This window comes from Epinephelus lanceolatus, chromosome 18 (genome assembly GCF_041903045.1).
Source record: "Epinephelus lanceolatus isolate andai-2023 chromosome 18, ASM4190304v1, whole genome shotgun sequence".
In the NCBI taxonomy this organism is placed as follows: Eukaryota; Metazoa; Chordata; class Actinopteri; order Perciformes; family Serranidae; genus Epinephelus; species Epinephelus lanceolatus.
Genome location: NC_135751.1, coordinates 26,490,734 through 26,606,650, shown reverse-complemented (window position 1 = coordinate 26,606,650; position 115,917 = coordinate 26,490,734). Strand labels below are relative to the sequence as shown.

Sequence of the window (115,917 nt, the reverse complement as noted above, 5' to 3'; positions counted from 1 at the left end):
TATTGGACAACTGTTAAAATTCATATTATGGCAAGAACCAATCAGCTAACTAAAGAAAAACGAGTGGCCATCATTACTTTAAGAAATGAAGGTCAGTCAGTCCGGAAAATTGCAAAAACTTTAAATGTGTCCCCAAGTGGAGTCGCAAAAACCATCAAGCGCTACAAGGAAACTGGCACACATGAGGACCGACCCAGGAAAGGAAGACCAAGAGTCACCTCTGCTTCTGAGGATAAGTTCATCCGAGTCACCAGCCTCAGAAATGGCAAGTTAACAGCAGCTCAGATCAGAGACCAGATGAATGCCACACAGAGTTCTAGCAGCAGACCCATCTCTAGAACAACTGTTAAGAGGAGACTGCGCCAATCAGGCCTTCATGGTCAAATAGCTGCTAGGAAACCACTGCTAAGGAGAGGCAACAAGCAGAAGAGATTTGTTTGGGCCAAGAAACACAAGGAATGGACATTAGACCAGTGGAAATCTGTGCTTTGGTCTGATGAGTCCAAATTTGAGATCTTTGTTTCCAACCGCCGTGTCTTTGTGAGACGCAGAAAAGGTGAACGGATGGATTCCACATGCCTGGTTCCCACTGTGAAGCATGGAGGAGGAGGTGTGATGGTGTGGGGGTGTTTTGCTGGTGACACTGTTGGGGATTTATTCAAAACTGAAGGCACACTGAACCAGCATGGCTACCACAGCATCCTGCAGCGACATGCCATCCCATCCGGTTTGCGTTTAGTTGGACGATCATTTATTTTTCAACAGGACAATGACCCCAAACACACCTCCAGGCTGTGTAAGGGCTATTTGACCAAGAAGGAGAGTGATGGAGTGCTGCGGCAGATGACCTGGCCTCCACAGTCACCGGACCTGAACCCAATCGAGATGGTTTGGGGTGAGCTGGACCGCAGAGTGAAGGCAAAGGGGCCAACAAGTGCTAAACACCTCTGGGAACTCCTTCAAGACTGTTGGAAAACCATTTCAGGTGACTACCTCTTGAAGCTCATGGAGAGAATGCCAAGAGTGTGCAAAGCAGTAATCAGAGCAAAGGGTGGCTATTTTGAAGAAACTAGAATATAAAACATGTTTTCAGTTATTTCACCTTTTTTTGTTAAGTACATAACTCCACATGTGTTCATTCATAGTTTTGATGCCTTCAGTGAGAATCTACAATGTAAATAGTCATGAAAATAAAGAAAACGCATTGAATGAGAAGGTGTGTCCAAACTTTTGGCCTGTACTGTATATTCACTGTCTGCAGCATTTTACTGTAAATCAGTGCAGCTAGTCAGAACTGAGACAGAGGGGTTGTGCATGTAAGTCGCCACAGTTTCATGTTACAGACACAATAATACATTTTCATGCATTTTGTGGCAGTAATGAATGAAACAGTGAAACAAATAGTTCCAAAGAAAACTAATAATTGATTCTACTCATCTTAATTTCCCTCATTGTCTGAAACAGTTGACACAAAGTAAACGCAACAAGCCTTTTTATATATATATATATTGTAGCCTATATTTTCAATGAGCACAACGCAATCTGTATTTAGATGAGAAATGAGTTCGACACAGACTGCAGCACCAATTAAGTAAATGGTAAAATGGTCTTCTGACCACTCAAAGTGCTTTTACACTGCATGTCATACTCACCCGTTCACACACTAGTAGCCGAGACGAGGCTACCAGACACAGGAGCAATTTGGTGTTCAGTATCTTGCCCAAAGATACTTCAGCATGCGTGCTGGAGGAGCCGGTGGCCGACCCATTCTACCCTCTGAGCCACAGCCGCCCCAAGTAAACATTAAACCTAAAAACACAACATTTTCTAATGTTATAGGCCTGAATAAAATGAAAAAAAAAATATATCAAGTTAAAAAAGAACTGAATCATCTTGGTGCTAGCCCAAACACTTTCCAGAAATTAAAATCCAAGCGGGGACAATCAGGGATCCACACTGTAGTTGACAACATAAGCAGCCAGTCAGGGTCTACTACTACTATCCCAGCTGACAATGGGCGAGAGGCAGGGTACACCCTGGACAGGTCACCAGACTGACACATAGAGACAGACAACCATTCACACTCACATTCACACCTACTGCCAATTTAGACTTAGACTTAGACTCAGTTAACCTGCATGTCTTTGGACTGTGGGAGGAAGCTGGAGTACCCGGAGAGAGCCCATGCTGACACGGGGAACCACTGCACTGCTGCACCGCCCTCAGTAACATCAATTAAACAAAACATTATGCACTCCCAAAGTATCTCAGAGGGAAAGACATTTTTACTGTTCTGCCTACTGGATTTGGCAAAAGCTTGCTTTATCAACTGGCTTCGTTGGTGATGAAGATGTCCCCCAGTGTTTTGTTAAGCTGATTGGTTAAGGAGTTTGTCTCTCATGGCGAGTACTCCCACTCGCCCACCAAAAGTGTTTGGGGCGGAATCGAGTCCAGACGGATACAGAGTGCGAAACAGAATGTCATCAGGATAGTTTACAGGTCAGTGAGCCCCTTGTTTTTCCCACATGATGTACACATCTTTTAGGCATTCTGTTGTCTCCACTAGCTTGACAAAAGTGCATACAGCTGCTGTAAATGGGAAAAAGATCTCCCTGGGGGAAATCCCCCCTTTGATTTGGGCTGAGCCCCAGATATTTACACAGTCTGGCTGCGCCCCTGCTATAAGCTGTCATCAGCACCTGCAACTGTTGTGCTGTAAATACACCTGCTCCACATCCACCTTACATCAGAATTTAATAATAAGGAGAATGAAGGGACTGAAGTCACTTCCTGAATAAAAGTGGGAACACAGCCACTGAAGGTTTCCTCTGGCAAAGCCTGTGACCACGTACGTGCGCCCTTTCACGCGCAACCTAAACTACAATAAAGACTTTAGAAAAACGTGTATTACGTCAAGAAGTCTCACAATCCATCTGGAGAAAGGCTGGACTTTCCTGCAAGTGACGAGGATGTAGCCTATTGTCTTCCATGATGCCCCACCTGCGCGAGGAGGAGGTGGAGGAGGTATAAATGCACCTGCCGAGCATCTCTCCCTCAGTCCCAACAGCAGTGCGAGGCTGAGAGGCTTCTGTAGTAGCTCACACCTGGACTGCTCAGCACACTTTGACTCTGTAGGTTCATCATGGAGGCCCAGCGGTACCCCATCAGTGTCCGTTTAATCGGAGTGATGCACAAGGAGAAGAACAAAGTAAGTGCAGATGGAGTTCTGCTCAGTATGTAAAACATCTGCGCTTTTCTGCAGTGTGAATAAAATCTGATTTTCTTTTCCAGATGTACATGACCTCCGTGCTGTGGTCGGATCAGAATGACATTGTAGTCTACAGGACTTTTGATGAATTCAAGAAAATGCACGTGAGTATAAAATGCGGTAGCTCCTCTATGGGTTGCGCATGTGCAGGTGTTGCTTATAATAAACAACTATCTTATTTCTTTATGACAGAAACAATTGAAGAAAGCATTCCCAGCCGCAAGTAAAACCAAGAAGTCCGACAGAATCATCCCCAAATTTGGAGGTATGCGTTGGTGCATTACAGCTGCCGTTTGTATGTCACAGTTACAGGCTGTGTGGATTCTGACTTGAAGCTTCATGTGTGCTTGCAGACAAAAAGGTGAACCAGGGCGGACAGAAGAAAAGTCCCACCAAGTCTCTAGTGCGCCTCAAAGTCCTGCAGAAATACTGTGACAAGCTTCTGAGCTGCGACGCACAGGTGTGTCAGTCTGCAGACCTCATCCAGTTCTTCCACCCCAAAGACCAGGACCTGCAGCCTGAGTTCGCCAAGAACAGGTATGTGAAACATGATAATAGGCAGTGTGGAGGAGTAGTAAACATGTAAACATGTAAACATGTAATTAAACTAGTAGGGTGAAGTCAAGTAATGTAGGACCAATAAGGTCTTACACCCTGTAGTAACCATTGGGGTCACTGAATATTGTTTTGCATTGTTACTGCAAATGTGCTTTACATGAAACACTTTACATTTTGTGGAAAAGGGTTTTTCAGTATTTCAATCAGGGGCATAGCACCAAATTCTGGGCTCTATGCATAAGCAGTCTCTGTGGCCCCCCCCCCCCGCCATTTCTCTCTTGATCCATGCTTTATGCAGATTTTGATTTTATCTTTTTTTTTTTACCAAATAATTTTGCTTTCTTTCCCTTTTTGGATTGGGTTTTTTGGAACACTGATTTCCTGGGGAAAGACATGACAGTGTACCTTGGTGCTCCAGCACCATACGCAGTCGCTCACTTGGTTCTAGCAACAACCAGAGACGAAGCCTAGTGCAGGGGCGGGCTAAACCATTTTGTGCCTTGAAGGGATAAGAGGGGCCTCAGAGAACTTCCACTATTTTTTTTTAAGACAAACTTCAGTCATTCAGTGGATTTGGTTTTGGACGGGTTTAATTTACGTAGGGCACTAATTACTTAAAAACTGCAAATATTCAAGTAAAATGGGAAATTTCTCTTAACATGTTTTACTAAAGTGTGCCATTCTGTCATATTACATACATTTTCAGTATTTTTGTCACTTAAAAAATTAAGATTGATGATGCAGGGAGTCCATGTCAGCCACAATAGTCCAGAGTTACCCATTAGTCTTACGCTTGGAAGCACATACACACATCTAATGTAGACAACATGGCAGCAAAGACACAGGCTGCAAAAGAACAGGAAAAACAAGTTGGATGACAATTTTTAAAAAGAAGCCACAGGTAACAATAATGATTTCATAACTCAATGACTGTATTGATACATGGATTTAAACATTTAAAAAAAAACAAACAGGACTATCTCATTTTACCTGATATCACTTGATTTTACTCTAGTTTAACTACATTTTACAGCAGTTTGCTGGTAGTTCAACTACTTTCTTCATTGCATTGTGAATTCAGTATTTAAATTTACTTTCTTGCTATTTTTTGGTAGTTAATTACTGAAACTAGAAACAATTTTGGGACATTAAAAAAGTGAATTTTGCATTTTATTTTATCATTGCTTCTCTACCATAACTGAACCCCCTTTGAACACAATTAGTCATTGTATTGATTTAATGCTATTAACAAAAGTTGATGTTGGTTAGTTAGTTAGAGAAGTTGATGTTGTTGTTGTGGAAGTTACCTGGCTAACTGAGTAATCCTGCTTGGTGCATTACCCCCACCTTCCCATGAATAGTGGGGTATTTATTTTATTTTTTATTTATATATGACATGTAAACAAGTGGGCACTGCTTCCAATAAACTGCATTTTTGCATCATATTTTGTTATAATTTTATGTCACATGTATGCAGTTTTTGTTAACCAAACTAGATTTCTTCCTAGAGTAGCTTTTCAGCTTCTTCCAGTGTGAAATAATTGGTAGCTATGCTTTCAAATTAGTTTCCTCAACACTGTTTATAGCTTTTGGGGCCCTAGAGCAGCTCAGATTAATGTTAAGTATTTGGCATTGCTCACAAAGATTTCAAGCTACATAAAGCTCTACAGGGAAGTGAGCTTTGACATTTTAGATGGTCATGGTGGCAAAAATAGGGAAAACAAGGCCCAGTAGATTCTGTAAAACATGCAGAAGTAAAAGAATCTCAAAAATAGACACTTTAAATTCCTCAGCAAGCACATGGACCAAGAAAATGTCGAATGCTGAAGTAGTATTTACACCAGAAGCCTTTAAAACACAACCTGGTAGACCAGTCTGCATTCCTGCTTTAGGCATTTGACTCTGTGTATTTCCTGTAGTGTGTTATCTCCACATTAACCCGCAGCTGTTCCTCTGCAGCATCGTCATCATGCCAACAGACGATGAAATTACGACCAATTCAGGACAGGTTGGTGGCGGTAACGTGACCCAGCCGTTTGTCACAGAGACGTACAGATGCGTGGCCCCGTACGAGACCAAAGACACCAAGAACAAGCCTTTCAAAGTGGCACTGGACGAAAAAGTAGACGTGCTCATCAAAGACAAAGCAGGTGAGTGAGCCACGGTGTTCAGTGTCCTGTTAATGGTTGAAGGAGACCTCATTAATCTGAATGCACTGATGAATGTTAACAATGTGGTTGTGTTGGTTCAGGGTGGTGGCTTGTGGAGAATGAAGACAAGCGGATGGCCTGGTTCCCTGCTCCCTACCTGGAGAAGCTAGAGGATGATGACGACGACGATGAAGATGACATAGATGGGACTCCTGAAAGAGGTACAGATACAGTTTCAGTTGTACCCAATCCAAAGACATCACACTATCAACACCTGGCTTATTTGCATACATAATACATACAAGTTTTCATTACCTTAGTGGGTTAATGTCGGTCAAGATGCTACAATATTACTAAAGTATTTTCTTTCACTCTCAGGAATGCTGTACACTGCAATCAGGAGCTACAAGCGCACCAAAGATGATGAGATAACAGTTGCCATCGGTGCCGTGGTGGAGAGCTTGCAGAAGTCTGACAACGGCTGGTGGCTCATCAGGTATTTAACACCATCCAACAGTGGCTGAACTTTTCAAATATCATACCAGCTTCATTACAGACTGTTTTATATTCTCAAGGCTTTGAGTGAATGAACTCAAGCTTTGTTCCCTTGAATTCTGGAAGAAAACTTTTTTTGACATGCTTCCATGGTGAACGAAGAATCCAAAAAATTCTTGATAAATTTGAGTAAAAGGGGGCCACGTTTAAAAACAGCAAAACTATAACAAAGCATCCATTTACAAACCTTCCTAAATAGTCTTATGCAAGGACGAGTAGTGTGCTTGGACTAGGGCGTGTGTTTAACTCTGCTCAGTGAAGACTTTAAATGCATGTGCTTGCCCAGGTGCACCTTACTCATAAACAGAAGTGTTTTAAATATGAAAGTTTTAGCAAAAATGCATGTGTTTTGGAAGTAATGAGCAAACAACTGGATAAATGAGACTGGGATTATACTGCATGAGTTGTGTGACAGTTTGTAAACAGATGTTGTGATATAGTTTGTTTCCTTTTGCGGAAATTCATCATGAATCTTCTGTTTTTGGATTCTTCGTTCACCATGGAGGCATAACACAGGGCGAGTAATTGATATGCAAATGATCATTTTGTAGGTGAAGTATTCCTTTAACTCATCCACATTTAAATCCTATGTTCTCGTATTTGTTTTCAACAGATACAATGGCAAGGCGGGTTACATCCCCTCCATGTACCTGCAGCCCTACAGCTACCCTCAGATCCGCATGACAGGCCACCATTCAGACCGCCGGGCCTCCTCCCCAAACCAATTCCTGAGCCTCGAGCAGCAGTCCAACCAGCTCAGCCTCTCACAAGGAAACATCCTGCAGCTTCCGCCTGCCAGGTCTCCTTCACCCCGCTCCCCTTCCCCTTCACCCCGCTCCCTTTCCCCTTCACCCCGCTCCCCTTCCCCTTCACCCCGTTCCCTTTCCCCTTCACCCCGCTCCCCTTCCCCTTCACCCCGCTCCCTTTCCCCTTCACCCCGCTCCCTTTCCCCTTCACCCCGCTCCCTTTCCCCTTCACCCAACTACCCTCAACAGTACAGGAATCAGAGATCACTCTCTCTTGAAATCCCGTCTGACCGACCCGCCCCTCCGCCTCCAGCTAAAACCGCTGCTAGATCTACCAGTGCCAACACCTCACCCACGTCTGCAGCCCAAGTCCCTCCTCCCACAATCATGGTGGAGATGGACGAAGAAAGGGAGCAGCGTGGCCACCTCCTGAGAGCAGACAGCGAGGGGAGCCTTATGAGCGACAGCACTGACTTCAGCGATGACCTCAACTCCTCCTGGGCGAGCTCCTCATCCTTCAACCTGAGCCTGAGCTACAACGAGGATCAGCAGCGTCTCAGCCGTACGCCTGAGCCTACTGGGAGCCACAGCCTCAGCCCGACAACTGCCTTCGAGGGGAAACTGATGCCCAGCGTCTCTGATCCCAACCTCTACAAGAGCCCGTCAACACCCAAGGTGCCACCCAGGCCACGGGCACAGGAGATCCTCACCCGGTGTTCCACTATCACGCGCAAGAACGCAAGCAAAGGCAGCCTGTCACCCACACAGACTGAAGTACTGAGTCGATAGAGTTTGTGTTGCTATTAGCTTTATTAACTATTCTGTCGCCCAAGGATGGAGTTCGACTAATTTTACCTGCCACTAAACGTCGACTTTGAAAATACAAAATGCAGAGACTGTTCAGAGAGGTAGCTGTGTGTAAAGAGTTGCAGAGTCATTTCTTTATAATGAAGAATTAAGATGAACTGCACCAGATGCAATGAGGTGACTGTTGGAAATGTCAGTAGCTATGGAGTTTTTCTATTGAAGTTGTATTAATATAAATATGACTTGTTAATGTTTGCATCTTACAAGAGAGACTGCCAACAAGTTGCACAACATGTATAGTGTTCAAAGACCTTCAGCAAAATCAGCCAATATACATATATGTGTATGATTAATCACAAAGCACATCCAGTCTAACTGTTTTGAATGATTATTTATTTTCCATACTGGAAACCTTTTGTTGTGCCTTATATGCATGTTAACTGTGATGGGTGCACAGACCGAAAGAGATTGATTTGTTTTCGTGACTCCTGCGAAAGTAAATGTCTGACATACCAGAGTGTGCGGGACCTTCTATTTCCTGGTGAAGCAAGTTGAAGAATGGGTTTTGTGTAAATAGCAGGAGCCTGATTATGTAAATTCTGACTGTATTCACGTAACTGAAGAGCTTGGAACGAATAAAAGCATTTTTGGGGACACTTGATGTCGTCTTCAAATGTCTTGTTTTAAGAAAGAGTTGTTTTTTTTAGAGTTGTATGCCTCGGCCAACCAGTCAAGTTGCAGTTTACATCCATATCTGTCCAGACTCATTAAATAAATATAGTGAAGAATTTAAAGAAATGTAATAAAAGGTATTGAGTGTATTTTTTGGTGAAATGTGGATGCTTCACGCACATCTTCAACTTGACAGCCCATGAGAGCTATACAATTGTCAGTTTCAAGATGGGCACCCAAGATTTGTGTCACCATTTCAGTATCTGGCCAAATGGTACTACTTCTCATTCTCATATCATATTCAATATAACATTATCAGACGCAGTCGGATTTTTCCACCATTTTAGTTCATTTTTAGTTATTCTTGTACTTATTCCACTCCTATTGTTAACTCTATGAGACACTGATTTTGCCTTTGCTCCTTGAAAACACTTCTTATCTTTTATATTTTGCCAGATATTTAATACGCTATTGTTCTAAAACTGGCCCCACTGAGGGGCCCTGACCCAGGGAGCCCACTGGTTGTTATGGTTGTTACTGGTTATAAAGTTAAATTGTGGTTACTGTACTTAGTGTTACTGTAATTTGAAGCATTCTCTGGTGCAATAATTTCCTTTGGTTTAAATAAAATTCTATTGAATTAAATTGAATTTAAACATCTGTTCCTCAGTTATAGCATTGTATAATAGCCAGAAAAGTGTTACATTATGATGTCATGGTGAAGTTGACCTATGACCTTTTTGAATATAAAATTTCATAGATGCATCATTTTATCCTGTAAGAAAGCCCCTCCAGGATTTTGTGGGCTAATTTTGGAATTGCTGCAGTATAAATTCTCTGATTTCCAGGCAGTTTTTAAAAAAAGAAAAAGAAAATAATTGCGATGAATGTTGAAATGCTTTTAGGCTTTGTTTGCAATGACATTATGGGAGCAGGGGAACTGCCTTGCACAATCTTTAGCAGTAATTTTTGTAGGAAAATGTGAGATGTTTGTGTTGCACGTTTGCATCTTCACAACCAGAAACAAGGAAGTGAGTTTGGCGACCTTATGTGGAGGATTATGACTGTGACTGGCAAATTCGCAGTAAGCTATGATGATGGGTCAAATTGCGGAAAAGCTGCAGTGATCGGACAACATTGCAAAGTTGCACAGGATTGAGGATTTACTGAATTTGTGTGTTGGGATCGCAACATCTTGGAGGAGCTGAATAAACATCCATCCATCCATCCATCCATTTCCATCTACTTATCTAAAGTAGGGTCGCGGGGGCAGCAGGCCAAGCAAAGCACCCCAGACATCCCTCTCCCCAGCAACGCTTTCCAGCTCCTCCTAAGGGACCCCAAGGCGTTCACAGGCCAGATGAGATATATAATCCCTCCAGCATGTTCTGGGTCTGTCCAACCAGTGGGACGTGCCTGAAACACCTCCAACTGGAGGCACCCAGGAGGATCCTGAACCACCTCAACCTACCCGTTTTCACACAAATGTGCGCGACTTTATTTCAAGCTCCCACTGGACTCCCTCGGAGCTGAATAGAAATTTGTGTCAAATTTTGTCATAATCAGTGTATGAATTCTTGAGTTACTGCCAAAAGCCGCGTGACCTTAACCTCTGACCACCACATTCTTACCAGTTTATCCCTGAGTCCAAGTGGACGTTTGTGCCAAAGTGAAGATATTCCCTCAAGGCATTCCCTCAAAACTCGAATTCACGAGTGGAACTGATGGAGCGACAGACAAACCGAAAACATAATGCCTCCGTCATAAAAATCAAACATTTGATATTAAAATGGTTGATTCATTTTGTTGATGCAGGGTTCCAACACATTTTCATGGACAAAAATGTCCTTTTCGTGTCTTTTGAAGACCGCAAAATGAAATTTCCATGACCATTCACAATGTCAGAAACAAAATTGCTCCATCACAAAAATGCAGTTCAATATTAAAGTAGTATTGGGGCATAGGTATGGAAAGTTTGCGATTCATAACCCTACATGTTCAATCACACTGTCAAATTATTTTTCTCTTATTGAAAGATACCAGATTCAAACTCTTAACATATTTCCATCCAGTTAGCATATCCAGGGGGAGAGACAGTAAGGAGTAAATGGAAGAACGTATGTGATGGTAAACAAAAAAAAATCACACATCAGCGCATATTAGAGCAACGATACCTCAACATCTACAGAGAATGAGTTATCCACGGAAGATAAATGTAACAGTTAATTTTGATTTTGTCATGTGCTATTAAGTCTGTAATCAACCCTGATCACTTGCTGCAACTGTTCATGCCAAAAATATAACTTTGATTGATTGAGTGTGAAAAGCTCTGTGACACACCCCACCCAAACTTTCCTGAGCTATGCTGCAATGAAAGCAGAAAACTCCACACACCCAACAGGGATTTTCTCCATGTTTCCACTATGCAATCAGGCAGTCACTTAGCAAGTGAATGAGTGATGAATTTGCTGTTTATAAAAATGATGCTGCCTCACTTTATATGAACAAATTACTCATTTTAAATCACAAAGAACAGATTTTTATTTTATAAACATTTGTGGTTATGTCATTAAAAGCATCTGTGGTTGTATAAGCAACCTTTTGTATTGCTGTGGTCGAGCCGGTAGATCAGGACTGTGCATCAATGCAGTACTAGACAATGGCTGCTGGTATCTGCAGAGGGGGAGGATCACTCTGGCTCGGAGCCTAAATGTTAAAGCAGCTCTGTCCTCCTTCAGTTTCTCCTCTTTTACTCTGTCACGTCCACTTTGTCTGAGAAAATCAGGCTGGTTAAGTTTCTCTAAATTCTGCTCATACTCTGAATGGAAGAAGTGATGCACGATTTAGTCACTGGCATAGGACAGAAAGTCTTTACGAGCCACTGAGACGTGGAATGCACAGAGAGGCCTGTTATCTGTATCATCATCATCACTCCACACCTGTCTCTCTGTGTCTTCCTGCACTGCCACATTTTCTGCGTGTCAGTCCAACTAATGGTCTGAGATAAGACGACCCCTCCTGGGGGGGGTTTCTCGCCGTGAGTGAGTCATCTGTCTTCAGCTTGGAGATCACTGTCAGCTGGCAAAAGTCTGGCATTGTGGAGTAGAAGAAACTGGGAGACTTTTCATCACCTTTACCGCTGTTTGATCCTCTTCTTCCATGTCTTCCTCTTCTGAGCTCTCCTCGCTTTCAGAGTGGTGGTTGCCGTTTGTTTTGGCGCTCTCTCCGTTTTCTACTCGCCTGTCATTGGTAGAGGCTTTCTTGGTAGCACTGACCTCCTCCTCTTCCTCTTCCTCTTCTTCTTCAGGCAGGCACTTTGGATCTTCATCTTGTCCACCATCACTGTCATCTCCCTCTCGTTTCTCCTCATCGCCACTGCCCATTCCTTTCTCCTGGTGAATCATGAAGAAAGGCTGAGCAAGAGGAGTGGTATCCATCTCTTCATCTTGGTCCATGCTAGAGAGGATATACAAACAGATATTAGAGTCATAAAGTCCAAATTAACAAGTTATCCTTTGAAACATGAGCAGTATACAGTCGCTCCAGGATTTCACAGGCTTTTTTGGGGGTTGTTGCGACTTGAAATGTCTGATTACACATCAGTATTTCTAAAAAACTGCAATGCATGCTGCAGTGACATTGCAGGAGCAAGCGAAAATTGCGAAATTGGTTGCAATTTCTTTTGTGCAACTTCTTCCATTGAGAATAAAATCGTACTGTTCCGGGTTTAACTGATACTACACTGATGCTACCACTAACTGTGCATGTTTAATTCAGCTTGATTCTTTCAGCCCGAGCAATAGATGTAGAAGAAGATGTAGAACAGATGTAGAAGATTTTTCCACCACAACATCACACACGGTGCAAAACAGTTTACCCCGCTTTCGCGCAGAACATCAGGGAGCTGTCTTGCACTGTCTTTAGCGGTAATTTTTGTTGGTAAATGCCAGACATTCGTGTTGCATGTCTGCATCTTCACAACCAGAAACACGGAGGGTAGATTGGTTAAATTTTTGGTTGGTGATTGGTCAAATTTGCAGGAAAAGTTGTGGTGACTGGACAAACTTGCAAGGCACAGAGTTCAGGGATTGGCTGACTTTGCATTAATTCTTGCAATGGGACATTGCAACATCCTGGAGAGGCTGACTGTGACACTAGCATGTATCACATATACAAATATCTTACATTTACGGGTAACGATGCATCCACAACTTTTCTGTTTCCAGATATCATTTACAGTAACCATCTCAGTATCAGTTTCACCTTCCAGTACACTCGACTTGGAAAGCTCAACAGTTGATTCAAGTTCTTGTAAACACTCAAAGCTGCAGCATGCCAGGTTTAATAAGATGAATGCTGCTCTGCCACCTTCTCCCTCCTCATGTGAAACAGAAACACAACCACAGTCTTTGTCTTTTGCTCGACACATCGACTGTATCGAGGAAATTGACATATCTTATGTCACATTCGACCTACATAATGACAATATCTTCTTACTGAGCAGAGGAAACAGAGTGGTGCTGAACGCAGCACTGATTGCTGTTTTTGCTGTAGTCAGTGGAGAAAAACGAGGAAGTTACTGAACTCTAGTCTGTGAGCTGAGGGTTAAATTAAGTGTGTGAGACAAAATGGAGCCAGTCTGGCAGCGCAGCAAGGATGCCAATGCACGGGGATCCAGCAAAAAACAGTTGAACCAAACCTTTAGCGTGACTCAATGTGACGTCATCTGGCAAGGTGCTGTGCCAGCTGATCATACACATGCAGACAGATATTCCTGCACAATTAAGGCTGTCACAGTGAAGGAATTTCCCCTGCAGTAATTAAGGGTAGCTCATCAGCACGATATGAGGTATTACTGCCATTTTCTTTTTTTGTTTTTACAAATTACTTCATTTATCCTGATTTTAGCACCTTGTCAATCAGCTTTTCTGTTAGGATTGTATTGGGTATACTGCTTAAATGACAACAATGACACAATACTTGTTCATTATTAAATGCAGAACACAGATGGGCAATGAGCCATAGTAAGGGGCGCAGCGTGTTTTCAACTCTGACGATTGGTCGCGTCTGGTTGCCATGGTAAGAACATGCCTGGAAGTAAAAATGGTGGCACAAGGTAGAGTACTTGTTCTGGCACATGCTCTGGATGAAGAGAAGGCTGAAGTGAAAGAGGGAGTAGATACTCAGCGTGTTGTCACGCCACTGAACTTTGTAGCAAAGTGAAAATAAGCGGCGCTCCCACTGCAAAGAATTTAAAAAATATGCTGGCCTCATGAATAAAAGAAAAACATGAGCGTATTGGTTGTTTGCCATCCCTTGTGGCTGACGTTGTCAACAGCACGGTATTGCAATATTGTCAGCCGTGTGCACAGTGTTTTAGCATCTGATAAGCCTTTCAATGTATTAATCTGTTACACCACCTCCTGGATCATATTTCATCATAAAGATCATACCCCCACCAACGCAGTCCCAGGCGTGTTCCTGGTCTGAACTCTCACCTGGATGGTCCTCCTGCCACTCTCATTTTCTGCCACATGTAGTTCAAGAACATGGACGCCTGCAGCAGTCTGCCAATCCTCTGCATGTGTCTCTCTGCGGGAGAGCAAGAAGAGTGCACAGTCATCATTTCAGCCATAACTTTAATTAGGAATAGCGAGAGGAACCCGGCAGTAAACCTAGGCTCCATATCATCCTGTCATTCATTTCCTTTATATAAACTACAGTATACTCTTTGTATCTTGTGTTTATGTTTAGACCCTCCCACAGAAAAGGAAGTAGAGGACTCACTCTTGATTGAATACCTCTTTCTGTTTCTCCAGTTTACAACACGCTACAGTCAAAACCCTGCTGCCAGAGTTTTGTGTTGGCTCTCGGGTAAATGATTAAGGGCCGTACACATGCTGCGTTTTTAACCGCCTGGAAAACGCGAGCCTATCTACCTGAAATCCTGAATGCAGAGTTGATCTTTTTTCAGGCACTGTTATTAAGTGTGTGGGCATATCATCCGTGGGACAGACGTAAAGCTCTGGCAGCCCCGCACCAAAACAATCAACTTTTCTGTATTTACCACAGACTGATATTTACAGAAGAAGGGAAAGATTGGTTTGTCCCCGTCACATGACATGCCGTGCACGCTGCTGCATTCCAAAAGTTCAATTGGGTTTATCTCGGCACTCAGCCATCACGCCCTGAAAAACAGGCACTCGGGAATGCATGTGCTCTGGCATTTGAGTGCACCTGCCGCACGTCTACATTGAAAACAACAAATTTAGGGACAATTCATCTCATTTCATCATAACAGTCGACCTGGCCTACATGAAAGAGCAGTGTGTATTGTGACTGTGTCCAATGTTATGCTGGTTAAACACTGATCTTATACAGTGAATAATACAGAAGAAAATTAAAAAGAATTACATACTGACGTGCAATATTACTCTAAAAAATCACAATTAGATTACTTTCCCATAATGTTCATCCCTAACTGGCTTTAAATTAATTTCATACTAATGGTACATGGGTATGCAGCACTGTATTTTTCACAGCTTACTGGACCTTGTAGGTCACCGTGTGCCGCCGAATCATGACACACCTATCTAATAAAGGGTGTTAAATAGAAAGTTTCAGGGCACCAGGGAATTTCCCTGCCGTTCTCTTTTTCTTTACAGCAGAGTGTGTGCAGTGACCGCAACGTCACAGATGTCTTTAAATCCAGTCTTAAAGAAGTCTTTGGCACTTGTTATTGCTTTTGCAACTGAGATGATGATGTCATTCTTATTATGTCATCAATCCCAATCTCAGTCTATTTTTCTTTATTATTAGTGTATTTTAGATTTTTTTATATTTGACATCAAGCAAGCCTGGCAATTACAATACATTTGGGCATATAACCCGAAAAAAATGTCTATTAATACACTTCTTTCTCCCCTGTCTGGCACATGCTATTTGTCTCAGTTAGTTCTCACACACACACACACACACACACACACACACTTGGCTGACCTGTGTATGGGATGAGTCCCTCGAGGTAAGTTCGAGCACCCTGGTACTGAAGCAGCTCCTCAGGCGGCAGGTGTGTGAGGAGCACCTGGAGGACGGCCTGGGCATCCTGACAGTTTCTGGCGTTGGTGTTCCACACCGCACAGTAGCGCAGGAGCGACTCTGAGTGGGGTTGAAGTCATAACAGGGTCGAGTGTGGGGCGGCAGCCAGTGGTGAAGGTGGAAAGAGAAGGAAGATAAGAAACTATTACTCCTGGTTTACTTAAAATCCCTTTTAGAAGATTAGAAGATTGTGGTTTCTGTATTCCAGCATCAGAGAGGTTGAAGGACATTATTGATCTGTTACCTTTCTGATCCACTCGAAGTTTCAGTACCGTCTTCTCTAACAGCTTGCGGCTATCCTCCACCTGACGGATCGCTAGAAGCAACAGAGAACAGCATGTCAAACACAGTTGTCTTTAATATATACAGGTCTGCTCACACCTCACCTGAACCTCATTTATGGTTGAAAAATTATGAATCGTGCCTATGTAGAGTAAAAGGATCATTTCTGAATGAGAGAAGTGTGTGGCTTTTTTTTTGGTCTTTAGTTTGTGATGTCATGTTTTTCACAGAGAAGCAAACATAAAGCATGTGCCCTTGAAGTACAACAGTCTCATCTGGTGCCACTGAAACACCTTCCTTTTGAGGTAAACAACTCTAATAATTATTATGTTACATATCTCATTAATAATCATGTTCTCACCTATCATGATATATAATTATATAATTAACACTGGCATGTGAAAACTGTCGTGTAAACAATTGTAGGATTACAAATAGTACAGCAGATTAGCAGATAAATTGTGCACGTTTTGAAAAAAGCATGAAATTTCTACCATAGTTTGTACATACCATAAGGTTTATTTTCAGGTGTGGAGGGAAGTCAGATTTGACCTCTGAGGCCCGGGAGAGGTCAAATTCAAGATGGCCGCCAATAATATTCAAATATGCTTAACTTTGGAACCAAACAGAGTAGAAAAACGTTGAAGGTGTCATTTCCAACTAAATTTAGGGTGCCCATTCAGTTTATGATACTTTTGAAATCACCAGAATTCAAGAAAATGCATTTAGGTCAAAGTCATGGTCAAATTATGCAGACGGAGTAAGATAAAGGGTGCAAAAAGATTTATTTATTAAAAGGTTTATTTCCAACATAATAACAGTAATGATAATGATCACTAAAAATGTATTTACTTACAATATTTATAGGCCTACTATGCTTCTTATACTGAAACTTGCTTTGAAATCAGTAATAACACGTCTACATTTACATGCCAGCTATTAGCTCTCAAGCCTGTTTGATACCAGCGGCACAGTATTGAACTAGGCTACTTTGCTATCATCATTAATTCAGCTATAGTCCTACTTCACACAAATGACCAAGCTGAAATCTCTAGACATGCGCTGTTCAATCATTCAACTGACTTCAGCTCATGTATGTTCCAGACTGTCTTCTAGTTTAGCTAGCAGAATTATTTTGATCAGTGCCTGCCTTTTTTTTTTTTTTTTACCACAGAAGCTAGATAGCTAACTAACTAGGCAGACTCATTCCCGGCTACAATCAAATTCAATGTATTTGCATGATAAGGCTTTACTCAAGCATACTTATATTGGCGGCATTTCCCAGATGGCTCGTAGCGCTAAGAGCTTCTTAAGAACACTCTTAAGCCTCCCGTGAAAGAAAAACGCATTTCCCAGATTGCTCTTAGCTTAAGAAGATCGTTCACTAAGAAGGAGTTATAAGATCGAGCTAACCCACTCTTAACAGTCTTCTTAGCGACCAAATGTGCACAGATCCAGCCGCGTCGGGCAAATTAATATTACACTAAGCTTTCTGACTAATTACTGTCTGAGTAATTTCTTCCCTGTTTTTCGGAATATTTTCTGTTTTTTCAGAGTAATTTATTTATTTTTCTGTTTTTTTGGTGTAATTTTTTCTGTTTTTCTGAGTAATTTTCCCCGTTTTTCATGGTAATTTTTTTCTGTTTTTCGGGGGGGTTCTGTTTTTGGTGGTAATTTTTTTCTGTTTTTCGTGGTCATTTTTTTCCTGAATGAGGAGACGAGATACCTCAAAATCTCGTGAGAAGCTCCCACCTGGCACCTGCAAGTGACCGGTGCCTGCGTAGAGTCGACAAACTAATGATAACACCATCTATATGACTTAAAGACAAGAGTATCTCCCAGTGTCTCAAACCCAAAACAAAGTGAAACTGGATTAAACTAAACAAGCAGGTCATGTTGGCTTCCATTATATCGAGCTCCCAAGAAAGGAATGAAAGTGTCTGTTGTTCTATTGCTCTCTTAACTCACTTAACAAAAAACAGAAAAATTACCATGAAAAACAGAAGAAAAAATACCACGAGAAACAGAAAAAATTACACCGAAAAACAGAAAAATAAAAAATTACTCTGAAAAACAGAAAAAATTACTCAATAAAAGACTTTTTTTAATTTGTCAAGTGAATGCAATACGCTTTTGTAGATATTGAAACAGTGAGCACCGTATATATTTTGATCTATTTTATACTCCAGATTTATATTGTTTAGCATTAATTGGTGACAGAAAAGAACGAATTTCATTCTGCAGGGAAATGCATGTCCTTACTGTGCATATGACAATAAACACTTGAATCTTGAATCTATATGTTTTATGAAGACCCTGTGTGCGCTCAAAGCTGTGGCACAAGTTACGCACCGAAATCTGGCGGAAGAAAAATAATAATAATAAGAAAAATAAGTATGAGGAATAACAAGTGTGTTCCTCTATGTGCACATCAGGCACACAAATAAAATGAATCATCATCACTATCATTTATCATAATTAGTCCACACATATCCCACATCTGTATGCACATATGAGATAGTTTACCACATCCAAAAAATGCATCAGGGCACAACAGAAACACATCCACCCTCCAAACCTGCGACATTCAGATATCAGGCAACTGACAGGTGTAATTGAGCTCAGCTGGAACCACATCAATGGATGCTCCACCCGCTACTCTATATAGAGGCGTTGCCACATCACACATACAAAACCCAAAACCAGTGAAGTTGGCACGTTGTGTAAACCGTAAATAAAAACAGAATACAATGATTTGCAAATCCTTTTCAACCTATATTCAATTGAATACACTGCAAAGACAAGTTACTTAATGTTCGAACAGGTAAACTTTGTAATTTTTTGCAAATATTAGCTCATTTGGAATTTGATGCCTGCAACATGTTTCAAAAAAGCTGGCACAAGTGGCAAAAAAGACTGAGAAAGTTGAGGAATGCTCATCAAACACTTATTTGGAACATCCCACAGGTGAACGGGCTAATTGGGAACAGGTGGGTGCCATGATTGGGTATAAAAGCAGCTTCCCTGAAATGCTCAGTCATTCACAAACAAGGATGGGGCGAGGGTCACCACTTAGTGAACAAATGCGTGAGCTGATTGTCGAACAGTTTAAGAACAACATTCCTCAACGAGCTATTGCAAGAAATTTAGGGATTTCATCATCTACGGTCCGTAATATCGTCAAAAGGTTCAGAGAATCTGGAGAAATCACTGCACGTAAGCGACAAGGCCGAAAACCAACATTGAATGCCCGTGACCTTCGATCCCTCAGGCGGTACTGCATCAAAAACCGACATCAGTGTGTAAAGGACATCACCACATGGGCTCAGGAACACTTCAGAAAACCACTGTCAGTAACTGCAGTTCGTCGCTACATCTGCAAGTGCAAGTTAAAACTCTACAATGCAAAGCGAAAGCCATTCATCAACAGCACCCAGAAACGCCGCCGGCTTCGCTGGGCCCGAGCTCATCTAAGATGGACTGATGCAAAGTGGAAAAGTGTTCTGTGGTCTGACGAGTCCACATTTCAAATTGTTTTTGGAAACTGTGGACGTCGTGTCCTCCGGACCAAAGAGGAAAAGAACCATCCGGACTGTTATAGGCGCAAAGTTCAAAAGCCAGCATCTGTGATGGTATGGGGGTGTATTAGTGCCCAAGGCATGGGCAACTTACACACATGTGAAGGCACCATTAATGCTGAAAGGTACATACAGGTTTTGGAGCAACATATGTTGCCATCCAAGCAACGTCTTTTTCATGGACGCCCCTGCTTATTTCAGCAAGACAATGCCAAGCCACATTCTGCACGTGTTACAACAGCATGGCTCCATAGTAAAAGAGTGCGGGTACTAGACTGGCCTGCCTGTAGTCCAGACCTGTCTCCCATTGAAAATGTGTGGCGCATTATGAAGCGTAAAATACGACAACGGAGACCCCGGACTGTTGAACAACTTAAGCTGTACATCAAGCAAGAATGGGAAAGAGTTCCACCTGAAAAGCTTCAAAAATTGGTCTCCTCAGTTCCCAAACGTTTACTGAGTGTCGTTAAAAGGAAAGGCGATGTAACACAGTGGTAAAAAGGCCCCTGTGCCAACTTTTTTGCAATGTGTTGCTGCCTTTAAATTCTAAGTTAATGATTATTTGCAAAAAAAAAAAAAAAGTTTCTCAGTTTGAACATTAAACATCTTGTCTTTGCAGTGTATTCAATTGAATATAAGTTGAAAAGGATTTGCAAATCATTGTATTCTGTTTTTATCTACAATTTACATAACGTGCCAACTTCACTGGTTTTGGGTTTTGTATGTGAGATACCATGGCTGCTTTACAGCATATTCTCACTGCTAACCAACAACGTTGCCGTGTGCGAAGCCAAACCGTATGTAAATGCATTTGTGCGTCACTCGACGTGCTGTCAGACCGGGCTGTCCAAATGAAGTACCGAGATACAACGCCTCATCAACCAACCTGGTGCAATTTTGCCCTCAGCCCGGAGGTGCAATGCCTGGCTGCGCTGCTTTTTTACAGAGTGGGGAGCTTCCTGGACGTGGTGGGAGATGGCACTGGCCTCAGCAAGACGTCTGTGTTTTTTTTTGTTTAAATATAATACATTTGATTTGATGATTCTCTTACCAAGACTACTTCTTATTTAGTTGTAGTCTTGTTTTCGTCATGAAAATAGGTCAATAACAAATATTTATCGTCTTAGTTTTTCATTAGAATTATTAGAACACACATACACACGAGCAGCAGGGAATCAGTACATTAGGTAGCAGCGCTGTGTGTGACTTATGCGCTGATTAAGCGGTGGGTGATCGATTTGCCTAACATCGATTGTTTCAGCACCGCGGTAGTGGACAGCTCCTGTTAAGAGATTCTTAAAGAGCGATCTTAAGAGTGATCCTTAGAAGGGCATTAAGAACGCATCTGGGAAACACTTGTATCTTAGCAACCCTTCTTACCAAAGACGTTCTTAACTGTGCTCTAAGTCTTAAGATTGCTCTTAACTGGGAAACACGACCATTGTCTGTACATAGTCAGTCAGTTTACCTGGTAGGATATTTATGTCAGAAGTGCTCTGTCTCGTCACTTGTGCATGTGTAGCCTACTTATCATGTTGCCTACTGACTACACTGCTACTGGCATTAGCTACTGATGCTCTAGAGGGCCATCTGCTGATAATGATGTGCTTAGCAGGAAAAAATAACCACACATCCCAGTAAATGATAACTAATTACTGAATAATACAATCCAAACATTTTTGGTGTTCATTAAAAAAAAACTGAAAACAAAACAAAAAAAAAGGGGGGGGGGGGGGGGGGGGGATGTTTTGTTTTTGTAAGCAATTTTTACCTAGACCTTGACCTAAATGCATTTTCTTGAATTCCATTGATCTCAAAAGTATAATTAACTGAATGGGCACCCTAAACGTAGTTGAAAATGACACCTTAAATGTTTTTCTATTGTGTTTGGTTCCAAAGTTAAGCATATTTGAATATTATTGGCGGCCATCTTGAATTTGACCTCTCCTCGGCCTCAGAGGTCAAATCTGACTTCCCTCCACATCTGAAAATAAACCTTATGGTATGTACTAACTATGGTAGAAATTTCATGCTTTTTTCAAAAAGTGCACATTTCCTCATAATTTGAGAGCTTATCCGTTGTACTAAAAACCGGAGACTCCGCTGAAATACCTGCATGCACACACCTCTCTTTGACCCCATTCATATTCTTGCATGACTGGGTGTGATATAACTTTGTATTATCAGAACAAAAATAAGAATGCACCTGGCTTTTGTTTGACACATTTACTGAATGGCAGGCATGCTGATCCACCCCATACAGGACTGCATCAGATGTCTTACAGTTGTAGCTTCATGTCAGTCTTTTTATTGCTTGTAACTCTCTTTGAAAAATAAAGATGAATTTTATTTTATTTTTTTAAATAAATTAATTTTACTAAGATTTTTTTAAATCACTATTTCCTTCTTTTAATTTTATTTTTTTAAGTTTTAATTTTATTTTTTTGTGACTGTTTTATTTACATTTATTTATTTTTACATTTTTATTTTATATAGGTATTTGTTTATTTTTAAACATTTTCTACATTTCTTTTTTACATTTATTTCTTTTAACATTTACTTACTTTGTACATGGAATTTTCTTTTATTTTTTTCATTTATTTATTTATTTTCACATTTATTTATTTATTTTTGTTACATTTATTTATTTTAGATTTATTTATCTATTATTTTTACATTATATATATTTTTTACAACATTTTAAAAAAATGTATTACATTTCTTATTTTATTTCTTTTTTTTACATTTATTTCTTTTTTATCTTTTATTTTAACATTTATATATTTATTTTTTTAAATTTTGCTTCTTGTTCTTCTTCTAAAGTCTTTTTTACTTAAATTTTAATTATCAGTATTGCTATCTCTCTAGCTCTCCAGGTATTTGACAAGGTATATTTACTTGTCCGGATACGGGCATTGACACTGAATACCCAGGTCATGTATGCCGTAAAAAATTCAATTATCAAAACTGGAAAAGTGAAGATTTTTGGAAGTCTGGATTTAAGACTTATGGCTAAATGTCATGTTGACTACTATAATACCACTTTAACTGCCTTTTACTTTGCAAAAGTGAAGAAGCAGCTTTAATACACGTATAGAAGTTCAGAGGGTTCACAACAGTATCAATATAAACAGTCTGTGATACCTCCCAGAAACCTGCGGTTGTGTTCAAGGTCATGATGGCTATGCAGTTTCACATCAACAAAACGCCAATATGCTTCTTTGTTTTTGAAAAAAGGACTCTGTGTCATCATGGGACGGGACAAAAGACACCAAACATTTGTGGAATCCAGGTCGTTTTTTGTTTTTGTGTTCAGACTGCATCAATGCTCGGGTGACTCAACTCTTAAACTTGAGCAGCTATCCACACTGACAGATGACAGATTGATGAGACTACCACGTGTGAAACAATGAAGGACAGAGATGAAGTGTGTACAGAGGAGATATGATATTAAGAGGGAGAAACTACTCAGTATAAAATTAAAACCATGTGTACACTGTGTACAGCATGCAACCAGTAAATGTCGGGGCATCCTCGTAGACTCAGGGACACTTCCCCTCTCTTTTTCTCCTCATTTCCTGTCAGCTTCCCAGTGTATGTTAGTCAATATAAGCAAACATGCCCCAGAAATGTGTTACCTTTGATCACAGTGAGCACAGTGTGAGGCTGGTCCAGCGAGATGGCGAGACCCAGGGCTTTCAGGTACTTCTTCTCATGGAGTAGGTTTGACAACTCCTGCTGCCTTCAGACACAACACACACATCAATCATATTAACCGCATGGCCTCAAGGAAAGTTCAGCTGTTATATACGACAACTTTCCAACAAACTACACAAAGTCAAGTGTACTTGACTTGTCTGAACAATACCAACTTCCTTTGCAACAGTAACGAGGCGTTCCAGCGTCGTTTACTCTATGAAATCCTGACTGAAATTTGAGGTCGCGATATGGCCAAAATCTTAAATCACAGTATATGTAATTTTATATCATGGTAATGGTATATTTCACAGTACAGTAACTGTTCGGTAAATTTAGTTAAGAAATGGTTTAAAGTAACCAAACCATACTTAATCACGTGATTTTACTTAGATTTTTTTAAAATAACTATTTCCTTCTTTTAATTCTTTTTTTATTTTAATTTCATTTTTTGTAACTATTTTTTTTTACTTTTTATTTTTTACTTTTTTATTTCATACATGTGTTTGTTTATTTTTAAAGGACCAGTGTGTAATATTTGGCATAGTTTATTGTCAAATCTGAATCTGAATATTCTACCCATTAATATGTTTATACAAGTGTATAATCGCTATAAAATAAAATTTGTTTGGTTTTCGTAGCCTTATAATTATGCTTTCATATATATATATACACATATAGCAAGGGCCTTGCTTTAGAGAGGTCGCCATCTTGCGCCACCATGTATGTACGGCAGCCCGAGTGGACAATCCAGCCAGCCAGAGAACGCGTTTCGAGTGTATAAATAAACCAACGAAGACAGCGGGAGGAAGGAAGGAGGAGGAGGAAACAGCAGAGAGTGTTAGTAGTTCATTGATAGAGAGTAGTGAAAAGTTTTTTTAGTTATAAAGTTTGCGAATGGACCACACTTCCCACGCAACAGGAGAAAATGAACCCGAACCGTCATCTGCGAGGAAAAGAAGACGCAACTTCACCCCTTGTGATTCAGCCTCTCTTCTCGCCCGCTCAGTGTACTCCGGCTCTCATCTGTATGCTCCGGCTCAAACAGGTATGGCTCTGGATCTGTGTCCACTACAAGAAATTCTTCAAAATTGCGTTCAAAGTCGTCCATTGCAGCTACTATAGTCCGGAGATATTGCTAGGCTAAATAAACAGCTGAGCTCTGTTTACAGGCTACGCTGTCAGTCAGTGTGCGGGCTGGAGATTGGCGGAGCAGAGAGGGAAGGGGTCCCCGCTAGGTATTGTAAACGAGTATGTGTGTATGAAGTGTGTGTGTTACGCCAGAAGAATCAGAGTTTGGGACGGAGTCTTTTACCCCCTGGAGTGTTACCGGAGTTTCTGGAGTGCTCAAATAAACGGGCCTTTTTCCTGAACGCTCTTCTGGTCTCCTGCTCGTGAGGGATTCATTACAATATCGTAACATGGTTTAGATTTCTAAATAAACAAACATTCACCTCATCGCTAGATAGACCTACTGCTGAAAAACTTGTGTCTGCGCAAGGCTTTTTGTCCCTATGAGGCCACCGTCATTTACCCAACGGGAGGGGTAAGCAAGTGAGCCGTGCAATCTAGAATTTGACCACTGATGTCACTGTTTCTAACCCATTTTACACACTGGCCCTTTAAACACTTTTTATTTCCTTTTTTTTACATTTATTCATTTTGTACATGTATTTGTTTCTTTTTTTTAAATTTTATTTATTATTTTTACATTTATTTATTTATTGTTAAATTTACTTATTTTAGATTTATTTATCCATTATTTATCGCTTATTTATAATCCAGCCCTAATTTGCCTCATAGCCTGCCCTGAATATAGCTGCAAAGGAAAAAAAAGTATTGCAAAGTCTCTGCTGGACACATTTCTACCTGTAATGGCTATATACCTTAGTATGGCCTAACCCTACCTGATAATAATTTACATTATCTGTTACCCAGGCTGGCGTCAAAAAGATCATACGTCTGAGTGTCTGTGTCAGTGAGCAAACATACACAATCATTAAATACATACAATCAGTCTGTTTAAGGCATGAAATTCCCTTCTTCTTATCAGAACACACACATATAGCCCCGACCTTTGCCAGGCGTGACCTGTGACCCAGTGAGGTCCACCTTAGCCTAACACAGTCTCTGTTTATTTATCTGGTGACTGGATGTTGCAACAGGGGGACTAAAGTCAGGCCTGACCTCTGACAAAAACACGACAAGACCTTGTTTGTCCACCTCTTGAGTCTGAGTCATCAGCCAGAGGATGGAGGGCTGGATGACATCAGCCCGCTCTGGCCTTGTTTACACCTGATGTTAACATGCACCCCTGTTTGAAGTGACCCATATGTGACATCATCCAGAGAATGTGTAGTGTATGTTTGGGAGATGGACCCATGGAACAAGGGCTGTTGGTCATTGGGATGACAAGCTGTCATACAAATTGGCTTTTGGTCCACTGGCTCTATTAGCAGCTGTTGATGGTCGCTGTGTGGATAGAGAGGTGTGGGTACAGCCAGTAGAGGGGTCAGGAGGGGTGGGGCTGCGATGTGGAGGGTTTCATGAGCAGTCCCTGCAAACCTTACAATGCACAGGGTTTTCCAATATGTCTGACGGCACCTCACGACAAGCTGTCACGCCATGTAGGCAAGCTGTCCCCGTCAGAAAGTGTCTGGCAATCTATCGGCTAGCGACTGGGGCAGCCCACCACAGCAGTGGTACAGCAAATAATGTTGTGTGTAGCTTACTTGAGTATCTGATCCTCCTGCTTGGCCTGCTCCTCTGCCAGCTCCACTTCAGTCACGTCCTAACAGCAGACAAAAGAAACAACAACATTTTTTGTGGTATTGCGTTGATCCCTGCGGAGAGATTCCTCAAATTTCTCAGAAGGGAGAGGTCAGTGAGAGTGAAAGGTAAGTAGTAAAAAAATCAACTGAAGATTTTGCTAAAGGGTGCTTCAGCAGGTCGGATCTTTATCGTCACCTCCTCACTTGGTTGATGCAAACACTGACCAAACAAGCTAGAGAGCACTGTCAAGTGATTACCAGACATAGGTTTTGAAATACAGTGATTTATAAGTTGTTGAATAAATAATCTTATATTTCTATTTTATTTTCTTGCTTTTATTTCATGATTTAATTCTGGGAATGTCATTCAACTACATCCAAACAACAGAGACTAAAAAGCACCAGAAAACACTGAAAAACTGTTTATTTTCTTAAACTTGCAATCAATACTTTAATCTGGGGCAGTCAAACAATACTTTTTTATTCACAATATATAAAAAAGTATTGGTTGACTTATAGCCTGCCCTGAATGTAGCTCCACATCCTCTGTTCAACAGGTGACGATCAATCAAATGACACTTACCACCCACACAGAGATGTTAGAGTCTGCTGAGCCAGTCACCATCTTGTCATCTTTGCGGCTGGCGTGGAGACCCCACACTTTGTCCTGGTGGGCGTCCAGCGTCTTCACACACTCGTTTGTCTTTATGGTCCACAGCTTCACTAAACCATCCGAACCACTGAGGACAGAGCACGATTAGGAAAGCGGAATTACAACAGAGTGCCAACGGTCAAGAGTTTTATTTTAAAATGCTACGTGATCAAAAAGCAGAGAGAGACAGAAGGAGGTGGATGTTCCAAATCTAAACTACATCCCAATTCTGATGAGGCTCTGCAGAAAATTTGTTTCCAGCTATTTTGACATTGAAAACAATCGCTACCGTTGTTTAATCAAGCAAATCTGGCAAATATTGTCTGGTTGGAGCCTCTCAGGTGAACGTTTGCTGCTCTTCTGAGATTTATATTGTTGGTTTTTGGACTGTTAGTTGGACAAAACAAGGCCTTTGAAAAATGTATCTTGAGCTCTCAGAACTTCAGACATCATCTCTCACTATTTTCCTCCCTGACCCCTAAAAATCAAAGATTCGAATCATCAGTCAGAGACCCCGCAGTCAACTTAGACTTTTCAAGTCAAGCAGTCTTTCTCTCTTTTTGTCATTCAGTGTGCAGTGTATTTCTAGGGACGTTTCTAGCTGTAGAGTGAGCGCTCCCTCCTTTTACAATGTTCTACAGGCAGCTGCAGACCCACGGTGAGTGCGACGGAGGAAGCTGCCCAGAGGAAGAGATGCTGTGCCTGGTCAGGCTCCAAGGTAAGCTTATCTTCTCCTATCTGCTGATGTGGTGAATTTACAGCTCACAACAACTTAATACGATACAGGCTCTTGATTTATTTGATATCTAATGTCAGCAAAAAATGGTACACATCCCTGATCTGTCGTTAGCCTTGTTAGCATGCATTAGCTCAGAGGGCTGGGACACAGCTACTGTTTATGTGTCAAGTGTTTTCCTACCACGCTGCAGATTGAGCATAATTTCCTTAAAGTTTGCCATCTCCAGTCAAACACCAAAGCAATAGAAAACTGTTAAAATGTCTTCCGCTGGTTATAAATATGCCACTTGAGCCTGCGGCGAGTTTCTGTTTCACAATCTTTCATCTTATTAGCGAGCAAGCATTACTAATACGTGTTCAGAGCCCCGGAAATGGATCATGACAATCAGAGATAACATGATAAGCATACATAAGCGCTCTGAGCTCAGTTTTCCTCAAGCACAGCACAATGTGAGGCTGCTTGTTTTTCTTTTACTGACTAAGGAGGTGATTTTCAAAGGTGTACTTTTATGGAGAAAAGCTTTGCATGAGAGGTCAGTGGGGTTACCTGGTGAGCAGCTGAGTGCCTCGGCTCACGAAGATGACCTTCAGAACTGATGCATCGTGACCCTCGAATGTCTAGAAAAGATTAAGAGTAAAAAAACAAATCTTTTCAATCACAAAAAATATAAATAATTACAATCAGCTACAGGAATATAAGTAATTTAAGTAACTCGTGTGGCCGTTAAGTGTTATCTTAAAATGATTTCACACCACAACACCGCAGAAAATCGCCTCATGAATTTACAGTGTGAAATATGATGTCACAATGTGTCTTACAGGTGTGTCAGTGTGAAATCAAGCTTTTCACTGATAAGGGAACTTATCGCACACACAGCTAATGTACTCAATCACCTATCACATTCTGTGATAAATGAAACTCTGTGCCATGTGTGTGTTAAACCTCGGGCCCCACCTTGAGGCAGCTGAAGTCCTGCAGACTCCACAGTTTGGTGGCTCCATCTGCAGAGGACGTGGCCAGCACCTGGTCCACAGGAGAGAAGCAGACGGCCCAGACGCCACGACGGTGGCCCCGAAATACCCCCAGCAGGCCCACGGCTCCTTCCCCTGCCAGTGACCACAGCTTAGCTGTGCGGTCCTGGGAGCCTGAAGCCAGCAGCTTGTCATTGGGTGACACTGCTACGCTGTTCACATCCTGGAAGAAGGGAGAAAAAAAACATAAAGAACAGGAATCTCTAAGTTGATGAAATTTTAGTAGATGCAAGTTTGATGGAAGAAATTCATTCATAAAACGTGAATGGGAAAAAAGGCGTGAGGGCATATAGTCATATTTCTTCCAGGAGAAACGGATTCGCTAAATTCGTCCCACTACACTGCCACCTGTGTCACCTCACTACCGTGACTAACGTCTTACATTGTGTGTGAAATATGATATTTCCTTACGGCTTACATGACAACAAAAGACAAGTTAAGTAACCAGGCACTGCTGATGGACAGATTGTCGTATCTCACATCTCCAATTAGCAGGAAATTATGGTGTGTTGAAAGTTTACGTGAAAGAAACTTGCCAACGGAAATCAGTTCCACTGGCGCTCTGGACTTCCTTATGTAAACAGTGACCTTTCACAATCTGTTCACAAAGACATGGCTGGAGACTGACTCACCTGTGTGTGTGTGTGTGAGTGGGACAGGATTGTTTAGTCATTACCCCCCAAAAAATATCATAGTTACGATTCTGTCTATCAAAATTTTACCTTTTTCTCTTATTAATATGCATGTGAGCTGGCATTTGAGGTACACTATTAAAAAAATCCTGATTTCTTGCTCATGTTTGGTGCAGTAGTGGAGGAAGATTAGAGCCGCACTTAATCTAGCTTGTGTATGGCATATGTTTGAATCCCAGATTATAAGGAAGTGCACGGACATTGCCCTCTTCACTAGAGGAATGTGAAAACACTTCACTAGTGACAAACTTTGCACAAGTGGACATAAACAAAGGAAAATCATATTTTTGAATAGAGGGTCTTTTTTAACTGCTTATTTTTTGATCAATACATTTATTGTTTGGTTTATAAAAAATGTTTAAAAATGAAAAATCCCCCATCACTATTACCCAGAGCTCAAAGTGAGACCTTTAAATGTCTTCAGAAAACTCAAACGTGTTCAGTTTAATGTAATTTAAGAGCAGGAAAAGCAGCTAATCCTGAATAAAGTTTAAACATGTGAGCATCTGCATGAAATGAAAGCAAGTTGTGTGCTGTGGCAGCATTGCCAATGAAGAAAGAATGAAGCTACACACTATGAGTGACACTAAAAAAAACGATAACAGCCTCTAGAAGTGGTCAGTGCTGAACAGTCGGGCTGTTTGTGAATATCAGACACATTTGCACTGCAAGGAAAAACTGTGCACTCTCATTACGGAGCCTTTTCTCTCTCTACATCAGTCCAAAATAAAAAAAAAAAAATCAGCCTTAACCTGACCTGACCTTCTTTTGTCTAAAGTTTAACAAGTTAATCTCTTTCTGTCTTGCTGTTTGTGAGTGGACAGAAAGATCTTACGACAATGCTGTGATGTGTCAACACCAGCGATAATGAAGGAAACCAGGAACTCTAAAAATCCTAAATTAAATAAAGGGGATAAAATGTCTCGGATTTCCTCCTCTTTTTATTAGCAAAGGATGTGAGGACAGACCGCACGGTTCTTTGCTGTCGCCTCTGAATTTCAGAGATTACTTGTTTAATCACCTTACATTGTAATACCTGCACTGTCAACCACCTAAATTTGCACAATGTCTACTGTAGAAACAGCTCTCTGTGGTAGTACTGGGACTAAACTATCATTCCACTGCTGTGTGTTTTTATTCTAACACTTATATTCCCTATCCCTATGTGTATCATTGTCTTTGTATGTGTTGTGTAATAAGCAACTGGGTGCCTCAATTTCCCTTGGGATTAATAAAGTACAGTACAGGCCAAAAGTTTGGACACACCTTCTCATTCAATGCGTTTTCTTTATTTTCATGACTATTTACATTGTAGATTCTCACTGAAGGCATCAAAACTATGAATGAACACATGTGGAGTTATGTACTTAACAAAAAAAGGTGAAATAACTGAAAACATGTTTTATATTCTAGTTTCTTCAAAATAGCCACCCTTTGCTCTGATTACTGCTTTGCACACTCTTGGCATTCTCTCCATGAGCTTCAAGAGGTAGTCACCTGAAATGGTTTCCACTTCACAGGTGTGCCTTATCAGGGTTAATTAGTGGAATTTCTTGCTTTATCAATGGGGTTGGGACCATCAGTTGTGTTGTGCAGAAGTCAGGTTAATACACAGCCGACAGCCCTATTGGACAACTGTTAAAATTCATATTATGGCAAGAACCAATCAGCTAACTAAAGAAAAACGAGTGGCAATCATTACTTTAAGAAATGAAGGTCAGTCAGTCCGGAAAATTGCAAAAACTTTAAAAGTGTCCCCAAGTGGAGTCGCAAAAACCATCAAGCGCTGCAACGAAACTGGCACACGTGAGGACCGACCCAGGAAAAGAAGACCAAGAGTCACCTCTGCTTCTGAGGATAAGTTCATCCGAGTCACCAGCCTCAGAAATCGCAAGTTAACAGCAGCTCAGATCATAGACCAGATGAATGCCACACAGAGTTCTAGCAGCAGACCCATCTCTAGAACAACTGTTAAGAGGAGACTGCGCCAATCAGGCCTTCATGGTCAAATAGCTGCTAGGAAACCACTGCTAAGGAGAGGCAACAAGCAGAAGAGATTTGTTTGGACCAAGAAACACAAGGAATGGACATTAGACCAGTGGAAATCTGTGCTTTGGTCTGATGAGTCCAAATTTGAGATCTTTGGTTCCAACCGCCGTGTCTTTGTGAGATGCAGAAAAGGTGAACGGATGGATTCCACATGCCTGGTTCCCACTGTGAAGCATGGAGGAGGAGGTGTGATGGTGTGGGGGTGTTTTGCTGGTGACACTGTTGGGGATTTATTCAAAATTGAAGGCACACTGAACCAGCATGGCTACCACAGCATCCTGCAGCGACATGCCATCCCATCTGGTTTGCGTTTAGTTGGACGATCATTTATTTTTCAACAGGACAATGACCCCAAACACACCTCCAGGCTGTGTAAGGGCTATTTGACCAAGAAGGAGAGTGATGGAGTGCTGCGGCAGACGACCTGGCCTCCACAGTCACCGGACCTGAACCCAATCGAGATGGTTTGGGGTGAGCTGGACCGCAGAGTGAAGGCAAAGGGGCCAACAAGTGCTAAACACCTCTGGGAACTCCTTCAAGACTGTTGGAAAACCATTTCAGGTGACTACCTCTTGAAGCTCATGGAGAGAATGCCAAGAGTGTGCAAAGCAGTAATCAGAGCAAAGGGTGGCTATTTTGAAGAAACTAGAATATAAAACATGTTTTCAGTTATTTCACCTTTTTTTGTTAAGTACATAACTCCACATGTGTTCATTCATAGTTTTGATGCCTTCAGTGAGAATCTACAATGTAAATAGTCATGAAAATAAAGAAAACGCATTGAATGAGAAGGTGTGTCCAAACTTTTGGCCTGTACTGTATCTATCTCTCTATCTATATATTTTCACCGGTTTGTATTTCGGTAAAGACAATCACAGTGACGCATGCTTCTGTCAAACGACTACATGAAAGCACAAATGTTAATTACTTGCCAGCTTGACGATCATACCTCATCATATTGAAAAGCTGTCAAGTTTTTCCTGTCACTAAAATTCACAGGAGTCACTCTGACACACCCTGTCGCTGCAATAAATCTGTCACCTCAGGAATTTCTTACATTCGAATTGCATCTGTTTCTTTGATGTGAGCATGTGAAAGCTCACAGGATGGTTTTGGAGAAAATACCATGCAACTGCAATCTTAAATTAATTATGACATAGTATCTAATGAAGCATGTCTTTTACATGAAACATGCTATCAGCTGCAAGTGATCGCAGGGCTTTTCTTCTAACTCAAAAGTGTGTACTGCTTGTACCTTGTCATGTGCCTTCTCTGTGGCACGGGGGGTCAGCTGATGTACGTCCTCCCCTGCCGTAGTCAAGTCTGCTGGGAGATCCCACACCTTCACGGTGCAGTCCTGACTGCCGGACACTACAAAAGACGCTTTCATCCTGGGCACAAACAAACAAAGATGGAGGATCGTTACGTTTCCTTTGTTTACGACTGATTCCCGTCTTGGCTGTTTGCCTGTGCGACTGAAGGAGAGTTACCTGGAGCAGGTGATGGAGCCCACGGCGTTGGTGTGGCTGGAGCCCTGAGCCACACAATGCACCTGACCACTGTCGCTGTCCATCTGCCACACACGCACCGACCTGTCCTACAGACAAAGACACAACACAAAATTATTGTTGTCTTAAATGTGGTTTATTAGCATCTTCAATTATAAGACATGTGTTGAATAGCATGCAGTTCAGTGTGCACAATCATTAATTCCTTCATTTTGATTCTTTGATTCTTTGAGTCTGCGGTGTTATTGAACCGTGCAGACACATGTGCTCACCTTCGCGCAGCTCGCAAAGAGAAAGCCTTTTTTGAACACGTCCAGTGAGAGGACAGTATCTGTGGATGATAAGCAGATAAAAATAGCAGTGAGTGTGTGAGCATGTAATTGTCTCTCCAACCTGCTCAACAAGTCACTTTTTAAACACTGTAAAAGTGAGATGACCTGATTGTGTCACGTCTGAATTCTCTGGAATCTGGTTCCTCTAATGACAGATTCAATTCACACAAATCCTGGCACAGCTTATAGAGCCTGTATTTTGAAAGTCTTAATTTTGGTAGCTGTGTTTTTAAAGATGTATATACTTCTAATGAATGTATATATTTTTATTCTTACATTATTCTTTATTTATTTTAGCATCTTTTGCAAAATCACAATCTGTCAGCCTCGATACAAAGCAAATGATCTTTTTGTAAAGTAAGGTCGTTAATATCAGTGGGCAATATATCTATAATTGTAGTAAGGTTTTCACTCCTGATCACACAGGTTCCTCCAAGGCATGAAAGATCTACTGCAACTTTCAGAAACTACTGCAAAAACCTGCATTAAAGGTCATTACAGTGTCTAACAAAGAAAAAATGGTGTTGAAATGTGAACAAGACAGAAAATCGACTCAATTCAGAAAGAAATATTGATGACACATCCATCATCTTTTGTTTCTTTCTGTGTAAACTTTCTGCCCTCCAGCGAACTAACAAACACACTGCTATGCATTTCACACATGTGGGTATTTGCATACGCACGCTGCCCTCTGGTGGCGACTAACCTGTGTGTCCGTACAGGATCTGGCAGCTGTTGGTGAGCAGCTCAAATACCTTGAGCTGGCAGCTGTTGGTGGCCACCACGATGTGGCTGTCGCCTTTACCCAGAAACTTCACGTCCAGCACTTCGTCATTGTATCCCACAAACTGTGAGAGGGACAGACAGAGGAGGAGAGTGTCCATTAGCGACCAAGATGTCTGGGGAGAATATCTATATAATAATTCTAACAACTATATATATATATATATATATATATATATATACAGTACAGGCCAAAAGTTTGGACACACCTTCTCATTCAATGCGTTTTCTTTGTTTTCATGACTATTTACATTGTAGATTCTCACTGAAGGCATCAAAACTATGAATGAACACATGTGGAGTTATGTACTTAACAAAAAAAGGTGAAATAACTGAAAACATGTTTTATATTCTAGTTTCTTCAAAATAGCCACCCTTTGCTCTGATTACTGCTTTGCACACTCTTGGCATTCTCTCCATGAGCTTCAAGAGGTAGTCACCTGAAATGGTTTCCACTTCACAGGTGTGCCTTATCAGGGTTAATTAGTGGAATTTCTTGCTTTATCAATGGGGTTGGGACCATCAGTTGTGTTGTGCAGAAGTCAGGTTAATACACAGCCGACAGCCCTATTGGACAACTGTTAAAATTCATATTATGGCAAGAACCAATCAGCTAACTAAAGAAAAACGAGTGGCAATCATTACTTTAAGAAATGAAGGTCAGTCAGTCCGGAAAATTGCAAAAACTTTAAATGTGTCCCCAAGTGGAGTCGCAAAAACCATCAAGCACTACAAGGAAACTGGCACACATGAGGACCAACCCAGGAAAGGAAGACCAAGAGTCACCTCTGCTTCTGAGGATAAGTTCATCCGAGTCACCAGCCTCAGAAATCGCAAGTTAACAGCAGCTCAGATCAGAGACCAGATGAATGCCACACAGAGTTCTAGCAGCAGACCCATCTCTAGAACAACTGTTAAGAGGAGACTGCGCCAATCAGGCCTTCATGGTCAAATAGCTGCTAGGAAACCACTGCTAAGGAGAGGCAACAAGCAGAAGAGATTTGTTTGGGCCAAGAAACACAAGGAATGGACATTAGACCAGTGGAAATCTGTGCTTTGGTCTGATGAGTCCAAATTTGAGATCTTTGGTTCTAACCGCCGTGTCTTTGTGAGACGCAGAAAAGGTGAACGGATGGATTCCACATGCCTGGTTCCCACTGTGAAGCATGGAGGAGGAGGTGTGATGGTGTGGGGGTGTTTTGCTGGTGACACTGTTGGGGATTTATTCAAAATTGAAGGCACACTGAACCAGCATGGCTACCACAGCATCCTGCAGCGACATGCCATCCCATCCGGTTTGCGTTTAGTTGGACGATCATTTATTTTTCAACAGGACAATGACCCCAAACACACCTCCAGGCTGTGTAAGGGCTATTTGACCAAGAAGGAGAGTGATGGAGTGCTGCGGCAGATGACCTGGCCTCCACAGTCACCGGACCTGAACCCAATCCAGATGGTTTGGGGTGAGCTGGACCGCAGAGTGAAGGCAAAGGGGCCAACAAGTGCTAAACACCTCTGGGAACTCCTTCAAGACTGTTGGAAAACCATTTCAGGTGACTACCTCTTGAAGCTCATGGAGAGAATGCCAAGAGTGTGCAAAGCAGTAATCAGAGCAAAGGGTGGCTATTTTGAAGAAACTAGAATATAAAACATGTTTTCAGTTATTTCACCTTTTTTTGTTAAGTACATAACTCCACATGTGTTCATTCATAGTTTTGATGCCTTCAGTGAGAATCTACAATGTAAATAGTCATGAAAATAAAGAAAACGCATTGAATGAGAAGGTGTGTCCAAACTTTTGGCCTGTACTGTATATATAACTTAAACCTACTTTTCTCTCCAATCAACCCGAACAAATGTAAATGTAAAATCGTATAACTGAGTGTGCTTTACTGTACTTTACTGTAACACTATTATAAGTGCTGGATCTAAATATCCCGCTCATATGTGTCCTCAGTACCAACCTGCTGCTGTGTGGTGAGTCCAGGCAGCTGGTAGAGTACAATGTTGTGTTCTGCTGTGACTGTGGCCAGCCTGGAGGAGGCAGGCAGGGAGAGGAGGTACGTTAGACTGCGGGGATCATCGTCCTTTTCCTCCTCCTCAGAGACAGCAGTGGGGGTGGAGGAGAGGGTCTGCGCGTAGACACAACGCGCGGTGCTGGCCTCCCACACTCGCAACACACCTACAAGTGAGGAAGGGAGAAGAGGTGAGTGACAGAGACATTTAAAGCAAAGCTCTGAGGTGTTGCTGTCCACAAAATCTGGACCCATGCTCAGCAAAACACATTAGATGTTAAATCACTTCAGAAACCTTTGCTGCCAGCTGTGATGAAATGCAAGTCTTTGCTCTTCACTCCAATCTCAGACAAGTCCTCATTCTTAGGCAGGAGCACAACGCCCTCCACAGCCTGCAGAGAGTGACAACACACAGAAATGAAGCTGCAATATTTTCCCCACAAGACGCATTTAAAAGAAAGGAATGAATGTCTCTCAGTTCTCAGCACTGTTTTCAAAGTCTTACCTCATAGACCGGCACAGTTCTCTTTGCTTTCTGAGCCTTCAGGTCCCACACTGTGCAGATCTTGTCTCTGCCAGAACTACAAATAAAGAAGAAATGTATAAAACACTGATCATTAGAAACCTAAACACTTAAAATGTTGCGAATGACAGCCCGTCTATTGAGTAGCTGAGTGTACCATACCTGACCATGGTGTCACCATCTGGGCTGAAGCAGAGCGAGGTGACAGCGCTGTAGTGGCTCTGCAGCACGCACACACACTGACTGGAGCGCAGGTCCCACAGACGGATGCCACAGTCCAGAGAGGAGGAGAAGAGCTGCAGCCTGTCGATGTCTGGATGGAACTGGACCAGGCTGCAGAGATACACAGTCTTGTTACTGAATTTACTCTTTATTTACAAAATCACTATCTTTCACTAAATCTAAATTCTTAAACTTTCAGAGTAACCTCTTTGGGTTCCATTTGCCTTGTTAGTATAATTCGTTTGGACTGCTGTTAAAGTTGTCAATCAAACACTGGTGTGCACCAAACAACTGAACCGAGACTGCGTGAAACTTTTTTATCTCAGTCCGTTTTCAAGCAGACTCTGGTACGGTTGGTTTGTGGTGTGAAAGCACATCAAACCAACAGCAGGACTTTATGATAGCAGATGTGATTTTAGCATGATTTCAAAAGCTAAACTACAAATACATCCATCTTCTGATTGGAAAATCTGTCCACGAGCTTGTAACTGATCCATATAAAGGTAATGTATAGCCTATAAACTATTTGTGCTAATGCATACGTAACCACGGTAATGCACGTCAGCAAGGGTATTTTCCTTGTTAAAAAGCTGCTTGAACTGCCATGATTGTATCTGACTCCGTGTACTTTGTCAGTTCATTAAGTCCATTAAAAATGTGTGACAGTGAGCCACAGTAAAAAGCCCCAAATTACCACTGTACAAGATCACTCTGTCTCTGTGTTAGTCATTACTCATACCATGCAGTTGATTTGCAGTCTAAAAATACTAATAATGTTTACAATCAATTACTTCTATGTGAGCTGTTTGTGACACCAAAGATAAATACTATACACTTCAGAAGCATTTAAGTGCTGTGTGACCTTCTGTCAGTCACTGAAATTTGATCTCCTCACGTGGGTCCTGATGATGCAGGAGGACAATCACAAAGCTGTCCAATTAAGCAGTTACCTGTCAATCTGTATAACTTCATGTTTACACCTCTCTGTTCATTTGTATAAAGTCAGCCCAACCGCAAGACGCTTACTCTAAAAACAGTCCAGTATTGGAATATCTGAACATGTGATTTGCTGGTCTTCAAATTACATCAAATCAAACAAAGATGATATCCTAATTGATAAAGTCGTTGCAGATAAAAAACAAATGTTCTTTAAATGCCTAAAGCAATTCTTATTATTTAACCTTCTATTATTTCCTCACTTCAGCAACGCTGATTATTCAAGAAGCGGGCTGGATACTGAACTTCCATACACATGAAATGTATGCATAGTCCCGAGAGTTGACATTTAATGTCTCGTCAAATGCAATCTTATTCATCCTTCTGATTTATTAAATAGCTTCTGATTTAAATCCCAATGTTGCCATCTTACACTATTTCATCACGACAAAGATAGCAGTACTGCCTGTCTTTAGACTTCAGCTTCTTTTTTAAATGACAAAAAAAGCTTGCGTAGAAAAATGTTTCTCAAAGTAAGTCCGAGTATTAAGTTTTTTTTAACACAACTTCTGTACATACGTATTATCAAAAGCGTTTCTTGTTCTTATATATGTGAACTTACTGTACGACGCCAGATGACCCTTTAAGATTGTGGGTGCAGTACTGCTTCACCACATCCCAGAGCTTTATAGTGCCATCACAGCCACCTGCAAGACAACAAGAAGACAAAACTCAGCAAACTGTCCACGCAGCAGAAATCAGGCAGAAACAAGGGACACAAAAGACACAAGTTATTGTCATTCATTGCTGACCTGTAGCCAGGAGCGTAGAGGTGGAGTCAAAGGTCATACTGGCTACAGGAACAGTGTGAATGGCCCTCCAGGAGCGAGTGCACTGAGCTTGCTTCCAGTCCCACTGCTTCAGCAGCAGAGCTCTACTGGCTGTTACCAGCATCTGTGGTGGGGACACAGAGCAGAGACAAACTCACATACTTAATGCTTTTTTTATGGGCTGATAAGATGAATTCACACCATGAGAACTGACTGAAGAAATGACAGGTGGTTGAGGTTGTTTTACCTCATCATCACAGCTGAGTGCGAAAGATGTGATGTCCTCTTGATCATCCTGCAATTGAAATATGGACAGACAAGACAGAGAGGATGATGACTGTTACAAACTAAAGAACTGAGAAATAATGTGTTTTGAGATTTGTTGCAATGAAATGTTCTTACACTTAATTCTAAAATATTTTTCAGTATTTTGTCCTATCATCAAGAATATCATTATTGCAAAATATCCATATCGCCCACCTATAGAAAGGTAAACACGCATTCCTTGTACTCACATGCTCAACACAGTGGACGATCTTCCCTGTGCTGATCTCCAAAACATTGACACGTGATCCACAAGTGCAAAAGATGAACTTTTCATCTTTGCTGATCTGAAAAACAAACAGCCAGAGAGGTTAAAGGGTCATCTTAAAGCATAATTTTTGACCGTATTTGTTTTAATCTGTCACTTGTAAGGGACTGTTCATTATTTATGAGAGGGGAGTGGGTGGTACAGAAAGGGGGAGGCATGTCAAATAATTTTTTAAACACTGAGGGGGGGGACTTATGTCTTATATTTTGGCATAGAGAACTGGCATACAAATGTAAATAGCTGTATTTGTATAGATTTTTTCCGTTTATCATAGCCAGAAATTATAAAAACAGAAATTATTATTGGATTTTCACATTTCTGATCATCAGAAAAAAAACAAAAAAACAAATCTGAGCTTTAAGTGGTGATATTTCATCAAAATCCCAGGGAGAGTTTAAAACCAGGGATTTTTTGTAACTCTCCAATTTTTAACTTTCAACTATTGAACATCAAAAGGTAAGTTTTAAAATCTAGTAACTAATTTATGGTGGAGGGAAGGTCATTCATTTTTCCAGTCGCTTGGGGAGGCTCAAGAAAAAAATATTTGTAGATTTAGAGAGGGTCACGAATCAAAATTAAGAAAAAAAAGCCACTCCCCTCCTCTTATAAGTACAGAGCAGTCCCTAAGTCCGCCGTGTTATGGCAGTGCAATATTAAATCACTGGAGCCCTTTAGGGACAATTTCGCACACTCATTTTAGCAACACATTTGACACAAAACACACGTCTGAAAACTCACCTGCACTTTTCCTCCTTTGTAAAACGGTTCAATCTTGCTCTCAACAACATAACTGCAAAGAAACAACAGGAATTTAACTATAAGTTGCACCAACTTTCACTGACACTTTAGCCTAGCTTGTGTTAGCCTGCTAGCTAGGTTTGCAGCCTGCACGTGCGACGCGTTAAAAACTTACTTTGTTTTGAACTGAAGGTTGGTGTTTGCCATCTTGCTCACGAGAAAGGCCAAAACCGAAATATTTTGGCAGCTATGGTGATGTAAATTAACTTATTCCTCACTTCGCACGTTGGCTACAGTCAACACATCCATCCCGCATGTTGATACCCGAGTCGCACACATTGTACGTCATCGAAGCGCACTGGGCTGTGATTGGTCAGAGGGAATCCCACTTGTATTGACAGCATGTAAACAGATAGAAATGCTATTAAAAAGCGTGTAAACTAGCATTTTAAGGGGAAAATAAGCGTAGAAGTATAAAGGGTGAATGTTTTTCGATAAATAGAGTCTCTAAATTCACTTTCACTTTTAAATTTAGTCCGCGAGGCTCACAACAATAGAGCCAGCCGGAGCTATTCATGCTCAAAAGTTCCTGTTTGACGCGTGGAGGCTGAGCTTTGATGCTAGAACAGCAGGGAAAGGACGCGCTTCATAATGAGCGCCATTATCTGCCCTCCGTTTTCATAATTTACTGTTTTCATTTGTCCGCACACACACACACACACACACACACACACACACTCACACACTCACACACACACACTCCCTCACACACACAGGCAAACGGACCCTCCTTCATGTTTTGTCAGGAATGTTCATGTGTGTGTTGTATTGATAACGCGGGTGTGTGACTTGCGAGTGGACCGATATGGAGTAAACCAGCGCCGGGAATGGAAACACGGTGAGGAGAGGAGATTGTCATGGTGAGTAGACAACAGCTTTTGTTTTATTGTCTTAATCTTAAATGTATTTATCAATATTGTGTTGTATAAGTGTGATGCTATTAGACATAACAGCTACTTTTCTTATATCTCTGGTGAACTCTGAAATTTCCTTTTCTCAGAAATACATAATCCTGAGTGAGTTTCATGGTAATTTATTTAAATTGAATATTAGACCCAAATAAAAAAAAAAAACAATAAGAAAATAATGACATGTGTTTACTACCTCGTGTTTTGTTGTGGAAAAACATATTTAAAGAATTACACCTGCTTTTCGTGATCATGTATCAGTCATATGACTTTCCAGAACAATTCTGTTTGTCATCTGTTGCCTTTATGTTGAAAACACTGTGGGCATGTTGCAGCCAACTGTGGAGCCATGTTTTACCAAAAAAAATGCAGGGGACACAGATTGTCTATCTTCTCACCTCACACAACTCTGCCCTTTAATGTCTCCCTGAAATAATAACAATACTTTATGATAACCCGGAATATTTATTTGGCCACGCTCAGGCGGACCCAGAGGTGTCAACACAGAGCGGGGGCTATGATGTGGAGCTGTTTGTGGACACTCCAGACTACGATCTGATCTGCACCATATGCCAGGGGGTCCTCAGGTGTCCAGTAAGAGCCGCATGCCACCACATCTTCTGTAAGAAATGCATCTTACAGTGGCTGAAGAGGTACAAAACATGGATGGAAAAAAAGAGTATTAAACCATACTGCATTGGATTGTTATTCATGTCTGGTCCAATACGGAAGAACAGGACTAACTGTTGTTTATCCTCTATAGGCAGGAGACCTGTCCTTGCTGCAGGAAGCCTGTTAACCCGAGCTTGATCTTTGTCATGTTCAAGCTGAGCAAATCTATTGGACGCATGAAGATCAAGGTAGGAAACTGAAAATAGAAGCTGTATATTTATAAATCATAGTCAGAGTTATGTAGTGTAATTGTGACAGCTCTTGTTTTAGTAATTCAGTGGCTACATTAGTACTTTGGGAGAGGGCCTAAAAAGTGGCCCTTCACTATCTCTTGAAGCTCTAGGGAGGGGGTCTGTAAAGGGGTCCACTGTGGGTTTTACACTGGGTGTTTATCTTGTCTTGTGAACTGGTTCATAGGGCGTATTCATGTGGTTATGGTTACAGTCATGATGTGACTGTGGCCCTTTAAGTGATAAATATCTGCAACTATAGCAGTTAAAATAACATTCATTTCATGATCAATTAATACATGCATCTTTTTTTATCATTAATATTTTATTTAACTTTTTAACAATACACAAGTAATTCTGAAAACTGCATAAATATGCACCACAATCTTCTCTGATCCACGAACAGCAGATGGGCTCAGACACTCAAAATGTGTGCAACAGAGCACCATGCATAGACGTATGATTCACTTCAAGATACATCAACTCCAGCAATACTCCAAGTAGCTTCTCCACTTCGCCACATATTTCTCCGTCATGTCCTTGGAGCTGAAAGAGATTTGTTCATATGATGCAACTTTTGCCAGCTCTGTGAACCATTCCTTCAAACACAGCTCACCTGGTTTCCTCCTGTTTCTCATTATAATTTGCTTTCCCACCATTACACCGGTCTGACTTAAGTCCCTGGCTTCATAGTGAGATGTCATTTGAGAACATACAGCCTGGGTCAAAACTTTAAGTTAGTCTGAGTAATGTTTTTTAAATGTTCATGAAACCTTTATCCATCATGAACGTATAAAAAAAAGCCATCCATCATTTTTTAGCTAATCAGTTAATCAGTTAGTCTGTAAGATGTCAGAAATGTTTTAGTCTACTACAGTTCACAGGGAAATAATGTACTTTAGATATCACTACATTTATTTGACAGCTTCAGTTACTAGTTACTTTATAGATTTTACACACAAAATAAATGATGAGCTGAAGAAATATGATGTTTGACCTTTCAACAGTTCATAAAATAGTTAGGATTAGATCCACATCTGCCAAAAAATGCTACTTACACATTTGCGTATCTGTATTAATACCCCAATAACTTGCCCATAGTATATAATATTATTATTAAACTTACTGGGAGCATTTTTCAATACATTATAAGTATACTTTAAGTGCATTTTGCTGATAACGCTTGCATAATTTTACTTAATCTGCTTGAATAATAAAGATACCCAACAGTACTTCCAGTTGAGAAGTGTGCTGCAGGTCTATTTGTGTCATGTGGCATTGATTTCTTTCTGTTTCTCTGTATCTGGCCTCTTACAGTGCAAGAATGAGATCCGTGGTTGTGCAGAGACCTTCTCCCTCTCGGAGCAGTACTGCCACAGCATGAGCTGCCTCTACGAGCTCATCCCCTGTCCATACCAGGGCTGCCGGGCGCAGCTCCTCCGCAGGGACCTGGACACCCACGCACGCCACTGCGAACACTGGCGTCAGCCCTGCCACATGGGCTGCGGGACGATCCTCTCCCACCGCACCCAGGCTCAACACAACTGCTACAAGCAGCTGAGGCAGGAGTATGAAGTCAGACAGAGGAACCACAGGGCCATCGCCACCGCCCTGCAGAGGAAGATGAGGAGGATGCAGAGCACCATGGCCCACATGAAGAGGCAGATAGGGCTGATCTGCGAGAGCCTGGAGGTGATGGACGACCTGCACGAGGTAGAGGAGGAGGACCTCGGAGAGAGCAGTGGCAGCTCTGGTGGGACTCCAAGTAGCAACAACAGCAACTGCTGAGGGACGAGTTAGTTAGTACTGCTGCTGGTTGGCTACTGCTGTGTATAATATCTGCATGTGTTCATCACTTTGAAGGTGTGTGTTTTTAGAATATGGTACATGATTAAAAAGAGTGAATTTGTAACAATTTTTGTGCTGTATTTTCATCTATTTTGTAAATAAATTATTTGACATCTACACTGTCATCCTGATGATCATTCATGAGGAGAGTTTTATTTTTCAGCAAGTTTCCTCAATAATGCAAAACAGGGCACCATCAGTGTGCTTACTGAATAAATACATTAAATCTATATTATTAAAAATTGTATCAGAAACAAAGTAAAACGAAATGATGTCCTCCAACAGAGCAGTGTTTCTATTCCAGCGCTTTTCACTGTAAGGGAGCTTCTATGTTAATGACTAATTTTGTTTTCTTTGTTTTTATTTTTGTTTGTTTTTTGAAATGCTAAAATATTACCACGGTCATCTAGAATATATAACATAAAATCATTATCAACCTTTTGAAACTGAATTCCCCCATTGAGGGATTAATGAAGCACTTCTGTATTGAAGTAAAGTCGCCGCTAGGGGGCAGTAGTTAGCCGTTTTAGTCTCGGAGGAAATATCGCGATAAAACCTCTATATAAAATCCGGCGAGACTTCTCGTGGTTCTTCTTCCTGTTTAAACGATCACGTAAGTTGGATGGAAACCCTCACATTCCGATCAAAATCCTACTTTATCTCACACATCCTCCCGCCAAATATATTTGTTATACCTACAAAACTACACATAGATATTTAATTTCAAAACCCTGCTTGTATTTCTGAGTACAATGTGGCAGAATTTGAGATATATTTGAAAATATTGAAGAAAAGTCCTCACCGTTAAACATGGCGGCGGTGGTCGTTTTCTGTGAGATAAACGGGGTGGTTACACATATGTTTACTGACTTTCGCTGTAGCTTTTACAGGAGATACTCAGTTTTATTTGTCTTTTCTCTAACAGCAAATGGCGGACGACGCCGGTGGTAGAGGAGGTTTTCGCGGAGGTTTTGGCGCAGGTGGCCGCGGCAGGGGCCGTGGACGCGGCAGAGGCCGTGGCAGGGGCCGCGGTGCCAGGGGCGGCAAGTCCGAGGACAAGGAAGTGAGTTCAATACGTTATAGTAATTGCAGTGTATGTAGTAAGACAGTAGTCTCTATTTAGTAATGTCATGAGGAAATTGTCAATGACACGCTCTTGTCTGTTGTCAGTGGGTGCCAGTGACCAAGCTGGGCCGTCTGGTTAAGGACATGAAGATCAAGTCCCTGGAGGAGATCTACCTGTACTCTCTGCCCATCAAGGTAAGCAGTGAATGAGGATGACCATAGTGACAGACTGCTAACTGTCAAATGTTCTAATAATACCATGGGAGCGAAGGGATGTCTTGTGCATGTATGGAAGTGCATTAGTGATGTCCCCAGGATGGTCCTGTTAATTTAAAGATGAATACCACTGTGTGTATTGTTCCCTAAAGAAAGATTAGTGCTGATGATGTTTGAAAACCTAATTTCCGATACACTTAAAGCTGCTTTACATGTATTTCCAGAAACTTTACACTCTTGAAATTTTCTTACAATGGAAGTTAAAAAGGATTTATTGTGTATGAAGTAGGGATGTGCATGATTAGTCAAAGAAATGCTGGTAGCCAGCGCCAGAAATTCAAGCTTTTTAAACTGAGTGTGTGTTTTTGAATTGAGATATGGCTGGACCCTAAATACACAGTAAAAAAAAAAGTTAATTATTTAGTGAGTTGTGGTGTTTTGTAGGATAATACACAATGTTCATAATGCAAGGTACAAAGTGCTACACATTTCAGGAGCATTTAAAATGAATTTTGTTATTGAAAAATATAGATTTCAAATAGCTCTTACATTATATGCAGTATTTTTTTTTTTCAAACTATCTACTGTTACAGATTAAATTTTGACTGTTTTTAGACTAGTAAAGTAGTCTTATTTTAGATGTCAGGGAAATTAGTCATTGGGAACATCTGTAGTATGAACATGCACACTTGTGGACAAATACAAGTGAAACACCTTTGGTTTTTCAAAGATGCTCTGGTGTTTCATTCATAAGATGTGATGCTTGGCTTATTTAATACATAATAACTGCATAGACATGCATGCTAAACCTTATGTTGGGTGTGGTAATATGGTACAACATCACATCTGTTTACTTTTCTCCTGCAGGAGTCTGAGATCATCGACTTCTTCCTGGGCTCTGGCCTGAAGGACGAGGTGCTCAAGATCATGCCTGTCCAGAAGCAGACCAGGGCTGGTCAGCGCACCAGGTTCAAGGTGAGTCGTCATTAACTCTAATAAAGGGTTTATTTTGTCAGTCGTAATCACATAAGTTTTATTGGTGCAGATGTGACATTGTTGGCTTTTGTTCACAGGCCTTTGTTGCCATTGGCGACTACAACGGCCACGTGGGTCTGGGTGTGAAGTGCTCTAAAGAGGTGGCCACAGCCATCCGTGGTGCCATCATCCTGGCCAAGCTGTCCATCGTCCCCGTCAGGAGAGGTTATTGGGGTAACAAGATCGGCAAGCCCCACACCGTGCCCTGCAAGGTGACTGGACGCTGCGGCTCTGTCCTGGTGCGTCTCATCCCTGCCCCCCGTGGTACTGGCATTGTGTCCGCCCCTGTGCCCAAGAAGCTGCTCATGATGGCTGGTATCGATGATTGCTACACCTCTGCAAGGGGCTGCACCGCCACCCTCGGCAACTTCGGTAAGATTCTTCTGATGGTTGTGTGTCTTAATCTGTGTCATGTCTGGTTTTCTCCTTGCTCTGCTCAGCTTCACCTCTGCAGTGGTGTAGTTGTCGTTATCAGGAGGGAAAGAAACGAGTATTGTAATGCACGGCAGAGAGACCGTTACAGTGGTCTCCTCTGTTCCCCTTTTCAGTGCTCTACATTGTTTTTAAAAGACTGCAGCACTATCATGTGCATAAAGCTCTATCTTAAACATCTAATGATTGTTTCTTTATTTCCTCATCAGCCAAGGCCACATTTGACGCCATCTCCAAGACCTACAGCTACCTGACCCCTGACCTGTGGAAGGAGACCGTCTTCACAAAGTCTCCCTACCAGGAGTTCACTGACCATCTGGCCAAGACTCACACCAGGGTGTCTGTTGCGAGGGGACAGGCTGTCCAGGCCGCTACCTCCTAAACTTTTTGTACAGAGAATCGTTGAATAAACGTTCTGAAACAAATTACGTGTGTCATGTATTACTTGTGCATAACTCATGACAAAACAGGGCTGTTGCTCAATATCAAGGAGCACCTAAGCCCAGTAATTAAAAAAAAATTGACGATCGGAGCACAGTGAAATGTCAACAGGTGAAACATTTGTATTTCAGCAAGACTTTTTACTATGAACATTGGCACTTCGGGGTGGATGGTGTGCAAGAGTCCTCTTCAAGTATGTAATTATATCACTGATACCAGTATGCTGTGATATTGATGATACCATAACCTGAGGAAGCTCAAGTGAGGTGTTTATTTATTTATTTATTTATTATTAAATGGTTAAAATGACCAGACCAGGAATCTGGCTAATTAAGCAAATTAAATGCTTAAATTGAAAACTGCAGGTCCAAAAGTGTCCACTGTCCTTCCCTAAATTGTCAATTAGATATTAAAAGTCATTAGATTGTCTTCAGTTTGAGAGGCCTTAATTACCACAAATACTTAATCAAACATCCATTTTTTTATTGCATTTTATCAAAATAAGTGAGTCCATGCAGATATTTTAAATCTAAATTTTAAATTTAAATCTACCACTGAACCTCATTTCATACATGCACTTAAAACTGTTGGTGAAATGTAATTAATGTAACTCATAACTGGATTCCTTCACAAAATTGCGTCTAAACAGAACTTCATATTTATCTGCAATGCTTGAGTAAGCGTAAGATATGTCCAAAAATCTAATACATTTGATTAAAAATAATCTCAAGCATCTTAAAAGGATTAAATTCAAATGTCTGACACATGCAGACACCTTGACAAAGTAAAATATGTCGAGTTAAGTAAGGGAACACTGTACAGGTAACAAAATCTGACAGAAATTCTCTATCTGTGAACCCCTATTCCTGAAGGTGTATTGATTATTTCAGCTAACATCTAAAAGAGAAAAGCTGTTCTCCATCCTCCATCACTTGTGGTTGTTCTAAAGACCCAGTAAACTCTTACTGTTCATGAAAGTCACTTGACAATATAAAGTTGCTGCACCAACTTGCAGTTGCATACAGCTTGATTAATAATTTTCCAGCACTGGGACATTCATGCATGCACAGTCACAGATGGCTAGGTGTGTGTGTTACTTTGAGGACAGAATGAACAGATGTGATTTATCACATAACATTTTATTTTACAATTATTACACAGGACAGATTGTAGGGAACTGTTTTTAAGCACTCTGGGCCTGAGCAGCCATCATTCGCTCTTTTTGCTTCATTAGACATTTCCTGCCACTGGCGTATGCTCCCAGGTCTCCATCTGGAAAAAGGAGAATCATCAATTATACACATGTAGTTGAAGCCAAAAAAGTTAAGTGACAAAATAAGGCATGCCAATGTCCAACAAGTAATTATTTTCATTTTCCTGTAATTAAGACATCAGAAAAATGTCCACCATTTCCCAAAACTAAAAGTGATTGCTTTATATTTCTTTTGTCAAATGTATATAAAAACTGAAAAGAGCATTAAATTCTCACATTTCAAAAGCTGGAACCAAAGAAATACTTCTAACAACTGTTTCAGGGCAACAACAAACAATATGTGTTGCATGATTTACTGTTGTACGATAACACACATTTTGTGACTGACACACACAGTAGAGTAACTCATCCCTTAGCATATGAAAGCATTTGCTACACTGTTGTATTCAGGCAACAGTCCAGTGTGACAGAACAGGACATGTGTTGCATTCATAAATGTTTCCACATTTCTTCCTGTTACACCTCACAAGTCCAAGCTCCAAACAGCGCAGTACTTACAGCGTGACATGAAGCTCTTGGTCACCTCGTTGAACTGCTGTATTTCTTTGGCACAGTTCTGCTCGTAGCTGGCTCCCTCTCTCTGCTGACAGGCCCTCATACGCTCCTGCACTATCTTCACAATCTCCTGGTCCACTTTGCTGAAAGGTGAAGACAACAACACGGGATGAAACTCCTCAACTGTATCTCCACCCTGACTGATACAGCCATCTAACAGGTGTATGGATTCACTTTTGAGTCCTTATAAACATACACATTTTTACACCTACTTTTGTCTTATGATGGAAGCCTTATTATTCAAAAGAGGCCGGACTAATGCATGGCTAAATATCTGTGGGCACATGAATATTAGACACGTGTGATTGTCGAACATCACATTCCAAAGCTATGCAAAGGTATGGGCTGCATAACTGTTTCAACTCTTCTGGAAAGATTTTCCAAAAGACACTGGGAAGATTTGTAACCATTCAGCTACACACTCTGTGCAGGCCGCTCAGGTTCCTCCATATCCAAACCAAAAAATAGGTCAATAGCTTACTTTATCGAAACAAATAATTGTTTATTTCTCACACTTTACTGTACGTTTTAGTCTTGTATTTTATACCTGCATTTATTTTCTAATCTCTTTAATGGCTGTTTTAATTGTATATAAACGTCATTTTATAATGCGTCTCTTTTGCACATTGATGTGATGTTTTAAGTAGAGCATGTGGAATAACCTTGTTGCTCAAATGTGCTATACAGAGAAACTTGCTTTGCTTTGTGCATGGGGCTATTTTTGTGTTGTCTCAAAGCTGAACACACAGATTTGTCTAAAATATGGATAAAATTGAGCTATGGGGCCTCTGCTAACCTCCCCAGTTTCACCCCCGCTCTTGACATTGTGTTTATATCCTGTTGCCTTCAGGTGCCCATCAGGTACAGTGCACACTGCAGAAAACACATGCCTTCATGCATCATGATATTTCATCCACAGGTCCAGAAACCAACTAATCCTATTCTGGGATAACCTTTCCAAGGTTTGCAGTGTGTAAAGACATCACCACTACTTAGCATAGGGCTAATCCACAAGACAGGGCTTCACGACTTGATAGAAGATGCAGGAGTTGCCCATCTTTTACTTTAGATTGTGATGCAGAATTGCCACAAAGTGGAAGTGAAGCTTTTGAGGGCCCTGGGGGTGTGGGAGCATGGAGGGCCTGGCCTTCACCTGCAAAATGCCACTAAAGTTAGCATGTACTAACCAAGGAAAATATATTTTCCTCTGTATCGACCAGGAAAAGACTTAAAATGACCTCAAAAAGATGCAAAGGAACTGCAGAGAGACACAAAACAACTACAAAACGGGGGCAAAGCAACCACAATGTTTGTATTTCTTGCTCCTAGGGGCCCACTGTCCTATAATCCGCCCATGTCTGATGGTGCAGGGCATTTGACACTTAGTACAGTTAGTAATCCCACCATGTATATGTTGTATTCTAAGTGAACAGCATATTTTGTATACATGTTATGTATATTAATTTTACTAATTATCACCCATTGAGCATCTTGTCCATCGGGCTGAATACATCCAATCTCATCTGCATCCCTTCATGTTACTCACTAGTCTCTCCTCCACTGCATCTCAGCCTCATAGTAGCAGACGTAGTCTCCCTCCTGGCACTCTGTCAGGTCAGGAACACGGCGAAACTTCTGGTGGTAGTAGACGTGCCTGTTTTTAGACCGGATGCTGTCAACAACATCTGGACGAGAGGGAAAAACAGTTCAGGGCATTAGTAAGACAAACCTACACAAGACCATGTAGGTTGTACTGCGATTCGATGCGTCCAAGAATGACGCTAGCTAGCACAACACCTAGCATTACGTCACATAGCTAACGAAATACGTCAGTTAATCAATTACTGTAACAAATTAGGACCGTGTGATTCATTAAATGTTACATTTCGCAAGAAAGAAGCAGTGATAGCACCGTTAAACGGTTTAAAACACTATTAACATGTCTCCTGGACGCTGTGTTGTTGTGCTAGCCTGTTAGCACGGTTAGCTCTGTTAGCTTACCTCTAAATGTGGTGACAGGAAGGTCCACGGAGTAGTAGAAGAGTTTAGTCAGAATCAGAGCCGGGTTTGGCAGACCTGTCTCCTTCTTCTCAGCCGGAGTCTGTCGCGGAGGCTCCGGATATGCTCCCTTATCAAAGTCTGCAGGCATCTTGCCTAATTTTGACAAGGACTAAAGAAATCCTACAATTCGACCTCAGCAGCTCTCCTTTCCGAGGAGGCGCATGCGCAGTAGACACAACATAATGGCGAAGTAGAGGTCAAAAAATGTAAAACTTTAATGTTGTCTAGATACGTATTCTTTCCAGATTATTTAACAAGTATTATTTGTTACAAAAACTACCACAAACGAGGAATTTAGCACAAGCCTAAAAAACAGTGTTTTTAAAACATGGAGGTCGAAGGGTAAAGGTCAGGGGTGGAACTGTAGTACCATGATTATCCAGCAGGTGGTGCTGCAGAGCATGAAACAGTTAACCACATATACACAGTCTAAAGCAGTAAGCATTTCTGGCACCTAAAGGTGTTTTGATATTAGTCATCAAACAGCATTTAAAGGTCCAGTCAGTGTGTAGAAGTTAGGGGTATATATTGGCAGAAATGGCATATAATATAATAAGTATGTTTTCTCTAGTGTTTAATTTCTCTAGTGTTTTCTCTAGTGCTTAATCACCTTAAATGGTCTCGGGCCTAAATACATCTCTGATATACTTGTACGTTATGAAGCATCCAGACCCCTCAGATCATCTGGAACAGGTTTACTCAGTGTTCCCAGGATCAAAACCAAACAAGGTGAAGCAGCCTTTAGTTTCTATGCTCCCCGCCTGTGGAACAAACTTCCAGAATATCTGAGGTTGGCTGAAACTGTCAACTCATTTAAATCAGGGCTTAAAACATTACTATTTACTGCAGCTTACCAGTGAACTAGATATGTAACTTACTGTTAGGATAATCTGTAGCTATTGTTTTTATATTTGTCTGCTGTTGCTTTTGCTTTATGTTTGCTTTTTAAATGCATTTTCTGCACTGTTTTTCTTGCTTTTAGCTTTTGTTTTTAATGATCTATTGTTCCTTTAATGTTTTATCTTAATGTATTTCCCTTGTAAAGCACATTGAATTGCCTTGTGTATGAATGGTGCTATATAAATAAAATTGCCTTGCCTTGCCTTGCCTTACCTGAAATAAAGAAATGTTGTGTTTTAATGACCTTAGAATAAGTCGTTTATAGCTTCATAGGGTGTGGGTCCTTGTCTGGGGAGATCATCATGTTGCACTGTCATGTTTCTACAGTAGCACAGAAGGGACAAACCAAAAACTGGCTCAAGATAGGGCCATTCGTATTTTCCCGTCAGCCACCACAGTTAACACCCCCTCAGCAACGAGTGTGTTTTTAATGTGAAACTGCTATACTCAGTGTTTTTACAGGTGTAAGTGGTAAATGGACCTGCACTGAACGGGCCTTTCAAGTCTTCTGACCACTCAAAGCACTTTTACACTACATGTCACATTCACCAGTTCACACACACATTTACACACTCGTGGCCGAGGCTACCCTACAAGTGTTCATCTGCTATGCACCTTATACACACTCACACACTAATGGAACAGCCTTTGGGAGCAATTTGGGGTTCAGCATCTTTAGGGTTCAGACCAAGGATGCTTTCACACGCAGACCGGAGGAGCCTGGGATCAAACGACCTATCTTCTGATTGGTGGACGACCTGCTCTACCTCTGTCCATTTGTTTTGGAGAGGAAGAGGCCTATGCAGACAATTCAGCACCCAGTAGAAACCTCCTAAACAATAAACACTGAAAGAATTTTACCAAGAGAAAATTCAACTGGTTGCAATGTACAATCTTCACCACTAGATGGCACTAAAACCCCTAAATCTAACACTTTCTTTCAAATGCCAAAAAATGTATTAATTTTTTTCTGAAAATGCACAGTTGTTCACCAAAACAATAGTTGTGTGCCTGTTTGCCTATGGTGTAGGCTGCAGAAGCTGCTAGGAACCTAGAAAATAGCTCAAAGACTATCTAAAATTTAACTGTGCAGTTCTAAAAAGCAGCACTGACAAACAGGTGTGTCTCAGCTGTAGAAAAATACAGATACAGATCACTCTTTTGTAATAAAACCTGCTGTCCAATGTCATGAGGCCTGATGTACATAATCAACATCAACTCAAACTGTGACACTGTGTACCCCTTGTTGTCCACAGAAGATTTTCCTTGCCTCCATCTCCACAGCAAAACACCATAACTGCTGAATTATAATCATTCTCTATGAAGATATCATTGCTCTTTAAAGACAGAGAAAAGACTGTATCCATCCTAAGGCAGACCAGGTGAATGTTGGCCCCATGACAATAAAAACCTTCCTCTTTTCTCTCCTTTCTTGGTCATGTGGTTCCTGTCCACTGAGCCTCCCCACCTCCTCAGACCTGAGATTACCCTCGTCCCTCCTCCTATCTTCTCCTGTCAGAACTTGGCAGAGATTACCTTGTTTGAAAGCGAATATGGCTCCTCAGCTGGGCCAAACACAAAATTAGAGCTCTTACACTCTGTATCATCTTATGTATGACCCTCACATCAGCACTGGACCCTCTCTCCCTCTCTCTTTCTATCCCTCGGCTGGACAGTGCGCGGACATGGTCAGTGCCTTTCATATTTTTTGGTTCTTTTCTACTATAAAGGATACATGAATTAACAGTTTTGTTTTGCAGTCTTTGACTTGAACTACTTGTGTGTGTGGTTTATCACTTTGTTTGGCCGTCTAGTGTTTATAAAGGGAAGATTAAGCATATTGAAAAGTTATCTTGTAATGGCTGCCTCTGAAGAGACCACGTGGAATACTGAAATGGTGGCTTCTTTTTAATGTTGCATCCCATCATCGTGGGGTTGTTTATTATTTAGCCGGTGCTGGATTTCTAAATCACATTAAATGTGACATATCAATGCAGAGAGTACAAACAGATGGCCTGGACATACCTGAAGATTAAGGAACTGTTACAGCATATTTTTTTGATATCCTGTTTCATTTTATTACAACTTCTGGAGGCTTGTAATGTCAGAGGATTAGAATATCTGAAGAGTTCATGGAAACAGGAGTACACACAAGGATTGATGGTGTCTCTTCTTGATCTACCACTGCAGTTCTTAAAAAGTTACTGTAATATTTCTGGGTTAAGCTTCCTGAGTTTCATTTTAATAACTAGTGTGTCCTTTTCAGTCTCACCGCAAGTTCCACGCACCCCGTCATGGACACATGGGGTTCCTGCCCCACAAGCGTAGCAAGAAGCACAGAGGCAAGGTGCGCACGTGGCCCAAAGATGACCCCAGCCAACCTGTCCACCTCACTGCTTTCCTGGGTTACAAGGCTGGCATGACCCACACACTGAGGGAGGTGCACCGCGCTGGCCTCAGTATGTATGACCAGACTTTCAACAGCATGGGTGCATGGGAGGATGGAGGACAAAACATTACCTCTGAGTGATGTTTGCTGTTTATTTGAGGGGATAATGGGCTTATAAGATCAAGTGTTAAAGTACCCTACAGTTTTCTGTACAGATTTTAATGGTAACTTTGGTATTTTTCAATATGGACCCCATTTCCCAGAGTTTTTTGTGTCTAAGTGACAAATGTGTTGAGCAAAAGTGCTTGTATTTGTCACTGACAGGCTCAGATTGTAATTCTAAGTGTCCGAGAGCATTATGGAAAGGATCCCTAGAGAGGTTGACCTTTTTGTTAAAGAATAAGATCCTTTTTGTTTAACCTTTAACAGCACCGACATTGGATTGCAAAACCCACCAGACTCCATCTAAATAAGCAGTAATTTTATCATTATAAAACACACTGACGTCAAATTTTACAGGAACAAAATAAAGCTCACAAAAGCCATCTTGGTTCATCTTTCCACTGTTTCAACAATCACCAACTCTGGTTTGGTTGAAATAAACCCAGTCATTCACCCAGTTAGATGGAACGTATGTGGCTCTATGCATGCTAAAATGACTGTTTATTTAAATGGAGTCTGGTGGGTTTGGTGATAGCGATTTCTCAGTTGTTTCTGGTTAAACAAAAAGGATCTTACTCTTCAACAAAAAGCTATTTCTCTGTAGGGATCCTCCCCACAATGTTGCCAGACACTTATAAGAATAATCTGATCCTGTCAGTGGTAAAAACAAGCACCTTTAATGGACGTAAAAAGGCTGTTTTGTGGATGCCAGCTGCAGCAGTCTTCTCAATACTGGACCAATTTCAAAAATTGTTGCTCCCATTAGTCACTTAAAGCATTGCAAATGGAATCCAGGTTGAAAACTACAAAGTTTCCCTCATAGTGGCTCATATACTGTTCTGTAATTTGTGATGGGGTCTTTCTGTGCTGTATATTGTTCACAAATCATAAAATGCCACTGTTAAAATGTCATGCTTGACAGTTAAAGTTTCTCAGCTGATAATTATTTTCTATGTTCCTCTCACAGAGATAGCAAAGCGTGAGGAAGTAGAGGCGGTTACCATAATAGACACTCCTCCAGTCATTGTGGCGGGGGTCGTGGGATACATTAAGACTATCCGTGGCCTGCGCGCACTCAAAACCATCTTTGCTGAGCATCTCAGTGATGACTGCAAGCGCAGATTTTATAAAAACTGGTGTGTGATTGTGTGCAGCAAATTGAGCGTTGCCTTACCGACAATGTATCTACATTGAGCTCTCCTGTATTTCAGGCACAAGAGCAAGAAGAAGGCCTTCAGCAAGTACAGTAAGAAGTGGCAGGATGAGACGGGAAAGAAACAGCTGGACAAGGATTTCTCTCAGATGAAGAAATACTGCTCAGTGATCAGGGTGATTGTTCACACTCAGGTAGGCTGGCCAGTTTACAACTAAATGCAAAGTGCAATCCAGTTTTAGTGTCTCATCCCGTATCATTTAGACTCCATTGGTCCAATGATTGGCAGCTATTCACTTATGTATTAGCAGCTATTGAATCCACCTCTGCAAAAGGGGCAGAAGTGTCAGAGGTATCCACCTGACCACATGCAATGGAAAGAAAAGCTGCCACATCCTAAATCCCTCTGGTGCCAAGAGCAAAACAACCCTGGCTACAATGCTCCGTCTGATGGGAGCACTGGAGGGTGCCGTTTCAAATAGCAGTTTAAAAATAATTCTCGGGGCAGAACCTGGCTGCTCACCCAGACTTTGCTGAGGGGAAACCTTTACCTTGGCAGCAATCAATGTGAAGATCAGCCAACTCTTAACAGTGTTGCTGGGATGATTTTCTGTCCAGGTTTCAGCTCAAGAAAAGAAAATATGATCCAATTGCCCTGGACACAAGCTCAAACATGACCCTGTGCTAAATAATAACTCTAATTATACAAACACTTTATAATTAGAAAAGCTTTTCTAGATTTTTTGGACTCCTTTCAGTTGTAGCTAACAGGCGTTTCCATTTCCAGATGCGATTGCTGCCCATATTGCAGAAAAAGGCCCACATTATGGAGGTGCAGCTAAATGGGGGAAGCATCTCGGACAAGGTGGACTGGGCTAAGGAGCACCTGGAGCAGCCTGTGCCTGTTTCTACCGTCTTCAGCCAGGATGAGATGATCGATGTCATTGGAGTCACCAAGGGACATGGCTTTAAAGGTTGGAAATGATAATAATCGTAGAGGGAAAACTATTATATTGTTCAAGCTCAGACTAGCTGTGCCAGTCCAAGGACTTGTAAAATAAATGCACTCGCTTATATATTTGTTTCTGGCTCTTTTGGCTGATAGGTGTGACAAGCCGCTGGCACACAAAGAAGCTTCCCAGGAAGACTCACAAGGGTCTGAGGAAGGTGGCCTGTATTGGAGCCTGGCACCCAGCCCGTGTGGCGTTCACTATAGCTCGTGCTGGTCAGAAGGGCTACCACCACCGTACTGAGATCAACAAGAAGGTGAGCTGAGAGTTAAGAGTACAACTTCAACCACAAGACTTCATCTTGTGTCCATATGTGTGCTCCTCATGTCCTCATGCGTCCTCAGGTCTACCGTGTTGGTAGGGGCGTGCACATCCGGGATGGAAAGGTGATCCGGAACAATGCCTCAACTCATTACGACACCAGCCAGAAGACCATTTCGCCCATGGTACTCCCATATTTTGAGACTAAGATATGCACTAAAGAAAGGCTTTTTAAGCAGCCCCATCTATGATGTAATAACCACACCTGCATGGCACACTTTAACACTGCACAGAGGTTTATAATGCATCATGATGTAGCACTGCTGGTATAATAATATCCTGTAAGGTCTCCTACTTTCTCTTTTCATCCTCAGCACTCCTTATTTACTCTTAATTCCCTTTTTTATCCATTTTTAGGGAGGCTTCCCCCACTATGGTGAAGTGAACAATGACTTTGTGATGGTGAAGGGCTGCGTGGTCGGGGCTAAGAAACGTGTCCTCACCCTCAGAAAGGTACAGCATGATTCTGAGAGTCTAATTTTAGATCTTACAGGCAGCTCACAGTATAAGCGCACAGCCGTAGCATCTAATTTTCTTTAAGTACAGCTTGTCAGTATGTGTGCATCTTCGTGTCTTTCCTCCCCCATAGTCTTTGCTCATGCACACATCCCGCAAATCCAAGGAGACCATCGAGCTCAAGTTCATCGACACCACTTCCAAATTTGGTCACGGCCGCTTCCAGACTGCCCAAGAGAAGAGGGCATTTATGGTGAGTGTGAGAAAAGTTTGGTGCATGCACAAATCTGATTACTAGGAAATTCTCCAGCTTTAATATAATCACTGCTTATCTCCCTGCACTGTTTTAACACTGACCTCTGGTTTACCTGCAGGGGCCACTGAAGAAGGATGCCCTGAAAACCCTGCCGGAGCCTCTGATTGAGGAGGCCTAAAAAAGATTTCTCATATCTTAATTCTCACAATAATAAAACAGAGTTTCAACTACACTGTGTATTGTTGTTCCATGTACATTAGCAGGGGTGATCCATAAATGCTGCTTGTGTTTTAACTCCCATTAGTTACTTAGACACTAAAACATGGGAACATAGGATCCAGGTTGGAAAAAGTTCCCCTGTAAGTTCAACAATTAACAGATACGATTTAAAGTTTTGAACAGGTGTTTATTCACTGATAAATCCATGAGCATATCAACACTGTTCAGACGTAACATGCACCATGATAGCTTGACTGAACATAGTCATCACCATTGTCATCTCCATGATTTTCCAAACTCCTGACAGGATCAGAAAGAGACGGATGGATAGTTTGTCTAATCTTTTAAAACAGTGTTCATCAGTAACACCTTGTTTTGACGTGCAGGAAAGACATCCAGTTTCTGCATCTTTTTAAAAATGTTGGCATTAAATAAAAAAAAAAGTTCCCTTTTGGTGTTTCATGTGCTCTCACTGGTGCACAGTACAGTCATCTTCACAGTAGAGGGCACTGTAGCACCATTCTCACAGCCCAGAGGTCGCTGCTGTGTTTAGCGAGCCTTCAGCAGGCATCTATCCTGCACTGGTTACAGCCAACACACTCAGGATAAACAGCGAGCCGGCACCCAGCTTCAGCAGCCTCAGAATCTGTCAGAGATTCACAGCAGTAGATACACAATGGCTGATTTTCATCAACATAACCCCACGTGTGGTCCCAAAGGGGCAGTACTACTCTGACAGGTAGTCCTGGGACTCCATGGAGGATTGGTGGGACGAGGAATGGATTGAGGATTGGTGGGATGTAGGTGGGTTATCCAGGCCGGACGACATCAGGGGCAGATATAGATCGTCCATATTGGGCATCACAAGCACTTTCTGTTGAGGGGCGAAGGACAGCAAAACCATATTTGATAATTACGGCAGTGATAAAAAGTTAACTGTTTTTTAATGTTATGGAAAATGGTACTTCTCATACTCCTCTAATATTTTTAAAAAAACATTATGTTTCAGTTATTCATCTTATCTTTTTTGTACATTCGACAGATTCACTGACTTAATCACCAAATGTTAAAATTTGGTTACAATTTTCTAGCTGATATATTTTAAATATTTAACTCACTTTCCTGTGAGTTTCCTGTGAATTTTTTGAGACAAAAATTCATGTAAAAAAGCACGTTATATATAATTTTTAACTGTAGGCCCATATTTATCTAAGAAAATGTTAAATCTAAACATTAAATGTCAAATCTTAATCTATATGATAAATCTCAATGTTAATTTTAACAATGTTAATTTAATTGTTAAAATGTTAATGTAAATATTGAATGTAAATATCAAATCTTTATGTAAATGTTAACTGTAAATGTTAAATCTAATTCTAAACGTTACATCCAAAGTCAAATTAATCTTAATCTATATGATAAATCTAAATGTTACATCCAAATTTAAATGTTAACTGTAAATGTAAATATTAAATCTCACTGTAAATGTTGAATGTTAACTGTAAATGTTAAATCCAAATGCAAATATTAAATGTAAATATTAAATCTAAAACTATGTGAAAATCTAAATGTAAATGTTAACTATAAATGTAAATATTAAATCTTTATGTAAATGTTCACTGTAAATGTTAAATCCAAAGTCACATGTTAAATGTAAATATTAGATCTTAATCCATGTGATAAATTTAAATGTTAAATCCAAATTTAAATGTTAACTGTAAATGTAAATATTAAATCTTGACATAAATCTTAACTGTAAATGTTAAATCCAAATTCAAATGTTAAATGTAAATATTACATCTGAATATATGTGGTAATTCTAAATGTTAAATCCAAGTTTAAACATTAAATCTAAATGTAAATGTCAAATGTTAATCTAAACGTTGAATGTTGACTGTAAATGTTAAATCTAAATGTTACATGTTAACTCTAATTGTTGAATGTTAACTATAAATGTTTACTCTGGAGATGGAGATAAAGAATGGCCTCCTTGCATATTTTCTACCCATTTAGATTTAAATTTTACATTTAGATTTAACATTACTTATCATTATTTTCTTAACATATATTTTGTTAACAGTTACATATAACATGTTTTAAATGGATTTCTGCCTCAGATATGAGTAAAATAAGCTTAATATTCAGAGTATATTGGCTAGAAAATTGTAAATCATATCGACTGACCTGGAACTCGCACTGCAGTTTTTTCTCAATCCACTCAGTGACGTGAGTGAAGGTGACCTCCCTCTCCCCGAGCGTGGGTCGCACATGAAGGTCTAACCTGGGAGGCACCTGGAAACTGTACCTGAGAGGAGAGACACACTGCATGAGGAATAAAGAATCCTTTGAATGTATGGTATGAAATGAGAACACAGTAAACTCAGTACCATATTCTGTCAGTAGGGGGAGGTGGGATGTTGATGGCCAGAGTGCCAGAGAGCTCCAGCACCTCCACGCTGAGCATCAGAGGCATGTTGGACACCTCGGCTATCTTCTTCTTGATGTACTCGTTCTCAGTGGCTTTCTGGAAGTACTTGGACTTTGCTATTTTGTCCACAAATCTCAAGATCTTCCTGCTTGTGCTGCCACCAGTGTGCCTGCAGGAGGGATTAGGACGAGGGCACAATCGCAGTGTAGGACTGTGAATCTAAAAATGACTGCGACTGGGACACAGTATTACTGTCTAAACTGGGAGTACGCTGACTGGTTTATATACTTCACATGTCCATGTTCAGAAACTTCAGAGGTCTCTTCACTTCCTGCTCCCCTGTGTTTCCCGCCTGTTTGATTACCTGCACCTGTCCTAATGTGTCACACCTGTGTCTCGTTGTCTCCCCTATTTAGTATCTGTGTTTCCCTTTGTCTGTGCCAGTTTGTCTTGTACTTTGAGTCAGCCTTCCAGCCGTTTCTTCGTTACTTTGTTTGCCTTGTGATATTCACCCACCTTTAGGATTTCTGATTTTTGTCTTTGCTTGAGTGACTGACATCTGTGTACCGAACCTAGCCTGAAATTAAAGGACCTTGCTTTGAACTTTATTCTGTCCCTGAGTCTGCATTTGAGTCTCTTTTGGTTCAGTGTGATAATTCCTTCCAAGCATTTGGTGAACACACATTGGAACAGGCTAGCGAGTGTCCCCAGGTGTGCGTCATTAACCCTCTGGGAACTGAGGGGGTTTCAGGGTACTGTGATAATTTTGGCACTCATGTTGTACAATTTGAACAAGTGTCAGCAGTATTTTTAAAGTCACGGGACTTTTAGGGAGAATATATTTCTGGATAAAACAACACATAGTGCTCCATCACTGCTGTAAATGATTAATTTAAGAGCTTTGTTTGTTTACTGTACATCATGTTATTTTAAAAAGCTCATTATTTGGCAGTGGACACATTACAAATTGTAAATTATGAGGTTCCTGTCAATATTTTTTCCATGCTTGTAACTCCTGGAGATATTAACCCAAATAAATGATGTATTTATCAAAATCCTGCTGAGCTCCACTGGCACAGATTTAATTGAAGAAATCAAATCCAGCAAATCGTGCATGAAGAATTGTGGGTACTTTATACCCACTGAGGATACACACATGCATCCTATAAAATTTTCTGAAAGAAGGACTCAGTCTTTGGTAGAATTTGAAGGATCCTTGACATAGGAACAGTCCTTCGGCAGAGTTGGATGATGTAGCATCCTTGGAATTCAGCCATTTAAGGATGGCGCAAGATAACAGCGGCCATATCCAGGATATTTTGGCTTCATGTTTGTACAGTGGGAAGAAGTGGAGACAAGTTATCCATCTTTATGTACAGTCAGATCCAGTACCCTTTTTCACAGTGCACATTTTGACTTAGCGTAGCAGGAGAAGCACAGGTGGAGTCAGTGTCCATAACGATGCTGCGCTGCACTGCACTGCCATGAGTGGGATGCAGTATTGTTAAGGTCGTTAAGTCCACCTGTGCTTGTCCTACTGCGTCAAAATGTCTGCAATCAGCAACATTATTATTACTTACACCTCTGTTTGACCAGTCAAGATATCTGCCATGAGAAAGTGGTGCTTTTTGCCCTTGAAACACCTGCTGTTACATCACCAAACAAGCTGCGACCACGAGTGCAACATGCTTCAGAAATTTCAGTGCAGTGCAGTTGTGTGACCTACTGTATACTTAGTGTCATATTTGAGCTCTAAAGTTGTTAATTTACCCTTCTGCTGCTACAGCTGTGCTCTTATCTCCCAGAGACCCCTGCTGCTCAGAGATGGGGACTTCCTCTTCATCAGACGAGCCTGCGCTGGATGACTCCTCGTCACTATCTGCCAGTATGCACAGCCTGGGCTTAGAGCTGAAAAACACACAAGAGGCACAGCTTAACACAAACTCACTACTGAGCTTTGCAGACTCATTCCTTTTCAAGCACACTCACATCCACCTCGACACTTTCTCGTTATCTGCTGAGGAATATGAAATGAGGATGTGCCTCACCCTACTTGCTGGGTCTCTAGTATGCTGTGAGCCTCGTCCTCTCCTTCTTTACCTAGTTTACACAGGTTCATCTTCGTCTCCAGGGTCATCTGAAGACAGCCTGTGTACACCACCTCCAGCTCCAGCCACAGGCCTTGGGGATAAAGGGAGGCAGGTAGCAGGTAAGATCAGATCAGATTTCTTAACAAGCCAACATCTCTTGTTGATCTGGCCTGGGACACTGTTGTTGCAGAAGGAACATTAGACCAACAGAGGATAGCTCGGGCATACTATTGCCAGTTAAGCTTAGTCAAGGCCAAGAGGATTGCTAATCTCTTAGGCAGGAGAAAGCTTTCAGGGCGGGTGCGACAAACTGTGTAATGAAACAAATGAGATCACTGCCTAAGCTGACTGCAGGTTTGTGTCTGAGAGGAGAAATCTGGGTAGAGACTGCTGGGTAAACCTTATTTGGTGACTCTTTGGTACAGAGTGGTATAGAAAAGAATCTAGAATCACCGCCTCGGGGTTGTTTGCCTCCAGTAAGGTGCAGTTTACATCTATGTCTGTTCGGACTTACTTGCTGCATTAAACTTATTAAGATCAACTGCAGCTCATTGAGTTCATACTATAATTTATCAAAATGAAGACTGACCAAGGGTACAAGTTTTTCCACATCACCTTCATATATGGATTTTGCTTCAAAGATGATACAAATTCTAAAACACAGATTATTCACAAACATCGTCGACCCAGCAGCACAGAGACGATCTACCGATCTGCACAGTTTCAAGATGGGCACCAAAGTTTAGTGTCAGACCAGATGTCTCCCCTTCTGTTCCTGAGTTATGGTGTTGAACAATGGCCAGAAAAGAGTTTTATGAATAATATTGTGATGTCACAGTGAAGTTGACCTTTGACCTTTTGGATATAAAATGCCATCCTTCCATCATTTTATCCTGTTAGACATTTATGTTAAATTCTGTCATAATTAGTGTATGAATTCTTGAGTTATGGCCAAAAACGTGTTTTGTGAGGTCACTGGGTCTGCCCACTACACCGAGTTCAAGTTGACTGATTGGTCTCGTATTGTTACATGAAATAGCGGTTTCTCATTTCAAATAAAAACCAACCAATGTGTGCCGTGGGTGGACGTGATAAGCCAATCGGTGTCACGGGCAGGAATGACACCGTTGTCTAGTTGTTGTCAAGTGGTGCGGCGGAACCAATGAGGAGTGTTAACAACAATGGCGAGTGCTGGAGACAAGATAGATGCGGCCATCAATGTGTTTTGAATACTGCCCGACGTGTAGTTTGTTTTCACTTCGCTACACTCCACTCTCAAAACGTCGAAAAAACCAGTACGTTCAATGCAGCCTCATTCCAAAGTTGTCGAATGTTGGCGCTAGGGCAGTGACTTCTCTGTCAGACACTGATGACAAAAGCTGTCCTTTCACATCGGCATTATACAAGGCCGGGCACCGTCAGTGTGTAACGGTGCCTGACAGCATCAGGGGGAAACATGGTGTTTGGTGGGTAGGAGGGGTGGATGGGTCCAACAATTACCAACTTTCACCTAGGAGGCCGGTGTTTACTTCCTGTATGAATATGAAGCCAAATCCTGTTATTTTGTTAAGCCTGGCCACGTACTTTTGTTGCCTAAACCCAACCATGTGCATGTATTGGATAAACGTAACTATGTGCGTTTGTTTTTGAAGGAAATAAACATCAATTCGTGGTGTTGTACCAATGTAGTACATTTATTTTGAAAGAGACTGTATGCAAACTGTTCTATGGTGTACCAGAACATCAACAACAGATGCACCCAGGATATCCTGGACGTCATATGTAGACATGGAAAGTCCACAACTAAGCGGCAATATGTAATGAGGTCGGAGTGACCTGAAAACACAATGCCTCTGACCATAGCTGTCGTCGGCACAGAGGCATAAATCAAGACTAAGAGTTCACAGCCAAACTCGTGGATCAGTGGGACTTTACTCAGGCACAGATCAAGAGCTTGTATAGATGAGTATTTTTTCAATTCAACATATATGAGTGTAAATACACACAACTGTACCTCTGCGGTCCAGCGTAGGTTTGGATGTGCTGAGAACTTGAGGTAGACAAGTGCCCATGTCGAGATCTGCCAGAGTCAGCTCATTCATGAAGTACGGCAACTTATAATGAGACAAACAGCAGTTTTAATTAGTTAACATGCTGCGTTTATGTCAGACATAAAATTCCAACTTGAATCTATGCAAAACAGATAGAGAGGCTCCACGGGGAAAGAGAATTACTTCAAACAAATGAGCGTGCAGAGGAAACCTGCAGTGTTTACCAGTGTGTGTGTGTGTGTGTGTGTGTGTGAGTGTATGTGTGAAGGACAGAGGAACAAGATAGTAAAAAAAAAAAAGGATGGTGTGTGTCAAAGAGGAGAGCAGGAAATGAGTAATGAGATGCTGCAGTCAGCCATCAGTGCTCCGCTACTCACTCCCACCTCCTGCCGTTGGAACCAGAGCAAGTGCGTTATCAGCAGACTGACTCTCTCTCGCACGCACATACACACACACACACACACACACACACACACACACACACACAGGAAAGAGAGCTGCTGCGCTGAATTTTCCATCATGACATCTTTTGACCTTGTGCACAAACCAGAGCTGATATTCAGGTCGTATCATCAAGCGACACAGTTTGCAGAGCTCCAATCTACAGTACACTCACTGTTGCCTCACTGTGTCATTAGTCAGTGTGACACTGATGATGGTCTGAATATGAAGATGAATGTGAATATAAACACGAACAGTTCACAATCATTCTGTCATCCAAGGACTTCGAACTAACCTTGTAAAAATAAATCACCCTCCTCATCCACCCTCACCTTGATCTTGCTTAGTTTCTTCTGGATCTTGTGCGCCACCTGATCGGTCCAGTACTTCTCCCGCAGAAAGTCCCAGAAGATCCGTCCCACCAGGGAGTTCACCCAGGTGGGCTGGCTCTCTGCAGAGCATCCCTCTGCCCCTGAACCAGCACTGGACTCAGCTGCAGCTTGACCTCCAGATCTGTGCTCTTCAGTGTGAATCTACAGGGAATAACAGAGAGATAAGACCCTGGAGGACATTAATGTTTGCACAAGCATTTTGCAGAGGTCACATGACCTGATAAGACCAAGATGTACTTATAAATTTTTGCCTTTTATATGGTTATCTATCCTCACACCCCAATTATGCTGATTCTCTAAACATCAGGACAGACTGTCTCTACGTGGGGTGCCAATACCAAATCACCCGTGCCAGGTCAAGCAGCTCAGTCAGTTCCTATAAATATCTTTCCACCCAGGTGATACTTGATATTTCTGCACATTGACATTTGGTCAAGTCAGCAGGGTTGCGTTTGGCTGAGCCAGCATCCTACACAAGGCTGGCCTGAGCACTTACCAGAACAGTGGAACAGTAGCTGATATTGACCAGCTCCGATCAATGGGAGTCATGTAGAGTATTAGCATGACATGCAGAGGGTAAGTAGAGCAAAGGTCTGAAATCTGCTCACGCTGTAAATTATAACTGTACAAGCTCCAGCACTGTGATGCTAGACCTGATACTACACCTACAAGCTAAATAAAAGTGTTGCTCAGTGACCTTCTTGTGGGTTGTGGGGCTGCCCTTGTCACTGTGGCAGGGGCTGGGAGTGGGATTGCAGCTCTGCGAGCCGATCAGTTGAGTCATGTAGGTGCTGTACTCCAGCAGCGATCTTGTTTTTGTAGCTCCCGGCAAGTCGTGCAGCTCCTCTGTGCTTTCTTTAGCAGCGTCTGCACCACATGGTGGTTCTGAGTGACAGAGGAAAGGCAGACACAAAGCGAGTGAGCTGAAGGAGCGGGTAAATATATCTCAGAGTCTGCATGAGCATCAGTGTGTGCTGCACTCGATTTAACTGTGTGCATGTTTTAACAAGGAAATGACGCCACTAAATTGCCCCAAGCCAACATAATTTGGAACATCTTCTTACCTGCATTCTCCTCCCCGCTCACACTGCTCTTGACTGCAGCCCGGGAGACAGAAAGGAAATGCTGGAACCACTCCTCCTTCTCTCTGCCTGTGCGACCAAACAGGTACAGGGTGACAGGAAGCTGATGGTTCGTGACAATGTGTCTCTCTGCCCTTTCTTCCTCCTCCTGCTCTTCAACCAGACTCTCCTCCCCTACCTCCCCCTCAGCTAGAGTGATGCAGATGGGGTACTTCTTGTTCCAGATCCTCTTGCGAGCCAAACCAGGCGGCAACAGAGACACCTGGGATTTAAAGTAACAGAAAGGAAAGATAAAGGAAAAGTATGATTTCCTTCTCTACAGGAGATGCTGGCAGGCAGAAATCGTGTTGACAGTTCCGCCATTGCCAAAGCACTCCCCACATCGATTAGATAGTGTGTTAGCTTTATTCTATCAGCCTAGTGGAAGCTGCTGCAGCCTGCCTCAATATGCTCCTGGGACAGTAGCTGGGTCAAGTTTATTCAGAGCGTCATCACCTCAGTTGTAATCCTTCTGTTCTTCCATTTCCGTGTTAAATGACAATGTGGGTGCTGAGAGATGAGAGGTCAGGCAAGAGGTCACCTTCTCTTCTACGCCCCTCTGAGGGACATGTCTGTTACCCTGGGCCCCAGAAATAAGAATGTTATATATAACACACTGACCTTACAGTTTGCCAGCTGGTACATGCGTGAACGCAAGAACACGGCCTCGTGGCGCGCCTCATCGAATGCCGCCCATCGGGGGATGTTGGCACGTGGGTATGCCAGGCGCAGCCAGCTTCCCTCCAGGGTGGCATAGACAGAGTGTGTGACAGAGGGGTGGAAAGTCTCTGGGTCGTAGCTGTGTGTCTCATTCATCCAGCCCTAGAAGAAAATAATGAGTGTTTAACCTAGTAATCAGCCGCAAAGCACCTCAAACTCTCCTTTCTGAATTGATATTAAAAAGAGATTAGGATTTATAAGATTCAGACTGCCTAATATCTGTTATGACCACGTGCCTGGACTAGGAGTCCTTCAGTGTTCATTGTTCAGAAGGATTTTACTGGGAGCCAAATAACCCACAGAGGACTCTTCCTCTCCAAAACAAACCCTCTGATTTAAACCAGTAAAAACACTGAATAAAGCAGTTTCACGTTACAAATCAGTGTTTCTCTGACACTATTTGGCTCACTGCACTCAGGCTGCTAGCCCAGCACCTTCTAATGTGTGCTCACCTTTTTCCTCCACTAATTTAAGATCCAGACGTTCAGGAGGTTCTTACCAGGAGCCAAATTACCGGCAGAGGTCTCTTCCTCTCCAAAACAAACAGTAATTTAAACAATATATAAAACAGTTTAACGTTACAAATCTGTTTTTCCGTCCTTATCCTGGAGGGGCTTTTAACTACATTCATTCCTTCATTCATTTCTGTAACCACTTGTCCTGTTGTGGGTCGTGGGGGGGCTGGAGCCTATCCCAGCTGAAGGTGGGTGAGACAGACCCTGGACAGATCGCCAGACTTTCGCACAGCCATTCACACTCACATTCACACCTACAGACAATTTACAATCACCAATTAACCTAGCATGTGTTTGAACTGTGGAAGGAAGCCGGAGTACCCGGACAAAAAAACACGCTGACATTGGGAGAGCATGCAGGCTCCACACGGATGAGCCTGGGTTCGAACTGTGAGACAATAATGCTAAACACTGCACCACCCACTTTTAACTACAATGGTGCAAAAATGTTAGTGTTTGTGTTTGGTTTGTCCATTCTGGGCTACTGTAGAAACATCGTGGTGCAACATGACGGACTCTGTTGGTGTCCTTCACTGACTTAAGTGTTGATACATCAGGGAATATGTAAACCTAGCAAAAACTCTACTCGGGCCAATTAAATTCCCAGTATGTGGTGCAAACTGCAACAATACAGCTCAGCAGGAGGGGAAACACGAGACACTCCAGAAAACATCCGTCTCATTCAACACTGTCGATGAGTCTTTGAAATAGCCCACAGCCTGCTGTTAGAAGCTCCTCTATCCTCGTAGAATTCACCTTATATGAACCTGCTGACTCTACGTTTATTGAGGCAGACGGCCCGAATCTCAGCAGAGCTGTCAAGTGTTGTGAGAAAGCTATTATCAAAATAACCTGCTCTTAAGATGCTGAACCTGCTGTGCCCGAGGGCAGTTTTCTATACAGTAATTACCTCAGAAGTAATTCATTAAGCACCATTGACAGCACTGTCTTTAGTTATCTAACACCTAAAACAGCTGCTGTTGTTCCTCTATGCTACATTCAAATGTGTAATATATTAAAAGGAAACAGAAGCTTGGATAAAAGTAAAAGTATTTTACTCATATATTACCTCGAGGATTTCTTGATCTGCGAGCCCTCCATCCAGTAGATCCATACTCAGGGGTCTGGATTTCCGAGATCCCTTGTTGCCTCTGGCTGATGAGCGTCGTGGGGCAAACATGAACACTACCACCAGGCCCAAAATAAAGCCACATGCAACCCCCACGGACAGACCTGTCACATAGGAGGGCAGGGGCAACACAAAGAAACCATAAGCTAGAAGACCCACAGGGAAGAGCCAGTGAAGAGGCAGCGATGAGCCCGGCACTGTGACTCGAGACTGGGTGTAAGTTCTGTGATGTGTCCTTTTGGATCCATTCTGGAGCTCCACCACCTGGATCATATCTCCGTAAGTGCGGATTTCTAAATGACTGTCACTGCGCTCTGGGGAGGCAGAGGGTTTTGTTAAGGAGCCTCTTTGGAGTCTTCTCAGCGTTGTGTCACAAACACCTCTGTGCTCAACGTCAGCTCTCCTCCGGCACTTAAGGTCCGCATCGTCACTAGCACCATCTCTTCCACAGCTGCCTTGAGAGGACGGTGAGTCTCCGGCACCAGAAGCCCTACCCTGCTTTGGGCTGCCGGAGCTTTCGTCCCCCATGATTTTACTCAGCATGCTCAAAGGATCCTGCATGGCTTCGGAGAATTTCCTCCGTGTATCCTCCAGCTCAGCCATCAGTGAGCTGCCCCGGGGCTCAGCGGCAGGCACACATGAAAGAGATGATTCCCAGTCATCATCTTCAATCAGCCCTCCTGCTTCAGGCCTAGCCTCTGGGATTTTTGGATGGGTAAGCTGCTTCCAAGGATGCAAATGCAGCTTGGAGTCTGACTTGGAGAGGTTGACCTCTGGCTCGACCCGGCGGGAAATCTCGGTGCTCAGAGACTTGACCAAGCTGAGGAGAGGTTTGCCTCGCAGGGAGCTGCTCTCCCTCGGCTCCAGATCCGTGGAGGAAGATTTGACCAGGTTGGTGGTGATGAGCAGATCTGCTGATGATGCTGATAGATCAGCTAAAGAGCCCGGGGATGAGGGGGAGTGAGGCAGCAAGGAGGGCTGGGAGCCGTGGCCTAGGCTCAGGTCCAAATCCATCCCCAGGCTGAGAACAGGCTGGCTCATCCTGTCTTGTGTTTTGTCTTTGGAAAACACCACAGTGGGACCTTCATCGTGGCCGTCCAGGCTGAAGATGAGCTTGCTCTCTTCCATGCTGGAGCTACTGTGAGAACGTGGTTGATCAAATTAAGTCCCCGAGGACATGAAGCATGGTGCTACTTGCATGTAGACTTGTAACATCCTCCTCGGGTATCTTATAATCCATCATGATGGGTGCTGGAAATGTGGTGAGAAACAAAAGAAATGTATTAAAATGTGGTTATTTGAACAGCTGATAGCAACATCATTATTTTTAAAGGCACAAAAAATTGAAAGAGTGATTCCAGAGAGAAGCAGGCAGAGGGGTCTACAGTCTGTGTTTGAAGGATATATCCAGGATGTCAAACTGACTCAGCAGCAACAACAGGCTAAAAAGACAAAGATAGTTAGACGCTAAACTTGTGATCTGTAGCCTATAGTTCGGCTTTAGCGGCTAAAGCCGAACTATAGGCTACAGATCACAGTGTAAAAGTGAACCACCACATCACTGCTGATCGCCACACAAGACAATGAATATAAAGGGAAACTTTGCTGATATTGAACCAGCTGTGTGGCATCACAGTGTGTGCAGATGAACAGTGTTATCTTCAGTAGCTAGCTAGCTAACCCTACACTTTTCAGGGTTTGATTTTGGTTTTGGAACAGGGAAGAAACGTATATCTTTTTCCAACCTCTCCAGGTAACGAGTATCATTAATACACGACGTGCCCCAGACACAACATTTAGCTCCAAATCCACAAAACCAGCCTGAAAATTACGAATTAGAGTCAATGGAGCACAGTTGTGTTGTTGTCTGACCCTGGTCTGAGCCGACCAGATGTTACATTATGATTGGCCTGTCTGCGTCTCGGGATGGGACTTAGCGAAGGGTCAGTTCAACGTAACATGTGATGAGTGACTGATATACAAACGGTCATTTAGGGGGTGAAGTATTCCTTTAACATTCATTCTCTGCTACTTATTCAGCTGCTGCTCTGACCTTCCTGTTTCCGTCCTTTCCGTTTGTTTTCAAATTTTCTCTCCTCTTTCACCTCCCAACCTTTCTCTCAAATCTCCTCTGTACTTTCTCCTCTGTCCTTTTTTGCTGCTCCTCTGTAGGGATGCAGGGAACTTTGTGTTTCACCCTGTGTGTGCTGTTAATTCACATAAAGTCTGAGATAAGGAAGAAGTGGATGAGTGCTTTGTTTCTGGAATCATAATAAGGAGTTATTAAGCACAGAGACTTTAATCCCACAGTCAGGGTTAATCCCAAATAAGATGCAGTGATCCAATCCATTATCCTTGATTGTGCCTAATTGACACATTTGTCTTTTCCAGGGGGCATTAAGGATGCTGGGCACAATACTGGACTTCATCTTCTCCTTCTCATGTCATGTGAAATATGTGCACAAGTTTTCTTCTCATGTGTTACACTGCCTGTCACTCACTTACATCCTCAGACAAGATTGTTCCAGATGGTTCAGGGATTCAAAACAGCAACTCTTCAATCACAAGCTCACGTCTCTGATCTCACGGCTGCCTCAGGTTTGATTTAAGTGAAACACACGGGAAGACAACTTCATCTGTGCCAGCATCTGTTTGTGTGGATGATAAAAGTGAGCACATCTGATGCTGAGACAACAAATGATGCACAATATGCATACACATGCTCTCACACAGTCTAGTTGTCTTCATTCAGGTCATAAATAATCTGTAATGACTCAAAATAAGAGCCGAGTTACAATAAGTAAGACGTAAGCTTCTGCATGTCATGAATGTAACCGGGAAAACAAGCTTCTTTTTTATTCAACCACACCCTAACCGCTGGTCGTTATGCCTTTGAAAGCACAACAATTAGACGCTCCCTCTGGAAATAGGGGCGCGCGGATCTATAACAAGTCCTTCACAGCTTGTTTCCATGTGGCAATCACTGACATGTATCACAGCAGGCAGGCTGCACAGCCCCAAATATCAGAGCGCCAACAGCTTCGCTCCAATCCAGACGGAGAGTGGATTAACTGTAATCCTCCATATTAAAGAGGCTTTTATGACAGGAAATTAAGACACTTGGGACATGAATTCAATCTGATGAATGAGCAATCACTGTGGCTTTCAATTTCAGATACATCTGCAGATACATTGTCATTCACTTGCGCAAGCTGTCAGCCACACACACACACACACACACACACACACACACACACATAATGCGGTATCACATGTAATCACAAGATGGCTTTATGAGCAGTGGTGGCGCCAAGGGGTGGCCAGGAGGAGCTGGGGGGGCCATGTTTACCCTGAAACTGTTGCTGCCACCCCCACCAGCCCCCCCAACAAAAATAACTGGAGGCCTCTCTATGGTTTTTAAACTTGAGTGGCCTCATTCCCAATAGAGGTTTTGTTCCTTACAATAAAAACATTACAATTAAAGCCGTATCTTTGTGTTTTAATGGAAGAGGACAGCTTGCCTATTTGGTTTAAAAGCCCTGACACACCAAGTCAACAATCAGCTGAAGGTCAATGTCAGGCCATTGGTGCGCGTCTGTCACAATCATCGGTGCAGTGTGTCCTGCACTGTTGCCCCCCATTGATCCCCATCAGCTTTTATTTTACCAGTATAGCATGTTGAATCAATGGCGGAGCCCAGCAGTGAATGAAATCACTCTGATTGGCAGTTCAGCTCAGCACACGGGAAGAGAAACAGAAGTGAGGAAAGTAAACAAACAGCTAAAGTTAAGAGGGAGTGAGACTGACACAAACTTGTTACATAAGATAAGATTATTTTTCTTTATCCAGTGAGCTTTTTAGCCAAAACATTTCCTGATGGTTTGTGTTATTGTTCACTGGCGCACTGTAAACATGCTTTGCTCTTTCAACAATGGATTGTGTTGTTAATATGCTAACTGGCTAACTGGCTAACTAGCGTCAAGACAATCTTCCGGTTTCTCTTTTAAATGACCATTACAGACAACCACCGTCTGCTAGTGTGGAGAGTTATTTCCTCTCACACAGTCGCAGAACACACATGCTTGTTGGCCATTAGCTGTAGTCTTTACAGTGTGTTCTTGTGCAACTTTTTGGCCAAGACACAACAACGTCAGGCAACAAAACAGGGGGCAATCGTCACCATTAGTTCTCTGAAGTCAGTTTGGTTTGTCTGGGCCTTATGACCCTGATTAGACAGAGCAAGTTTAAGCAGCCTGGGGCGACTTTTTGTAATTGATTTTAACCATTTTATTCACTGCTTTTGCCATGCTGAGCACGTTATTTTTCCCTGAAGCGCCCTAAACGCCTCAAGTTCACAAACACTTCAACAGAAGCAGAAAAGCGCTCAATGTTATAGTGTTTTTTCCCATTGTCCAGTCAGATGAATTGTGGTGATGACTATGACACCAAATGGTAACTTGCGTAGAGTGTTATGCTAACATTAGGTCACATCATCATCGCCCCACAAGGCAAGCTGCAACACATATCTGAACATACTGCAGCCTCATCTATTTTGTAATGTTTTACCAACTGTAATTAGGCCCACTGATTGACAACAGATTGCCAAACTGTCCCAGACTCATCCGAATATAAGCCCTCGAATCAGCCATCATCCAGGTGAAGCTCCTGGACCAGCTTGTGGGGCCCAAGTGCCCTCCGTCTGCCCATTGTATTTGGAGATTTTAAGGTACAGATCTGTGAATTTACTTCACAGCAAAATGACAGCTAAGCTAAGGACAGATGGTTGTCTAGCAACAATTAAAAATGACGCAGAAGCTGTAACAAACACTCTGTCTGATTGGGCCAGCTTCAATAAAAAAGGCAGTGCGGTGCACCATTTGTTCTGCAACCTGCATAACCTGCTCTGTCTGATCAGAGCCTAACAACACATGTATATACAGATATCAAACACATTAAAACAGGAATGTTGTGGAACTAAAAATATTAACTGTATCTGTGTTAGTCTTTGCACATCAGATAACGAATAACATTAACAGTGAAATAAGAAACCAGAGTATATCAGTATGATATGCGATTCCTTAACTCTCATTCTGACTTAGTTTCAACCTATCTATACTACAACAGCATAAGCAAATTCCTTTTATTCAGTAACAGCTTTTGGTGAGCCCGATTTCTCACACAACAGGATGTGATAGTGTTGTCACGAACTAATATTCCTGCCTTTTAGACCAGAGAGAAATTTAACATTTCTGACCTTGATTAAACCAATTTCCAAGGCTACAGAGAGTCATTTGTTACCATGTTGCTCGCGTAATTTAACTTTCTCATTGCCTTCCCCCCTTATCTCTTCCCTTCTCTGCACACTGCTCATAATGAGAGATGTTAATTTTTAGCACCAACCTGCTGCGCTGTTTGTCAAATCTAATTAACCAAAAGTGCTGCTCCGCCAGTGCTTAAGTTGCTCCAGACAGCCCTGCATTACCCTAATCAATTTCTGCTTCTGAGTCAATTTGGATCAGTTCGTGCTGACAGGGAGAGGAAAACCTTTGCTGCTCTGTGGAATATGAAGTCAGCAGGGATTTGGCAGCTTTCCAGACAGGAGTGTGGATGGACTCCTGCAGGAAGGAAGGAAAAACATCGGAGGACTGGAGCCTGGAACCCCAGTTTTTGGTTTGTCCCTTGAGGGTGGAAAGTGGAGCAGTTTTAGCTATTTTATAATTAGTAAAGGAAGATTTCCTTAAAAGTAGTAAAATGTCAAAGACCGAAAGGCATGTAAAAACTCTTTGATGCTCCTAATTGAAGTGAATTGCATTATACTTAAAGGACAACTTCAGTATTTTCAACCTGGGCCCTATTTTCCCATGTGTCTTTGTGACTAATGGCAACAGCGATTTTTTAAATATGTCTAGCATTAAGCAAGAGGGCTGCTGTCGGCAGCTGCTAAACAAGCCGCAACGTAATCCCCGAGGGCAATTGTGCACCGTCAATTTACATCCACTAAAACTGCTGCTGACAGGCTCCAATTGTTATTATAAATATCTGACAACTTATGGAGAGGACCCCTGGAGAGAAAGACCTTTCGTTAAAAAGTAAGATCCTTTCTGTTATGCCAGAAACAGTCCCAGAACTGCTTTTGCTAAACACACCAGACTCCATTTAAATAAACAGTAATTTTAGTGTGTATAGAGCCAGCATATTTTTACATCTAACTGGGTGAATGGAGGGTTTATTTCAACCAAACCAGAGTTGGTGACTGTTGGAGCAATGAAAAGACACACCAAGATGGCTTTTGTAAACTTCACTTTGCTTTTGTTTACTTTGAATAAAGTGTGTTTTATAAGAATAAAATTACCGTTTATTTAAATGGAGTCCGGTGGATTTGATGATAGCAATTTTGGTGCTATTTCTGGTTAAACAAAAAGGATCTGACTCTTTAACAAAAATGTCTCTAACAACAATCAGAACCTGTCAGTGACAAAGACACACACGTTAAGTCGAGAAACTTTAACCCTGCACAATTAGGGATAACATTGCAGCCTGTTTTTCCGCTGCTGGCTGCAGCAGACAATACTCAATACTCAAAGTCGTTGTTCCCTTTAGTCACTCAAACACAAATACATGGGAAAATATGGTTCAAGTTGAAAAATACTATGGTTACCATTAATAAGGACATTATCAACCTTTCACATTAGAGCTGCAACAGATGATAATTTTCCTTACTTATTTGCTATTTGCTACTGATTTTCTCTATAAAACGTAAATGTCAAAAGCCAAAGGTGACATCTTTCAATGTCTTTTGTTCAATTCAGGGATAAAACCCCAAAATATTCACTCCCCAATAACAAAACAAAGAAAATCAGCGCATTCTTACATTTAAAAAGCAGCAATAAAAGCATATTTGGCATGTTTTGTCTAAAAACTGCCTGACACAATTAATGGCTTATCAAAGTAGTTGTCGAATCATTTTTAGTGAATCACTGAACCAATTAAATGACTCAACACTTTAACAGTGAAGCCCCAAGTGACTCCAGACCATGCAGCGTGGAGGAAAACGTTAATGAAGTTCACTGGAGTCTGACATTTCCGAAAACAAAAGGTGGACAAGGTATTGCTGTCTCCAGGTGCTTTTAATAACTGGAGGTATCAGAGGACTAATTAAAGCAAAAGCTAGTATGACAAAGCCACTGTCCGTCTCTTCTGTAACATGCAAACTGCTTTCTCTTCGGTGGTCATTAATCAAACGCTGTGTATTTGCTGATAATGATGGGACAGGTATATTCAAGAGTCTATCAATTGGTAGGCAGTAGTGAATCACTTTAAATGGATTAAAAGGGAGAGGAAGAAATTACGTGTTTGGCACACAGTCCCACTTCTATCCCTGACGTCTGCATTGGATTGAATCCTGGCAATAAAATCACGTCTTTGTCACCCTGTCCTCCGCTTGGCCTTTCTATCCCACTTAAACTAGGACAATTGGATAAAATAAAGGAGACAGTATTTCTGTTTTCTGTCTGAGTGAGAATTCATGTGGGTGCTGTATGAGGAAATGTGACTGTCTGTGCTGTCCGACACAACACAGCGGGGCAGGAAATTTGTTTCAAAGGCTTAATCCTGTCCTCAAACTACCATTTGACCCTGAGGACTGACATATTTGGCGCAGGACTCTGTGTTTGTCTGAGTATCACATGGTCAGTGTTAGTAAAGCTGTACTTCATCTCATTAAGCAAATCATTAAGACAATATCTCCTGGGCTAAAAGAGGATGACCGTTAATGGACAATGTGAGCCAAAGCATCACTCAGGCAAATGAGCCCTGTTTGTCCCTTTAAAGGGACAGTTCATACCAAAATAAAAAATGCAAATGGTTCCTCTTACCTGTAGTGCTATTTATCGGTCTAGATTGTTTTGTTGTGAGTTGCAGAGAGTTGGAGATATCGGCCGTAGAAATGTCTACCTTCTCTTAAATATAATAAGAACTAGATGGCACTCTTGGCTCAAAGTGCCAAAAAAATACATTTGAAAAACTCAACAGAGATGTCTCCTTACGGATATCATGACCCAGTTACTCAAGATAATCTACAGACCTTTCAACCAACTGCTTCCGCCAACCGTATCACCCCACAGAAAGAAGCATGCAACTACAAGAGGACAAGAGACTTGTGGCAGCACAAGAATGTTGTCAGGCACAGACTGGCCATCAGGTAGTTCAATAATTCCCAGTGGGCCTGAATCATGACCAAGTTAATCCACAGATGCTGTTGTGAACTGTTTCATGCAGGAACTGTTTTCTTTCTACTGAAGTACACCCACCAACTGTATCATCACAAGATGTAAACATTAACGGTGTCAGGCACAATCAGGCCATCGGGAAGTTTGGTAATTTTCCTTGTGGGCTGGTCTAGTGAGAGCTGATCCTCATTTCCCAACTCAGGCAATATATTCCCTTTGTTGACACCCTATTCTTTAAAAAAGGGGTATAGTCACATACATATCCTTCAGCTAACTTTGCCAAGCCAAATTAGGTGTCAGGTAATCCTACATTCATTCAACTTTGAATTTTTGCTTTCTGTACACACAAAGATGGAGAAGAAAAATTGAAAAATTAGTTAAATCATTTTACATATTAGCCTAACAAAACAACACAAATTAACAGATTGTATGCTTTTTTGGTAAATAAATTAATGATGTTGTGTCAGTTCAAATTAAGTGTATCAGATTGGGGCTGCTTGACAGCAAACTCTGAGGCTCATTTTTTAGGGTTCCCACACATTTTCTTGGACACAATTTCGAAACATTTTCATGACTATTTAAAGACCAAAAATAAAATTTTCAGAACTATTCACAATGTTTGACACCAACATTGCTCTCTCTCAAAATGCAATACAATTTAAAAGTAGTCGTGGGACTTAGCATAGGTATGGAAACTTTGGAATTCATGAACCTACACATTTAATGACACTATCACAAAATTATTTTTCTCCTGTTCCAACATATCAGATTTAAACTCTGAGCTAGCAATATGCACTTTTCCTGTGTAGTTTGGTAGAAAGAAAATAGTTCAAACATGAAACTGCTCACAACAACGTCTGTGGATTTTCTTAAAGAACCAGGTCATACATTGTGAATGGTCCTGGAAATTTTACTTTTGGTCCTTGAAAAGTCATGAAGAAGTTTTGAAATTGTCTCCAAGACAAAGTGTGGGAACCCTGAAAAAGGAGCCTGGGAATTTGCTGTCAAGCAGCCCCAATTTAATACACTAAATGTGAACTGACACAACTTATTTGTCGATCAATGAATCATTAATTTATTTACAAAAAAAAAAAAAACCCAACATACAGTCTGTTCATTTGTATTGTTTGTGGCAGGCTAATATGTAAAATGACGAGGTTTTCCTCTCCATGTTTGCGTGTACAGAAAGCAAAAATTCAAGGTTGAATTAATGTAGTGATCACCTTATTTGACTTGGCGAAGTTAGTGGAAGGATCCATGTGTGACTACATCCATTTTTTAAAATAAGGTGTTAATAGAGGGAATATAATGCCTGGGTTGGGGAAAAAAACGACTGGGCCTCACAAGACCCGCCGAATAAGAAAATCACCAAATTCCCAATGGCCATACCATGCCTGACCCCATTAGTGTTTACATCTTGCGGTGGTACAGTTGATGGGTGTAGTTTGGTACAAAGAATATAGTTTATAGGAGCCATCCATGGTGTAAAATGTGTGTAGGTTGCTAATTTGTCCTGTAACGGCCACTGTATTGTTATGGCTGTCTGTCAATACAGGTAGGAACCATTCTTTGAGGGACAGGTGTTGCTAGATGTGGAAGTACACATAGTTCTTTGACTGCAACACCGGGTCACATCAAGTCAGGTGTACACTACTCAATGTAATCGTGAAGATTTGTACCTTTGAACTGTTTATGGAGACAGATTCATGAATGTATTGTGCATCAAAGAAGAAGAAGAAGTGGACTTTTCGTTTTCACCTGATGAGTAGTGGTCAGTTTGGTCAGGCGAGCGCATCATTTAGTAAGTAGCCTGTCTATGCAGCCCCTCAGCGCCTTTAAGTTCAGGCTAACCCGCTAGATAGTTCTTACATGAAACGGCTCACAACAGCATCTGTGGATTATCTTGAGCAACCAGGTCATGATTTCTGGAAAGAGACATTTCTGTTGAGTTTTTTTAAATGTATGTTTTTGGCGCTTTGAGCACCACAAGCTGAGTGCCATTTAGTTCAGCTATATTTGAGAGAAGGTAGATGTCTCTACAGCTGATATCTCCAATACTATGCAACTCACACCAAAACAATGTAGCCTGATAAATAACACTATGGCTAAGAGGACAAATATGAGGTTTTGATTTTGGGGTGAACTGCCCCTTTAAACTTTCAAAATTCAAGAGATGCCAAATCCATCCACACACCAGTCTGCTTTTTCTGTCCTTACCTGTAGCATATTTCACAAGTCTCATATTTCAGAATAAAGGCAGCTATTGTGCTGCACTGATTACAGCTACACAGTCGCGTGTTTGCTGTGAATAAACCAGAGCACTTACCTGAATGTGGCATGTTTGACCAGCCGCTCCGGTGTTATCAGTGGCAGGGGTTTGAGCAGAAATGTGCAGGCTGCAGTGATCAGTGTGGATGCTGCAGAGCGCTGCGCTGCACACGAGGTTGCGCACCGTGCACCGTCCGCAGGCGACCAATATTCACTCAACTTTCCTCAGATGTTCGCTGCAAAATCCTCCAAACTCCTTAACAAAAAAAGATCTCATCAAAAACAAAACAGCTCGGCTTTGAGATAAACGCGTCCGCGTCGTCGCCACCGTTTGACAGCGCTTCTTCCTCACCGCTTCAGGAGGCGTCAGCCCAATGCAGAATAATGTGATTATTGGGAGTCCTGGCTGCAGACCGGACGAAACTCTAATCCAGATTAGACTCGAGAGGCCAACAGTTGACGGAGCGACTCCTCCTCTCTGCTGCTGCGCTCAGCGTCAAAACACAGACTGAGCTCAACTCTCCCCCCTCTGACACCGCAGTCCTGTACGCAGACTTATGTAATTGCACGACCTGGAAAAATGCAAAGTAACTGCTCAGAAGCCTCTTATTCAAAAGAGAGAAGCCTTCTTTTGGTCATTGGTTACAAGATATGGAGAGATATGTATGTTTAATTTGTAAAACACTGAGAGGAATACATGCAGAGCAGGAGAGGAAAGAGGGGAAACAGCTGGCTTTGCTTTTTAGGATGTGTATGGATCATTGTTGCCCCCTGCTCATCCCAATCAGGACCAGCAGAGCTGCAGGGAAGCAGTCGTGACACACTAAGGGAGGAAATAACCCGACCTTGTATGACCTGACATTTAACTGCTGCCTGCACAACATTTTATAGACATGTTTATACACTTGGACTCCCCAGTAGCACAATAAAATTTTTGCAGCAGTACTTTAAGAGTTCATGCTGAGAGACAGACACTGATGCTGCTGGGTGACAGCTGCAAAGGGATCTTTGGAGTAAATGATACAAAATGTCGTGTTACAATAACCCAAAATACTTTCTCATGAAAAAGAAAGCGATGTGTCTGCTGCCATCTGCTGGTCAAACTGCAGAAGGCGATGTCAAAGAGCAGCAGGGTGATGCAGTCATCTGCCCTTCATCTGGAGGAGACTGCAAAAAGACTTTTGACTGTCCCATTATTAGGACACAAAGTGCTTGATGATAAAATATATAATAGATGAAATAACTCCTAATGACTGGCTGTCTCTGTGAATCATAAAATTCTGCATCTAGAAGCTAAACTAATCATTATGTTAATCTTGGCAAATAGGATGAAAATGTTGTAAATATTTATCATATCTCAGACATTAACAACATTTATGGAAAGCAAACTGGTTGTATCATGCTACACACAAACGATGACTTTAGCAATTGCAATTAATTCCTCTCAGTCAGTATTTCAGTCAGGAACACTTTAGTCAAAGAAAACTTTATTTCCATTTGCAGTATTATGTTTGGCGGTATGGCTCTGTTCTGGGGCCTCTCTGCTTTTCATAGGCCTATGCAGAAACCCTAATGCAGGGCGCGTGGAAGGGCAGAGAGGTGTGTGCAGTATTATATTTGGCAGTATGGCTCTGTTCTGGGGCCTCTCTGCTTTTCCTAGGCCTATGCAGAAACCCTAATGCAGGGCGCGTGGATGGGCAGAGAGGTATGTGCAGTATTATATTTGGCAGTATGGCTCTGTTCTGGGGCCCCTCTGCTTTTCCTAGGCCTATGCAGAAACCCTAATGCAGGGCGCGTGGAAGGGCAGAGAGGTATGTGCAGTATTATATTTGGCAGTATGGCTCTGTTCTGGGGCCCCTCTGCTTTTCCTAGGCCTATGCAGAAACCCTAATGCAGGGCACGTGGAAGGGCAGAGAGGTGTGTGCAGTATTATATTTGGTGTTTTTTTTCCTTACAGAAAATAAATGTGTTATGTTACGTTGTGGAAGGTTTTCCATGCAAGATTATCCGAACAATTTCATTACACACAACAAAATACCATGACTTCTCCAAAACTTTAAATGACTTATACTAATTCCAAGACTTTTCCAGGCCTGAAGAATATGGTTGTGAAATTCCATGGCCTTTACAGGTTTTCCATGACTGTGGGAACCATGTTTTAGTGGATGTGATCTGTGTAGGGCTCATTTATTAGGATATAAGTTATCCAACATTATTAGTTATGCATCAGCATTTATTAATTTTGGTTATTCTCAGACAAGGACATTGAAACTTAGTGGTAGTTTTGTGACTCCAACTTGCTCTCAACTAACACCAGATACAGACACATCAATCTCGACTGATATATTGATACAGATTGATGTATCACTTCACCCCTATTATACACAAAGAAAGATAATTATGAATTTCATATTGTATTTCTGTCAAGTTTAGATTTTAAAAATCTAAAAATTAGCATTTGGTGTAAAAAAACAACAACAAAAATAGGTTCTTCAGGATATTAAACTTTATTGTCCTCCATGTGGAAATTTGGTTTCACCATAAGAAGACATTACACAGAACAACATAAAAAATGATGGTCAAGGTGAAACTGGTTTTACCTGATGGGATCAGTTAACCATCTTGATAAGTGCAAACATATTTTAGCAGTCTAAATCATATCAACAGAAACCTAAAGGGATTTACGAGCATATTTTCTGTTAACAAGTATAGGACTTCTTCCAATTATTTTTTTAGATAAATCTAACTTACCAGTAAATATGATCTGAGCTCTGAGTTGGTCTGCCTAGTTAATGTGACTGTCACTCAGCAGCTTCTTTTTCATGAGTTTGCAGGTGCACCTTAAGATTTGGTGCAAACCTGTATCTCATACCACAAACATGGCAGCCATATGGCCTCTCTCCTGTATGCGTGGTCCTGTGTCTGGTCATCTGTCCACTTTGGCGAAAACATTTACCGCAAATATCACACGGGTACGGTTTTTCTCCTGAGTGGTATCTCATGTGCGTTTTGAGATGACTGCTAGTGTTAAAAAGTTTGCCACACAGGCCACATTGATATGGTTTCTCCCCTGAATGACTTCTTTTGTGAATGGTAAGGTTCTGGCTCTGACTGAATGCTTTCCCACAAATATCACAGTGATACGGTTTTTCCCCAGAGTGAGTCCTCACGTGCACAATCAGGTGCTCTCTTCGGTAAAATGTCTTGCCACATTCTTGGCACACAAACTCTTTTATTCCTGTGTGTATTCTTTCATGCAGCCGGAGACAACGGACATTGGCAAAAGTCTTCCCACAAGCGTCACAAAAATATGTTTTGTTGTGACAGCCTTTCACATGAGTTATCAGCTCCTGTGTCGACTGGCATGTTTTCCCACAAACAGTGCAATCAAAATTGTTCTCATGTGATTTAATATGCTTCATCAAAGAGCCAATATACTGGAATCCCTTGCCACAAAAATGGCAAAAACTGCGTTCCTTTTCGCCTTTAGCAGAACTTTTGTCATGAGGCAACGCTGCTGGGTCCTTCTCATTAACACTGACACTTTGTCCTTGCAATATCCTTCCTTTCCTTTTCATTATTTTGGTCTGTTCTCCTGTGCTCTTCGCCACCTCCTCATCACTGTCATTGTTCCCACTTTGTACTGCAGAGCAGTCTGAAGAAAGGGGCAGCATTTCATATGATACTTGTGTCTCCGGCTCATCTTGCTCGCTTTTCACAAAAACCATATCCTGTGTTTGACTGTCATCCCCAAGTTCCTCCTGCTCTTCTTTAATCTCCGACATCTTAAAGTCTGTCTGAACCAAGCAGTAGTTCCAGTTATTATTGTCCAGATCTGTGCTGGTTTGAGAGGGTCCCGGGGATTCAGGGCTCAGCCTTAAGTTAGACTCTTCTGGGGTTGAGGGTCCTGGGTTCTCACACTCATCTCCATGGTCCACTGTGCTGCTGGTCAGTGAAGGCTCTGCAGCTGCAAAAGAGAGACAGGAGCAAAAGTTACCCACCAGCCTGCAATGTTTCCATTTCTAGAGTCATTTTCTAACCATACACTCAATGTGAAAAACTACAATATCCTCCTTCTACTTTGAAGATGTACGAGCGATTGTGCGCATGCGCGGAAAAGCAGTCAGCAACATCCTTTGCTATATAGCTACTTTTTCTACCACTACACTACTAGCTAAATACAGGAATAAGTCTGGTAATGCGGGACTAAAACGCTACCAAACATCACATTAAACCGGAGTACAAACCTGCTTTCTTTCGCTGGAGGTCTAGCAGGCGTCGCAGACGTCCAGCCTCCTCTTTAGGTCGACTAACTTCGGCTTCGTACAAAGCTAACGTTATAGTTTTCTCCACCTCTCCGAGGATCTCCTCTGCCGCTGTGTACAGCCGTTGGTGAACAAACGACCTCAGCTGAAACATTTTGGTGTCCATGTCTCCGGTGAGGGGTACGGAACAAAGACATCGACGATAATAACTGGACAGCTGGAAGATAAACTCAGCTAGCGTAGCTTGGACCTACAGCTTGTGATGCGCTAGCTAGCAGCCAGAATACAACTTCCGGTTTGACTTCGTTCAAAATAAAAGCTTAAATTCCAAATAGAGATTTAAAAAAAATACGTTATGGATAGCAGCAGGTCACTGGAGGGTGTATATGACAAGCAAAATAGAAAAAACATAAACGAAACTAAAAACTAGAACATGTCTAATTCTACACACTAAGGATAGACCGATACATTGGCCGGCTGATATATCGGGCCGATATTTGAGTTTTTTACTTGTATCGGGATCGGCCGATACGCGCGTGGGTTCGCGGATTTATTTTTCCCTGGCATGATTTACAGACAGGCATCCGCGGGCAGCTCTGTGTTGCCAGAAGACCCTGCAGCGCACATGCAGCGAATCCTACTGTGTACAGTAGTTGTTGTTCTATTTATGCTTCAGCTTAAATATTTGTTTATTTTATAAAGACATTACTGGAAGATTTAAGAGCATTGAACTCTTTTTTTATTTGAATGTATAATAATAATAATATTCTACCTGTTCTACCTCAACTTTCTATCTTGTTTTAGTATTTTTTACTGTTCAATAAATGTTTCTTATTTTAAACTTGAGACCTGTAATATTTGTCATCATTGTGTCATTTTTTTTATGTAAATTGAGGGAGCAAAAGCAGTATCAGCCCCAAATATCGGCTCAAGAAAATCGGCAGTCCATAATCGGTCATTGGCTAAGGGTGATGGAAAAAAATCGGTATCGGCATCGGCCCTAAAAAATCCATATCGGTCTATCCCTACTACACACTGTATAAACTCACCAGCCACTTTATTAGGTACACCTGCTGAAGTTCAAACTGAGCATCAGGATGGGGAAGAAAGGTGATTTAAGTGACTTTGAACGTGGCATGGTTGTTGGTGCCAGAGTTGCTGGTCTGAGTGTTTCAGAAACTGCTGATCTACTGGGATTTTCACACACAACCATCTCTAGGGTTTACAGAGGATGATCTGAAAAGTGAACGGCAGTTCTCTGGGCAAAAATGCCTTGTTGGTGCCAGGTTCAAGATGGTTCAAGATGATAGAAAGGCAACAGTAACTCAAATCACCACTTGTTGCAACCAAGGTCTGCAGAAGACCATCTCTGAACCAACAACACATCCAACCTTGAAGCAGATGGGCTACAGCAGCAGAAGACCACACCAGGTGCCACTCCTGTCAGCTAACAACAGGAAACTGAGGCTACAGTTCACACAGGCTCACCAAAACTGGACAATAGAAGATTGAAAAACATTGCCTGGTCTGATGAGTCTGGAATTCTGCTGCCACATTCAGATGGTAGGGTCAGGATTAGGTGTGAACAACATGAAAGCATGGATCCATCCTGCCTTGTATCAACAGTTCAGGCTGGTGGTGGTGGTGTAATGGTGTGGGGGATATTTTCTTGGCACACTTTGGGCCCCTTAGTACCAACTGAGCATGGTTTAAACACCACAGCCTACCTGAGTATTGTTGCTGACCGTGTCCATCCCTTTATGACCACAGTGTACCCACCTTCTGATGGCTACTTCCAGCAGGATAATGCACCATGTCACAAAGCTCAAATCATCTCAAAGCGGTTCTGAATAGTTTCTGAAACCACTGTAATAGTATATAACTCATGTACAGTTCTAAAAAGCAATTTTAAAGACTTAACACTGTTAATTTCAAACAGTTAAAGCTCCATGTGAGGGACCAAGCTAGAAAACATGAGGAGACACAGGTGGGTTTTAAAAAAAATGGGGGTTTATTTAACCAAAAATGGCACAGAATTAAACCCAGTTAACACAGTTCTGGGTCCATGAATAAGTTCATGTGAACAAAACTTAACTCAGGAAGTGAGACAGTAACATAAACAGACTTAACAAAGACAAAACCTGACCTACAAACTGAAGACAGGTAGCAAAGACAACCACTAAAAACTTAACTACATATGAAACTAAACAGTTAACAATTAATACTTACATATTTGTTTCAGTCATTAACCGAAACAAAAAGCACAATAATTTGAAAACAGTTTTCACTTAGCAGCTGCCTTTTCATTAGTTTTCAGGTGGACCTCCAGACCAGCCATATGGCTTCCCTTTTGTATGTGTGGTCCTATGTATAGACATCACTGCCCTATGGCTAAACTGTTTATCGCAAACATCACATGGATATGGTTTTTCTCCTGTGTGGAATCTCATGTGTACCTTGAGGTGACTGCGAGTAATAAATTGTTTGCCACAAAGGTCACAACCATACGGTTTCTCCCCTGAATGAATTCTTTTATGAATTGTTAGGCTCTGGCTCTGACTAAACGCTTTCCCACATGTATCACATTTATATGGTTTCTCCCCAGAGTGAGTCCTCACGTGCACAATCAGGTGCCCTTTTTGGGAAAATGTCTTGCCACATTCTTCACATGCAAACTCTTTTATGCCTTTGTGCATTTTGTCGTGCACCCTGAGACAGTGGACATTGGCAAAAGTCTTGCCGCAAATGTCACAAAAACTTGTTTTGCTGTGATGACTTTTCACGTGAGCTATCAGCTGCTTTGTTGAGTGGTATGTTTTCCCACAGACGGTGCAATTGATTTTCCTCTCATGTGTGTTCATGTGCTTCATCAAAGAGCCGATGTACTGGAATCCCTTGCCACAAATATGGCAATAACTGCGTTGCTTTTCACTTTTGGCAGAGCTTTTGTCACGGGGCAGTGACGCTGGGTCTGTCTTGTTAACGCTGACACCCCGTCCATGCAATATCCTTCCTTTCCTTTTCACTGTTTTGGTTTGTTCTCTTTTGCTCTTCATCAACTCCTCATCGCTGTCATTGTTCTCACTCTGAGCTGCAGAGCAGTCTGAAGAAAGTGGCTGCAGTTCATATGAAACTGGGATCTCTGGCTGAACTTGCTCACTTTTCACAATTTCAGGAGAAGGAAAAAACATCTTTTGAGTTCGACTGTAATTCCCAAGTTCCTCCGGCTCTCCTTTTATCTCCGACATCAGGTAGGTATTATTGTCCAGATCTGCGCTGGTGTAAGAGGGTCTCGAGACCTCAGCACTCACACAGAAGTTAAGCTCTTCTTGTGCTGAGGGTGGGACATCACATTTGGCTCTATGTTCCACTGTGCTGCCGGTCAGTGAGGGCTCTGCAGCTGCAAAACAGAGAAGAGCAACAGCATGTAATGTTCTCAACTCAACGAAGTCATTTTAGGAATAGAGGTTTACCACATCTGGAACGTATTAAAGAATCTTTGGTATGATCTAGTCCAGACTTGACAAGTCTAGGTATAGCAGGTTTTTAAAAAAATATCTGGACCTGGATCAGTGTGGTCTTGCTGTTGTGCTGCACTGATTAATTGAGAAGTTGTCAACTATTATATCAACTGCCAAATAATGTGGGTAGTTTTTTAAGAAACAAAAAAGGCAAATTTCTGATTCCAGCTTCTTAAATGTGAATATATTATATAGGGTTCTCATGGTCATGGAAAACATTTTTTCAGGTCTCATGGAATCAATAAAAATCATTGAAAGTTTTGGAATTTTGTTTTGTGTGACAGAACTGTTACAGTAATCTCCCACGGATGAACCTGCGTGTACTGTAACACAACAGTACAATCATTGTCTGCAGCTGACGACATCACATAGCTCCATGCCGATGGGTGACACAGATTTGTTTGCCATAGCATATGTTTCTTCATTTTCTTTGTCTCTTCCTTAATGTATGCCTGCTAGCTGAAAGTATGCTTAAATATAAATTGAGACTGATAACATCGGGCAAGGAAATAAAACTACCATGGGTCCTTGAATAGTCATGGACAGGTTTTCATATTTTGGTAGCGCTGAGTAGCTCAACTGGTAGAACAGGAGCCCAATATGCATAGGCTGTGTTCTTGCCACAGTGACTGCAAGTTCAATTTCAATATAAGGCTCTCTGCTGCATGGCATGAGGGGTCGACGGATAATCGGCCTGCCAATATTATGAATTTTTAGGGTTATCAGTATCTGTGATTTTTTTCCCACCGATATGCCGATATACAGTTTTGTTTTCCTTAGCTGCCCTATTTTGCCCCTGGCATGCTTCTCACTGCCTGCACGTACCACTCTAGGCTCTTAAAAGCAAACTCAAAACCTACCTTTTAAGCCTGGCTTTTAATTGAGCTCTTCTTTATTTTATTTTTATTTTATGTATTTTTTAACTGTTTTTCATTTTATTTTTTAAATTTTGTATTTATGATTATTGAGTACTTTATTTATTTATTTATTTTTATTAATCTGTTTTTATTTAGCTGGCATATTCTTCAACCTTGTTACTTATTTCTTTATTTTTAACTGATTTATTATCCTATTTATTGAAAGATCTAAAATGTAGTTCTTTATTCTGAGTTTTTATCCTGCCTCTGGTGTTTCTTTGTCAGTGTTTATTTTTTTTTTTTTTAATTCTGTGTCAACTATGATTTTTACAGCAGACATATATCGGTTGTAAATATCGGCTATCGGTATCTCTGTTTCATAATAATCGGTATCGGCATCAGCTCTGGAAAAAACATATCGGTCGATCCCTACATGGCATGCCTTCCCACCTCCCCTCACTCTTTACACTGTCCTAACAAATAAAGGCTAAAAAGCCCAAAAAAGAATCTTTAAAAAATGATATTTTGTCAGTAAAAACATGAGGGAACCCTGTTAATTGTTTCTTTACTCCTCTGTGACAGTAAACTGAATACCATTGGGTTGTGGACAAAACAAGACACCTGAGGACATCATCCTCGGCTTTGGGGAAAAAACTGAAGTTTTTCACCATTATCTGACATTTCATGAACCTAACAACTAATTGATTAATGAGAAAACAATCAACCCATCAATCATCAATAAACGAAATCCTATCTAGTTTTGAAAACCACACTGAAACACCCCAAACAGAACAAAGGTTTCACAGCCTGTAGCATTAAGGCTTTATCTAAATCTCAAACATGCTTTCACAACAGTGAGAGATGCAAAGGATGGAGGACCATTCGTCAACACTGTTTCCTGACAGGAGACAAAGGTGGGAGGGGCGGATTGATTCCCAGGTCTGTACCCAGGCAGCAAACTTCACCATCAGCTATGGACCAAATTCCTACCATTACTATTACACAACTAGATAAACATACAGATTGATATGGTACCGTGAGATCAAAACGCATCTATACGACATTTAACCTGAGGCCCACACCTGCTTTCTTTCGCTGGATGTCACGCTGGTGTCGCAGACTTCCAGCCTCCTCTTCAGACCGACTAACTTCAGGTTGGCACAAAGCTAACGTTATAGTTTTCTCCACCTCTCCGAGGATCTCTTCTGCCGCTGAGTACAGCCGCTGATGAATAAACAACCTCAGCTTTATCATTTTGGTGTCCATGTCTCCGGTGATGGAACAAAAGTATCAACAATAGTAGCTTGATAGCAGCGAGATTCATTCACGCTCAAAGCCATCAGACCACTTCCGCTAGCAGCTGCATTGTGACTTCCGGTTTGAATCTTTCAGAGTAAAAGCCGACCGCATCAATCACAACAACCCAAAGGCACTGAAGGATGTATATAGGAAATAAAATAGCAAAGACACCATCGAAATTCACCCTAAATAATCAGAAACTTAAGTCAACAAAAAGTAGGACTATAGTATAGTTATAAAAACTGTATATTAACAACAATATAGTAATTTGCTTACAATTGGTAGCACAAGTTTAACATTTTTTAAATTATAACTCTGGATCTGAATGTGCAAGAGAACACTAATCACTATTGGATGAGCAGGGCTCTATTTCAGAAAGCGGAATTAGTGAAAACTCTGAGTATATTAAGCCTGAGATGAGGGAAACGCTGAGTTTTCAGTTTCACAAAGCCAGTTCAGCGTAACCCTGAGTCAGTTACTATGGCAACATACTCCAGGTTTGCTTCATCAAAGCCTGAGGCTGATCCCCTGCTGAGTGTATAGCAGGAAGGAGAGACACAGCGTGTGCTTTTGTGAATAAATGCATGGATGTTGAGGCACAAATTATTCAGAGGCTGTTGTGTGAGGAGATGGTGATCAGACCCAGTTTGGATGTCTTATCGTTCCCAGAAGAGTGTCTATATGAAGGATACCATTTCATTTATCTTAACAATCTTCTCCTCCCAGATATATCAAATAATACACATCATGGATTTGCATTATCATTCAAGCAAATGTTATGCATTGCCCTTCGATTCTTTGGCAGCAGCAGTTTTCTTTATAACATCAGAGACACTGAACACATCAATGAGGCAACGATTTGTCGGGCCGTAAGAAAAGTGACTCTGGCTCTGAAAAGACTTTTGCCTATTTTTGTGGTTTTCCCTGGGCATAAATCAGAACAGATTATCAAAGAGGAATTCCAGAAAATTGCAGGTTTGTCAGTGTTAAGAAGAAATTAGTCCCAAGAAATTAATCTACATGGACACATGATGCAATGATTCATGAATACTTTTCATATATTTAAAGATTAAAAAACTTAGTTATGGGACTCACATCCCCATTGTAGCTCCATCTGAGAATAAAGACGACAGCAATTCAGCAATTCAATTAACCTCAGCCTAATATTGCAAGAATGAATCAAGGATAAGCAAAATTTCTTACCAGTCTGTGCAATATTTTTGCGTTTGATTTTGAGTTGCTGCCCAGTGTGTTTGGGCTCAATCAGATTACAGCTGAATAAGAAGATGTTGCAAATTATATTCAAATACATGAACACTGTTAACACACATTAATGCATCCCATTACATAATGTCACTGCACATCATACATAATGTCACTGCACATCACCTATTAACAAGCTCTGCAGTCTTTTCCCATCCCACCTCAAGCTGTTTGGCTGCAGCTGACATGTTCTAAGTCCACATACGCAGTCATTAAAAGCTCCAATTCAGTTAGGATAAAATATATGGCTCTGCATTTAACTCTGCTTCCTGCCATTGAAAATCAAGTCATCTGCACTCCACTGATGATGGCTTTTGGCGCTCACCATGACGGCGCTTCCATCAGGCTGAACATACTCAGGGTTGATTGAGCCGATTCTGATCCGCTGCTCTGGAACCCAGCTCAGGCTCAGTCAACACAGAGATCACGATTAGGCACAGAGTTTGCTATACCTGCTTTCTGAAATTGGGCCCAGAAGACATCGTATCTTAACTGAAACAAACAAACAAAAAACAAGACTCAACCTCCGTAGCTGAAAATGAAGCCAACACCAAGAGCCAAAAACTGCAGTTCTGTGAATGGCCACTTGAGACTGGCTCAAGAAGTGAGTAAATCCCTAGAGACACTCATGTTGCCCACCCAACTTTACGGCAGAAATAAACATCAGCCTGGTACAAAAAATGGTTTTAATATGTATGTTCATTTTGTATGTAATTCACTCATTTACTTTTTCTCAAAGCTTAAAGATTCACCCCTCGCACCTTCACAGCTCCAGCCTCTCGTCCAAATATGATCACTACTGGCTCCATAAAACCAGGATGGTGACAGCTGAAATGCTGAACTTGTGGCTTCAGAACAGGAGTCCACAATCCAATGAATGATGTCATGGTAGCCATATCCATTTTTTTAGACAGTTTATGGTCAAAACATTTCCACTGGCCTGCACTTTATCCATTCTTTAGTCTGTCTTTAAATTAATAGGCTACTTTAAATGAATACTGTAAAGTTAAATGTCTTTGCATTTCGTCAACTAAAATACGCCTCATACTTCTATATCCAACGTGTGCGTGGTCACAGACAGCATGTACGATTTGAAAGGCAGTTCAACAAGACGACTGAATTTCAAACAGCTAAAAGCCCATGTTAGGGATGGAGCTGGCAGTCATGAGGAGTCACTGATGGGTTTTTAAAAAAAAGGATTTATTTAACCAAAAATAGAACACAAAGTACAAAATTAGCAACAAGGTTCTGGGCCAATAGAAGAGGACAACTGATAGGAACTCAGGCCACTGACAGCCTTTGTGTTTAACTTTGAGGTGTATCTTTCACAGTGGTCCTTTGTCTAGTTATCTGTGGCCTTTGGCTAGAACGTTTACCACCAGTATCACATGGCTACGTTTCTTCTTCTTAATGGTGTTTCTTGTGTGTTGCAAGTTGGCCTCTACTATAAAACCTTTTGCCACACAGGTCACAAGGATACGGTCTCTCACCTGAATGACTTCTTTTATGAATCTTAAGGTTCTGGCTCTGGCTGAATGCTATTCCACATATATCACATTCATATGGTTTCTCCCCAGTATGGGTCCTCTCATGCACAGTCAGGTGCCCTCTGTAGTGAAATGTCTTGCCACATTCTTGACACTTGTTTGCTTGTTTGAGTGCATTCTTTCATGCAACCCGCAAGAACGGCGACTGTCAAAACACTTGCCACAAACGTGACAGATGTGTATGTTTTTGTGTTCACTTTTCACATGATTAATGAGTTCCAGTGCAGACGGACATGTTTTCCCACAAGCAGTGCAATCATTTTCCTGCTGGTGTGTTCTTATGTGCTTCATCAAAGGGCCGATGTACTGGAATCCCTTGCCACAAAAATGGCAAGGCCTAACACTTTTAGCAGAACTTTTGTTATGCCGTGACGCTGCTTGGTCCATCTCATTCTTGCTGACACTTTGCCCTTTCTGTTTTATTGTCTGATCTCCTTTGCTGTTAAGCAACTGCGCATCATTGTCATTGTTCTTGCTCTCAGCTGCAGAGCAGTCTGAACTAAGTGGCTGCAATTCACATGCTCCTGTCTCTGGCTGATCTTGCTCACATTCCACAGTGTTAGGAGGAGGAAAAACCATCTCCTGAGTTTGACCGTCATCCCAAAGTTCCTCCTGCCCTCCTTTTATGTCAGTCATCTTAAAGTCCGTCTGAACCCAAAAGTAGTTCAGGTTACTACTGTCCAGATCTGCGCCTGTTTGAGAGGATTCCAGGACCTCAGCACTCAGACTGATGTCAGGCTCCTCTGGTGGTGAGGGTCCTGGGTTCTCCTGCAGCTGTGGGACATCACATTCATCTCCATGTTCCACTGTGCTGCTGGTCAGTGACAGCTCTTCAGCTGCAAAGAGACAGAAGCCAAAGTTACCCACCGGCCTGCAGTGCTTCCATTTCAAGAGTCATTTTTCTAAACTATACACTCAATATGAAAAACTACAATTTGCATGGACTGTTTGATGAAAAGTGTTGCCCACACTACTCTGAACATGTGCAATATTCAAATATTTCATCTGCTGCTGCTGCAGAGTTTGTTCAGTACCTGGGCTCTATACGAAATCACATACTAACATACTGCGCTAGCCTGGTTCCAGACCATAGACCCCGCCCACTCAACTGAGTAGGCTTGCATCTCTGGTCTGGCATACTGCAATGAATTTGTGATTTATCTTGTCCAAATGATGGACGGACCAATGAACGCCGGGGGTGGGGGCGGGTCTAGCGATTAGCCAATCAGCGCCACGCTGATGTCAAGCTGTACGCCGGTGGGTAACTGGTGAGGATAGCAACAATGGCGACGGCTACAGATCCTACAGACCACATTAACGATGCTATCGAGTTATTTCGCTACTACTCGCGTTAATGGAGGACCAAATTAAGGAAGCTGCTAAACTGCTCGCTTGTTTTCGGCACCCCCGAGGCATGGATACTAATGACGTCAGATTCTGGGTGAGTCATTGATCTCTACTGATTGGTTAGGGAAAAATCAAATTCCCTCCCCCTTGTAAATCGCCTTCAATGGAGGCGATGTCAGACTGAAGGTTTTGGGAGCTTCAGTCTGACACTCAGGCTAATACTGCGCACTTCACGCTCAATAATTACTGCATAATACTTACTTAATTACTGACAGTATAGATCCTGACGGTAGAGCTACTGTTGAATAAAAAGTGTTTTTATTTCATTTTGGGGGAGACTTAAGTTCTGGCCGCATATACAGAAATTCTTGCTAGTCAAGTATACGTCCAGGCATTTCTCATATACACAAAAACGCACTATATACATCCTTTTACATCAAACTTTCTTTTTGCTATCACTGTACTGCTGCATGGAGTATACATTCGTTTGGAACATGCTACTTTGTCCTAACACTGTGCTTTCAACTTTGACCCTCTTGCTTAATGTTATTGCTTCATGTTACCTTGGAGATGCAAAGCAAAATTCGACTTTATGATTATTTTGTTTACTTTAACAATTTCTATTCCTATTGTCACTATTTATTTGAGTGCTCACTATTCACATGAATGTGGCGTCATCCATCATTGCAGCTTCTATCAGCTGTCAAAGAGCAGTCATCTGTTTGCGGCTCAGTCAATGCAACAAATCTAACGCTGTGCAGAGGACTGTGGATCAGAACAGCCAGAAAAGCATGCCGGCTTGCATACTGCAAAATGCAACAGGCTGCAGTCGGACATCCTGGTATTTTTGGCACAATACATTTGACATACTCTGAATTGGGGCATACCAAATCTTTTTCTGGCATACTAAATAATATAATAGTAGTATGGATATTGAAACACACTGTTAGTAGGGCTATGTTAGCATGTTGGCATGTGATTTAGAACAGAGGGTGAGGGGTAAGACGGCATCTAAACGTTAAAGAAGCCAACCAGTCCAACCACATATCTAATGCCACCCTGCTGACTACCATCTAGTCTTTGATCATTTTGATAAACCAGACCGAAAAATGTAGTTCAATGGCATTCAATGTGGAGATGACAGACTGCAAAAATTGTTGACACTGACAAAGGAGGATGAGGAACTGAAGGAAAGAACCAGTTGGCTCGAGAAAAGCAAAATTTGCATATCAATGCATTCAGAGAGTGGAAATGAGAAAAAATAGAAGACCACAACTGACTGAATTGTACCCCATCTGTTTTCCAAAATGCAAAAAGATGTCGACACTGTTCACAAACTTGCCTTTGTGTGTCTTTTCATGGATCCGGAGAAACCCGAATTTGGCACAAATCTTGCCACAAAACCTACAAACACATGTTTGGTTGTGCCAGCTTTTCAAATGAGCTACCAGCTGCTTTGCAGACTGGCATTTCATCCTACAAATGGTGCAGTCAAATTTGGCTTCATGGCTTTTTATGTGCTTCATCAAAAAGCCAATATAATAAAAACTCTTGCCACAGAGATGGCAAAAAGTCTGTTGCTTTTCACTTTCAGCAGAATGTGTGTTAGGAGGCAGTGCTGCTTTTTTCCTCTTTGTGACCCTGCCACTTTGTCCTTGATATTTCTTTCTTTTCCTTTTCATTGTTCTGGTCTGTTGTCCTTTGCTCTTCACCAAATCCTCATCAGGGTCATTGTTCTCACTCTGAGCTGGAGAGATGTCTGAGGAGAATGGCTGCAGCTCATTTGATACTTGTATCTCTAGCTGAACTTGCTCGCTTTTCACAATTTCAGGGGAAGGAAAAACCATCTCCTGTGTTTGACTGTCAACTTCAAGTTGCTCCTGCTCTTCTTTTATCTCACATATCCTAAAGTCTGTCTGAAACAAACAGTAGCTCAAGTTAGTATTGTCCACATCTGCGCTGGTTTTAGGGGATCCTGTGACATCAGCACGAAGACTCAAGTTAGACTCTTCTGGTGCTGAGGGTCTTTGGTTCTCCTGTAGCAGTGGGGCATCACCTTCATCTCCATGTTCCACTGTGCTGCTGGTCAGTGACAGCTCTGCAGCTGCAAAAGAAAGACAGGATCAAGAGTTACACAACAGCCTGAAAAGTTTCCTTTCCAAGTTCAAAAAGAAAAACACATATTAAATATAGCCGCAAGCGGCAATCTGCGGGTTCTAACCTGTTCCGCCCCCAAACCAGCCACCGTGACCCTCACCACCCACCGTGACCCTCATCTGCCGTAGTGCAAGACGTTCCCCACTCTGTCCCTGAAAGCTCCAAACAATACATACTCTTTCCAAGTCACACATTTCTTGAAATCGGGTTTTCAGCTAGCCTACATGCTAATAACATTTGTGGTATACTTTCACATAGAGACTCCATTTGAACATCAAAACATAAATTGAAATTTTACCTATTGATGCGTATTTCAAAGTTTCAATAGGTATTTTAATGTTTAAGCAATCACAGTTCCATGATCATGATAATTTTGGGAGAAATCTGGAGATAATAATGGATGTGTATGGGAGAGGCTGTAAAATATTCTGTAAGGCTAAAGACACAGATGTGAGTGTACTATTATGATTTTACCTAAATGAAGGTAAGTGAAAGTTCAGACAGGAAGACCATCTCTTTACGTAAGTATACCTCAAAGCCACTTCTCTGTTTTCCCACTATCCTCTTGCTCCACCCTTCTTCACATATTTCAACAAGTCACAGTCTGCCAGCCTCTCCCTATTCTCTACCAATCCGTCATTAGCTGTCAAATTTCTCTCTCTGCTGTCATCCAGCTGTCATTTCAGCAAAACTCCCAGCCCACCTCCACCCCTGCACCACCTCCATCAAGATACAGACTGTCTTAATCTGGATCTTCAACCGAGAAGTTCCCTCATCCGGTGACCTCAAGATTCCCTACCTTCCCCAGTGTCTAGGCCGGGGGGTGGGGGTAACTTCTTCAGTTGCAAGTTTCTCATCCACAGATCAGTTTACTCAGCTGGTCTCCTCCCCATGGTCTAAGTGGCAAATTATCAAACCATTCTAAATATATTCACGTGACCTCAAAAGTCACATAACTATAGCAACATGTGCACATGCAGGCTTTTTTATTCAAACATGACATAATAGCTTCATTTGCATGAAGTGGTATTATGTGGTAGTGAGGGTCCGTGTACCTTTTGATAGTTTGATATTTTGTTTTCAAAATAAAACGGATTTACGGAAATACGGCCGTTTTCCCGTTATTCTGTTTTGAGACACAAAACGAAATAACGGAAGTGCTTCCGTTTTCCCGTTTTCTCTTTCAAAACCAAATTACGGAAAAACCAAATTGAAACGAGACCCAGATGCATTAGCTAGGTACAAATAGGATAGGCCCAGTACTCTATGTCATTGTTTTCTCTCTGCTCAATTCCTACAACATTGCTTTTTGTGTTTATCTTTCTTAACCCCACCTGAACAACCACTAGTGTATAAAAATGTTATGTAATGTTTTATGTTTATTGTTCAACCAGGTGAAGTTCCAAAAACATAGGCTAATCTGTGGCATTTTACTAAATCTAAAATAGGCCTACATGTGCCGCCCTCTTCAAGGGTAAAAAATGTCCTGACATCATGTTTGTTTCACTTATGTTGTAGGATGGGAAGTCATCAATTATTAGCAAAACTCACAGAGTGAGAGAGACCTGCAATGTCTGTTTGTCAGTCTGTCAGACTGTCCTGGCCATAATAGTATTAAACTTAAAATCTGCACCATATCATTAATGATTAACAAGACTGAGTAACTACATTGGAGTTGGAACCCAGGATCAACTGTGTGAACATACAAGGAGTTATACATGTAAGCAGAAAGGAGAGTGGAGAGAAACATGATGTAAAGAGAAAGCTTGGGTAAATGACATGCAGTAATCATTTCGTCCATCGCTGCTTACTTGGGTGACATGCACAAGATTTGTCTACTTCTCATGAGAATTGTCTCATATAACACACGCGGCCTGCGTCTAGGACACAATGCAGCGGATAAGGCACGGCGACTTGTTGTTGACAAACTCCTTGAGGAAACTGACATTCTTTGTCTACAAGAAACTTTTCTTGCTAAACAGGACCTGGACAAGCTTAACTCTGTTCATAGTAACTTCCATGGGGTGGGGGAGTCAACCACAGATTTGAGCTTGGGGTTGGTTCAAGGCAGAATACCTGGAGGTGTGGCCATTATGTGGCATAAAAAATATGACCCTCTGATCAGTGTGATTAGATTGAGAGTAGACTGGTGTGTTGCAATAAAAGTTTCTTATAATGGTAATGTTCTTATCATTTTGAATGTTTACACACCTTATGAATGTTCCAGTAACGAGGACGAATATCTTCAAAAGCTTGCTTTTATTGGCTCTTTTATTGAGGAAAATGAATGTACCCGTATTTATGTAATGTGTGATTTGAATGCAGATATCTCTGATAGGAAGTCTGTGTTTGGCCGATACCTAGTTGAATTTTGTCATGATAATAAGCTCTTGTTAACAAGTAAGATCCATTTGCCAACAGATAGCTATACATATGTCAGTGAGGCTTGGAATACAACATCCTGGCTAGATCATTGTGTAAGCACAGCTGATGCCCATGAATGTGTGGATAAAGTTGAGATTTTGTATGGGTTTGCAACAACGGACCACATGCCTGTCTCCATTATGCTCAATGTAGAAAACCTACCTACAATGACCACGGATGATAATCAGGTTAATCATGGTGGGAAAATTGAGTGGGCTAAACTCTCAGAGAACGACCTGCTACATTATCATGACTTGACTGAGAAGACCATAGGTAACATTGAAATTCCATATGATGCTATAATGTGTGATAATTTCAACTGTGGTATGCCAAATCACAAAGAAGAGCTATGTGTACTATATGACAGAATTGTGCAGGGTCTGAATGAGGCTAGTAAACCACTCATTCAGAGAAAAGCAAAGAAGTACAGCTTCAGGCCAGGCTGGAATGAGTATGTGGATGAACTCCACCAGCAAGCCAGAGAAGCTTTTAAAAATTGGGTTATCGCTGGTAAATCAAGGCATGGACCTGAGGGGTTAGAACCCTAATAATAATAATAATAATAATAATAATAATAATAATAATAAACCGGTACAATCTTAGAAGGGTTCTACCCCTTCGGGGTTAGAACCCTAATTAAATTCATACTACTCCGAAGCTGCGCAATATTCAAATGTTTCTACTCAATCAGGATGTACTGCATACTGTGTACTAGATTAAAAATTAAAGATACTGTATGTGACTTTTTACGTGCATTAATAGTGTTTTATTGCCAGTGGGTAAACAGACTGTAACTCTGGCTTAATTAAAAAAAAAAAAACCTGAGACCTTTCTTCTGTATAAATAAAACAAGTTCCGCAAATACAGAAAAAGATTTTGAAAAAACAAAATCCAAGGCAACTCTTCTCTGTTGCAAAAGTTAAAAGGCCTTTATTAAATGGCTAGTTCATGATCAGGGCATAAAGCTGCAGGGTTCACAGGTGGCCTAAATGAGGCCCTACTCAGACATGGGTGGAGCCAATCATGCCCTGATGAAGGCCAGTGAGCATGGCCGAAACATGTCGGTGATTTTAATGTTCATCATGAACTAGCCATTTAATAAAGGCCTTTTAACCTTTGCACCAGAGAAGAGTTGCCTTGGAGTTTGTTTTTTCAAGATGTACTGCACTTCCTGACCAAAGAGCACCTTCCTGGATACCATGATACTGCAACCCACATGAGCGCTTCATCTGCTGTTGTCTTACAGAAAAAGATTTGTCAACTCAAAAACTAATTTTGCAAATATAGAAACACAATCTGTGTGTAAATGTGTAATCTAGACATATGAAACAACTTCCACAAATTTTAAAAATATTTGTGAAGTCTCAGAAATATTTTGCAAATACAAAAAAGATCTGCACATACACAAAAAATTTACAAAAACAATAAAAAATAAAACAAACAAACAAAAAACGAATAATTATGCATAAAATGCCATCAGAGAATTGAATTTCAAAATTAAAAACTAATTTGTGGAATTTATTTGTGTATTTCTGGATCTGTTTGCAGAGACGTTTTGATTCACAATTTTTTTTTGTATAGTGGAAGGTGTCTTACAGTTAGAGCTTACACATTAACACATGGATTGTCAATCTGTTCACACAATATTGAGACAAATCTATCTCCACACGTTTCAGGTGTAAGTCCCTGAAATATGAGATTAAAACTTGCTTATAAAATTGCTAAGAGGTGAAATATTTACAAATTTGTATGACTTGAATCTTCTAACCTTGACATTCATAATACTTTATAGTTTAAGCTTATTAGTTACAAAATATGTACTATTTTCTCATTTCTTATATGTAGTACTTTTATTTCTGATATTTTTTTACTACTCAGACACATAAGGGTTTAAATATTATCAGTTTAACCTGCCTTTTTATTGCAAATTTGATGTTCAACATAGAGGAGGGAAAAAGGTCTTTCTGACAGAGCCTTTGCTGTGGATAAGTGAGGCGCAACATCCTTAGCTTTGTAGAAATTTGTTCCGCCACCACACTCTAGCTAAATACAGAGATTTGTCAGGCAATATGAACTCAAAACACCACTACACAGCACATTTAAACAAAGTCCCAAACCTGTTTTCTCTCGCTGGTGTCGCAGACTTCCAGCCTCCTCTTGGGACCGACTAACTTGAGGTTCCTTCAAAGCTAACGTTATAGCTTTCTCCACCTCTCCGAGGATCTCCTCTGCCGCTGAGTGCAGCCGCTGATGAATGAACAACCTTAGCTCAAACACTGTGGCGTCCATGTCTCCGAGGAGAGCTACGGCACAAAAATATTAACGATCATCAGGTGGATAGTGGGAAGCTACATTCAGCTTGCCTAGCTCGACGGCGAAGCTGTAGCTTTTGATACGTTAGCCGGTGTAGCTTCCCGGCGCCGACACAAAGTGACTTCCTGTTTGAGTCGCTCAAAATAAAAGCGTCAATTTTAAATAGATATGGAGGATGTACTGTACGGCAACCGAGCCACATCAATCACAACATGGGCACTAAAGGATAAATATAAGACATAAAATAGCACAAATAAAGTTACACTAAACCCATAGACTGTAAAAATAAACTAAATAATTAGAAACTGGACTCAAACTAAAAGCTTTTTTAGTTGAAGCTTTGGATCTGGGCATGCAAGAGAACACTGATTATTATTGGATGAACAAAAGATACTGTGAATAAGCATATCTAAGCATAAAACACCTTCACTAGCCTGTGCTATATGCAAGAGATGCACGATATTGGATTTTTTGCCAATATCCAATATGCCAACATATAACAACTTTTTTGGTAGGTACCGATATTGATATATCCACTTTTCCCCCCACCTAATTTTAGTGATCATTAAGTCTCTTCTGTAGTGGAATTAACTTCATATTATGCATGCATACTCTTATCGTGATGGCCCACCAGCAGATGAAGACATGAAATACTATGCCTTTCAAAGTATATAATATTCATTCATTGTCCAAAATAAGAAAAAGCATGTTGGCCCATTCATATAGTCCATTTTAAAGCCGATATTTGCTGATATCAATGATGTGCCAATATTATCAGCATGTTGGCTAACATGAATTCTGGGATGAAGACACAAATGTAAATAGAATAAATGGATTTAGGCAATGAATTGGCAACTTAATGATCACTATATTATTATATTTACTTCAAGTTAAATAGTTGTCTAAATGACTGCAATTATTTAATTCATAATAGCATTTTTAATAATGCAGAATTTATCAATTAATTTGATCAAACACTGTAAAACAAGACAGCTGTCTTAACAATACAATATAAAATAATATAACGCTGTTGTTGTTTCTGTTCCCATCACCCAACACTTACAACACGACAGCTAATTTGCTAATTTATCCTCCTGAGACCCCAGCTTTTGTTTGGTTTGCATTTTTAATTTCTTCAAGTTATTTTGGATGAAAAGGACCTGATAAGTATAAAAACTAAGCATTGTCTTTGAACAGTAAATAGTTGTTTTTTTTTTAAATAAAAAGATGTCTTCATAGGGGGGTGATGGGTTTATTTTTAATAGTCATAAGTGTGTCATAAAGTATAACACTGTTCCTTTCAATGCCTGAACATGGCTGTGCAAAAAACTACTGAATTTTCCTTGCTCCATTCTGCAAGCTAGGAATGTCTTTTTTGTCTGTAGGAACAGTCCGTCACATCTGAATGGCCTGTGTGAAATGCCGCAATAATATGATAATAAAGTCCCAATGACAAGTACTCTTAATTAACAGTGTCTTAGCTTGTGCCTTTTGTTATAACTGGTCAAATTCTTATGCCATATCAAACTACAAACAATATTAATCATAAATAAACAAGTTTCAAACATACAATGTGATCAGGTTTTGTACCATGTCCACTTTTCAGTCAGGATTGACATGGCAGACATGGCAGCCAATGGATTAGGGTTTTGTGGTCTCACTCATAGCAACATACTGATGCAACACCAGAAACTTTTCATGTCATTATCTCTAAACCAGTTGCAAAGAACCTTGGTATAACTTTCGACAGTAACTTATCCTTTGAACACCACATCAGAAAGACAACTCAAGTTTGCTTCTATCAGTTAAGAAATATTTCAAAGATCAGACGCATGCTCAGTTACAACGACACAGAAAAAGTTATTCACGCTTTTACATCATCAAACCTGGACTATTGTAACTCACTCTTTACCTGCTTAAATTCTCATTCATTTTCACAACTACAGCTTATTCAGAATTCAGCAGCTAGATTATTAACCAAATCAAGAAGGTCATGTCATATCACACCAATCTTAGCATCTTTGCACTGGCTGCCCGTTAGTTTTAGAATTCAGTTCAAAATTCTATTAATCACCCATAAGGCAATTCATGGTCTGGCCCCAGAATATATAAAAGAACTTCTAATGCGGTACTCACCACCCAGACCGTTGAACTCAGAGGAGCAAAATTTATTAATGGTTCCTCACTCAAGATTAAAAACAAAGGGTGACTGTGCTTTCTCTGTGATGGCCCCTCGCTTATGGAACAGTCTTCCCCTCTGTATAAGATCAACAGATTCTATCACAACTTTCAAAAGCCTTCTCAAAACTCACTTCTACACTATGGCCTACAGTTAATCACATATTATGTTTCATGGTTTTTATTGTTTTATTGTCTTTTGTGTTTGCTTGTTTTTGTGTTGCTTGCTTGTTTGTTATATTTTGGAAAGCACTTTGTGCATGGCTTGAAAAGTGCTTTATAAATAAAATTATTATTATACTGATCTTTTTTTAATTATTTATTTTTTCCTGGCTTGACATCAGTCGACTTCGGACTTAATACTTATGGCACAAAAAAAGTCTCCATGTACAAGGACAACAGGTCTAAGTTAAAGCACAATAATATTTGTATATTTCTATGTTGTTATAGTTAAAATACTACACATCCTGTGCTGCTATCAATCATGGACATACATTATCTGTATGAGTGAAAAGTGTTTTCATTAAGTGTATATGTTATCTTACCAGTTCATGATTATGTGGCACACAATTAATACTTTGAAGCTCTCTGCTTTTATTTTGAAGGCCGGACATAAACCGGATTCTGTATTGTTACCAGCGGAACGCTGCTGCTACCTGCTGGTCCAGAGAAGTTTAAACTGCTCCGTGAAGAAGCCGGATAAACACGCTGCGTGGAGAATACAGGGATGTCGTATTGCAGTTTCTTCGGTGGAGAGGTCTATAAAGACCATTTCGAAACAGGTACCGTCATTACTTTAACTTCTTGTACTTCATTCAAAATGTCGGCTTAACTTATGCCGTGTTGTTAACGTGTAGTTAAAGATAACCAGCTAGCCGCTGTTAGCTAACTAGTCATTGTGACCCAAAATAACTTAAAAATCGTTTGGCTCGAGCTAAATCATCCACTCCTGTCCATGCAGGCCGTAACTACCAATAAAAACGTCATGGAGAGTTTGACCTAAGTTAGTTAACGTAGTTAATATAATAATAAGTAAATATATTGGTGGCTTGTCAAGTTTTGTAACCCTGCTCAGGTTACACAATAACTATGTTCCAAAAGTGGTTGTTTCCAGTAAGTGAGAAGTTGGACTTCCTCTGAAAAATACACATTTAAACAACTATAAATGCAACACAATCAATAAAAAATTATTTCTACCGTTACAGATAAAAGGATACCAACAAATAACCATTAGGTGGTATGATGATAATAATAATATTATTAATGACTTATTAAGGACACAAAGATATTGCATTTTGGTATCGATGTACCAAAATGCAATATAAGAAACATAATATATAAGAAAAGCCAGGAAATATCCAACACTACATTATGCAAGTTCATATAAAAAAGATAAAATTGAATTAACCGCACCCACAAACAAGCTGGAGAGCCAGTGGCCCCACAGTCTCGATGAAAGCCTGACTGAGCTCAGCTAAACAGAGAAGCTGCACATATATCGATATATGAGATTTGATATTAAAGTAGGGCAGGTAGGAACACCGACATTTACAAACTTTTCATAAGTCTAAGAAGCAGTCCCATTCCATCATTTTAGGCCATATTAAGTCTTTGCATGTTGCTCTTCCTGTAGGAGAGCCACATGTGGGCAGTATACAGCAGGGTACAAAATGCTCTAAACAGAGCTGTCCTCACATCCACTGAACACATGCTGAATTTGCGAGCAAGCATATTAGCTTGCATGTACAATTAACAACACTGTCTGTGGATATCTGTATCATCAAATAAATCATTGACAGTATAGTGGCCGAGATATTTCATCTCATTACACACTGTAAGAGCAATATAAGAAAATATTAATTTTCTGTCTACTGTACTTCAAACAATCATAAAGTTGCTTTTATTGGCGCTATAATTGTCTGCAGCCATAGTCAGAGCAAATCTTCAACAGCTGTTGTTGGCCAGCACTATGTGGGCAGGAGATTACCAAATAACCTGCATACATAAGATGATTTATTAAACTATCGCTGACCATACACCTGTATCACATGCATTCAACTGCTGGGACAAGTCCTCCATGTACACATTATAAAAGAAAAGGAGACAAAATGCTGCCCTTTCGAACTCTGTTACTGACATGAAATGGTTCAGATACAGAGCCCCACCATCTAACCTGCATAGACTGATGATTAATGCAATTGAAAGCTTAGAGGCATCTGTGAAGCACAAAAACACTGTTGAGTTCTGATGATTATATTTATCTAAAATTTCCTTTAAAGCAAAAGTGCACATCACTGCCATGTTTACATTTGAAACCATACTGTTTGTCAGTGGTAGTGATGTTGTTTCCAACGTGTTCAGGAGAATTCTCTCAAGCGCTTCTTGCTATAGGCCTTTAATTGCCCATGCTATTTATTTTGCCAGCTTTGTCCTTAATAACAGGCATTAATAAAACACATGATGGGAAGAAGTCAGGCAGAGTTCCATGAACTTAAATCCAGCAAAACCGATAGCAAGCAAAGGCAAAGTTTTTTGGCAGCATATTTTAGATGTTCAACAGTTATCTTATCAGCACCACATGCTTTATTGCCACCTAAAACCACAACAGCAGAGTGAACCTCTTTATCTCTATATTAAAACGACATATTAATCATAATCAATAATACCGACATCAAAAGTATTCTTCTTAATATGTTTAAACAGTTCATAATAATGTTGCTGCCACATCTGGGAGATTTAATCTGAACCACTGGCTCCATCAATGTATGCCTGTAAGGACATTTTGCAGTTATTTGTAGCTCCAATCTCTCTCCAGAAGTCATCATAACTATTATTTTGCAACCTTTTAGCCAATGAGTCAGATCTCATAGAATTCTTCTTCCTTGTTCATTTGCATTTGCATGTTTCCTCTGTTCAAACAAAGGGCCCCTGTCTGTCTCTACCCATGCTTTAAATGCTGCTCTAGCTTCGGCTCGGAGCTCTGACACATACTCATTCCAGCCAGGCTTGATATTATATCTCTGAGACTCAGGTTCATAAAAAGGCTGACTGGTGATATGAAGCGACTTCACAATAGACTAAAAAAAACCCCACATAAATCAATACTGTGTTGTGGGTTACTACACTTCACATTACCACATCTTATAGCATCTTTAGTCAGTTCAGTATTTCCCAGCAAAGTGTCTGCATGTGAAGTATATTTCTTAACGTCTTCATTAGTAAAACTAGACCACTCCAGTTTCCCCATATTTATGCTATTTGCCACAGTTGTTATCATTGATACCTTGATGTCAAGTCTGTGCCAGGCTCATCCAAAACAAGTTCCCTCCTCATGTTGTAAACCAACACTCATCTTCTATCCTTTACTCCTCAGGGATTTACGTGTGCTCCAAGTGTGATCACCAGCTGTTCACCAGCCGCTCCAAGTACGAACACTCGTCCCCCTGGCCGGCCTTCACAGAGACCATCCATGAGAATAGTGTATCTAAACATAAGGAGAGACCTGGGGCATACAAGGTACAGTGGTACAGTGGCTAATGGTAGCGAGTAGTAGTGATTAACGCATAACTGCTGACTATATCGAAATGCACACAATCCTGATTCAGATGTCTGGTGTCTTGTTCCAGGTACGATGTGGGAAATGTGGAAATGGACTCGGCCATGAGTTTGTGAATGATGGGCCAGCCAAAGGCCTGTCTCGCTTCTGAATATTCAGCAGCTCACTGAAGTTCGTCCCTAAAGGTACAACAGTTAATTTATCACACCAGGTTGCAGCTGCTGTTTCTGCCCTGGTACACTGACTTTGTGATATGCTGGCACTTTGAATGCAGAAATACCAGTTTTACAGCTGATGCCGTGTAGAGCTTGACCGATAAATCAGCTGGGCCGATACAGCAACCGATATTAGCTCATGCAGATGCAAGTAAAAGTAGCAGTATGCTTGTCCACTGACAACAACAAGAAATTGCAGTATAGAAATGCCAAAAATATGTCTCCAGTATACATTAAATTTATCCACCAGCACAGACAAGTTTGTCTTTTAACAGTAAAATGTCACATTCAGCACATATCTATGTCACAACTCTTCACAAAAAAAACAAATTTAAACGATGCTTGTTAAAAATGTTTGATTATATTATGTATTTTTGTATAAAAGCGACTATTGGCTCACATTGATGTGTTTTATGATGTTGGTATCGGCTTAAAAAAGCCAGTATCAGTCTTAATATCTTTCCTCATTTCCATTGAGCACACAGATTTCAAGTACACTAATTATTTAACAAATATTGAAAGGAACAGACACACTCTAAACTTAGATTTTTTTTGTGCCCCTAATTAAATAAATCTGCAACCAATTAGAGATGTTTGCATGGGTCCAATGTATTTCTTTAATAGGCAAGGTGGACTAAATGTAAGTGTCCCCACAGTGCTCACAGACAGAACAGTTTGTAGGGGACAGATAATTACAATTGCTGTAAACAGTTAAGTGTCGGCCTAATCAAGACAAAGTAGAGGTCAGATGCGTTGGCTGTACAACCTGTGACAGTTCTGTCCCCTCTCCACAGATAAGGTTGATGGGCAGTAAAGTGAGCTGATTGAGGGGACTTGGAGGAGTCTCTCTGCTCTGCTGAAGGTGTGGACAGCGGATGACGTGTTCTGGGATAAAGCCCAACTGGGAGCGCCAGGGCTCTGATGAAAGATGGCCACACTGAACGGCAAGAACAGAGGACTGGTCTCAGCACCTTTTTATTATGCAATCATCACCATCTCAGGATAGCCTCACTGATTACACAGCGTCTCACCAGCTGCATATTTATTAATGACTGAGATCGTCTCATGGGTACAATAGGCTCCTCAATTCTGTAAGTTATTTCTTAATGAGAGAAATCATGTTTGTTTACCTTCAGTTTTACCTGTTTCCCCCAAACTGTCAGAGTAAACAAACAAGCGTACAAGTCTGTTAGAAAGAAATAGCTCATAAGACAATGAATCCAAGACTACAGCACATGAAGATTGATCATGATTTATATTTTTAATTCATTCATCGACAACTGCCTCTACCTGCTGGTTGGTGTATCATGCAGGAAATCAGTAATAATACTGTTTTCACTATTCAGAAGCTTTATGTAAATGATCCCAATGACTGATATGCAAACTGAAGGAAATCTATTTTAAATTAAAATGAGAAAAAGCTATGAATATAAGCTGATGTCTGTATTCTTGTTTGGTTTGACTGATTGATTTAATTTCACTTTATCATCAGAAAGAAAATCTGAAATTTGTCTTGCTTCCAAGACGTCAACAATTTCACATAAATACACGTAAATACTAAATTACAAAACAGTTAACCAAACAACAAAACCATACTATGAATGCCACAAATCACATCAGACATTGAGAAAAGTGTTGCACTGAGGGCACTCAGAAACCATACTGTGATGTAATAGGTTGACAAACCACGGAACAAGAGTTCCTCAACATGTTCAATCAAGCCTTTGGGGCTCCAAATCATTCTCTCAAATATTAGTTGCCATAATTATTATTATTGAATAGTTTCACTCTATTTATGGACACATGGAATACAACTAAGTCGGTACTGAAACAACTAAGGCAGATGAGTTACTTGTTCTGGACTGAACTGGTTCTCCGGTTGAGCCTTGTGGCCCTAAAAAGTCTGGTGTCAGAATTTAGAGGAAGTACCGTTCTCTCTTTAGAGATGAGAATGTAATATGCTCTTTTAAAATATATACACTTATTATATTTAGCAATTAATGATGTGATGTTATTTTTAAAGCTCAAGTGTGCAGGATTTAGGGGGATATATTGGCAGAAATGAAATATAATATGTGTTTTCTTTTGTCGAAAATCACCTGAAGATTTGAATCATTGTGTGTTTGTTACCTTAGAGTAAGCCGTTTATATCCACACCAGGAGCAGGTCCTCGTCCACTGGTAAAGTTGCGCAGATCAGACAAACCAAACACTGGCTCTCCATTCATGTTTTCGTGTTGGCCATGGTAGTTAGAAGCCCCTCTGTGACGAGAGCATTAGGAAGTTGTTTTTTTTTTTTTATGTTATCTGCTTTATTCAGTGTTTTTACTGGTTTAAATCACCAGCTCCATTTGTTTTGAAGAGGAAGAGACGTCTGCGGATAACTTAGCTCTTGGTAAAAAGCTCCTGAATATTTGAATCCTAAATTATCAGAGAAAAAAGATGAGCACAGATTAGCAGGTGCTAGGTTAGCGGCCCATCTCTGATGTGCCCAACAGTGTTGGAGAAACACTGACTTGTAACGTGAAACTGCTTTATTCAGTGTTTTTAACAGTTTAAATAACCTGGCCTGTTTGTTTTGGAGATGAGGAGACCTCTGTGGATGATTCCTCCCCTGGTAAAAACTTCCTGAATGTCTAGATCAGAAATAAGAAGAAGCTATCAGAAAGAACAAGTGAGCACAATGTGCACAAGTTATCTGCAGCCTCTGTGGATAATTTGGTTCCCCCTGAAAACCTCCTGAACACAAACCACTGAAGGAATCCTACTCAGGAGATGTTTCAGCTGGTTGAAATCTGCAATCCTAATTGCTGGATTTTACAAAATCCCCCTACATCTAACACAATGTTTCTTACAAGTTTATAACACATTTTTGGTTGACTGAACAGTCTACATCTACTGCCCAGTGATGTCAACACTGCCATCAAGTGGCAGTAATGGGAACAAGGTCAGACCTTACACAAGAGGGACAGAGCTGCTGTCACTTGATCTTGTTGTGCAGGATTGCTCCAGCTCAAGCCGGTGACTGTTTGTAAACATATGCTTCAAACCACAGAGAAATCACGTTTGGTTTTAAAACACAGAGACATTTGAAATGGATGAAATGTCATACTGCTCTTTCTCTGGTGGCGAAGAATATAAAAATCACTTCCAACCCGGTGAGTATCAAAGATGCAGAAAGTCCCAAGAGTCAATGGTTCTTAAGCTGTCCTTTCACTGACACATTTTTCCTCTCAGGTATGTATGTGTGTTCAGAATGTGGGCACGAGTTATTTTCCAGCACATCAAAGTTTGAGCACTCTTCTCCATGGCCAGCCTTCTCACAGACAATCCATGAGGACAGTGTCTCCAAACACCCTGAAGCATGGGGACCCCTCAAGGTAGATTCACTTCAACACTATGCCTGTTATTACTCTTGTGATCCATTAAGTTTAAAAATAATAGTTTAAATATCCCAGGTTTGTTGTGGGAAGTGTGGCAACGGATTAGGCCATGAGTTTCTGTATGACGGACCAAGAGAGGGGCTATCACGCTTCTGAATATTCAGCAGCTCACTGATGTTCATCCCTAAAGGTGAGTCCATGTTTCACACATACACTACAGCGCACCCTTATCATGCACCTTGAACTCACTGTTTGATTCGGCTTCGTCTCTCTGCACAGAAAAGGTTGATGGACAGAAAGGTGAGCTGTGAAAGAAGAGAAGACTGTTTCCTGCTGCTGAAGGTGTGGACAGTGGATGAAGTGCTCCGGGGCAAAGCCTGATGGAGCTCTGGAGTGCTGATGGATGTTGGCTTCACCAGGCAGCAAGAACAGAACTACTTGATTTAAACCAAGAGTACAGATACACACACACACAACAGCAACTAGGATCCAAGTTCAATCACATTAAGTTCTGCTGTTCAGCTGTCCAGATATACTGTAATATTTAACAACACTATCTGGCAAGGAGTTCAAGTTACGAGTTAAACTCTTACTTCAATGCACCACACTGGGTTTATGAAAACATGTTGATCACACTACTTCATAGACACTTTGAAAGTGTAATTGCATGCTCCCGTCACTTGATGGTGCTATGTATCCTTAAAAATTCCTGAATGAACTGCACTTAAGTGTTACTGTGGATGTAGTTTTCTCTCTCTCGAGTCAGTAGAGAATTATATCCCACCATGACAGCTCCATGTATTCAGAGCAAAACTTCTGATCCCTTAAGGCGACAACACAGCTATAGTACAACTAAGTGCCTTTTTACAGATGTGTTTGATTTACTTGCAGTATTGTCCCTTAATGAAATCAGTGGTTCTTAATCAGGGGTCCTTGAGGGAGTTCCAGAGGTTCCCCAGAAAAATTGGATTCACTATAGGAATGAGCCCAATCTAAGAGTCATCAGCATAGGTGTGGATTTTGCGAGTGATGAAGGGGGCACGTCTCCCTCAGTGCTGAGAACGTGCATTTGTACCCCCTAATAAAAACATTAAAGTAGTAATAGTACTTTTATTTTTAACAAGCTGCTACAATGCAAGTCATAAATCTAACAGTGTCTCCAGAGAAGTAGGTAGTGGCAGTGTGTCACCTCAAAAGCAATGGATGTTATCTGCCATAACACGGAAAGGAGATAAAGTAACTCCGCACAGTTGAAGCAGGAAGTATGATAACATTTCCATCAGTGCCATGAGATAGCTATGATGGCCCCCAGTGCACGCTAGTTACTACTGATGAAGCGCCCACTCACAAGCACACACATCATTAGGCATATTTTACCAACAATGTGTTGGATTTCTTTATTTATTTATTCATTTATTTAACAGACACAGTGCACAGCTACTTAGCTGCACCAGAGTTAGCTTTATGCTAGTTTTCATCTGTCATCCCTGGGCAGGAAACAGAGAATAATTTCTCTGCTAAAAGACACTATTGTATAAAAACACAAAAAAGGGAACATATTCATGACACAACGGCTTCAGCAATAACAACAGCAGGACAACACTACAACATTAAGATATAACAAGATTTCATAGTGTTGGATCAAGAGACTGCACAGTCGCCTCTGTTGGTTGACCATGATGCCCCCCCATTGTCTGAGCGCAGTTGTGTGAAGTCTTTTAAAGATGGAGCAACTACTTATTGAGTTTTATGTTTGAATGGTACGACTGCTCGCTCAGTTTGCAGACTTGCAACATACATATTACCCTGCCTGTCATCACTGGGTATCTGAATATGACAAAAATACCAAAGAACATATAAAGGTATTCATTTAATTGAGTTGTTTTTATACTTAATTTATAGATTTTATAGTTTATGTAGAATAAGCTTATCATTTTGTTACAGATTGCTACTGACAGCTTCACAAAAAAAGGAAAGAAAACCATGACAGAGTTGAGTTTGCCTTTTCGGAGGCACATTTAGAAAATGGCAGTTCCTCTTCAAGCACAGGCACCAGTGCACCTACACTGCCTTTATTTACACCTTTGGTTTCCACCATAAATTGATGCACAAATGGTGAAAATTGTTGCATAAAAAGTCACTAGAATACAGGAGATGCTACTCAAAATTTTATGCCCTTGGTCATAACAGTGACTGTTCCGATCATAGGTTTCACCTCCTCCACAGTTATCTCCTCATCTGCAGTCGACTAATATAGAATTCTAATCTTAATCATTTCTAACACCCAAAAGTGTTTTAGGCAGAGGCGGAGAAGTGACTGTAGATAACAAGTGTGCACACTCTGGCTCCATATGCATTTCTTTTATCTTGATTATGTTTCAGCCTTTGGGCCTTCTTCAAGATCGACAAGCATCCCTGAAGTGAAATCTTATCAAATTGATGCCCATGACCTACTGTGTATTAATTTAGGGGCCCTTGACATAACTAAGTCAAGAACCAGTAAATTGAATTTACTTTAGTGTAGAGGATTCTTAAATGCTGCCTGCAAAAAAGTTTCACAAGTAAGAATGCTTTCACTGTATCACAAAAATCTTCTTCATTCATGGAATTGTGTTGACATTCTTGGTGAAATCCACACATTCAGATACAGTAAATATCTCTACAGCATGTCTCCACTGCACACTACTGATGTTCCCACTTGCCATCTCCCCCATCACTGCAGGTCTGTCTCAGGAAGCCGATCCTGAAGTTGTCTGGATAACTTTACTGAGTAAAACTCAGACATCAGTCCAGACCCCAGAGTGTTTTTCCCCTCCACAAAGTTTTCCAGACAACTCAGTAAACCTGCCTCTTGGCTCGTGGAGCGGTGGAATTATAAACAAAAATGAGGATGTGGGGGTGCGTTCAACAGCTCTTGTGTTGTTTAAATGTCTGGGACGGAGCAGGTGTGGAGCTGCTCATTTCAAAGGCTGGAAGATCAGAGGGGGAGATGAAAGCTGCAGTGTCAGGCAAAGGATTAAGAAAGGAAGTGCAAACATTGCTAGATGGTAATGATGTGCAGTGGCACGGCATTTAAAGCAAAGACTGTTTTGCGCATTTGACGTGATGATGATTTTGTCTGTGAGATCAAAACTCTTGAATTCACTTCAGAGGGAGCAGCTGGTGCAAAAGTATTGTTTTAAAATTTCTGTATTTCGCCCAAAGTGATGATGAGGTAATACCTTCCTTGCGACTGATTAGGTGCCTTCGTCGTAGGATTCTCTGTTGTGTCGCCACACGCAGCTGGCACATGGGCTGAACTGTCCTCAGGGGTGATGTCTGGGAGGGGGGGAGAGAGACAAACTCAACAACAGACAGAGACCAAAATACAAAGATAAACCAGATGTGAGACTGAGAGATGGAAGGGAAAAAGGAAATGGTCCAAAACACAGGACTGTAATTAGAATTTGCTATCTGTGAGAACACTCTCAGTGGCTGGCATCTGAGCACAGATGTATGGCCAAGAGGAAGCAAACAGGAAGGAGGAAGTGGTAATCCTCCGATAGAATCACGAGACTCCTATCGTAACCACACTTTTCCTTCCACTTACCTCTGGGGCTCGTCCTGCTCGCAATCAAATCCTTAATTACATCAAACCGCCATTACTCCAAAGCCTTCCCAAGTCCCAGAGGCAAGCCTCGAGCTACAACTTAAACATATGTGTGTGTGCCACTGACTCATTCACAGGGACATCTTGTTTTAATTGTAACGTATATGAGGCCTGTTGCTTAGATGTGGATGTTTATGGGCACTGCACCTGCTTCTGTTTTGAGCCACAGAAAAAAAAAAGTCTCATTCTGCGTCCACACGCCACGACAGTTTCATCAAGGTAGTATCCCCTGAAAACATCTGTCATCCAGTGGCTCTGCTTCACACACCAACAGAGGCTGTGATCACTTTGTGGGAGGACTAAAGCTCCTGAATGCGTGACTGTAACAGAAATAGAGAAAAGCCCTTTCATCAGGGAGTAATATGCAGTATGTGAGTAACCCCTCCATGTATGATGTCTCCATCCATACATGGCGGGGCTGCCCTCCACATGTTACAAACCACATGTGTTGGCCTAACATCTGCCTCCCCCTGTAATGATTGAAAGGATAAACAAGGCTTTTATACATGACACTGGAATGTGATTTCCGCTCTGGATCAAACAGAAAGTGCAGGAACCTGAAGGCAATCCAGGTTGGGCACCGTTGTAATTCTGTCAGGACAACATGTGTGTTTCAAAGAGGCTTAAAATGAGAATAGTTTCGCCAGTCCTCTCTGTAAGGCCCCGGCAGTGAACCACAACGTGAAATATGCAGTTTACTGAGCGTATAAACAGATTTTAATGCAGTGTGGGTAAATGAAATGCATATCTTGACAGCCTGTGTTGGTTATAAACACTGCAAATGTGGAATGAGGAGTAATAAAAACACAATTACAACAAGGAAGAAACAATGAGAAACCTCAATTTTCTGTTCATTCCAACAAAATGTCAACAGTTTAAACATGGGAGGGGATCCCACAGGAAAGCCAAAAAGCGCCCTGTAAAATCCAGAGTATGAGGGTTCCCACTAAAGAAATAAACAATGAGAAATTTCAAAGATAATCTTCAATGGCTTCTGCGGCTTTTTTGTCACCTTTATCACATGATCACATTCCAGTTTGGGAGCTCCACCAGCTTCAATAACACAGAGGGGGTTTTGAACATATATGTATTTGCAAACATCCGTCGCTATCTGCACTCAGATCTGCTTCAGGGAGATAGGACCCCGAGACAGCAGCACAAGTTGGGCTGAAAGCTTCAAAGGAATGCTTCAGGTGTGTGGCACTGGTATTGTTCCGCAGATCAGGGAGAGGGGGTCCTTATTTTCGGGGATGGACTGTGGGATAAGAGAGAGGGTTTAGAAGAAAGACTGGCTGATTGTGTGCCCACATGTCAACTTTTATCCTTGATCAGAGACTGTGGGTTTGAGAGGTGGGCACAGTAATCTAGAAAGAAACTGTGGACACACTCTGTGCATACTGTCAAACAACTACTTTGTGTTTGCCGTGTGAGCTTCAGAGTCTGGGTTTTTAAAAAAATTATCAAATGAAGCCTCAGATAAAAGTGAGCCAGAGGCAGGGAAACATTTATCAAACGCGCCGTCTTCAGAGTATGGAAATATAGGGACGGTTTTGGATTTCGGCTGAATGATTTAAAAGGATGCTCAGCTCAGATAGTCGGGGCGGTGATGAGCTGTGGAAAATGCTGTATTTGTGTGTCCAGAAATGTCAGAGGCCTTTGACGTCTGGAGAGGTTTATGACACTCTAAAAACATCTCTGCGCAGACAGAGCCTGAACACTACTAAGGAGAAGAAAGTAATTACCTCAGTCTTTCCCTGGGTACGGTGCCACAGACCGTCCTAACCGCCCCTCCCCCCCCCCGCCACCCCCCCCCCAAGCTACACAACCTCCACCCACCCAGCTATCCCCAGCTCCCTGCAATTTGTGGCTGCTCATCCTCTGTCATCTTGGTTAGTAATCCCAGTGTGCTCCATAGGCGACAACAAGAATGCTTGTGCACACTATTTTCCTTCTGTGTGTGTTTGCGACTCATATATACATGCAGTCTGTATGAAATGTTGTGAACCCCCCTCAGAGGCCCCAGATGGGTGGTCTTAATAGTCAAAATTGCTCCTCTGGTCTTGCTGATTGTTAACTTCTGTGCAGAAAATGTTCAGAGGTGCCTGAGCTCCTTATTCTCCTCAGTAATTATAACCCAATCAGGCACCTATAATCATTCCCAGCATTATGAGACACTTACTTAAGTTTTTTCAGAAGATATTGTGAAAGATAGACAGAGGGTCACATTTGCACACATTTTTTTTAACAACAGTCAACAAGTAGGGAAAGAAGAAACACGGAGAGACAGAGGGTCTAAGTTATTGTTTTGCAAGTAACAAATACTACACTTTTTCCACCAAAATTAGCACATGTACGCAGACAAAAGTAGGCTGTGGGCTCTTTTCCCATTGCCGGTAGGCTAGAGCTGTGTATGGCTCTGTTGCCAGTGACCATTGCCTTTATGTGTTTTTTATTGGTGCGTCATGTTTGTCATCACAGACAGGCTGGAAAAAAATTGTTACTGCGGTTACTTGTTTTAACATATCTGTTACTTATTCAGTCTGTCTTTGAAACTTAGTGCAGATTAGATAGTGGTTTCGGTAACTTGCATGCACCAGAGCTGTACTTTTTAAGTTTTCTGTATTGTTGTTGTGTAGTGCGAATTCTTTTTTTTTCCTTGTTTGTGTGCAAATAGTTTTGCTAGCTGCACATTTCACGACATGGCTCACGTAGTCACTTTGTCTCTATGATTTTTTTCTTGTTATATACTGCCCTTGTGGAGCACTGTGTGACTTATATCTGCAAAAAGCACTATATAAAAAATCTGGCACAATGTTTGAGTGCTGCTTGGGCAGAAACGGATGGTATTTTGTGGTGGCACATCATTGCAACTAAACGGTAGAGAGGCTAAAATCTGCATGTTCACCCAGTTGTTGTGTTGCCAATCAGAGCCGATAAATCTGTGATCAAACCTGTGACTACTGCAGAGTCATTTGACCCAGATGCGAACGTCACTTGTAAACTTTCCCGTTACATACAAAAGTCAGATGTTAGTGGGAGTTAGTGGAGTTTTTGTGCAGTGAAAAAGAGGTTTAAA

General features: G+C 41.3%; 10 protein-coding genes and 1 pseudogene across 12 annotated transcripts; 6 read left to right on the top strand and 5 right to left on the bottom strand.

Moving 5' to 3' along the window:
• Window positions 1–3,049: 3,049 nt before the first annotated feature.
• noxo1a (NADPH oxidase organizer 1a) lies at window positions 3,050–8,745 on the top strand. The gene is made up of 8 exons (XM_033644274.2): window positions 3,050–3,208; window positions 3,292–3,372; window positions 3,461–3,533; window positions 3,622–3,805; window positions 5,786–5,976; window positions 6,078–6,197; window positions 6,355–6,472; window positions 7,145–8,745. Exons 1-8 carry the CDS (start codon window positions 3,143–3,145, stop codon window positions 8,064–8,066), a joined length of 1,755 nt encoding a protein of 584 aa, XP_033500165.1. The 5' UTR covers window positions 3,050–3,142; the 3' UTR covers window positions 8,067–8,745.
• A 2,527-nt stretch (window positions 8,746–11,272) lies between these two features.
• On the bottom strand, window positions 11,273–40,171 carry tbl3 (transducin beta like 3). Its single transcript, XM_033644264.2, has 23 exons — window positions 39,999–40,171; window positions 39,824–39,875; window positions 39,009–39,104; window positions 38,741–38,788; window positions 38,476–38,617; window positions 38,286–38,370; window positions 36,668–36,838; window positions 36,488–36,563; window positions 36,278–36,374; window positions 35,932–36,149; window positions 33,891–34,032; window positions 33,125–33,183; window positions 32,835–32,941; window positions 32,600–32,735; window positions 28,527–28,766; window positions 28,119–28,189; window positions 26,765–26,921; window positions 26,143–26,201; window positions 23,353–23,456; window positions 16,099–16,170; window positions 15,756–15,914; window positions 14,255–14,348; window positions 11,273–12,212 (listed from the first exon to the last, which is right to left on the bottom strand). Exons 1-23 carry the CDS (start codon window positions 40,028–40,030, stop codon window positions 11,831–11,833), a joined length of 2,799 nt encoding a protein of 932 aa, XP_033500155.1. The 5' UTR covers window positions 40,031–40,171; the 3' UTR covers window positions 11,273–11,830.
• A 448-nt stretch (window positions 40,172–40,619) lies between these two features.
• rnf151 (ring finger protein 151) lies at window positions 40,620–43,604 on the top strand. The gene is made up of 4 exons (XM_033644307.2): window positions 40,620–40,743; window positions 41,275–41,444; window positions 41,555–41,651; window positions 43,011–43,604. Exons 1-4 carry the CDS (start codon window positions 40,741–40,743, stop codon window positions 43,479–43,481), a joined length of 741 nt encoding a protein of 246 aa, XP_033500198.1. The 5' UTR covers window positions 40,620–40,740; the 3' UTR covers window positions 43,482–43,604.
• A 446-nt stretch (window positions 43,605–44,050) lies between these two features.
• On the top strand, window positions 44,051–46,714 carry rps2 (ribosomal protein S2). Its single transcript, XM_033644304.2, has 6 exons — window positions 44,051–44,154; window positions 44,467–44,604; window positions 44,712–44,801; window positions 45,690–45,797; window positions 45,896–46,229; window positions 46,499–46,714. Exons 2-6 carry the CDS (start codon window positions 44,470–44,472, stop codon window positions 46,669–46,671), a joined length of 840 nt encoding a protein of 279 aa, XP_033500195.1. The 5' UTR covers window positions 44,051–44,154; window positions 44,467–44,469; the 3' UTR covers window positions 46,672–46,714.
• A 1,136-nt stretch (window positions 46,715–47,850) lies between these two features.
• On the bottom strand, window positions 47,851–50,794 carry ndufb10 (NADH:ubiquinone oxidoreductase subunit B10). The gene is made up of 4 exons (XM_033644310.2): window positions 50,560–50,794; window positions 50,105–50,243; window positions 48,502–48,641; window positions 47,851–48,002 (listed from the first exon to the last, which is right to left on the bottom strand). Exons 1-4 carry the CDS (start codon window positions 50,705–50,707, stop codon window positions 47,914–47,916), a joined length of 516 nt encoding a protein of 171 aa, XP_033500201.1. The 5' UTR covers window positions 50,708–50,794; the 3' UTR covers window positions 47,851–47,913.
• Window positions 50,795–53,055: 2,261 nt separating this feature from the next.
• LOC117268107 (large ribosomal subunit protein uL3-like) lies at window positions 53,056–57,496 on the top strand. The gene is made up of 10 exons (XM_033644295.2): window positions 53,056–53,207; window positions 53,786–53,978; window positions 55,038–55,206; window positions 55,282–55,417; window positions 56,011–56,197; window positions 56,329–56,489; window positions 56,578–56,679; window positions 56,912–57,007; window positions 57,144–57,263; window positions 57,385–57,496. Exons 1-10 carry the CDS (start codon window positions 53,130–53,132, stop codon window positions 57,442–57,444), a joined length of 1,302 nt encoding a protein of 433 aa, XP_033500186.2. The 5' UTR covers window positions 53,056–53,129; the 3' UTR covers window positions 57,445–57,496.
• A 155-nt stretch (window positions 57,497–57,651) lies between these two features.
• On the bottom strand, window positions 57,652–79,311 carry LOC117268091 (testis-expressed protein 2-like). Its single transcript, XM_033644261.2, has 12 exons — window positions 78,927–79,311; window positions 68,313–69,623; window positions 66,630–66,830; window positions 65,952–66,231; window positions 65,585–65,772; window positions 64,828–65,028; window positions 64,018–64,117; window positions 61,962–62,094; window positions 61,684–61,821; window positions 59,873–60,082; window positions 59,670–59,790; window positions 57,652–58,359 (listed from the first exon to the last, which is right to left on the bottom strand). Exons 2-12 carry the CDS (start codon window positions 69,498–69,500, stop codon window positions 58,213–58,215), a joined length of 2,907 nt encoding a protein of 968 aa, XP_033500152.1. The 5' UTR covers window positions 69,501–69,623; window positions 78,927–79,311; the 3' UTR covers window positions 57,652–58,212.
• Window positions 79,312–81,360: 2,049 nt separating this feature from the next.
• Window positions 81,361–83,438, bottom strand: LOC117268106 (uncharacterized). The gene is made up of 2 exons (XM_033644294.2): window positions 83,116–83,438; window positions 81,361–82,835 (listed from the first exon to the last, which is right to left on the bottom strand). Exons 1-2 carry the CDS (start codon window positions 83,297–83,299, stop codon window positions 81,670–81,672), a joined length of 1,350 nt encoding a protein of 449 aa, XP_033500185.1. The 5' UTR covers window positions 83,300–83,438; the 3' UTR covers window positions 81,361–81,669.
• Window positions 83,439–85,121: 1,683 nt separating this feature from the next.
• Window positions 85,122–99,958, bottom strand: LOC117268098 (uncharacterized). 2 transcript variants are annotated; one of them, XM_033644275.2, is made up of 4 exons: window positions 99,666–99,958; window positions 94,310–95,071; window positions 91,564–92,456; window positions 86,416–86,533 (listed from the first exon to the last, which is right to left on the bottom strand). In XM_033644275.2, the coding sequence occupies exons 1-3, from the start codon at window positions 99,835–99,837 to the stop codon at window positions 91,672–91,674; spliced, it is 1,719 nt and encodes a 572-aa protein (XP_033500166.1). In that variant the 5' UTR covers window positions 99,838–99,958; the 3' UTR covers window positions 86,416–86,533; window positions 91,564–91,671. The 2 variants fall into 2 exon arrangements, with proteins under 2 accessions (XP_033500187.1, XP_033500166.1); XM_033644296.2 differs by lacking the exons at window positions 91,564–92,456; window positions 94,310–95,071; window positions 99,666–99,958 and adding an exon at window positions 88,594–88,889 and having other exon boundaries at window positions 85,122–86,533.
• A 2,711-nt stretch (window positions 99,959–102,669) lies between these two features.
• Window positions 102,670–107,243, top strand: LOC117268120 (methionine-R-sulfoxide reductase B1-A-like). Its single transcript, XM_033644311.2, has 4 exons — window positions 102,670–102,821; window positions 105,413–105,555; window positions 105,666–105,780; window positions 106,605–107,243. Exons 1-4 carry the CDS (start codon window positions 102,767–102,769, stop codon window positions 106,622–106,624), a joined length of 333 nt encoding a protein of 110 aa, XP_033500202.1. The 5' UTR covers window positions 102,670–102,766; the 3' UTR covers window positions 106,625–107,243.
• A 1,567-nt stretch (window positions 107,244–108,810) lies between these two features.
• Window positions 108,811–109,926, top strand: LOC117268119 (methionine-R-sulfoxide reductase B1-A-like; annotated as a pseudogene). Its single transcript, XR_013488058.1, has 4 exons — window positions 108,811–108,967; window positions 109,047–109,189; window positions 109,268–109,382; window positions 109,472–109,926. The product of XR_013488058.1 is annotated as a methionine-R-sulfoxide reductase B1-A-like (transcript).
• The last annotated feature ends 5,991 nt before the right edge of the window (window positions 109,927–115,917 follow it).

Bases quoted from the DNA above. Each gene is read 5' to 3' on its own strand.
- noxo1a (XM_033644274.2), top strand. From the start codon at position 3,143: ATGGAGGCCCAGCGGTACCCCATCAGTGTCCGTTTAATCGGAGTGATG. The intron at 3,209-3,291 runs GTAAGTGCAGAT...TTTCTTTTCCAG, and splicing joins TGCACAAGGAGAAGAACAAA to ATGTACATGACCTCCGTGCT. The intron at 5,977-6,077 runs GTGAGTGAGCCA...GTGTTGGTTCAG, and splicing joins GCTCATCAAAGACAAAGCAG to GGTGGTGGCTTGTGGAGAAT.
- tbl3 (XM_033644264.2), bottom strand. From the start codon at position 40,030: ATGGCAAACACCAACCTTCAGTTCAAAACAAA. The intron at 38,618-38,740 runs GTAAAACAACCT...TCCCCACCACAG, and splicing joins CACTCAGCTGTGATGATGAG to ATGCTGGTAACAGCCAGTAG. The intron at 23,457-26,142 runs GTAAGCTACACA...TTGTGTCTGAAG, and splicing joins CAGGAGGATCAGATACTCAA to GCAGCAGGAGTTGTCAAACC.
- rnf151 (XM_033644307.2), top strand. The intron at 41,445-41,554 runs GTACAAAACATG...TATCCTCTATAG, and splicing joins ATCTTACAGTGGCTGAAGAG to GCAGGAGACCTGTCCTTGCT. The intron at 41,652-43,010 runs GTAGGAAACTGA...GGCCTCTTACAG, and splicing joins TTGGACGCATGAAGATCAAG to TGCAAGAATGAGATCCGTGG.
- rps2 (XM_033644304.2), top strand. From the start codon at position 44,470: ATGGCGGACGACGCCGGTGGTAGAGGAGGTTTTCGCGGAGGTTTTGGC. The intron at 44,605-44,711 runs GTGAGTTCAATA...GTCTGTTGTCAG, and splicing joins GCAAGTCCGAGGACAAGGAA to TGGGTGCCAGTGACCAAGCT. The intron at 46,230-46,498 runs GTAAGATTCTTC...TTTCCTCATCAG, and splicing joins CGCCACCCTCGGCAACTTCG to CCAAGGCCACATTTGACGCC.
- ndufb10 (XM_033644310.2), bottom strand. From the start codon at position 50,707: ATGCCTGCAGACTTTGATAAGGGAGCATATCCGGAGCCTCCGCGACAG. The intron at 48,642-50,104 runs GTGAGTAACATG...TTCACCTTTCAG, and splicing joins ATGCAGTGGAGGAGAGACTA to CAAAGTGGACCAGGAGATTG. The intron at 48,003-48,501 runs GTAAGTACTGCG...TCCTTTTTCCAG, and splicing joins CAAGAGCTTCATGTCACGCT to ATGGAGACCTGGGAGCATAC.
- LOC117268107 (XM_033644295.2), top strand. From the start codon at position 53,130: ATGTATGACCCTCACATCAGCACTGGACCCTCTCTCCCTCTCTCTTTC. The intron at 56,198-56,328 runs GTTGGAAATGAT...TTTGGCTGATAG, and splicing joins CAAGGGACATGGCTTTAAAG to GTGTGACAAGCCGCTGGCAC. The intron at 56,680-56,911 runs GTACTCCCATAT...ATCCATTTTTAG, and splicing joins AGAAGACCATTTCGCCCATG to GGAGGCTTCCCCCACTATGG.
- LOC117268091 (XM_033644261.2), bottom strand. From the start codon at position 69,500: ATGGAAGAGAGCAAGCTCATCTTCAGCCTGGACGGCCACGATGAAGGT. The intron at 66,831-68,312 runs GTAATATATGAG...ATTTTCTTCTAG, and splicing joins CAGATCAAGAAATCCTCGAG to GGCTGGATGAATGAGACACA. The intron at 66,232-66,629 runs GTCAGTGTGTTA...TTTAAATCCCAG, and splicing joins ACCAGCTGGCAAACTGTAAG to GTGTCTCTGTTGCCGCCTGG.
- LOC117268106 (XM_033644294.2), bottom strand. From the start codon at position 83,299: ATGGACACCAAAATGTTTCAGCTGAGGTCGTTTGTTCACCAACGGCTG. The intron at 82,836-83,115 runs GTTTGTACTCCG...TCTCTTTTGCAG, and splicing joins CCTCCAGCGAAAGAAAGCAG to CTGCAGAGCCTTCACTGACC.
- LOC117268098 (XM_033644275.2), bottom strand. From the start codon at position 99,837: ATGGACGCCACAGTGTTTGAGCTAAGGTTGTTCATTCATCAGCGGCTG. The intron at 95,072-99,665 runs GTTTGGGACTTT...TTTCTTTTGCAG, and splicing joins ACACCAGCGAGAGAAAACAG to CTGCAGAGCTGTCACTGACC. The intron at 92,457-94,309 runs GCAAGTTTGTGA...GTCTCTTTGCAG, and splicing joins CCATGAAAAGACACACAAAG to CTGAAGAGCTGTCACTGACC.